The sequence below is a fragment of the Hemiscyllium ocellatum genome, chromosome 28 (assembly GCF_020745735.1).
Source record: "Hemiscyllium ocellatum isolate sHemOce1 chromosome 28, sHemOce1.pat.X.cur, whole genome shotgun sequence".
NCBI classification, from domain to species: Eukaryota; Metazoa; Chordata; class Chondrichthyes; order Orectolobiformes; family Hemiscylliidae; genus Hemiscyllium; species Hemiscyllium ocellatum.
Genome location: NC_083428.1, coordinates 21,252,121 through 21,357,591, shown reverse-complemented (window position 1 = coordinate 21,357,591; position 105,471 = coordinate 21,252,121). Strand labels below are relative to the sequence as shown.

General features: G+C 38.9%; 2 protein-coding genes and 1 non-coding gene across 3 annotated transcripts; 2 read left to right on the top strand and 1 right to left on the bottom strand.

The window, feature by feature from the left end:
* Window positions 1-2,537: 2,537 nt before the first annotated feature.
* On the bottom strand, window positions 2,538-9,225 carry oaz1a (ornithine decarboxylase antizyme 1a). The gene is given in 6 exon segments (XM_060845902.1): window positions 2,538-2,879; window positions 5,893-5,978; window positions 6,620-6,792; window positions 7,586-7,672; window positions 7,674-7,731; window positions 8,975-9,225. Coding segments are annotated over 6 exon segments (645 nt in total). The 5' UTR covers window positions 9,085-9,225; the 3' UTR covers window positions 2,538-2,748.
* Window positions 9,226-18,225: 9,000 nt separating this feature from the next.
* LOC132829123 (glutamic acid-rich protein-like) lies at window positions 18,226-65,075 on the top strand. The gene is made up of 7 exons (XM_060846445.1): window positions 18,226-18,318; window positions 49,172-49,269; window positions 50,419-50,465; window positions 54,795-54,942; window positions 57,233-57,376; window positions 58,444-58,514; window positions 64,284-65,075. Exons 2-7 carry the CDS (start codon window positions 49,179-49,181, stop codon window positions 64,992-64,994), a joined length of 1,212 nt encoding a protein of 403 aa, XP_060702428.1. The 5' UTR covers window positions 18,226-18,318; window positions 49,172-49,178; the 3' UTR covers window positions 64,995-65,075.
* LOC132829260 (U6atac minor spliceosomal RNA) lies at window positions 61,977-62,099 on the top strand. Its single transcript, XR_009646232.1, has one exon. It is a non-coding gene; the product is annotated as a U6atac minor spliceosomal RNA (small nuclear RNA).
* Window positions 65,076-105,471: the final 40,396 nt, after the last annotated feature.

Sequence of the window (105,471 nt, the reverse complement as noted above, 5' to 3'; positions counted from 1 at the left end):
TTCGGAGCAATGCTCCGTCATCAGGTGATTGTGGAGGGCTCGATCGTAACAGAATTTATAGCAAAAATTTGCAGTGTGATGTAACTGAAATTATACATTGAAAATCTGATTGTCTGTTAAGCGTTTCATCTGTTAGAATACAGTGATAGTTTCACTTCTTTCATGTGTAAATCACAAAACCCTTCTTTTTAAAGTTGCATTCTCGGGTTAGCTGCTAACAATGGTGATAGCTAGACAATATTGTAAGACCAGGTGACAGAGGAAAAAATGGGAGAGGTTTAGGCTAGGGGAAGGCAGCTCAGAAGGCAGGAGGTAGGTGAAGGGGTGGGGGGGGGAAAGAGGTGATGGTGATAGGCCGAAGTGGATAGGTAGGAAGGAAATGAACAGGTAGCTCAAAAGGCAGATTGGAGTTTGAGGGTTGGATCTGGGATACAGTGGGGGGATAGGAAGATGAGGAAACTGGTGAAATCAACATTGATACCATGTGGTTGAAGGGTCCCAAGGCAGAAGAGAAGGCATTCGGGTGGCTTGAATTTGGTGGTGGACATGACCCAGGTCCATATCCTTGGCAGAGTGAGAGGGGGAGTTGGAAGTGTTCGACCACAGAACGGTAGGGTTGTTGGGTGTGGATGTCTTGGAGAAGTTCTTCAAACGGTTCTACAACTTGGCGCCCTGTCTCCCCACTATAGAGACCACCTCGAGAGCAACAGACACAGTGGATGAGGTATTTGGATGTGCAGCAAGTGGAAGGATCCTTTAGGTCCTTGCATGGAGGTGAGGGGGAAAAGGTGTGGGTGCAGATTTTACATCTCTTGCAGTGGCAAGGGTAGGTGCCAGAAGTGAAGAGTGGGTTGGCAGGGGGGCATGGACCTAAAAAAGGAGTCGAGGAAGGAATGTTCTCTGCAAAATGTTGATGGGGTGGGGAGGGAAATATCTCTGGTGGTGGGGCTGACTGTAGGCAGTGGAAGTGGCAATGGACAATACATTGCATCTGAATATTGGTGGGGTGGAAAGGGAGAATCAGGATAAAACCCCTCCTCGTCCTCCCTTCATACACTCCACCAACCCACCCTCCACTCTGAGCATCTTCCCTTGCCACCACGAGAGGTGTAAAGTCTGTACACCCACACCTCCACCCAAGATCCCAAAGGATCCTTCCACAGCTGGCAGATTTTCTTACACATCCAAATACCTCATCTACTGTGTCCGTTGCTCTCAACGTGGTCTACTCTACACTAGGGAGACAGGACGCTAACTTGCACATCAGTTCAGAGAACACCTCCAGAACATATACACCCAACAACCCCACTGCCATGGCCGACCACTTCAACTTCCTCTCTGCCAAAGACCTGCAAGTCCTGGGCCACTTCCGCTGCCAAATCAAAGTCACCCAACACCTGGAAAAGCTCATCTTCCATCTTGGAACCCTTCAACAACACAGCAATGTCATTTCATCAGTTTCCTCATCTCCTCCATTCACCTTCTCCCAGATTCAACATACTCAACTCCATCCTCTTGAATTATCCTACCTGTCCATCTTCCCTCCCACCTGTAACCATCACCACCCACCTTCATCTCCCTATCACCTTACAAGCTACTTTACCCAGCCCCACTCACTCCTATTTATTGCTCAGCCCCACACCAACATTCCTGACAAAGGGCTTATGCTAGAGGTTGACTCTCCTGCACCTTGGGTGCAGCCTGACTTGCTGTGCTTTTCCAGGGCCTCACTTTTGACAGTACATTGAAGCTATCCTGATGTAGGTAGTCATAACAGCTCAAGAGAATAACCATTTTGAAAAACAGGCACATTTGCTTGTAAATCCATCTGATATAATGAATGTTCATCAATCATCAACAAAGCCAGGAGACTAGACAAAGTCAAGCTGCCTCAATTTTCAACTTTCGATCACCTGTTTATATTCACCTGAAAATGTTTCAAGTGTCATGCAATAATTTAAACAAACACCAATCATATTCTTTTGTTGCCCATTAATCAAAGGCCATTATTGCTCTGATGTTTTCTACATGTGCCAGTTTCAAAGTTAACCAAAAAATTTTAATTTGGAAGATAATTAATGTCAGGTGCTAGAAATCAGTATTGCCACTTTGTGCTAAAACAAATTTGAGTAGCCCACTCCTCCACTTTTGAGGAACTCCGTTTAAGATAAAACTAACTATGCAACTGTTGTGTACAGTTGCTAAATTTAAATAAGAAATTCCCATTTCCCTTTGTACTTAAGATGTGCAATGACAATATTGTGACCACACCTGACCATACCAACACATTCCGTAAGAGCAAGCAATTTTGTTTGCAATACTGACCCAAATTTTAAGTTCAACTACTGGCCCCATTCCACTGGCATCTCTTCAAAGGGAGAGAAGGGGTGGAGAGTTTGAAGGGATAGATTAAGCCTTGCGGCCTGAAACAATGGTCAAACTTTTTTATTCACTCCAAACTAAGCACTTCAACAGTAAAAATAAATTTTATTTAAGATGAATGCAACATGTCAACCAAAACTAAAACGTGTATGCAGTTAATTTCATGGTGAGCAATTTATTTGTTATAATCATAACATGCAAACTGAGATACAGTACAAGTGAAATTATCCAACCAACCACCACTGAACCTGAAGATTCTCCTGAGGCTGCAATGCTAGATAAGACAGAATTTCACCAATATACCTTCACAGATGAGACAAACAAAACAAAAAACCCAAAACAGGAGAGCAAGATAAAAGCACAAGTTTATTCTTCATCAGATGAGTCTCTTTCAAATGTATACACCATGAAGAAAGCGTCTGGTCTTTTCGGGACGAGGGGATGTCCAGGTCTCACAATCTCAAAGCCAAGAAAGCTAAATGTGCGAAGCAGTGAAGCTGGAATTTAAAAACAAGAGTTAATACTTCCATGCAAGTAATATTTTCTTCAGCCATAAAGACAAAGCTGACAATATTGACCATTACTGAGCAAATGCTTGCATACATAAATAAACATGAAAATTCTTTAGTTGTACTCAAATATATTCCACTTCAGTGAATGATCCAGCTAAAAATAAATCACTGGTTCATCTCAGACCGCCACTCTTTATGAAAAAGTTGTGCTGTTTTCTTTAAAATGTACTAAAGGCAATTTCCTTTAAAATGTACTAGAACACTTTTGAACAACCAGTCAAGACTGAAAACCAAATTTCTCTATTCCATAGAATTCAAAATTATAGCTTCATCTTCAACTTCAACATTAATCTCCTACATATGTCCCTAGACAATACAACAGGAAGTAAAAATCTGTTACTTCTTGGTTTGCTTGCAACTGTTCAGAAGCCCTCCCCCACTAATTTTGTTCATGTGGTCCTTGAGGGCTGTGTGGGGTGATAATTTCCATAAGCAGAAGTGAGTACAGCAAGCTGTTGACATGTTGATCACTATGCTCAGAGCCTCGTAGCAGCTGCACAACTTAGAGGGGTCATTTCGGTTTAGTTTATGTGATGACACTGCTGGTCAAAGATGCTGGTCCATCTATATAAATTTTCAATGATGGAGAATATTCAAGAAAGCTTTATCATCTACCTCTACTATTCAATTTCTTTCTTTTCTCACCACAATCTAATCTCAGCCAATGATTTTGGATCCCTTGTTACAATACATGAACTAAAAGCTATCTGCTCTGCAAGTTTTCAGAAAATTGCAGAAAACTGCAAACATTTCGTAAACTAGCTGAATGAAATAGTCACAATTTAATCATTAAGCAAACTGCAAAAGTTTCAAAATTAGAAACACTGCAGTTAGCTGAGCACAACGTTCTAGGTCTTTATGTAGAAGATGCTTTACAAAGCCATGACTAATATAGAGAATCCAGGCAATCTTAAGGATTTCTTCTACTCAAATGCAATTTTAAAAAGGCAGCAAAGATGGTTAAAAGCATACACAAATTCTATTTAATCCAGTTCAGTCATTTCCTTTGAAGGCTGAATAAGGAAACTTTTAAAACCATAAGTTCAACACTCATGATGAGCAACTAAAGTGTGTGCATGACCCATTTCAGATGACAAACCAGACAAGATGCAGTCATCCAAGAGCAATGACACTGCATTACTGAGTTGAAGCTGTTGTGCCAAATTTGACAGTGGTCTTTCAGTCCAAATCAGAAGTCTACCAATGGGTCCATAATTTATCCAGATCAGTCCACCAAGAACTTTTTATTTTTAAATATAATGAGTTTCAAATAAAAGCCACATTCTAGTTACTTTACAAACTATTTATGCCCTAACCTTAATGTCAAAATTGTTTATATTCAATGAATACCTATCTTTCAGATGAAGATAATTGACCATTTGACATTTTAGAGATAGAGTTTTAGGTAGTGAAAACAGATACCTGATGCACCCCAATAAGAGCACATTTTATTTTGTATTATTTGAAATCAAATTCTAATGTCCAAAATCTCTGCACTGAAGGTTCTGCTTGAGCTCTCGCTTTGTAGATTTTCTTTAAACAAGGTGTTACAGATTATCCTTTTAACCAATCACATTCCACTGGCACAAACAGCCAAGCACAGTTTTCCATTTCTGCACACAATGGAGGTCAGAGGAACAACCACTAATTTCAATTTTGAACTTAAAATCACTGGAACTACTATTGCAAGACAATGCTATGGGAGCCGCCAGACATCACTTGTATTGCTAATGCACCTTTCTCTTCATACTACAGGTATTCCGCTATAATGCACATTTCATCAGTGCAAATTGGCTATAACATGACTGATAAACTTAGGACGCTGTTCAGATAACATTTTCTACTGAACCAATATAGCAATTTCCTGTTAGTGATCTTATACAGCGAGATTTTCTAAAGCAGCTTTCCGTAATGTAATTTTCTACAGCATGAGGTTGGAGAGAAACAACTGTCACATTATAACAGAATGACCTGTATATACAACTATGGTCATTGACCAAGAAGAAAACTTCTACAATACAGTCTACAGATTGATGGAAAATGGCATACTGCAAGGAAGTGAGTGAGTGCAGTTGTTTGTCTGGATATTTGGAATCATGGTCATGATCTATCAATTCTAAAATTGCATAGCTTAAAGATAAAATGGAAATGTAAGCTTCAAATCTGGAAAGTGCACTTGGATTTTTACAGCATCAGAAAGATGAGATTTTCAGCTAGTTTAACATTGTTGTGTCACTGAAACATTTGAATAAAAGAATATTTGTCCTCACATAACATCCAACGGATACCCCTTCTCCAAACACCCCAAAAGTAAAAGCTTCCCAATCAAAGTTAAAACTTAATTTGGGAAGTACAGTTGCAAAGGTTAATTGCTAACTTCAGTATTTTATCTCAAGAAACTTTAGTCTGACAGTCAATTAAAGTTATCATCTGAATCAAAACGATAGAAGGGACATGATCACATGAATGTTAAAAGGATATTACTTCCTGTGGGAGAATACAGAACTAGGGGTCACGTTCAAAGATAAAAAGTGTCTTTGGAATTCCTTTCCACAAAAGACTGGATGCAAAATCTAAATAATATTAAGGCAAAGGTAAATTGATTTTAGATTAGGGGTACACAGGCATGTATAGTTGATGTTGAAATCAGATCAGCCATGATCTTACTGAATGGTGGAGCAGATCTGAAGGGCAAAGTGGCCTACTCTTGTCGCTTGTTCATGGATAAAATCTGAGACAAAACTCCGTGTTAAGCTAACAATGTGAGGAGGATATAGGGAACTGTCTGGATTTCCAGCAAAGTGAATGAGAAACCCATGACAACACTAGAATAATTTTGATACATTAGACAGGCTGCTTACTTATGGGTCTAACTCAATGGTTGCAATACGAAAATGCACATTAAGGGCCACAGATGCTATCAACACTGCTCAATTACCTCGATCATCCCTGTTCTTGTGGAAGCAAATGAACACATGCTCAGCTTGAAGATGTTCTTCTGCAAATTCAAGCAGGATGGCAAAACTGGAAAAAAAACAGATAAAATGGGTTCAATGCTGGATTTATTCTTCAATAAAGAAACACCAACAGGAAAAGGTTTGAATTACTTTAACATTATACTAGCATTTACATTACATAAATAGTGCTTGAAAATCCCACAGGTTTTTAAGGGTAAAGCTGCCATAATCCTACTGGATCATGGGACTGCTCTCTCATTAAAGAGAACGGGGAGTGGCTTAACCAGATGGTCGCCACACCTCAAGCAAGGGGAGAGAGCAAAGAGTTCTTCATGGTAGCCTTTGCAGTGCGGAAATTGAAGTCTCACTGTTGGGATCATTCTGCATCATAAACCAGCTGTCTAGCCAACTAGCTAACTGACACCGGACCTGTGTGTAATCATGATGTCCTGTCTGAGACTAGAACTTCAACTTAAGGTAGAGGTTCCACTGAAATTTGTGGTAAGATAATCAGCATAAAACAAACTGAGTAACCAATGACGTGGCCTATTTTCACGTATTACTGGTTTATTACAATAACAACTGGTTAGTAAAAGAGCCACGTAACACCCAATGCTTAACCATAGAATATTTGACCCAGCAAATACTAAACAGGAAAATTTCATACATGATCGATTTGCTGAGCTAATCACGTGCAGTACCACATACCTTTCTTTGCTTCCTTCTGGCAAGACTCCACCTGGGAGTTCAATGTACAGATTGTTGTTATTCAGTACTGCTCTCCAGTGAACAATTCTTGCATCAGTAAGCTTGGACTGGAAGTGGAGAATTTTAGTCCTGCCATTTGCACTCGAATCTTCTGTGACACTCAGCCGATTATCCTGGGGAATATGATAAATATTTTATAACAATGTTGAAGGAGGTTGAATTGCTGGGAGCCGTTACAATCATATGTAGATCAACTGTCAAATACACAAAAGCAGCACTTGTAGTCATCCTCTAATTAGCCTACAGCCAAAGAACACATAGGGTGACCTTACAGAGGTTTACAAAATTATGAGGGGCATGGATAGGATAAATAGACAAAATCTTTTCCCCGGGGTCAGGGAGTCCAGAACTAGAGGGCATAAGTTTAGGGTGAGAAGGGAAAGATATAAAAGAGACCTAAGGGGCAACTTTTTCACACAGCGGGTGGTATGTGTATGGAATGAGCTGCCAAAGGATGTGGAGGAGGCTGGGACAATCGCAACATTTAAGAGACATTTGGATGGGTATATGAATAGGAAGGGTTTGGAGGAATATGGTCCAGGTGCTGGCAGGTGGGACTGGATTGGAATATCTGCTCAGCATGGACAGGTTGGACCGAAGGGTCTGTTTCCATGCTGTACATCTCTATGATTATGTTAAAAGGCACAAACTACAAGCATTCAAATTTCATATGCTTTCTTGGAAATTACAACTGATCTATTCCATCAACTTAAGCTACAAATACACCCAAGCCAAAAAGCTCTTCAAGCTCAATTCCAATCTCAACCCATAAAAATCATCCTTTACTTTCAAACTTCTACTCGCGTAGCAACTTCCCTTAATTAGACATACAGAATAGATGACTGCGCCTGGAGAAGAATTTAAAGTTTAGCTGTTAACTTTGCAGCTTAGTAGCTCAATACTTACTGAATACAGTATGTTAGCTGCAAGATTGTGATCCCTTTGACCATTCCCTCGCCCACCTGGGATCTTCAAGGGTGGGTGAGGGACATCAGGAACACCACAGAGGCCCCGGACCAGGGTTACGACAGCAACTGGATGACAGCCTGGGACTAAAATAAAACCGGGTTTAGTGCAATTTCACCATCTGGATTCAAAAAACAAAAACTAGAAATTCATGTTCCTGTAACAAACTATCTACACCAAATATCAATTCAGTCTGAACAGAAAGCAGCTCAACTACAACTAGTTACAAACAGTTTAATTTAGACAATCTTCCAATTTCCCTTTTTTTGCTTCAAGTCTAACCACATTGCTGTTTTTCCTCAGCAAAGGGGAATGATGCATGGCATTAAGATTCAGCATAAATTTGAACAAGTTAACCCAAAAGGAGCAACCAATTTTTACATACCCAATTCTGTTGTATTAGAGTAAACAAAGGTGGCAGAAACAAAATCATTGAAATGACAACAAACTGCTAAATTACTGTGCTGATATAGAGATGAAATAACTAATTTGGCCTTGTAGATCAGCCAACTGTCTTAATTTTATTTGGGCAATTTTACTAAACTGTCCAAAACAGCCCAATTTTTAAAAAGTGGAAGAAAATATCAAAGTGGATATTAATGCCACTGCACTTCTATTCTCCAATTTCTTCCAAATAGCACTGTAGTGGTGCAGAGGGGAATGTCGTGAAAAGTGTGGCTGTTGAGAGCCTGGTTGGCCTCCTGCGATCTGGCAGCAAAGGGCAGGCGCTGAGAGAGAGAGAGAGAGAGAGAGAGAAAGTGCAAACTTCCTGTTGCACTCCCAGTCTCCAACCATCAGAGGCACCACGTCGACTCAGCAGAGTTACATCCTCCGGGGAATTTCCCAACCTCTTATTTATCTGTCCACAGATTGACGAGTGAGAGAGAAAAAAAAATCAACCCTAGGCCCTGTTTCCCCCTCTCAAAAAAACCCAGTCGCCATTTTACGAACCTTACACGTCGCGTCCACCCATTAACTTTGCTCCTTGATGATTAGAAATAACTAATCGAGATTATAGAAATTTTTTGGGAGGGGGGGGGGGATGGAGGTTGTGATAGGCTTTCATTTCTGAGGAAATGGCTATGGATTTAAATTCATATAATAGACACAGTAGGGGAAAAATTAAGAACTCCGTCGACGCAAGACCACTTTCTTAACCGCATTGTTGTGCGAAAATTCGGCTTATTACACCTGGTGTACAGAAATCGCGGGTATTTAATCTGGAGGAGATATAAGAGTTTAAAGAGAAAGGTTGTGAAAGAGAGTGAAGCCAATCTCGCCTCGCGTTTGTCTTTTTTTTTGTTATTCGAAGCGGAGAAAACCCCCTACCTTTCGGTACTAGTATTACTACTAAACGTCATGGATGGCATTTTGTTTCCTTCTTTCTCTCTAGCAAAACAGTGACTATTCAAAATGCGCTGAAGGGAGGTCTTGACCATCCGGCCTTAAAGGGGTTTCCTCCACGGGACACCAGGTGAAAGGCTCTGCCGTGCCGCACACGCTGGTCTGAAAATTTTTTTATATAAGAAAAAGGAGAGAGTGAGCTACTGCCGCACACGCAGCTTCTGGCAATCGGAGCCACTGTGACGCAGCAACCGGTGGGGCGGGGCTATTTATAGACGACGGCCTGGGAGGCCGCACCGCCTCATGGGAAAAGGTCCTTCACGCCCCCGCCTCCCCTCCCCCAATCTCCAGTTTAACGGCTTTTTCCTTCACCTCCCCCCTCCCCCACCAAAAAAAATTCAAATCCAACGGACCGCAGGTTTTTGTTTTTTAAAAATATTTCTAATTTCTTTTTAAAAAACGCAGTTGTTCATCGTTGGGATTGCAGGATGTTTATTTAAGTTTCCAATTTTATTTTTAAAAATGTATATTGTCTCGAACGTTAACTACTGCCGACTGTTTAAATTATTTTAAGTGTCGTCGTTGGTTGTCGACGGAAGTGAAGTTTTATAGGAGTCTGCGGCCTTTGTTTTTGTAGTTTTCATGGGTTGGAGTGAAATGGCGGAAGAGGTAGTGAGGGACAGGAGTTCCTCTGTGGTCGCCCTACTCTTAGATCTCTTATTTATTACCGACTGTCAGAAAATGGCTTCAGCCTCTAACTGTCCAAAGCATCAGGCTGGGTGCTTGCTGGTTTCATAAATTCAATATTCCAGTGGGTATACTCAGAGATTCACTCCAGTCAGTGTTTCCCCCTGTCTTGTAATCATCATCATCATCATTATTATCATCAACACCACCAAATGGACAAATTAATCCACCTTCAACTTACTTCATTTCAGGAAAAAAAATCACAGCAGTCCAAACAGAAATCTCGAGCTCCCTGCACCTTTTAACAAGGTTGTGGCTCATCTTCAAGCTCAACACCGTGCTCAATTTTCTGATGAAAGGTCACACACCTCAGGATTAAAGGTTACAGCACCTTAATTGAAATATTTAACTCAGATGCTGCCAGAGCGCTGAATATTTCCAGGGTTTTTTGATTGTTTCTGATTTGCAGCATCCTTTGTATTTTGCTTTTGTGCTCTTTTTCATGAATTTATGGAACTCAGTAAGTATACTTGATCATTTGTACTCAGGAAAGAGGAAGTTTCATAGACTTCTGGATGAAAAAAATCTCTCCTCACCTCAATCCTAAATGGTGTGTGATTAAACTGAAATTGTGTCCTGCGTTCTAGTTATCCACTCAGCCAGTGAAAACAACGTCTTCCCTACTTTACGCTGCTAATTACACATTCAAAAACATTTATTCAGTAAGTTTGAAATAATTCCATTCTTCCAGTAACTTGCCACTGCCATGTTCAGTTTTATCCTCCATTCCAAAGGGACCAGACCATCTGTGTTTCCAGTTCACTGGCGAGTATTTTGTCTCTACAGAACTTAGTTGAAAAATATAATTTGTTGCACCTGATGTTGAGAAAGGCTTTGCATGACGTCTCATGCAATTCACACAAATTGTCGCCATATCCCACATCATTCCAAGGTCTTGGGAAGATTTCACCCATAGAAAATATTGTATCACATCTGCATATTTCTGAGGTATAAACCACATTGCGCAATATCAATTGCCATCTGCTTCTAGTGACCATCCCCTGCACTGATTTCCTTTGTACTCAATCTATTGGGGTACCTGTTTTATACTCAACAGCTTACCTGAAAAATATAATCAGTCAATACTTCAAAATCTATGGAAAAGTTGTTGCTAGCACCCATACAAGTAAGGAAAACAATGCAAACCCATGTCTTCAACTGGATATCTTAACCTAGCTATTCATTTGGAATAAATTGTAAGGAATAGTGAGGAATCTTTTTTTCCAAGGATGTAACTGACAGCTCAGCACATTTCAGCTGTTGTTTTTATTAAATCATTCAGATCCTGACTGAAAGAGTGAAACTCAGTATTATCAACAAGTACCCTACATTCAATCACTTCTATAAGAAGAAAAAAATAATGAATTTATAAATTACTGAGGAAGAATGTAATTGCTACAGGCAAGAGAATTATTTTGGATCTCAAGACAGAAAGCTGTAGTGTTGATATTTTATGTGTAATTACAGGTATTTGTCAAAAATTGTACCTGAATCAATACTGAATGTTAATTGTCCAACATGACTGAACAGGTTTACTGGTAACAGGTCTTGTGGTGTGGTTGTAGTGTCCCTGTAGGTGTGGATTCAACTGCTACTTACCCTGGAAATTTATCAAAACATCCTGGACGTCGGAGGCTGAGGGGTGACGTTACAGAAATTTACAAAATTATGAGTGGCATGGATGGGATAAACAGACAAAGTCTTTTCCCTGGGATTGGGGAGTCCAGAACTAGAGGGCACAGGTTTAGGGTGAGAGGGGAAGGATATAAAAGAGACCTAAGGGGCAGCTTTTTCATGCAGAAGGTGGTGCGTGTATGAAATGAGCTGCCAGAGGAAGTGGTGGAGACTGGTACAATTGCAACATTTAAGTGGCATTTGGATAGGTATATGAATAGGAAGGGTTTGGAGGGATGTGGGCCGGGTGCTGGCAGGTAGGACTAGATTTGGTTGGGATATCTGGTCAGTGTGGACAGGTTGGACCGAAGGGTCTGTTTCCATGCTGTACATCTCTATGACTCTATGACTGAACATGTTGGTTTGAAAAAAATTCTAGGATTGAAAGCTGCTTTCTGTGCTTTAAAGTCAAGAGTTTTCTGCTTTGGTTGTAACATTAGCTGAGTGAAGAGCTGACACGGATATAGCATTGTCAAAATTATAGAGTCATAGAATATGGAAACAGACCTTTCAGTCAAACTTGTCTGCCCCAACCGAACATCCCAATCTGACCTAATACCATTTGCCAGCATTTGGCCCAAATCCCTCCGAACCGTTCCTATTCAAATACCTATCCAGATGCCTTTTAAATTTGTAATTGTACCCGCCACCACCATTTCTGGCTGATCATTCCATACATACACTATCCTCTGTGTGAAAAAGTTACCCCTCAGGTCTTTTTAAAATTTTTCAGCTCTGATTTTAAAGCTATGCCCTTTAGTTTTGGAATCCCCCAACCTAAGAAAAAGTCCTTGGCTATTCACCTTATCATGCCACTCATGATTTTATAAACCTCTATAAGGTCAGCCCTCAGACTCTGACATACCCGGGAAAAAAGCCCCAGTCTATTCATCCTCTCCCTATAGCTCAAACTCTCAAGTCCTGCAACATTTTTGTAAATCTTTTCTCCATCCTCTCAGGTTTAATATCTTGCCTGTAGAAGGGTGACCAGACTTGTTGGAAGTATTCTAAGAGTGAGCTCACCAATAGCATCTTAAAAATAATTGTTTTTATTAACCTATTTTTCTAAACAAGCCATTCAAGGATGATAGTACACACCTGGAGTGGGTGGGACTTGAACCTGGGCCTTCCTGATCAGGAGCACAGAAGCCACCACTGCACCACATGACATCCCAACTTCCACACTTGAATATTCTGATCAATGAAAGCAATGATGCCAAATACCTTCCTAAATGCTACTCCACTTTCAAAGAATCTGCATCCCAAGGTCTCTTTGTTTGGCAATGCTCCCCAGAGCCCTACCATTAACTATAAAAGTCCTGCCTTGGTTTGCCTTACAAAAATGTAACACCGCGCATCTACATTAAAATCCATCTGATCAAGGTCCCGTTGTACTTTGAGATAATCTTCTTCACTGTCCACTATATTACCTATTTTGGTATCATCTGCAAACTTATTGACTATACCTCCTATATTCGCATCCAAATCCTTTATATAAATGATGATCCTTGTGGCACACCATTGGTCACAGGCCTCTAGTCTGAAAATCAACCTTCTAGCCCCACCCTCTATTTCCTACCTTCAAGCCAATTTTGGAATCATGTTGAATGCTTTGCTGAAGTCCATATAGACAATGTCATATAGACAAAAATGTCAAGTTAACTAGACACGATTTCCCACACAAAAAGCCATGTTGACTATCTCTAATCAGTCCTTGCCTTTCTAAATACGTGTAAATCCAGTCACTCAGAATCCCCTCCAACAATTTACCTTGCGTCCTCCCCCCACTCAGCCTCACTTTAAAAGTACACAATATTTTTGTACTGTCTTGCTTTTAGCACAGACACAAAACAGTTTGTCAGCAGTCACCAGTTAACATAAGAACATAACATAAGAAATGGGAACAGAAATAGGCCATCCAGCCCCTCAGGCCTGCTCTGCCATTCAATAAGATCATGGCTAATCTTTTCATGGACTCATCAGCTCACCATAACACTTAATTCCTCTCCTGTTCAAAAATCTATCTTTGCCTTAAAAGTTACAATCCTTCAGAGGTCTCCGTGGTGCTGGCATGCTGAGTGTGGCCATGTAATTGCACAGCTTTGAAGGAACATTAGTGATCAGTCAAGAGAGTGACCATGTTGCTGCACAGTACACACAATATCAATACAACACCCACAACATGTGTCAGTACCTCACACAGCAAATACATCAAATGGCTGTGTCTCAAAGTTAAAGGTGAGTAGTACTTAGTTAAAAACAAAGAGGGTTGCTGTCAGTCAGAGTTGAGTCAGGCTAGGGGTGTGGCTGCGGGTGGCCAGTACAGTTAGTCAAGATCAGTTCATGATCTGTCGAGGGATTTTGGATGTTTAGATGTCCCAACGGGTCAGGCGTTCCATTCATCTCCTGACTGGGGAGTGGACCACAGATTCAGTGGAGCCAGTTAGGGGCTTAGCAGATTGTTAGTTGGGGAGATGTACAGAGATTGGACAGGGGCCAAACAGTCAATATTCAGGGCTATATGTCCAGGTCAGTCAGTTGGGGAGCATAGGGAACAGAGTCCTGGGGACCAGAGGAATGAATTTCATGGGTGGATATCTGGGTACCTGCTGCAGTAGGAAGCTGGGGTGACTCAATGCTGGGGACTCAAGGCAGCAACCTGGAATATGGAGAGTACAAGGACAGTGAAATGGGGATATCGATATGTAAGTAGGATGAGCTGGTAGAATGTGGGATGCTGTGGGATGTGTAGTGATAGGCAGTTGCCACTACTGCGGCCTCATCAAGGGGACTGTGCTGAATGATGGTGGGCGTGATAAATTGTAGGGATGTGAAGGATAAGAATTGGAGTGATAGTTAAGGTGGTAGGTGGGAACATAATAGGGTTCAGGACATATGGGCTGTCCAGGAACTGCTAGATAGTAAGGAATATGGGGGGTTTGGAGGGAACCTGACGTCGAGGCTGAGTCTATTACACACACTATTCAGCACAACTATGTTGTATTCTATGATCTGTCAAGTTCTAAATGCAACTTATAAATCAAATATGGCTGTGGTCACGCTCCTGGAGTAGTGAGGAATCTGTGTCTGTTTCCTGGCCAAAACTGTGTGCTTCATTTCTAAGTGACAGGAGGCTCTTCAACAGACAGTTGCATTAGTTTTGCATTTGCAATCATATGATAGTGTATGTGAAATACATGCAATGGACAAGTAAACTGGTCATAAACAATGTTGACCATGTTATTGACCTTTGCAAATTGGAGAGACATTTCTGTGAAGCATAAGTGATCACCATTTACCTTAAAATGAATACACCAAATGCAAGTGCTCTTTTGGGGTGTATAGAGTTATGGAACTGTTGCCATCTCAATAGAATCAAGTACAAGATTTTCTTATGCCTTCCATGAGTGATGTGGGACAAGGAGGAAAAGTGTTCAGTACTGATGCATCATTTGCACTCTCCTATTATATCTTTACCTCAGGATTTGTAGTGTATTAATCATAATAAAGTTCAATATCAAAGTGCCAATTGTCATTCAAATAAAAGCAAAATACTGCAGAGCTGGAAATTTTAAATAAAAACAGAAAAACTCAGTAGGTCTGGCAACATCTGTGAAGAGAAATAGAGTTAATGTTTCAATTCCAGTATGATGCTTTCTCAGAACTGAGAAGACCTTGAAAGTGATGGGTTTTTTTACCATGTTCAAAGAGAGAGAGAAGCAAGTGGAATAGATGGTGATGGTGCCAAAACCAAACTATGAAGAGTACCAATTCTGGTAAAGGACAGATAGAGATGTAAAATAGATATAAATGATTTGTATCAAAGGGAGAAAATTTGTCCTTTCTGCTGAAAGCAAAGCCAACAAAGCCCAAACAGGGCATGAGTCATTCCTGATGAAGGGCTAATGCTTTTTTTCAGTGCCATGCTTTTCTACACTCCAACATCTGCAATCCTCTCCTCCTAACAAGCCATGGCCAGTATGAAGGAACAGATAGTAGTCAAACTGGACAGAGGTCAAGTTCTGAAGTTGTGGAACTTAATGTAGAGTTCTGAAGGCTAAAATGCCTAAATGAAAACTGGGATGCTATTTTACCATCTTGCATTGAGCTTTGTTGGAACAGTGTAGCATCCAGGATGAAAGGCATGGGAGCAAGATGGTTTGTTAAAATAGTAAGTAACTAGAATTATCAGGGTCACTGTTACAAAGCGGAGGTATTTCATAAAGTGGTCACTCAGCCTGTGTTTGGTCTTTCCTCAATGAGGAGGAAACTAGTGAAAACACAGGTTTTACGCCTTCTGCTAATGTTTGGGAAGATGCAATGGGTGTTTGAAGAGTAATGGAGGAGTCAAATAGGGTTTGGTAAAGAGATTCTGAGTGGAGGGGAGGGGAAGATAATTTGATGATGGTAAGTCTGGGACAATAGCGTGAGGAAATGGGTTAGCTTCTTGGACGGAAACTCTATAAAATTTGCCAAAAATTACACTTTGTCAAAACACCGTAAGATTCAGCCCTTTAGCTGAAGGGAGCTTTATTTCTAATGGTTTAAATTTTCTGCAATCATGCTTGCAACTAGTTTTTATTTTCAGCTAGTTTCAATTTTTGTGCACACCCGAGGCTTAACAGCTGACTATGAACGATTACTAATCTGACACATGAACAAATATTGAACACTATGTTGCTCAGTTAGGCTGGGTTCTGCAGTATGGCTGTAGATTTAGATTAGATTACTTACAGTGTGGAAACAGGCCCTTCGGCCCAACAAGTCCACACTGACCCGCCGAAGCGCAACCCACCCATACCCCTACATTTACCCCTTACCTAACACTGCGGGCAATTTAGCATGGCCAATTCACCTGACCCGCACATCTTTGTGACTGTGGGAGGAAACCGGAGCACCCAGAGGAAACCCACGCAGACACGGGGAGAACGTGCAAACTCCACACAGTCAGTCGCCTGAGGCGGGAATTGAACCCGGGTCTCTGGCGCTGTGAGGCAGCAGTGTGCCACCGTGCCGCTGATAAGTGGTCTGCTCTTGCATTCTGTTGACCAAGGGGAAATAAAGCCTAACATGTCTGGAAGTCAGTTAGGCTCCAAGGCACTCTCTCATAACAAACTGAGGAACTAGAAATGTCTAAAATTCCTGGGGTTGTATGCGCCAGAGAATGTTTGATTATGAAATGTAAACATGCATTGTATATATAAAGAATAAGTACAGTGAGGCAAGTTTTGACTCAGTGGTTAGCACTGCTGCCTCACATCACCAGGGGCCTAGGTTCAATTCCAGCCTTGGATGACTGTGTGGAGTTTGCACATTCTCTCTGTGTTTTTGTGGTTTTCTGCTGGGTGCTCCGGTTTCCTCCCACAGTTCAACTTTATGTGCATGTTAGATGGATTGGCCCCTGAGGTCCAGGGATATGTAGGCTTGGTGGATTAGCCATGGAAAATGCAGGATAACGGGGGTTATGTTTCTGGATAGGGTGCTCTGAGGGTTGGTGTCAACTCAGTGGGCTGAATGGTCTCTATTTGCAAGTAGGGTTTCTAAGATCCATGTACTATATTTAAATAAACTGCATGCTATGCACAATTACATTTAATCTGTTATGTAATGTACACTTTGGATATAAAACAAGTGTATTTTTGGAATAACAAATCAGATAGGCATTAATTATTATTTTAAGAATGCCCTCCACTAGCATCTGCTTGGTTTGTCTCTTTGTTATTGTAAATTGTGTTTCAATAGTCCAAGGTTAAAACAGGAAACAATTCTCCCCTATTGTTCACTGCTTTTTAAAGACTGTTCAGTTGTGATATGTTTACATTTTCTATGCCAGCAGAGTCTGAAGAGGGAGACCTGAAGTATGATGGACACTTTTAAGACCTTTATATAAATAGATCATGTCTTCACATTCTGAATGGAATCACACGATGAAAACAACTTGAAGTGTAAACAAATATTCAGGAGTAAATAATCTCTCTCAATTGATCAATGATTACTCCTCCATCTTGAACAACACTTGGAGAAAACAAGAAGCAAAGGCACAGAAAGTACTGAGTGGGAGAATTCAATTTGCTGACCAAGTCCTCTGTTACAATTGGGTTCATACTTGCCTCTTTGCTAATTTCGGTGGAAAGGACGAAAATGCATAAAAAGGTTGATTACTTTTCATTCTTATTATCTAAGTTCAGAATTTTCACAGAACTGTTATGGTACAAAAGGAGACCATTTGATCCATTGTGCCTTCTCTAGTTCTGCAAATGAATGTCATGACTTGGTGTCATTTTGGTCTAAATGAATTAATTTGCAATAGTTTTGGAGCTTTACCAAATATACTATGAAGAGTATCCAAAATTTGCAATGTGGTTTCGACTGAAAAGAGAATCGAAATGGAAAATAGATTCAAAACCACATTATATAATGCTATTAATTGAATTATTTCAATTCGTCCCATGTCGTGATGGCTAGAATAACAGATTTTGACTTTGAGCTTCAGAAATCTCTGGAAAGATTTTGTAACAATTTCAGAATGAACTCATCACATTAAGCCTAGAAGAGAGAAAAGAGAATTAAATTTTAAAAAAAGTAAAGTAACATCTAGTGATTTTCTTATTGTGAACTGTTCCAAAGGATGATAGAATTCAAGATCTTAATGCCAATAATACATACTTCAATCCCAGGCCATTCCAAGTCCTACCCGTCAATTCTAGAGTTACTTTCAATAGTGACTGTGTTGTAGATGATTATCACACAGGATTGGCTGATATTTTGATTCTACCGGAGCTGGCACCTGTTGCATCTCATCAGTCCCAGACTGAGACAGAGAAGAACGAGAGGGGCAGCTCGAGACCTCAGCACCACATAAAATCAGGACTTTTATATAGAACTGCCTTACATCTGAAAGATATCAAGTGAGTCACTTTTGATGAAGTATTTATTTCACATTCACATATGAATTTAATAGTTAATCTTGTTCGTCCTTTTTCATTTTAATGGCCCCTGGGTTCTGTTGCTATTTCTGGACGAGTTGCGATATAAGAGTGGAGTCTGCAGATCTGGCGAATTATTGCTTCCTTAAAACAATTGTCAAATAGAAGAAGGCAATTAAAATAATGGAAATTTATTATTTTTGTGACTTTGAATAATTTTGTTGTATTTCACATGAGAATAACATTTTATAAGTGTGCTTATGTGTATGTATGTGTGAAAAGAATGAGGACTGTAGCTAAGATAAACTTAGTCTTGGTCAAGGCAGTATGATTATTTTAGCAAAATTAAATAATGAAAATAACTCTTTAAAATAAATCTCTCTATAGACTAAAATATTCTTATTTTAAATATTTTCCCTTAAGCATTATTGTCAATTATTTAGTCAAACTAGAAAACAATAACCTCCATAAGAATCTAAGGCCATTCACTAGTGTTCTTAAGTTAGGAAAACGGTGTATTGGTGAGGTGGTATCAATGTAGAAATCATATGGATTATGTAGATCAAATCATCCTATGAATGTGCTGACCTTTTTAAAGCTAACCTGCTAGTGCATTCTTTTGCAGTCTTACTTGTTTCCTTCCTACTCTCCATTTATGATGAGGACATATAGATCGACATTTTTACCTATTGTATGGTATGTTTTACATGTAAGTTTTATTTGCCTTGGATGTGAACTTAGTATTTCCATCTTTTGTTTTGTATTTCTCGTTACTTTCCTTGGACACTATACTTCTATTCCCTTTCCTTCTTATTGTCTAGTCATGCCTCCTTTCATGTCTCTCGTCTAAGGTACTTTACCAAATCTAAATCAATGGTGCAGCATTTTACTTTTCTTATAACGTTCTGTTCTTGTGCTGATGTCTCAAGTTTTACTCCATTTAGATAAGCCCACTTCCATCTGTGCATCTCCTCAAATTCCTAAGAGTCCTCCAAGGCACTCATCCCTACCTCCTCACATGCAAATATCCAAATGCTGTATCCTTTTCTTTCACCCACTTTCCCACATACCTCATCTCCTGGGGACTAATTTTGCCAAGCTCTAACTGGTTCTGCTTAACCCCATCGACCAATTAGTCTCTACTTGAATTCTACTAGCTGAATCTTTTGCAATATGTTATTTTTTCAAGTTCTGCATCATTACTTGCACTTGGCCATCCATCGTTGTAATTCCTTCTTTGTCTTAGTCTCATGTTTGATCATGCTCCTGTGAAGCATTTAGGACCTTTTAGCAGATTGTGCCAACATTTATGAGAGCATATATTTGGAAAAATCCACATATCTGCAGTATCAACATGTTCATCTGAAGATTACAATGAAAACACTTATTTTAATTTAATACTATTTTATACTTTACACTGATTAAATGTTTCAGATACCATAAAATGCTATTTGATTTTCCTACCTATCCATATTTCTTCAAAACACATTTACCAACAAAATTATTAAAAGTGCTACAAAATGCTGGTTGTTAAATGTTAACTGCTAATAGTGTTATTAATGCTTCCAAAATGGCCTGGACAGAGTAGAGGTTGGGAAGATGTTTCCATTGGGAGGATAGGCTGGGTCCCAAGGGACCCTTAGAGTAAAGGGAAGACCTTTTAGAATGGAAATAAGGCAAAACTTCCTCTGTCAGAGAATGGTGAATCTATGGAATTCATTGGCACAGAATGTTGTGAACGCAAAGTCATTGGGTATGTTTAAGACTGAGATAGACAGATTCTTGGGTATCAAGGGGAGAAAGCAGGAGAATGTGTTGGAGAAACTTAGCAGCCATGATTGAATGGTGGAGCAGACTCAATGAGCTGAATGCCTAATTTCTAATCCTATGTCTTAAAGTCTTGAAATGTATTTTAAAATTTCATCCTATGAGCAACACTTCAAAACACATAGCAATAAGTTCCAGTGGCTGGCTGGTTGATATGCTTGCATGCTTTACCAGAGAGAAGTTATATGTGGGTTTATTTCCCGAAGTTCCACTTACAAGCTATGAATTCATGATCCTAACACTAGAAACAAGGTGAGTTCAAGCTCCAAGGAATTGATGAAACATGTGAAAATCAGAGATTAGGAAGGCAATATTAATATCAGAAGTAATCTTAGATTAATTGTCATAGTGACCTTGTAGTTGCTATGTTCTTTATTTGTAATCAGTGTTGCACTATGAAAACCCCCAAAAAGTTATGATTTTTTCCTAATACAATTAATAACCATTAAGCTATAAATCCTCAGCTGCAATGTTCGTTATGCAGTAACAATCATACTGTAAAATCTTTAACTAGAGTCAATAAAATACTGTTAATGACAAATTGAAGTAACTATGTATATTTAGAAGGAATGTGGAACAACATAAACCGAGAGAGATGAGAGGAAAGGTCAAACTGATACAGGCGATAGTGTCCTATGTTGTAACAATGATTACACTTCATTGGCTGCAAAGCATTTTAGAATTCCCTGAAAGACATTATATGATTTCAATTTATTTCTTTCTGTGTTCATTTTGTTGGTATATGTGTTTTGAAGAAACAGTTGTTCAATAAATATAGATAGGTAGGAATTTCTGGGTGGCACAGTGGTTAGCACTGCTGCCTCGCTGTGCCAAAGACCCGGGTTCAATTCCCGACTCAGGCGACTGACTGTGTGAAGTTTGCACATTCTCCCCGTGTCTGCGTGGGCCCCCCTCTGGGTGCTCTGGTTTCCTCCCACAGTCCAAAGATGTGCAGGTCAGGTGAATTGGCCATGCTAAATTGCCCGTAGTGGTAGGTAAAGGGGTAAATGTAGGGGAATGGGTGGGTTGCGCTTTGGCAGGTCGGTGTGGACTTGTTGGGCCGAAGGGCCTGTTTCCACACTGTAAGTAATCTAATCAAATAGCATTTTAGGGTATCTGAAACATTTAATCAGTGTAAAGTATAAAATAGTATTAAATTAAAATGAATGTTTTCATTGTAATCTTCAGATGAACGTGTTGATATTGCAGATATGTAGATTTTCCCAAATATGTGCTGTAATCAGTGTTGGCACAATCTACTGCAATCCGTAAATGAGCTCTAGATTAAAGTTGGTACAGAATTTATTCTCTTATAACAAACAGATGTGACCTCAAAATCCCTCAAGTGTTTATTCTGGGATTAAGGGTAATATCTGAGTTGCTAGAATTTAAAAATAAATGTAGCTTATTTTATCACTTTGCCAAATGATTCAGAAAGTTAATTCAGAAACATGTGGTACAATAAACTGGTATAGCAACGTCCTGTGTCACACAGGTTGTTTTAGAAAGAGTTGCTTAAAGCAACTTTTGTAGTCATAGGTCAATATTAGAGATGAGATATGCAAGGGTGCTTTATACTACAACCTGTAATCAGATTCATTTAAATAGTAGAAAGCCCTAGGCACATGTTATTTGAATGCCATCTTGCTTAAGCAATAATATAGAGTACCACATGTAAGATAGTTTGAGACTGAAAAGGGTGAAAAACATATTTTGAATAGAATGAAAAGAATGGCATGGTGTTAAAGCACACCAGAACTCTGTGCTGTAGATGATAAGTTTGCAATAATAATTCTGTGGAGTGGCACGGTGGCTCGGTGGTTAGCACTGTTGCCCCACAGCGCCAGGGACCCGGGTTTCGATTCCAGCCTTGGGTGATTGTGTAGAGTTTGCATGTTCTCCCTGTATCTGCGTGGGTTTCCACCAGGTGCTCTGGCTTCCCCCCACAATCCAAACATGTGCAGTTTAGGTGAATTGCCTATGCTAAATTGCCCATAGTTTAGGTGCATTAGTCAGGGTAAATATAGGGTACAGGAATGGGTCTGGGTGGGTTACTCTTCGGAGAGTCAGTGTGGACTTGCTGGGCTGAAGGGCCTGTTTCCACACTGTAGGGAATCTAATAAAAAAAAGTTAACAATTGCAATCTGTTACACAAGTCGAGACTTAGTCTAATGTCATCAACACCAAGATTGTAAACCAGTCTTATTTTCTCCTGGTCGTAACAGTAACAGGAAATTCTGCCAGATTAATCAATATTATTGCTTTGGGAGAAGTTGACTAAGCCCTTTTTCACTCAAATGAATAGAAAATCAGGTAAGGCCAAGTCATCCTGGATGCTGTTATAACAACGAGATAATGATACACGTGAAGGATTCGTACCTGTGAGAGACTACTCAAAGGTGCCATACACTATTTCATTATAGTTTGTAAGTGTTCAAATTTGTTTAAAATTCCTGCAGTTGTTCTGCAATTACATTAGAATTAATATTATCACATTACTTCTTTCTGATAACATATTGTGAAAAGGCATTTTGCTTTGAAAAGATAAATAATCATATCTTAAAATGTTGCTTATTTGCACATTTGAGTATGTGTAAAATACTGCAAATTATTAGTAGAATTATTTTAGAAAGTTCTTCTCTGTGATAATTCAATTGGTGATCTGATTTTTCATTATTCATGTTTAAATCCTCTGAATCAATTATCAGTGACAAATGTCAGCTTATCAAAACAACAAAAGAAGTTTAATACCCTGCATAAATATAAATAGGTTATTTGACACAATATTTTACAAAACTCTTCCAAGTAAGATGGAAAAATTATGCTTATTTTCAAAATCCCATGATTAAGTATGTAATCTAAGCTGAAACTTGCTGCAGTTCTAAAGGAAAGAAAGTTTTATTGTTATTTGAATGAAATGTTGAACCAATGCTGTATCTACCTGTTCAGTTGGACATAAATATAATACAACATTTTTCAAAGAGTTTCATCCTATGTCCACCCAGCCCTTAAATACTGAAGATAAAATAGTCCGTAAGTCATCTCAGTGCTATGCATAAATTGCAATAACCCATCCACAGAATTAGCATCAATAATCTACTGATTTTCCAATTCACTTAAAATCTTTGTTTTGCAGCTGCATTTAATGTTCTTGCCCTTTAGATTTTGTGCATATGTAACATAAATTTTTTAAAACTCCCATTATAATGAACCAAAAATCTGACTAACATTGTAGATTGTAAAAATAGCAAGACCTGCGATGATAGCTGACATGATGGAACAATAACTTTCATTACATATATTAAAACCTGATTTTAATGTATTTCCTGCTTTATAGCTAAATGGTCTCTAAATTTGGAATCGGCTTTCTATTCTCTGGCTTTGCATTCGCAAATTAATTGAAACTGGAACATAATGCTCAGAAAGTAGAACTAGCAAGGGAATATCCTCATGTTCTGTCATCCCCAAAGATTCACACATTCCTTTTCACTGTGAGATACAGAATCATAAAATCTAACAGCACAGAACAAAGCCATTTGGTCTAGTAAGTGTGTGTCTACACTTTAGAAGAACAGTCCAGTTAGTATCTCTCTTCTATTCCTACCCCAGACCCCTGTAATTTTGATCTATTTCAAGTAACAATGTTTGTGAGTAGTCAAATACATGGAGTGTAAAAGCACTTTTCTTTGACGCGTTTAGTTATTAATTCTAATTGATCTCACATTTTAAAAAAGCATTATAATACTGCAAAATATTTGGAAGGATTACTTTAGAGAGTTCTTCTCTTTAATAATTCAGTTGGTGGCATGATTCTTCTTCATTCATGCTTAAAGCCTGAGAAGCAGTTTTTCGATGATAGAGGTCACTTTATTCATTACATTCTCTTTTGAAGGCAATGATTTTGTATTCATTCCCCTGTCAAGAAGTCAATTCCAAATCCTAAGTATTCATGTGTAAAAGATTTTTATCTCCCTGTTGTCTCATGTTTTGGACATGAGAATATACAGCAGTAATGTCCCTGAAACAAAAGTGCATCCTTTATCTTTTGCTTGATAGTTGTTTAGTCATTTTGGATGTTTCATTTTGTTTTCAACTTCAAGAATTTGACTAGATTATGATTTTTAGAAGTTGCTGATTATTTGTTGTTGCAATTAACCCATGGCTCATCAAGATAGTCACATACTTGGTATTTTTAAAGTACAGATCTGCACCACATTCATTAGAATGTCATTAAAATGCTTGAAACAAGCCAATTGGAAGTGACCAAATGTATGAAGCATGTTTCTGTAGTTAATTTCTCTGAGGAATAAACTGACATTCAATGGAAAAGGTCCCTAACATGTTGAACAATTAAGTTCAAAATCAGTGGGTCAGTTTCAGCTCACTGCCATGGCTATAAATAAAAGTGATGATAAAGAAACCTCACTGCTATTGCAATCCACGGATGTTATGAAGCACTGAAGTATTTTTGAAGCAAAGTCACTGTTGTCATGTAGGAAACTAAATAGCCAAATTACACACAGCAAGCTCCCACAAGTAGCCACGTGATAATAATCAAATAATCTGTTCTTGTGTTGTTGACTATAGGATTTTTTTTATTAAGCAATGATGGCAAGTGAATAATTTCAGGTTATGTCCTTCCATAGTATTAGTTGGTGGAAATCAATTAGTTTATTTAAAAAAAAGTTTGTTGACACTTGAAAAGAATCCCACCATGACATTAGAAAAATTGTAAATAATGTAACATTCATGATTGTTGATGCACCTTTTGTAGTATATGGCACACACTGAAATGCACAGACATGAGAGATTTCCATTGTTGCTATTTGTACTCAAAGCTTAAAAGTATGTTGAAAGGGCATGCTTATAATTTTTCTGTGAGTACTGCCCAAATGAACACATACATGAATTGAACAATGAGTCATGTTCATAATATACTTAAGTCCTGTCCATAGTATATCAATAAAGCCTTATTTTCAATTATCTTTGTCATTTTTAGTGTCATGGTTTTCCTCATTGTAAATGATTAAATTACATTTACAATAGAACTATCTCACTGCACTGAAAGTACATTTTCCCACATATGACGATGTCGTGCAAAAAGGAATTTTTGCTGCCATATACAAAACTATTCATGTTCATATTCACACACACGTCTTATTTAACTGTGAGGAAATTCACCCCATTATCAGTGAGAAATTTTGTTGTTCGTACAAATTTAGACCTTTGCATTACATTAGCCATAATTACTTTTGACTGTTTATTATGTATCGTTGTTGACTAAAAACTTGGTTGCCAATTCTACAAAATGTAATGTCAAAGTGTTTCTTTTTTCCTTTAAGTGTTTACCTTTAAATCCAGAGCCACTACCTCTTTGAAATCTCTTGCTATGGGCAGACTACTGCAAGCTGTCACATTGTGCTTCTTAAAAGTCTCAAATCTATTGCATTCCCCATCCCTTGTCCTGCATACTTATGAAAATTTAACATTTTAAGAGGGTGGAGAGACAAATTGCCTGTGTAATTTTAATATAATTGATTTTTGTCTTCTAAATTTCCACACCAATATCAATATAACCTCTTGAAATTTATTTAGTGAAGAAATCAGCTGTGCTTTCTTAATTGATGATCTACTTAATAACAATGGTATTTCACTGAACACAACATATGTGCACTAATAAAATGATTGATTCTGGCTATTTTACAAGGAATGATCACTTTTCAATGATTTTGTTATGTTATCATACCCACTTGCACGTACTGTAGCCATGAAACTACTGTCTCATATAGCACAATAGAAAGACTCTGTCACCAACTTATTCATCACTCAGCCGAAGATTGTTGAGACCAAAACAATGCCCTCTTTTGATATGGATCTCCATCGTCATCTTAATCTTACATTTCATTTTTAGTATTGAATACTCTATTACAGCATTTGGGATGAATCATGGCTTAATGGTACTTTGACTTTAACCTGGAATATCATTCGATGACACTCTGGGCATTTCTGAGGTTCATTCTCTTTATTCTCAAAATCATCAATAGCATTTCTGACCTAATTTCTATTAGTTACAGTTCTCCTTTCACACGTTTGTTTCCATTTCATATTTAGACAGTCTTGTTAATTTGTTAATACTAAGTCCTCAATTTTTTGCCTTCATCCTGATTGCCACCTTCGTGCTACAAATACTTCTGGAAAGGAATGTACGCCTAAGGTTTTTTTTAAATGTTTCCAACATTTATTCTAGCAATTTGTATATCTGCAAATTTAACACACATCAAAATCCGAAGTCTATCCATACTCAATACTTTGACACTGATCAAAAACTTAAATGTCAGTCCAGATTGTAGAAATTCCAAGTGTTATTTTTGCAGTCTTTCAAACAATGTACAGAATTCCATTATGTAATCTTCCATGATACTATCCTCAGTCTTCCTAAATATTTCAAAATCCAACAACATTTCACAAACAATCAGTAAGCTATCTTTTTGGTAAATTTTATCAAACATTCAATCTGCATTCAAATCATCTGGCTGCAATTCCATTATAAAAAAAGACTTTTTGCTTCCATATGGTAATGAAAGCTAAGGTCATGCCTTTTTCTTCTTCAGTAAACAAGTCGCCCCGATCCACATAATTACTTCATTCTTCCATTGGTCATAAGATTCACACTCAGAGATAGCTAATCTTTTCACTTTTCTAAGCTTTTCATTTTGACTCAATCTTCCTGTGCTACCACTGATGTACATTAGAAGATAAATGTTTTTGGACAGTGTCCACACTTATTTCAGCTAACCACCCTCCATAAAAGTGAACACTATTGGTTACAGCTCCCTGCATTTAAACAATCAATTCTCACTCAAATAATTTATCCATCACATATTCCTTTGTTCTCAGGAATCCCTTCAGATCTGAATAGATGATAACTTAAGGGCTAAACTGAGCCATGTAAGACCCATTATTAGATACTACATTGGTTCTGTTCCAATATGTCCATGCATTTCCAATGTAAAGTGTGCTAAGTGCCCTCTTGGTAAAGAGGTTTGCATATGGGTGATAAGCTGCATGAAGAAGGATTCCAGTTCCTCAATGTATAGCTGCTATGTAATATAGGCAGTGCATTATGCAAATAAATACTTCCTATATTGACAGCAGTCACAGTTCCTTCATTCTGCTGCAGTCCTCTGTGCCACTGTGTTTGACCCACCACAACAAGATAGATGACTCGACAAAAAATGTTATCTACATGAGTAGCTGATGGCTCCTGTTTGAAAATCACACACATGCAAACAAGACCAATGGTGAGAGCCATAATACCACAAGGAACATTGCAGAACATTCTGCTTTCTTCAGCAATGCTTCTGCTGCCTGTTTCACTCTGAATATAGATCTGAATGTGAATCATTTATAATCCAACTCTGAATGTGAATCACTTTTAATCCAAAACTGAATCAGGAGGTGGAGCTTTGCAATAGCCACCTAAGTGGATTTCGAACATTGGAGTAATTTTGTATATGCCGCACAAAATCATGATTATGAGGGAACAGTTCTTACCACAGCTATGCAAAGGGCGGCACGGTGGCACAGTGGTTAGCACTGCTGCCTCACAGCGCCTGTAGACCCGGGTTCAATTCCCGACTCAGGCGACTGACTGTGTGGAGTTTGCACGTTCTCCCCGTGTCTGCGTGGGTTTCCTCCGGGTGCTCCGGTTTCCTCCCACAGTCACAAAGATGTGCGGGTCAGGTGAATTGGCCATGCTAAATTGCCCGTAGTGTTAGGTAAGGGATAAATGTAGGGGTATGGGTGGGTTGCGCTTCGGCGGGTCGGTGTGGACTTGTTGGGCCGAAGGGCCTGTTTCCACACTGTAAGTCTAATCTAATCTAATCTATCAAACAAGAAGCAGCCGGGGCAGAAAAAAACAAGCAAACAGAAGCCAAAGAGGGGAGATACAAACATCCCCTCAAGATTAATCCACTGTTCAATCAGGTCATTGTTAATCTTTGAAATTCTCTTTTCCATAGAACAATGGAGGCTAGATTATTGAATATATTGAAGACTGAGTTTATCAGAATTATGATCTACACAGGGATCAAGGCTTATTCTCTTTGAGTGTTGGAGCTGGCACCGGCAGAAAAGTGGCCACAATCAGATCAGCAATGATTTTACTGAATGGCACAGCAGGTTCATTGGAGCAAATTACTTACTCTTGCCCTTATTTCTTATTTTTTTATGTTTTTATGATCCATTTCAACTTGAAGCAGAATTACCCCTTCCCTCATCCGTAGAGATGGAGAGAGAGGCAGTGAGAAGAAGAAATAATTTGGCAATTTGATCTTGATGAGATATTCACCTCCTTCTCGCCACGTCACTAATGAGATTCTCTGTAGCCTAACAAATTTTCAGTCTCACCCTCTGGTGAACTTCCATCTGACTAATCTTTTTGCTCTGGCTCCTGCATAGTTGAATCTCAGCACCTTCTAATTTCTTTATTCTAATCTCTAAAGTTTCAGTCATTGTACAGTTAATCCCAGCATCCCTTTTCAACACAAAATCAAGAGAGCCTGGCAGGTGTTAAGTTAGCCTACATTTTGTGGCATCAATTGTATAGATGCAGGCCACTATAAATCTTGGAACCCTTCTTTAGAGTACTGCAGGACTCTTCCAGAGCAACAAGTCTTGTTTCAGCATGCCAATGGTTTCCCCCATTGCATAGCTCTCATTGTATGCATACTGCAAACCTGTATGTTTGTGAGTTGCACACTAGAGCCATGAGCCAAGTCATTGGTGGATTGCTTTTGTCAGGGAGAAGCATCCTTTGGTCTGCAATCGTAGCTCAATGACAATGGATGTACATTGGCTGCTGCCAGCAAACTGCACATTGACCTACATTCTCTCAGTATGGTCAGATAACAGCTGAGGAAATAGAATCCTTTTCAGTTCCAATAGACCTCAGACAATATGTGCAGCACCAGCAAAGTGATGTGACTCTCTACACTGGAGTAGTCTGAAATCCTTGCAAAGTTACGTGTTCCTTCTTCTGGCTGCTCTCTGTCAAAACAAAACAGAACTGTAATATGTTTTCTTTAGACAGTTTCAATGAACTTCCATTATACAGCATGTGGATGTCAAATTGCAAAATGCCACAATTCCTACAACTACAACATGAAAGAAGCACTAGTCATGGAAGTTTGTTGTCTTTTACAGCCACTGGCAATGAGATCCTTCCTGTATTCTGAAGCTGCATGTGGCAGATTTTAGTGAATCATTTAGAATCATAGAATCCCTGCAATGTGGGAGCAGGCCATTCAGCCCATCAAGTGCACACCGACCATCCGAAGAGCATCCCACCCAGACCCATTCCTACTCTATCCCTGTAACCCTGTATTTCCTATGGCTAATCCATCTAGTCTACACATCCCTGAACACAATGGAGAATTTAGCATGGCTAATCCACCATGGCCAAGTTCTTTTGTGAAATGCAGAAATCTCAGATTTTTCACTGTTCCTTCTTAACATTCAGCTGGGAGAATGCTCCCTTAGCACCATGATAGATATGGTTTCCTGCTGACAACCTAATCTTCTCCTCCTGCCCTTCTCTGCATTCTTTCTGTCTGTATTCCTCATCATGCTATCAACCAAGGAACATATTTGTTACTCCAACCATTCCAGGGAGAAATTGATTTGTGCAAGAACTTTGAAGTCAGGATAAAATCCTTCAACATATACCACTCTCTGTGCACTTTAACAGCTTTAAAGCACTCTGAAAATCATCACATACTTGCACAATTGCAGCAACAGCTAGTTGAAATTAATCAACAATTAACTTGAAAGAGATTATGATCCCTTTAACTATAACTATCCTTCCTGCTGTTGAACCAATGTTCAGCTGTAAAAGGTGTTAAGGGAGGGTATCAGGAGGGGTCTACATCTCCAAAATGGCAGCTCTTAGGCCAGAACAACATTATACATTAATTGAAATCAAAATCTATCAGCTCTGTATATTTGCAGTAGTTTTCATTTTGCCTTCTCTAAGACTTTGACTTTAATGGGATTCTGGATGGCTCATACCTGAAATGGATGCCCTCAGCAGATAAAAAGGAAATTTCTAGCATCCAAATAAAGGGCAGTATGGATTTAAGTTTTGTACTTTATGGCTTTAAAATGTAGACTGAGTTACATCTGTGTGTAACAGGTTCAATTCCACATCACCCACACATCCTCTAACTCCGCTGAATTGGAGTACAACACTTGGTTTTGACTTCATCTGTGCAACTTTGTGGAAGATGTGTTATATTTACATTGAATAAAGAAATGGATTAACTTACTGTACTAATATGTAATCAAAATGAAAAAGTCACTCCCTTGAGCAAGTTTCTGAGAAGAATTAAAATGTAGTTACTCAATTAAATTTTATTTATTTGTCAATAATTTCAACCCCAATCCTTTAATATGTGTCTTATTAGATAGGAATTTTTTCTAATTTGTTACCAAAAATGAATATATAGTATGAATCATCAAACACAATTATTTTTATGGGAACAATATCCAAGGACGCTGAACAAGGCAGTACATCACCAATATTGTAGAACACTTCGACCAATGAGACAGTATTGAGCACCAAACAGTCACCCTGTGATTGTTCAGACATTATATTTAACCCAGAAAAGATCAGTCTAGTCTAGAATGATCAACTGTAATTAGAATACAAATTTTGCATCATGCAGCACAGTGTAAAGTAACATGCATTAATTTCTATCATTTAATTTTGATTACCTTCAAAACAACTTTAATCTGTGAATGGAAATCAAATCTTAATTCCTACATAATTGTTTTGGATAAAATAAGTAAGCTATCTGCTGGGAGCTGAACCTTGAGTATCAGAGTGCTCAGAATTAAGATTACTAATAATAATCATTGAACTCACTGAGTTACCTTAGCAACTATGATATAGGCCTCTCCCTTCGTGGTTTGATCCTAAATTCTCTGCGAAGTCAAAATGGAGAACCGATTATTGAAAGTTACAATGTAAACGCTCTAGGATGTTGTGATTTAAAGAATTCTTTTTGCCCCCTTTCAGCATCAGCACCGTGATGACATTTCCCCCTACGTTTTGAAAATATGTATAACTGCATCCTGTAGTATTACAGTAATGAAATGAATCATGAAATTAAGGCCCTGTCTGCTCTCTGGTATGTATAAAAGATCTCACAACATCATTCTGAAGAAAACCTGGGGAATTATCATCATCCCTTAATCAACATTATTAAAAACAAAATTATCTGGTTATTATCACACTGCAGTTTGCAGGAGCCTGTGTACACAAATTGTTTGCTGCTTTTCCTACATTAATGACTGCATTCAGAAGCACTTTACTAGCTCTAAAGGGCTTTGGGTAGGAGCAAGTTTTTCTATATTTTATTTCCTTCCTGCTGTATAAGTACAGATGCAGTATATAATGTCTACATAAAATGCATATATCACCATGTAATAAATATATATCAGTAACATTGAATCAAAGGTGTAATTTTACATTCCATCAGCTGTGATTTTAAAGGCAGTGTGGTTCTCATAAAATACAATGTATGTCTTGTCCCCCTGTTTTCCATTTGATGTGGGAGGGGAACTGTAGAGGATTTAGAAGTGCCACTCACTCTTTGTCTTACTGAGGCCCTTTAGTGGCCATTAAAGGGCATTTATGTACCTTATTCTGCCCCATTGATATTTTACCCAGGGCAGATAGAGGCCTATTGCTAAGCAGGTAACTTGACAGCTTTAGCAAGGGGTGATCTTTGGAGATTCTCTATGTCCTTCAGAAACATGCCCACAAGGGGACGTATCATATTACATCTCCCCACCCAAAATTCACACTCACATTTAACATTATTCATCACAGGACTACAAAATGCCAATCTACGATGCAAGTAAGCTCAAGGTTTGAATTATAAATGATGCTAATGAATCTTCACTATTTTTAAATCCATGTTTTTGTAGATGATTTCAAAGTGAAACAATTGTATGTCATTTGCAAAAACAATCTGCAAAAAATGCATGGGAGGAAAAGCATATAGCATCATAGATTCATAGAGATGTACAGCATGGAAACAGACCCTTCAGTCCAACTCATCCATGCTGACCAGATATCCTAACCTAATCTGGTCCCATTTGGCAGCACTTGGCCCATTTCCCTTTAAACCTTCCTATTCATATACCCATCCAGATGACTTTTAAATGTTGGAATTGTACCAGCCTCCATCACCTCCTCCGGCAGTTCATTCATTACACGTTCCACCCTGTGTGTAAAAACGTTGCCCCTTAGATCCCTTTTAAATTTTTCCCTGTCACCCTAAACCTATTCCCTCTAGTTGTGGACTCCCCCACCCCAGAAAAAAAACTTGTCTATTTATCTTGTCTGTGTCCCACATGATTTTATAAACCTCTATAGGGTCATCCCTCAGTCTCCGACTCTCCAGGAAAAACAGCCCCAGCTGATTCAACGTCTTCCTATAGCTCAAATTCTCCAACTGTGGCAACATCCTTGTAAATCTTTTCTGAACCCTTTCAAGTTTCACATCATGGTTCAGATAGAAGGGAGACCAAAGTTGCAGGCAATATTCCAAAAGTGGTCTCACCAATTTCCTGGACAGCTGCAACATGACCTCCCAACTCCTATACTCAATGCTCTGACCTATAAAGGAAAGCATACTAAACACCTTCTTCACTGTCCTATCTACCTGTGACTTCACTTTCAAGGAATTATGAACCTGCAGTCCAAGGTCTCTTTGTTCAGCAACACTCCCCAGGATCATCCCATTAAGCGCATAAGTCCTGCTCTGATTTATCTAAATTAAACTCCATCTGCCACTCCTCAGCTCATTAGCCCATCTGATCAAGATCCTGCTCTTCTCTGAGGTAACCTTCTTCGCTGTCAACTCACCTCCAAATTTGGTGTCATCTGCAAACTTACTAACTATGCCCCCATGTACACATGCAAACCATTTATATAAATGATGAAAAACAATGGACCCAGCACCAATCCTTGTGGCACACCACTGGTCACAGGCCTCCAGTCTGAAAAGCAACCCTCCACCACCACTCTCTGTCTTCCACCTTGAGCCAGTTCGGTATCCAAATGGCTGATTTTCCTTGTATTCAATGAGATCCAACCTTGCTAACCAATCTCCCATGAGGAACCTTGTCGAAGGCCTTACTGAAGTCCAGAAAGATCACATTCACACTCTGCCCTTGTCAATCCTCAGCATTATTTCTTTGTGATTTCTCACACAAAGCTATTCTGACTGTCCCTAATCAGTCCTTGCCTTTCTAAATACATGTAAATCCTGTCCTTCAGGATTCCCTGCAATAACTTGACTACCACTGACGCTTTTCCTACCACCTTTTGTAATAGTGGCACCACGTTAGCCAACCTCCAGACTTCTGGCACCTCACATGTGACTATCAACAAGGAGCCCAGCAATCACTTCCCTAGCTTTTCACAGAGTTCTAGGGTACACTTGATCAGCTTCTGGGAATTTATTCACTTTTATGCATTTCAAGACTTCCCGCACCACCTCCTCTGCAATATGAACATTTTTCAAGATGTCACCATCAATTTTCCCACATTTTATATCTTTCATGTTCTTCTCCACAGTAAACACTGATGCAAAATACTTATTTAATATCTCCCCATCTCCTGCAGCTACACACATGGGCTGCCTTGCTGATCATTGAGGGGCCCAATTCTCTCCTTAGTTACCCTTTTGTCCTTAATGTATTTATAACATTCTTTTGGATTCTCCTTAATCCTTTTTTGCCAAAGCTACTTCATGTCCCCTTTTTGACCTCCTGATTTTCCTCTTAAATATACTCCTCCAACCTTATACATTTCTAAGCATTCACTCGATTTCTGCTGTCTATACTTGACATATGCTTCCTTTTTCTTAACCAAATCCTGAATTTCTCCAGTCAGCCAGCATTCCCTATACCTGCCAGTCTTTCCTTTCACCCTAACAGGGATATACTGTCTCTGGACTCTTGTTATTTCATTTCTGAAGGTTACCCATTTGCCAGCTGTCCCTTTACCTATGAACATCTGTCACCACCCCCCCCCCCCCCCCATCAGCTTTTGAAAGTTCTAACCTAATACTATCAAAATTACTTCATCCAATTTAGAACTTCAACTTTTAGATCTGATATATCCTTTTCCATCACTATTTGAAAACTAATGGAATTATCGTCGCTGGTGTTTCCTCACTGACAACACAGTCACCTGCCCTGCCTCATTTCCTAAGAATAGGTCAAGTTTAGCACCTTCTCTAGTAGGTATATCCATATACTGAATCAAAAAGTTTTCTTGTACACACTTAACAAATTCTTCTCCATCTGAACCCTTGACACTATGGCACTCCCAGTCTATGTTTAGAAACTTAAAACCCCTACCAAAACCACCCTAATATTCTTACAGATAACTGAAATCTCCTTACAAATTTGTTTCTAAATTTCTCATTGACTACTAGGGGGTCTATAATACAATCCCAATAAGGTGATCATCCCTTTCCTATTTCTCAGTTCTGTCCAAATAACTTCCCTGAATAAATTCCGAGGAATATCATCCCTAAGTACAGCAATAATGCTATCCTTTATCAAAATTAATCCCCCCCACCCACCGCCTTTCTAGCCTTATGGCATTTGTTGTCGTGGTTCTGTTCGCCGAGCTGGGAGTTTTTGTTGCAAACGTTTCGTCACCTTTCTAGGTGACATCTTCAGTGCTTGGGAGCCTCCTGTGAAGCGCTTCTATGCTGATTCCTCCGGCATTTGTACTGATTTGAATCTGCCGCTTCCGGTTGTCAGTTGCTGTCCGTTGCAGTGGCCGGTATATAGGGTCTAGGTCGATGTGTCTGTTGATAGAATTCGTGGATGAGTGCCATGCTTCTAGGAATTCCCTGGTTGTTCTCTGTTTGGCCTGCCCTATAATAGTGGTGTTGTCCCAACCGAATTCATGTTGTTTGTCATCTGAGTGTATGGCTACTAGGGATAGCTGGTCGCGTCGTTTCGTGGCTAGTTGTTGTTCGTGGATGCAGGTTGTTAGCTGACTTCCTGTTTGTCCTATGTAGTGTTTTGTGCAGTCCTTGCATGGGATTTTATTTTATCAACAGACACATCGACCTAGACCCTATATACCGGCCACTGCAGCAGACAGCAACTGACAACCGGAAGCGGCAGATTCAAACCAGTATAAATGCTGGAGGAATCAGCACAGAAGCGCTTCACAGGAGGCTCCCAAGCACTGAAGATGTCACCTAGAAAGGGGACAAAACGTTTGCAACAAAAACTCCCAGCTCGGCGAACAGAACCACAACAACGAGCACCCAACCTACAAATCTTCTCACAAACTTTACAGCATTTGTATCCTAGAACATTAAGCTGCCAGTTCTGTCCTGTCCATCCCTGAGCCATATCTCTGTATTTGCTATGATAGCCCAGTCCCATGTCCCGAACCATGCCCTGAGTTCATCTGCCTTCCCTGTTGGGCCCCTTGCATTGAAATAAATGCAGTTTAATTTATCAATCCTATCTTGTTCTCTGCTTTATCCCTGCCTTCCCTGACTGTTTGACTCGATTCTTTTCTTAATTGTACCAGTCTGACATTGATCTCTTTCCTCACTATCCTCCTGGGCCCCGACCCAAACTTACTAGTTTAAATCCTCCCGAGTAGCTCGAACAAATCTTCCTGCCAATATATTAGTTCCCTTGCAATTTAGGTGTAATCCATCCTTCTTGTACAGGTCACGTCTACCTCAGAAGAAATTCCAATGATCCAAAAATGTGAATCCTTTTCCCCCCTCACCAGCTCCTCAGCCACACATTAATCTGCTTTATCCTCCTATTCCTACCCTCACTAGTCCATAGCACCAGGAGTAATCCAGATGTTACTACCCTTGAGGACCTCTTTTTTAAATTTCTGCCTAACTTTCTGTATTCTCCATTCAGAATCCCATCCGTTTTCCTTCCCATGTCATTAGTTCCAATGCACTCATCGATCTACTGCTGGTCCCTCACCCCTTTGAAAACGTTCTGCACCGTCTCCAAGATATCCTTGATCCCGGCACCAGGGAGGCAATACACTATTCTGATTTTTCACTGCTAGCCACAGGAATGTCTGCCTGCGCCTCTGACTACAGAGTTCCCCTATCACAATTGATCACTTGGAACCCAATATATCCCTCATTACATTAGAGCCATTCTCGATACCAGAAACTTGGCTGTTTATAGTACATTCCCCTGAGAGTCCATCACCTCCTACAATTTCCACACAGATACATGTTTGAGATGGAGATAGCCATAGAAGACTCCTACATTACCTGCCTATCCCTCCTATCTTTCCTGGAGTTAACCCATCTACCTGTACCTATGACTTTTCTCCCTTTTTATAACTGCCATCCATCACATCACCTAGCTCTTGTAAAGTCCTCATTGCCTCTAACTGCCATTCCAATTGATCTATGCAATCTGATAGGATTCGCAACCAAAGATGCTTCCTGCAGACATAGCCATCAGTAAAATGGAAACTCTCCCTAATCTCCCACATCCAACAGAAAAAGCATATCACTCTACTAAAGGCCATCTTTGCTCCTTCACAAAATATAGACCCAGAACGTAGCACTGTCTTATTGCTCTAAAAAAAATTAGTGTTCTCCAGCCTAACTTAGTACTCATGGTTTATATTTTTAAAATGTAATCAAGAGACAGATCTCAATAAAACATTTAATCAAGAAAGAGCTCATTCTACTCACTACTGTAGACTTCCAGAGAGGTTCATAGAGTCATAAAAATGTACACCATGGAAACAGACCCTTCAGTCCAACCTGTCTATGCCGACAAGATATCCCAATCCAATCTAGTCCCACCTTCCAGCACCCAGTCCATATCCTTCTAAACCCTTCCTATTCATATACCCATCCAAATGCCTCTTAAATGTTGCAGTTGTACTCAGCCTCCATCACTTCCTCTGGCAGCTCATTCCATACACATACCATCCTCTGCGTGAAAAATCTGCCCCGTCGGTCCCTTTTATATCTTTCCCCTCTCACCCTAAACCTATGCCTTCTAGTTCTGGACTCCCCCACCCCAGGGAAAAGACTTTGTCTATTTATCCTATTCATGCCCCTCATAATTTTGTAAACCTTTATAAGGTCACCCCTCAGCCTCTGACGCTCCAGGGAAAACAGCCCCAGCCTGTTCAGCCTCTCCCTTAGCTCAAATTCTCCAACCCTGGCAACACCTTTGTAAATCTTTTCTGAACCCTTTCAAATTTCACAGCATCTTTCCAATAGGAAGGAGACAAGAATTGCACACAATATTCCAACAGTGGCCTAACCCAATGTCCTGTACAGCCGCAACATGACCTCCCGACTCCTGTACTCACTACTCTGACCAATAAAGGAAAACATACCAAATGCCTTCTTCTCTATCCTATCTACTGTGACTCTACCTTCAAGGAACTATAAAGGTCTCTGTGTTCAGCAACACTCCCTAGGACCTTGCCATTAACTGTATAAGTCCTGCTGAGATTTGTTTTCCCAAATGCAACATCTTGCATTTATCTGAATTAAACTCCATCTGCCACTTCTCAGCTCATTGGCCCAACTGATCAAGATCCTGTTGTAATCTGACGTAACCTTCGCTGTTCACTACACCTCCAATTTTGGTGTCATCTGCAAACTTATTAACTGTACCTCTTATGCTCACATCCAAATCATTTACATAAATGATAAAAAGTAGTGAACCCAGCACCGATCCTTGTGGCACTCCACTGGTCACAGGCCTCCAGTCTGAAAAACAGCTCTCCACCACCACCCTCTGTGTCTACCTTTGAGACAGTTATGTATCAAAATGGCTAGTTCTTATACGTAAAAACTATGCATTTATCTGTTCCTATGCAATGAATACTTACACGTAGGTTCCTCCAAGGTGAGCTGTGAATTTCGCTTTGTTCATTTTTCCTAGACAGATTCTTGATGTCCGGAGATACATGAACTCAAACAGCAACTATGCAGATTCACTGCTGTGTCAGTTAGCAGGGGAGATCTCTTTCTTTCTCTCTCTCCCTCACTGACCATAGGGTCGCTGCGTTTGTCTGTCTTCCTCCTAAAAGTGCCGTTTTTTGATTTTTTTTCCCAAAGTTCCAAAACAATGCAACAGCATATAAAACAGTAATTGCTGTTCCTGGAATTCGAGGAAAACCACTTCCAACACCTAGAATACCTAAAAAAGGAGCAGCTCTGATAGCCACAATTTTTTCCCATCCTCTATCTTGGATATATATAAAGTCCAGATTTGGGGAGGGGCAGTACTTTTTCTCTCTAAAACTTATGATTCAAAGTACTGAGTAATCATGTTTTATGCAGGTAACAATTGAATGAAAGTTGAAAGTTACCAATGCATCTAAATTGCCTTTTACAAACATCAGGATTTGGAATATTTACTTCATATCAAAGACTTACATCTTTGCAATAAGTTTTCTACATACATAGTAGATTGTAAAATATTTTGGCTTTTTTTCCTTTGAAAGCCATTAGAAGAAAAGTAAAGGGTTGAAATTAGACAGTAATTCTCCCATTAATTCTGCAACTTCACTGCGACAGCCATGTACATCTTGGAAGAACAACAGCTAAGTGGGAAAATCCCTGTGAAAGTCAGACCATAGCTTTAATACTTGTATATTTTTCAATACTTCATTACTTTTAATAGTAGTACATATTCTGAACAATTTCAAAGGAAGCTACTTAATTGAAAGGTGTAAACATGCTAATGAAAAGTTGCTTCTTCCTGCATAATAAATGATCTACTTGTTTGTCTAATTATTTGGAAAAACATCCCTCATTACTCTGTTGAAAAATACTTTGATCAACATCAGCCTGTAAAAGCAATATGATTTTGGCATGATTTGCAGGGCGTTTAGAACAGAGTAGTAACAATAAGGAATGCAATCAAGGTTGTGGAACAGGGAAGTGGTTAGGCACACTACAAGTTGCAAAAGACAGGAGGGACAGTTGTCATGCCCTTGGCATTGGGAGAAGGTGCAGAAAGATTCTTAAGTTCATGTTAATTGATAGGACTTGAACTAGACGTAGTGTAAGATGTTCTTTATTTTGTATCGTGTACCATAAATGTTAATTGTACTAATTGAACTAAGAAAATGCTCATGGCTTGTTAGTGGCATTTATTTGCAGGAAATGATTTCTGCTCTTTACTATGTTTTACGTATAATGAATATATTTGATACTGAAGTAATAAAGTTAATTTCACAATAGAATGCTTGTTCCTATGATTTTGGGTTTTAGACATTTTTAATGAACCTTCATGGTATTCTTCATTTGCTAGGAGAAAGTGAGGACTGCAGGTGCTGGAGATCAGAGCAGATATGTTTTTATGGGGTTTCACTCACACAGCCATATATCCATTTGTGTGATAAAATATCCTGAGAATGTAATAATATCATCCTGTTGTCAAGTGGACTGGATTAAATGTGTACCTCCTCAATCTCTCTGATGGCAGACCATGTTAATAGATAATGAGACAATATCTGGTTCCAATCTTCCAATCACTGTCAATATTATGGCAAATTTGCTGCCTCCGTGGATTCCTACAATAAAATCATTTGCACAATTTCAGCCAGTGTTTCCAATCTTGATTGAAGTATAGATGGTTCAGAATAGTATCGAAAAGGAAATGCAGAGGAGGAGACCAGCAAAGCAAGAACATACTGCATTTTACATTAGCTGCCATTTTCTTGAGACTCAAGGACCAGATGAGATGTAACACAGGCTGTTGAGACAGGTAAGGGTGGGGGAGATATCAGAAAGCTGTCTGGCATTGCATTTGGGGAGAGCTAACAAGACAAGAGGTTACACTGTGACTGGTAGGAACCTGGATAGTACTGAAGATCAGAGGGATCTTGGCGTGCAGAACCACAAATCCCTCAAAGTGATAGGGCAGGTAGATAAGATGGTTAAGAAAACACATGGAATACTTGCCTTTGTTAGCATAGGCATAGAATACAAGATCCAGGAATTTATGCTGGAACTGAAAAACACTGGTGAAGCTACAACTGAAGGACTGTGTGCAGTTCTGTTCACCACGTTGTAAGAAGCATGTGATTTCACGAGAGATTTACCAGGATACTGCTTTCGCTGGAAAGTCTCAGTTATAAGGAAAGATTGAATAGGCTGGGATCATTTTCATAAAAACACTGAAGACTGAGAGAGGACATTGTGGAGGTGTATATGATTATGTGGACTTAGAGTAGATAGGAAACCACATTTTCCAATAGTATTGGGGTTAATAAGCTCAAGGGGGGTGTAGTTGGGGTGTATGAGATAACAAAGAACAAAGAAAATTACAGCACAGGAACAGGCCCTTCAGCCCTCCAAGCCTGTGCTAATCCAGATCCTCTTTTTAAACCTATTACCTATTTTCTAAGGATCTGTGTCCCTCTGCTCCCTGCCCAAAAGATAGGGTTTCAGTTTAGTAATTAGTCAGGGGTTTGACTGGATATTTAATAGACTAACTTTTCCTGAGTAACTGTTCACAAAAATGTAAATTCTCAAATTTAAATGGATATTTTCAGAGGATTTGAAGTGTAAGACAATTGTCCAGTGGAAGCTTCGATTTTCTGAGCATTTCTTTTAGAGTCTGCTGTAATAAACATTTTGTTGGGTCCCCATGTGCAACTCCCATCTGTCACAAAGCTAGTCCCTTTTTCTTTTCTAAAACAGTTCCTTGGCTCAAGGACACTCTGTCCTTGATTTTTTTTTCAGAGGGGCAATAAACCGAGCTGGGCTTTGAACAGTCTGGTTTGGCACAGAGATGAAATGATTTTGAGAGGCCTTTTGTTTATACATAAATAGATGATACTTCAGGCCAAAGTAGTCATGTTGTAGAAGTGACTTGCATAATGAAAGGGGAATGGTCAGCTCTCTAGCTGAGCTGAGCAGTTTCAGTTCAGTCTTGAACTGGTGAGAAGTTCAACAGTGAGCTGTGGTGAAACTCTCTCTCTCTTTCTGCCTTTGACTTCAACCTGTAAGCATGTGTTCCATTTATACTGGTTTTAAAGGGAGTTTGCAATTGAGTTTGTCTATTTGGAACAGCATAATGAAGTCTAGTATGGATCATCTGAGTTCCGCAGGGGTTCTTTATTCTGTTCTTTGTGTTTCATTGTGTATTTTTGTGAATAAATTTTTTGTCTGTTTTAAAATCTAGTAGTCAACCTAGCTATCTTACTCCTGGTAATTTTCCCTGTACATTTCCCAAACAAATTGCAAAGTTATCATCTGGGGCTGCCTACTTAAGAATGTTTGAGTGGTCTGGCCTACTCCATAACACATACAAGTGTAAGAAATCACTGACTCAATGGAAATTGGAAAATCAGGGCCATTATCCAACCTATCTGTACTATGTCTTGTTGTCACATTCTTGTCATATGATTTGGGTCCTAAATTGTTATAAATTTTCCTATTTTCATTATTGTCTTAAATGCTTAATCCCTGTGTAATATGGCCACTGAACTTCAACAATTATCAAAATACTTTCTGCATATTTTTCTGAAACCTTTCTTGTTTTAAAGTTGACATTTGTATCTCTCAGTAACATCTAAAATAATGGTTTGACTAAGAAAGTCCTATTTTCATAATAACATTTTAAATGTATTTGTCACATTGTCTTTTATTTTCTGTAGTACCTTCCTAAAACGCCTGAACTTTGACGTACGGCTTTTACAACTCACTGAGGAGAGGTGAATCGGCTGTGATTTTTCATTCTCCATGATTGGTCACAACCAATATTCAGTTCTCTTTCACAAATAGCTCTACCTTTCTCCAATTAAAAGAAGTGAACTGTTTTCACCAAAAAATGTTAAAGTGCCAATTACAATGTTTTCTTGAGTGAAAGGAAATGAAGTTTCATTACATGCTAACCCCAAGGAAAATAATTAAGATGTACCATCAACCATATGGCCTCTGTGAAAACACATGGGCATACACAAAGTTAAAAGAGAATAGCAGTCAGTACAAAAGGAAGATAAAAGGAAAAATATTAGGATCCCTTGAGTGTCCTTGAGATGTAAGGGTATAAAGCTAAAAAGAGTTAAGGAAATAGAAGCAGCAAATAAGAGCAAGACAGAACCAGAGAAAGAAAGACAAAAAAATAGAGCAAAGATAGGTATGTGTAGAGGTCAACCATATTCACTAACTCGCTATGTTTAATTCCACAAGAGATTCACATCAGTACACTCAAAAATGCTTTTATCAACTTTACCAAGTTAATGTCCCCATATACAGACCGTGTAAACTTCTTGTGCTGTACCAGTTGTCCAGCCTGTACGATCGTCATTAATAGTAGGATTTAGTTACAACATAATGAGTTTGTATTTCCCTTACAAATATGCACATTGGAATTTAAAGTGGTAAAATAAAAATATGGACAGAATACATGACTTTAAGATGTTAATTGAATTGCTTTGGTTCCATTGTCCACCACTCACTAACCCAGCTGAACTTGAAATTTAAATTCATAGATGTACAACAGGGATTAGACCCTGCTCATATGAACTGACCATATACTCATATACCCACAATATCACCACTGCCAAAACCAAATCTCTTAATCAGTTGGTTTACCATATTGTAAAGTACTTTACATACTAACAAGTTCTAGCTGATTTGATGTAGCCAGAGTTTGAAGCCTTCCTTTCTCATTGGTATTTCAGTTCTTTGTCAGGGTGACCTTGAAACAGTCTTTGAAATGGCCACAAGTTCCAAGTTGTCAACTTGAAAGAATTGAGGTGTCTAATGATGAACAAAGTGACATTAATACATAATTTTGACCCCAATTAACCCTACATGCAACTGTTCAAGCTACATTGTGACAAGTGGGCCATTAGAGTTAAAGGAGATTTAAGATTGGAACCTTTAAAGTGCCAAATATTTCAACAACAAAAAAGAATAGAAAGACATCTGAATACAAGAACAATTTAGAACAAATGAGAAGCCTTAAATTTAGACCCAATCTCTTTAAATGAAACGTCGATAGGTGCAATTTATAATCTTCTAGAAAGAAATACATTAACCATAGAGGCAAAATAGTCTTATCAGACCACATGGCTGCACTCTCATTAGTGAACAAGATGACCAGTGGTGGTTGAACTTGAAGGTAACCATGCCTCAGACAAGGGGAGAATTTGAGAAGAGAGTCCTTCATCATAACCCCAGCCAGAGTGGGAATTGAAACAAAGTTGCTGTCATTCTGCAGCACAAACCAGCCAGCTGAGCTAACCCACCACAACAATGTCTGTACATGGCAGAGAAAAGATGCTTCTCTACATCCATGGTTAACAGCTTCCTTTCAGGAATTAATTGGTTTAGGAGGTATTTTGTTTGGGGTCAAACTGACTAGAAGGGTCCAGCTTTGATCCCTAATCTGCTGTTTTAGTCTGGGTAATGGTGGAATATTTAATTGGATCTCAGAATTCTTGGGTTACTTTGCTGAAGTCCTAGAAATATGATAAAAAACATATAAACTATGTAGAACTTTAACTGTTAACTGTTTGAAATACCTTAGGTGTTAGGTTCATATGGTCTTAAAAGAGGAAGCGATGAATGTGACTTTTTTTATAATCTAGTGTATCAGATGATGTTAAATCTCGCATCCTTCAAATCCAAAGGGTGAATTTATTTGAAAGTTACAGTTATTAAATTTATTTCAAAGACAATGTAATTAAGCAATTTTCTTTATCTCTGTGTATTAATGAAGTTATACTCTCTGATGCGGATCTCTGGGAAACCCCTTTCAGTGGAGCAATTATTATTGTTATTGTTAATTCATGGGATATGGCTGTATTGGCAGCATTTTTTGCCCATCTCTTGTACTTGACAAGATGGCAGTGAGCCCTATTTTTGAGCCCTATGGTAAAGGCCTCTCTTCAATAACATTAAAAGGAAAGCACTTCTAGCATTTTTGACCCAATGATATTGAAGGAATGGTGATAAATATCCAAGTCAGTATGCTGTGTGTTTGGGTGGGATAACTTGGGAGTAATGTTATTTCCATGCATATAATACCCTGTATAATGGACAATGTAGCAGTTTTAGTAATTATGTCTAATTTGCAAATGTAACTTGTACCTATTGTTCCTATGCAATAAATTACATCTTGTTAAGACAAATTCCTCTTCTTGATAAGACTCACAAGTTTTCAATATCTGTTGCTATTAATCATCCAGGTTGATAGATCCAGTATATAAAGGAAGGCTGAATTTCTGCTAATCATTATTTTGTATTTTTGTTACATCAGGGGCTGTTTAACCTATTTGTTACTTTCAAGGTTAAATGAGAAGAGAGGAAGATTGGTGGCAACACTGCATCCCAACCATGAAGTGGTAGTGGTTGGTTCTACTTCACATGCAACTCCCTTGTCTTTCTAATTAATTGGTTTAGGAGGTATTTTGGTTGGGGTCAGACTGAATAGAAAGGTCCAGCTTTGATCCCTAATCTGCTGTACTGGTCTGGGTTATGGTGGGATCTTTTCATTGGGTCTCAGAATTCTTGGGTTCTACAGAACACATTCAGTTCAGCTTCCACTTCTTGACTACTTTCTGTTGTATATATGCAGAATTGGACACTGCTATGATGCTAAAATGATTGAATGTCCCATCGATGCCAACTATGTAGGTTTGCACATGAAGATGGGAGGCATGAAATGGTTGCTACCATTCAAGTTAAAGTGTATGATAAATCTGACAGTAAAAATGAATTATGCCCATTTTTCTTCCAAAGTTTATGAAACAAGATAGCCAAATACTAACAATTGCAAAATCTTTATAAAGCATCTTCAAAATGCAATGAATCCTATGATGCTTTATAAAAGATAATTAACAAACAAATGCTGAGTCAAAAATAGTAAGAAAGATATCTAAAAAGAGATAAAATTATAAAATAGCAAAATTTCTAGCAACTTAACTAAGATTTAATGTTTATCAGGTGGTCTAATATCATGGAAGTGGTTATGGAATCAGAATATGTGTTGAACAGATGGACATGAATATCATCAGTGTAGATGTGCATATTGATTTATTAATGGCAGTTAAGAACAAAGAACAATGCAGCACAGGAACAGGCCCTTAGGCCCTCTAAATCTGCACCAATACATTTTTCTTTTCCATACTAAAACTGTCTTCACTCACAGGATCCATATCCCTCTATCAACTTGCTTTTTATGTATTCATCCAGGTGCTTCTTGAATGCTGCTATTGTGTCTGCTTCCACCACCTCCTCTGGCAGTGCATTCCAAATACTCACCACCCTTTGTGTGAAAAACTTGCCTTGTGCATCTCTTTTAAATTTCCTCCCCCTGCGCCCCCCCCCCCCCCGCTCCACTACCTCTACATCTTGAACCTGTATCCCCTAGTAATTGACCCCACCACCCAGGGAAGTAGCCTCATACTTTCCATTCTATCCATGCCATTCAATTAGGATAGTGAAGAAAGTGTTTGGTATGCTTTCTTTGATTAGTCAGAGTATTGAGTACAGGAGTTGGGAGGTCATGTTGCGGCTGTAGAGGACATTGGTTAGGCCACTGTTGGAATATTGCGTGCAATTCTTGTCTCCTTCCTATTGGAAAGATGTTGTGAAACTTGAAAGGATGTTGCCAGGGTTGGAGGATTTGAACTATAGGGAGAGCCTGAACAGACTGGGGCTGTTTTCCCTGGAGCTTTGGAGGCTGAGGGGTGACCTTATCGAGGTTTGTAAAATTAAGAGGGGCATGGATAGGATAAATAGACAAAGTATTTTCCTTAGGGTCATGGAGTCCAGAACTAGAGGGCATAGGTTTAGGGTGAGAGGGGAAAGATATAAAAGAGACGGAAAGGGCAACTTTTACACAGAGTTTAGTACATGTATGGAATGAGCTGCCAGAGGATGTGGTGGAGGCTGGTACAATTGCAACATTTAAAAGGCATTTGGATGGGTATATGAATGGGAAGGGTTTGGAGGGATATGGGCTGGGTGCTGGCAGGTGGGACTAGATTGGGTTGGAATATCTGGTCGGCATGGACGGCATGGATCGAAGGATCTGTTTTCATACTGTACGTCTTTATGACTCTATAATCTTATAAACTTCTTTCAGATCGTCCCTCAACCTCTTGTGATCCAGTGAAAATAAACCCAGTCTATCCAACCTTTCTTCATACTAAATCCTCCATACTAGCAACGTCTTTCTGATCGTGTGGTGACCAGATCTGTGTGCAATAAAGATGTTTGATAAGGCAAAGGAAGCCAAAAATAGTTCCTTGGGAAAATCCAAAGGAAATAATGTTGGGGAAGGAAGGGAAGCATAGCTAAAGATATGCTGGTTTTGTTCAGACAGGTGAGTTGAACCACCCAAGGGCGAATTTGCAGGCCTAAACAGCAAAACAAATAGCTGATGGTGAAGAATGGCATGATCAGCTTAATCAAACACTGCAGTGAAGCTAAGGAAGGAAATGCACTATCATTATCACAGAGTCTTGAAGTGATTGCTATTCTAAGATAAACTGAACTGACTTACAGGAATTTCAATACAGTCTTGCAAGAAAGATAGGCGTCTGCATGATTGAATCTTGATTATAAAGGTTTATATTTCTTTTTTCCCTTATAGTTACCATCGGACTGCAGTTTTTACATTCTAAAGTTATGGTAAAGGAAATAATGATCTCTCTTAAAGTTAGTCATGTTATCAACATCAACAGATGTTGTGTTGTCATACCACACCATAACATTTCGCATCAAATACTAATGTGTTTATAGGAGTTCAGACATCATGCTGTGGCTGTAGAGGACATTGGTGAGGTCACATTTAGTAGATTGCATATAATTCTGCTTGCCCTTCTATTAGAAGGATGTTGTGAACTTGAGAGGGTGCAGAAAAGATTTACAAGAATGTTGCTGGGTCTGGAGGGTTTGAGTTATAGAGACAGGCTGAATAGGCTGGGCTTTTTTCTCTGGAATGTCAGAGGTTGAGGGGTGACCTTATAGAGGTTTATAAAATCATAAGGGACATGAATAGGGTGAATAGCCAAAGTTTTTTTCTGAGGGTGAGGGAATCCAAAACTAGAGGGTATAGGTTTAAGGTGAGAGGGGAAAGATTTAATAAGGGTCTAAGGGGTAAATTTTTCATACAGAGGGTGATGCTGTATAGAATGAGCTGCCAAAGGAAGTTGTGGAGGTGGGCACAATTGCACATTTAAATGGCATTTGGATGGGTATATGGATAGGAAGTGTTTCGAGGTATATGGCCAACTGCTGGCAAATGGGACGAGGTCAGATTGGGGTATCTGGTCGGTGCAGATGATTTCAACCAAAAGGCCTGTTTCTGTGTTGTATGTCAATGACTCCATGTCAATGTGAGTTTTGCTGGGCCTTTCTGTTCTGGAAATATTGATTTAAATTTTACTTCCCTGTCTGTTTCTAGTTATGTTCATGAACAACACCTGAAAAACAATGGAATTTTCAACAAGAGTTCCATTGTGTGCTAACTGTGGCTCAGATAGAAACATCTTCAGTTCCATAACAGAAGGCTCTGTTTTCAATTCCCTCTGTAGGACATGACCTGTAACAAACTAATGAGTGAATGGTGTCCTGTCAGAGATGGTGCCTTTTGCATCAAACATTAAACTAATGTTCTGCCTCTTCTCTCAGGTGGATATAAAAGGTCCCAAGGCACTATTTCAAGGAGTGCTCTGGCCAATATTTATCCCTCAGTCAATCACAAAAAAGTCTAGTCCTTATCACATTGTTGTTTGTGGGAGCTTGCCATCCACAAATTAGCTGCCATATTTCGTACATTGCACAGTGATTGAAATTACTTTATTAGTTGTAAAATGCTTTGATCATCCAGTAGTCATGTAAAGGGCCATATATAATGTAAGCCTTTCTTTTATGACAGCAACAGTACCAAATTTCTACTAAAATGACTCTGATTTAACAAGATTACCAAAACATTTGCAAAACGTAAACATCAAAATTCAGCATTATCAATACACAGGCTTCCTCCAACACTTACTCTTCTGTTCATAGTTTGACGACAGTTCCTACGGACAGATCAAATACTCTATGAACCAGAACCTAAATCTTCATTTTCCAATGAGTGGGTTAGCATGTCCATGTTTAACAATTAGTCCCTTGAAAGTGCATATCAATAACTGGAGAATACATAAAATGTCTAACTCATCCTCCATCATTTGGAATACAGGCTAAAATTAAAGTGTTCAAATTTGTTTACAGGTGAAGTAGAATACAGAAACAAATAAATGCAACAATCTACCAAAATAGCAAACCAATTAAAATCAGTTAATTGATCCTTTTAACAAGGCTTTTTTTATTTAACAATTTCTGACAAGCATCAGATCCTTTCGAGGAGATAACTGATTTTGTCTCTTTCACAGACATTTAAGAGATCTTGTACATAAACTATAAGAATTCCAGTTCACCCAGTAGGAACATTAAAACTGGCCCTTTGGTTTTCTGCAGTGAGGCTATTGTCATGTTACAGTCAGTTTCCTTGAAATAAGTAGAGATGGTAACAGTCAGTTACCAGATGGGGTCAATATGCAAGTTCCCCTAGATGTGTATATTTGTATATTTACCTCTGGAATGTGATGTAGCTAAACACTAGGCATGTCATTGAGCGGAGTTGACTCTGTCAATTCATGTTAAACAGTAGGTTTGCACAATTGTTCCTCAGCCAACCAGATCAAAGGGATTTTTAAAATCAAAATCTGTTTTGCTGCTGCTGTGATTTTAGGCCTTTGGTGACATAGTAATCTGTATTTTAGGTGTGTATATTTTAAAAATGCGAAATAAAACATGTTTCTGTGATAATAACATTCTCTCATGATCTGTGTATTTTCATGAAATGCTGTAAAATAATCCTCAACAGAGATTACAACAAAATTAAGCAATTTCTTTTAATCTTTTTAAAGATCTAACATGGAGGAAGACATTTTCAAATCAGTTGAGGAAGATCTCGCGGATGCAATACAAGAAATAGTACCTCAAGAAACGCCCCTGCTAAATCAAGGTGTATGAAAGTCAAAACATTGTAATATCGCATTTTACAACAACAGCTTAAAAAGGGTTCTGCTTTTTAACTTTGCGTTAATTTAGAAGCATGACCAGGTATAAGTTTATTGTGGCAGTGTTTGGAAGACATACTATTCTGTTAGTTTCATCTGTTTTCGCCAACATTACTTTCTTTTTCACAACAGACTATATTTGTATCACCACTAATCTCAATTCAAATATGCAATGGGATGTGAGGGCGATTGCTGGGGATAATTTACTACCAATGATTCCCTTCCAATAAAAAAATCTTCCTTTGCTTTCCCCTCTCCCACTGTTGAGGTAGTTCAGTTTGAGAACTTTTGTGAGTAATTATACGTGTGAAGCCATGTCGTTCCATTTGTTGCTGCGTTTGTGTGCTTCACCATAGCATTTTTCTTATTCTTTATGCTCATATTCATGCTCCTCGTTGCCCTCATTCAATATTCTTCCATGTTTACTTATCACTTCAATTTACTAATCAAACTATCATGGCATTGACCAGTGATGTTACAGTCTTCAGATGAAGAAGAATTAGAGAACTATTGAAATAGGGGCACAAATACAACTCTAACTTGTTTTTTATAATATTTGATTTGACAATATTTGGTATTAAGTATGAAAATGAGAGAATTTAGGAGGCTGGGAAACAGAATTGGATGGCAAAGATGCTTCTCTCTGATGCAAACTGGTACTTACAAAACTGAAACATCATACTGCCACTGCTGGCAAATGATTGCAATTACAGTACTGAATAACAAGTCAACAAGTAGATTTTATTATAAATGTGGACATGGAAATTTATGAAGATACAAAATATGACAGCAGGAAGAGAGGTTAATAAATAAATGTGTGCCAATGGAAGAACTATTCACACATGATAACTCTTTACTTTGATCTTTTATAGATTCCCACCTCAAATTCTGTTGCCTTTCCATTTTGTCACAAAGTTGTCAGTTAATAATTAGATCATTGTAATCTTTTTCTCACATTCATTTATTTTTGTACTTTTCCATTTTATTTGTCCACATAATTGTAACAATTGCAATGAAGTGTAGATTCCTCACAAAGGATAGGTTCAGCAGTGAGCTATCTTGGAATTGTCTAACGTTTGATTCTTTCACTACAGATGTTCCTATATTGAAGAAAAGTAAAAAGATCAGTGAAAAATCAGACGTAAGTGCTCATTGTTTGTATTAAAGAATGTTATTTGATACTGAATTATGACACTGAGCACATGATAGAAATAGTTTTGAAGATGTACATTAGATATTTGTTCGTGAATAGAACTTATCATATAATTTCTTCTCAACCCATCATCACTAACCCCCAGGATTTCCCATGACGCCATAATCACTAAAACCTTTCAATCTCCCCCATTCCATCAATCTCCCTTTTCCCACCACATGATCAGTGCCACCCAATTATTCCCACCATTTCACCCTTACAATTCTTATCCTCAACAACTATAAAACATAGCCATCTCTGGGTAGTGGCCTCTTCTGGACAGTTACCTGCCCAAAAGTTGGCCAGACCAGTTTCTCAATCTGGATTTCAGATGAGGAATCTATTTGAATAGGATCATGGAGTTCAGAATTTCCTGATCGTAAACCCTGTCCACAGCAAATCACTAGATTAAGTGACAGCTAGGTTAATAAGGACATTTAAAAGATAACAAGTAAAGCACTCAGAACATTTTTGAGAAGAATGGAATAGTATAGTAGAGAGGTTATATTAAATATGTGCAGAAAGTTGTTTAGAGCACAATTAGAATGTTGTTAACAGTTCTGATTTTCATATTATAGAATGGATGTAGAACACTGGACAGTTTTAAAAAACTGGGAAGATACAGAAACTGAAAAGTCATATCTATCAAGAAATATTGAATAAATAGGTGGGAGAAAATTTCTTTTGGAAACAAGAAACCTGTGACGTGACTGATGAAGGTCTTTATGATTATTGAAGAGTTTGAAAGGGTAAACATAGAAAAAATGTTACCCCTTGTGAGAGAGGCTAGAACTAAGAGTCATCAATATTACTAATAGATCAACTAAGAAAGGCAAGTGCAGCATTGTCCTGAGAGGCTAAAATGTGAAATGATCTACCACAAGGAGTAGTTAAAACAGTGCTTTCCAATGTTTTCCAAGTGTGACCCTGTTGAGAAGGTTGAAAATGGTTGTGACTCCTTGGTGGCAATTAAAAATAAGAAAGGTGAAGGGGTAAGGCCTATGAAAGCACTCTAAGGTGAGGGGATGGTCCGAGATGGCAATTGTTCCCTCAGAATTTGTAATTCCTAAAGTTCAGCTCACAGCACCATTTGGGGCCCTGAATCACACTTTAGGAAGCCCCTAAGCTAAAGTGACCAGCATAGATGCAATTACGTGGAAAGTACATAATCATATGAAGGATAAAGGTATACGAAGGAAGATTGCTGACGAAGGATAGGAAGGGCCAGCTGTGAAGCATAAATAATGGCGTTGACTTGTTTGATCCAACAGCGTGTTGTCATGCTGTAAATATAATGTAATATAATGGAAGTCACAGGTCTGTTGTCCAAATCTTCCGCAATAATGTAACAAAACAGTTTTACACAGAATATATGGGAGATAGTGATGTAATGTTGTGGAATTAGTTATCAAAAGTTGCATGCTAATACTCTCTAGATGTGGATTCAACTCCTACAGCAGATGGTAGCATTTAAGTTCATTTAATTAAAAAATTTGGAATTGTAATCCAGTTTAAGTAATGGAAGTAATGCTAACCATGAAGCTATCATTAATCATCATTTTAAAGTATCTAGCTTGCTAATGTCCCTTTTAGGAAGGAAATCTGCTATCGTTTTCACTCCAGGTCCACAGCAATGTGGTTAACTGTTAATTACCCTCTGAAATTCTGGATTAGTTGTGATGGAAGAGCACAGCAGTTCAGGCTGCATCTGAAGAGCAGTGAAATCGACATTTTGGGCAAAAGCCCTTTTTTTACTGCTCCTCGGATGCTGCCTGAACTCCTGTGCTCTTCCCGCACCACTAATCCAGAATCTGGTTTCCAGCATCTGCAATCATTGTTTTTACCCTCTGAAATTGCCTAGCAGGCCACTTAGTTCAAGGTCAATTAGAGAAGGGCAGCTAAAGCTGGACTTGTCAGTGATACTGAATCTCCTAAAAGAATCAGTAAGAAAATACATATTGGTATAAAGTGTTTCTTAATATCTTGTCCAGGACGGCATGATTTGAGAATGGATGTTAGAGATACATTAAGTAAATTATTAAGAAAATAATCAAGCAGCTTAATTTTCAGAAAGAGCATTCATGCTTGGCAAATGTATTGTATGTTGGCAAACTGTAATTATGGAATGCCACAGGGATAAGCATTGGGGCCTCAGCTATTTACAATCAATACTAATGACTTGGTTGGAGGAATCAAGTGCATTGAAGCCATATTTGCTGATGATACAAAGACAGGTGGAAAAATAAGTTGTGAGGAAGTTAAATGAATGAGTAGTGATTTAGCTGACAGTGTAAGTATAGTGTAGAATATGTGACTTCATCCATAGTGGTAGGAAAAATAGACAAGAAAATATTACTTAAATAGTAATTGCAGTTTGCTACAGTGGAGAGGAATCTGATACCCTCAAATATGAGACACACAACTTTAGCATGGCTTAAGAGCGAGTAACTAAGAAGGCAAATAGAACACTCGCCTTTAGTATGTCATGTCCAGACTTTGTTGTCAGATTCGTAACTCTAAAAATGGACTGTATTTGGTATAGCATTAGCTGGACTTGTCTTCTTAGAAAAAAAGTCTCAAAAACTATTTCTGCACAGACGGCTCAGGTTTCCAGAAAGACCTAATTGGTTTGCTAATTAGTTTGCTATGGGCGGGATCCCCCTTAAATTTACATATCAAGAGAAGGTTCATTTGTGAAATTTACACTTGTAATTATTTGTGGACTTACCCTAAACTCAGAATCAATGTACTTTCAGATTCAGATAAGAGAGCTGCAGAAATCTGTTCACTATAAGTAGGTGTGAATGCCATCTTCCATTCTTTATTTTCTAGAACTAGCCTCCAAATTTAGAATAATGCATGATTTGAGAATGGATGTTCGAGATGCATCAAGTAAATTATTACAAAAGTGGTAACAATGCATTTAGAAAATCATAATATATTCAGGCAGATTAATTTTCAGAAAGAGCAATCATGTATTAGGCAAAAGTGAGGACTGCAGATGCTGGAGATTAGAGTCAAGATTAGAGTGGTGCTGGAAAAGCACAGCAGGTCAGGCAGCATCCAAAGAGAAGGAAAAACGATGTTTCGGGCAGGGGCCCTTCATCAGGAATGTATTAGTCAGTATTAATCATCTAACTAAAACTGGCTACAAATAATGAATCATATTACTCCAGAACTGGGACAGGGATGCTGGAGGATCCAGTTGGTCATTGAAAAACAGCAAAATTATCATTTGAAATGATATACTCCTTTACCATATCTGCAATGCATGTTTTTACTAAGATGAACCAACATATGAGTAATTCTTTTATTTATAACTTGCAAAAGTGCATTATTCTCTTGCGCTGTATTTTTCTCAAGTGTTTGTGCCCATATATGAGTGAATGACATAGCATTACATTTTCATGGTAAATGTGTGAACAAGTAATCTTCTTTATTTAAATCCAAGAAAGCTTGCTGTTGGTTAAAAATTGATCACATGCTCGGGGCTTAACAAATAATGACATCTTCCTTTTCAAAAGGTTATGAAGAATTAGGGTAGGGTTACAGTTCTGACTCCTCCTTGTTCATAACAATGGCAAATGGGATGCAGTATAAAAGTTGGGAAGTCTTGTTACAACTTTACATATGTTAGTACGATCGCACACTTGTACTACATTTAGCACTACTCTTCTTATTTAAGGAGGGATACTTGCATTTAAGGCAGTTCAAAGAAGTTTTACTTAGTTGACTACAGGGATGATTGAGCTGTCAAAATGATGAAGTATCAGTTAGTTCTGCCTGTGCTAATTAATGAGAATGAAAGGTGACCTTTTCGAAATATATAAAATTCTTGATAAGATAGACCCTGAGAAGCAAGAGTCGAGGACTGGTAGACAAAGTTTCAGAATAAGGGGTTGCCCATTTAAGATGGCGATGAAGGGAAGTACTTTCTGTCAGAAGGTGGTGAATCTTTTAAGTTCTCTACCCAAGCACACGTGGATATTGAATATATCCAAGGTTGATGGAGACCAGTTCTTCAGATTATATGTTCAAGCCTCTATAGTGACATTCAAAGCTGCAATTTTCTTCCTCCAACATAGGAGCTTTAGCATTGAGCCAAGATTGATATCTAGAACTCAAGTAAAACTGATGTCGCTCATCCACTTTCTCTCCATATCATACTAGTACTAATGGATAATGCCAACATGGAATAAGATATTTGTGCTCATAAGAAATTCTTCTTTTGGCCTTGCCCAACAAGGTTTTATGATACAATTATGTACTTTTTTGCAGGACACAGAAAAGGAAGAAGATGAGTTACAAATTGAGGAAGTAAAGGCAGAAAAATATAAGGGTGCACGTGATAGACAAATGGCCAGACAAAAATCAAGTACTGAAGCACAAAAGGATAGAAAACTGAGCAGTAAGAAGCCAGAGGAAGGTAATGCAAAGAAAGACCACCTTATGATTCACTGTTAAAAACAGAAGGGAAAGAATATTGCATTAAAAAAATTGTTACATGCTAAGTTTAAGTACAAGTTGAACTCCAAGTTGTAAATTTTCTGAACTGTGCCAATTAGGACCTGATTGAAATTGTTATGCTCTCTTTTAATGAAAACAATTCTTTGATGATCAGAGAAAGCAAGACCTTTTGGAGAGTAATCATTTCATACAGCAGTCTCTAAAAAGAGTCAATTGATTTATCAAGGAAGGCAGCATTAAAGACCACTGCCTGCACGGTCCACACAGCAATCTTCATCCTTCTCAATGATGCACACTGTGCAAACTGCTCAGGTAGCAACGATGGCACTAGAAGGGGCTCTGATGAAATCTCAATGTTTTCATCCCCACTACATGATGGTTTTACTGACAGGGTAGCCAAATTTACATCAAATAACGCATACAGATTAAAACAATATTAATAATTATATCACATAGAATATGTATTGGCCAGATGAAAAAACTTCTAAATTAACTTATTTATATAAATCTAACTTTTGATATTTGAAACTGTCTAACAGTAGCTTACCCACTGACATCTTTAATATTTAAATATGTAGTTGTTTGCCAGCTGGATATTCTTTGTATCATAACACTTTTAGAGCTACATGTAAAATTTTCTATGAAGTGCTTCCAATAGAATTTTCAAATATTCAGTCACAAATTCTTAATTGTTAGACCTTTAATATAAATGCCCTACAAACTTAATGATGTAGACTGATTTTGAATAGCTGCACTTACAGTGGTTTAAAAAAAACTAAGTGAACAGGGTATACTCTAAAATCATAACATGACTGGGAACTTTCAGGCTCGTGCTCTCATCTCATAGTTCAGCAACACATGACTACAACTTCTGTTTGAGAACTACAACATAATTTCTTCTCAACTGAACTCAATCTTGAAATCACAACCAGAACTGAAGCAAAAGAAGTGGATTTAAGCATTTAACTGAACATTGCTCCTCTGACATTACCAACCCACTAGTATATGTTGGCTGGAAGTGGGTTTGCAGTGGATGCCAGTCCAATGATCTCAAGTCCCATCCAAATAGTTCTGGGTAACTGCATAGCTGCTTATGTATGTATTGATAGAATACTGATAGGTGAGCACAGATTCAGTTTGATGCAACAGCTTATTTTGCTGTGCAGTCTTTTCTCTTCTTCCTCCAAGAAGCACAAGACAAATTGGCACTCTTAAATTCCCATTAAATCAGGAAAGGAAATAGAAAAAACAGGTTCATAGATATCACAAAAGGCTGCTACAAGTCTTATTGCGAAAACATTAAATTCATTTCCATGAAGAAACACCAATATCATCAGTGCAGTGAGATGATTGAGCACTGTACCAATAAAAGCAAATTACTGCGGATGCTGGAATCTGAAACCAAAAGAGAAAAGGTCAATTAGAAAGGGTGCTTTGTCAAAGGGCCAGTTAGACTCAAAACGTCAGCTCTTTTCTCTCCTTGCAGATGCTGCCAGACCTGCTGAGATTTTCCAGCATTTTCTCTTTTGGTGAGCACTGTACCAGCGTAGACACTAGGAAATTACCTTAATATCTAATTATTAAGAAATATGCTTTTTAATAGAAAATCCTGATGGTACAAAAACAGTCATTTCCTTTATGTGAAATTAATTCTAGATTTTCTGTTAACCATTGAATCGGAACATTAATTGCAACCAGAAATTTTGGCAAACTATTTGTATACAATTAAATGCTTTATCAGCATTTCTCAATACATAGGGACTGTGTGATGTGGTTTATGAACATCAGGCTTCAAAGTTTAATTTTCTTTGCAAGAAATGGGTATGATTTTAACTGTAGCAAAACAATTGTAAATAAGTTGGATTTTAGTATAATTAACCATAAACTGGTGAGTCCTTACCTTGCCAGTTCAAATTGAATAGGCCTTTAAAATTAAGTGGGTGTCATAAAGAACAAATTGTGTGACCACTTTTCAAACCCAATGTTAAATGCAAACCAAAAAGAAAATCTACCTGGGAAAGTTCCAAGTCAATTCTGGAGCTTTGAATTTCTTATGATTTTGCATGGATATATCTAACTTTTTCCATGTATTTCATACAAACTATTTGCTGTGAGCAGATTTCTTTTCTCTGATTCTAAGGATTCATTTTCTTTCTACTACCACTACCTCATGAAAGGAAGCAATGAGAAGTACAGTGACCAAAAATAGGGAGGGAAGTAAACATTTATTTTTGTCCTTCCTTTGTCAGTGAAGTTGCAAAAAGAGGCCGTTGAAAGAATTCAAGCAAAGCAAATTGCTGAAGAGGACCCTTGGGCACAAATCACCTTAAATCGATGCATTATAGTTGCTGCAGCATTTGTGGTGTTCAGCATGGGTGTCCAGTTGATTGTAGGTAAGCATTGCATGATACTTTTTTTAAATTTTGAAGCTTCTGAGTGGATAGAATAATTCAAACTCCAGGTTATACAGTCATGGATGTAGTGATATAAAACACAAGTTGTTCAATCTATGATATAGAGAATCCTACAGTGTGGAAACAGACCATTCAACCCATACCAACTCTTTGAAGAGCATTCCACCCAGAGCCATCCTTTAACCTCACATTTCCCATAGCTAATCCACATAGCCTGTACCTCCCTAGACACTATGGACAATTTAGCATGGCCAATCCACCTAACCTTCACATCTTTGGAGGATCAGGGTATAGGTAGTGATGGAAAACACCTCTTGCCTTTCCCTTCATTTCTCCTGAATCCACTTGCCCCCCGCCCCCGTCCCTCCTGGAAGCTTCTCCCATCACTAAAAATGGTTCCGTCCCTTGTCAACTGATGTGAAGCCAGCAACTTCCTTGTCTAAAGGGGCACACTGCTGACCAAAGCACCTGCTGGTCTCTGACTGATCAAATAAGGCAGGACATTGTTCCCTGAGGACATGACATGCTGAAAAGCCCACAAAGTGAGCACTTATGTGCCTCATTGGCACATGATCTAGTGGGCTTTCTTGACTTGGTGGTAGGGTTTTCCTGTGATTACATGTTGAAAACAAATTGTAAAGTCTTGCCCCTATTGTTTTGTAAGTAGCGACATCCACCTGGACCAGAAGCATGTCCAGCTTTCTCTTCAATGAATTCAGCTCAGCCTGTGACCTAATAACATCATGAAAGCACACATGAAGGGTTAATGTTTTTAAAGAGAAAATAATAGGTGAAATGATGTAAATGGCTTTCCCGTGGATTGAATGTTGCACTTAGACCTCGACATATGATATTGTCCCAATGAAACAAAAACAGAAAAGGCTGGAGAAATTCAACTGTATCTGTGGAGAGGGAAACAGTTAACATTTTACATCCAATATGACCCTTCTTCAGATTTGCATGTTCTGTTTCAAGTTTCCAGCATTCACAGTATTTTGCTTTTATTACACTGTTTATATGATGTCTCACACAGACTATTTTCACAGGTGTTTTTGAAGTAGACGATATGTTGGTGTATTCTGACAGTGACTTTCTTGATAATGAAGATTTGAAATTGGTAAGAAGGCTTCTTTAAAATGTACAAAAATGTATGATATCCATTTTAAAATGATCATGAAATATTATATCATATCTTGTATTTTCCTGTAAAGGCAGAAGTGAATATCTTAATTGCAGTGAACCCATTAATAGATATGACAATCCAGTATTATTTAGTGATTGTATTATTGTGTTTGGCTGTATGTTTACTAGAAAATTGACCGTATGGCTTCCCTTGAACAAATGTTAATTATAGTTTCTCTGTCAGCGTTTTTGAATTTTAATATTAAATTTGTAGCTATCAATAATGCCAACCTATTTACATGTGAACAAAAGATTGTAAATCGCCTTCAAAATATTGGAACTTTTTGAAATCCGTTAATGAAACCAGAAATAATAATCTTTAACTCCTCTTACCATCAGAAAATCTGTTGATTAATATGTTGATTCAGTTTCTAAATTTATTGATAAATTCATAACTTTGATGATAAAACTGTGAGTGAAGCATCCCTCTACCTTCATATGATCTAGTAAATTAGTCAGGACAATCAACTTTGTTGCTACTGATGATTTCTCACAATAACATCTGTGACATATGAACATTGGTCTTCGAAGTGTTTCGTGTTAGTCAATTTATTAGACTGAATTTGAGTTTAAGGAGGGAAATCTACTGGGTTGTGTTGAGCAGTTGACAAAGGTGTGAAATTATAAATAGGGAATAAAAAGATTGAATAAGAAGTATAGACTCTTAGTGAAGAGGAAAAACACAAACCAGGGAAGATAAAGGATGACAATATAAAGCAAAAGAACTATAAGTAGAAAAAGCAGATAACAAATATTAAACAAGAGTGGAATCAGTAAAGGATCAAAATTTGAATTAGGTCAAAGCTGGGTAAAAACAAGATTTACCAGATTGAGGATTAAACCAAGAATTAATAATAATGGGCTAACTTAGATTTTAGCTGCCTGGCGGGAATGATGCAGCCAAAGAGAGGGGTTTGGGTTTAAGATACTGTTGTGTAGCAAAACTGTGCTACAACTGTGTATGATGCACAGAAGGAGTCCACTGCAAAAATCCTCCCATCTTAATTCAGCAGCAAAAGCTTCTTAAGTCTGTGGTGGTCCTCACAATGGTTACCCTTTTAGGCACATGTGCCTCACGGTGGTCCTCTCCTGTGAGTCGAATCAGTCTTGGTGATAGAACAGAAGGCTGGTCATCCATATGCTACCAAGGGTGAGCTGCTTTACAAAGTATAAGTTCATCATCACAACTTTCAAAATTTCTGGCATTGAAACAGAAATCTTTACACATGTTGGCACACTCAATCTCTTCATTCTACAATAGAACTCCTCTCTGTGGTGGAAGTTAACAGAATCAGAATGAATAATCTGTAGATGAAACTGGCTAGAGGTTGGGGTAATTGGAAAATAGCACACAGATAGAATTCACTCTCTCTTTCATGGCAGTCCAACATACATAAATATTAGTAAAAATTTATCTGTTTCAATATTACCACTATATTTAAGGCAATTACTAGAGTACAGATATTTTTCATCTCTGTTAGTGTGATGTATAATGTGGTGACTGACACATCATACCCACTGATGAAATAATTCTCTGTACGACACACTAATCAGCTCATTATAAACTAACAGGCAGCACATAGCAAGCTTCTTGCCCTATCAGACACTTTGACACTGGTGTCAAGTTGACAGAAGATGTCAGCCAATTAGTTTCTATAACCTAAGGACCATGATTCAAGACCTACTCTGGAGGGAATCCAGTGATGAGATGGTAAGGCATTTTCTCTTTGTGTTGTTGGATGCGGCACATAGGGTTCGAGACAAGGGTCAGGAGGTGATTCTGAGAGACCATCCATTTTTGACCCCTATCCTTGCCTCTGACTTTCCCGGATTTGGGGTAATTGGCAGCCAAAGTTAATATTTCCTGATGAAGGGCTCTGGCCCGAAACGTCGAATTTCCTGTTCCTTGGATGCTGCCTAACCTGCTGTGCTTTAACCAGCAACACATTTTCATCCAAAGTTAATAGGCAAGTCAACCTGATTTTTAAGTCATGAAACTAGCCACCTTTGCTACCATCGGTATTCGGGGAAATAGTGATTTGAAGCTATTTAGTAGCCATCAATTGATCACTTAAGGTAAGTGGTGAGTCAAGAAAGTCATCCATTTTCAGTAGCATTTAATGACAGAGTTGATGAGAAGGGAGCAAGTTTCTGTCCATGTCAAATTCATCCAATTATTTATTCATCTTTCCACCTTTCTTGATATCTCTAAGGAAAGAAAAACACCACCCATATTACCTGTCATAAAATGCTGGAAATAGTCAGATCAGCCATTATCTGTGGAGAGGGAAATGTATTAGATATGACCCACTGACTATTGCCAATATTTTGCATTTTTATTCCAAATTTTCAGCATCAGTGGTGTACTCTATCCTTGGTTCTGTGTAAAAGTCTGATTTTATAGCAGTGATTTGTTAACTAGCTAAGTTTGTGACAACTTGAGAAGGTGAAATGGCCAGTGCAACAAATTTTCTCCACCTTACAAGCTAGGAAACATGAAACAGAAGAACTCTAGTGACATCAGTGGCAGAGCGTGAAATTACAACAATTGTTTAACAGCCAGAAGGTTAAGACAGTGATTAGGAAAATGACAAAATATGACTGCAGGAAGTAATATTTTCTACATAGATGTTGCATACTAAGGTATCAGATTGTTTGATTTGTTATTTTTAAACTCTTGAAATGTTGGTCACCAGTTGCTACAGTAACAATAAAGTAAACATTATTCCAGGCAACTGCTTTGATTTTTAATATTTAAATGAAATTTGCAAATGTTTGCACTTTAGTAATTATCCTAAATATAGTGGTAACATTGAAACAGACAATTTTGACTAATATTTATGTATGTTGGACTTCCATGATCACAGTAATTTTTGTGAAGAAAATGCTTCCCTAAACAGAAAGATATAGCATATATTGTCTTGACATCAGCATGTTAATACAAGTAAACCCTCTAAGTTTACTCAGTGATCATTTTTATTTTCAATGTATTTATTGCCTTGATTATATCTGTATTGATTTTTAATCTTTGTGGTTCTGTCCACTCATGAACATTTCAGAGGACCTTCTGTAATTCTTTAATTAGTTTCGACATTCCCTAAACTCATTCACCCTCAGTTTAGGGCCATTTGCAATGCTCACCAACATTTAGTGCATTTCTGATTCCAGGTAATTCAAATAGATCAGAAATGTTAGGCACTCCAATACTGACCTTAATATATTCCATTCATTTTAACTGATTCATTTGCCAAATTACAACTTATGTTTCCTATTCCTTCAAACTATGTGTCAGTCTTTTGTGTTGACCTAATGCTTTCAAAATGTCTAAACATAAAATATTATAGCAATGTCAATGCATACTAGAGAAGTCAGTTCTGAAAAAATATAAAGGAGAATAATGTTGTATGTAAGGAGAAAAGGTTAGCACTCTGCTTGATAAAGATGGCAGGGGTTCACGTGACTTTAAACATACAAATCATTAAGGCATTACCATCTGCTTACTGGCATCTAATTGTTTTGGGGGTCCTCTTATCATCAGTGGTAGTGTCCCTACCCCTAGACTGGGAGGCTGGCGTTCAAGACCTACCTGCTCCAGATGAGTGTAATAACATCATGAACAGGTTAATTAGAAAAGTAGGTTAACGTTAAAAAAAAGTCAGGGGAACTTTCCCTTTTTTGCTCTAAATAATATAAAATTTTATATTGTATGAAATTGCTTTCAGCAAAACATGCTAGTAAAGAATGCATCTGATCCTAATGTCCCTTTATCTGGGGGACTTGAATATAAATAAACAGACATCATACTATGGTTATACAAATAGTTAAACTTGCACCAGTTCAATTCTGGACACTACACATGAGGAAGGATATATTAATGTATGAGGGACTGCAATGACCAGAATGATACATAGATTTCAAACATTAAATTAGGAAAGATTACACAAACTAGAGATTCCTGAAATTTAGCTTTCAAAACGTAAAGGGAACTAACAGGGTAGATAGAGATAAACTATTTTGGCTGAAAATTAGAAGACTCTAAGACATGGTATAAAAACAGAGCCAGGCCTTTCAGCAGTGAAATCCCTATAGTGTGGAAGCAGACCATTGAGTCCATACCAACCCTCTGGAGAGCATCCCACCCAGACCCATCCTATCCCTGTGTTCCTATGGCCAATCCACCTAACCAGTACATCTTTGGACTATGGGAGGAAACTGGAACACACCCATGCAGACACAGGGAGAAACTCCACACAGACATTGGCCAAAGGTTGGAATCAAGCCCGTGTCCCTGGTACCGTGAGGCAGCAAGGCTAACCACTGAGTCACCATACCAATGAAAATTTGGACCATACTTCCAAATAGCGTTGTTGCTAGATCAATTGTTCATTCTAAATGGGGGATTGAGTTTAAGAGGGGGATCAAGTTTAAGAGCAGCGAGGTTTTGCTACAGGTCTACAAGTCCCTGGTGAGACCACACTTGGAATATTGTGTCCAGTTCTGGTTGCCCTATTATAGAAAAGATACAGGGACTTTGGAGAGGGTGCAAAGAAGGTTTACCAGGATGCTGCCTGGACTGGAGGGCTTGTCTTATTTAGACAGGTTGACTAAACTTGGACTATTCTCTCTAGAGAGAAGGAGGAAGAGAGGTGACCTGATCGAGGTATACAAGGAAATTAGTCCAACACCGACATCTCCAAATCAAGGAAATGAGAAGCATGGATAGAGTCATTAGCCAGAGACTTTTCCCCAGGGCAGGATTGACTGACACGAGGAGTCCTAGTTTTAAGATATTAGGAGAAAGGTATAGAGGGGATGTCAGAGGAAGGTTCTTTATGCAGAGAGTTGTGAATGCATGGGATGCGTTGCCAGCGGTGGTGGTGAAAGCAGAGTCATTAGGGACATTTAAGCAACTGCTGGACATGCACATGGACAGCAGTGAATTGAAGGATGTGTAGGTTAGGTTAGGTTATTTTACATTAGGATTAATCCTCTGCACGACATCATGGGTCGAAGGGCCTGTTCTGTGCTGTACTTTTCTATGTTCTAAATCTTAGATTGCTGCTGCAAATGTGTTGCTGGTCAAAGCACAGCAGGTTAGGCAGCATCTCAGGAATAGAGAATTCGACGTTTCGAGCATAAGCCCTTCAAATCTTAGATTGACAAGTTTCAGTTAACCAAAGTTATTAAGTGATATTGGGGATATCTGGGTGCAGGTATTTGGACTTAAATTACAGATCAGCCATGTTTTAATTGAATGCCAGAATGGACTCAAGGTGCTGAATGATCTCCTCTTGATCTTATTTTCCCATCTGGCTTATACTGAGTGATAACAAGATATATGTGATATATGAGCAGACCCAGGCCAAAATGAAACTGTGAATTTATTCTTGGTCTTACAAGTATGTTCCTCTGTTCAGCATCTTCCCCCTTCAGCTGCCTGTGATTTTTTAAAAAAGTCTTGCCTTTTATTAATCTTTCACAATCTCAGTGTTCCAAATTGCTTTCCAGCCAATTAAATAGTTTTGAATGGTGGTCACCGTTGTAATGTAGGAAACACAGCAGCTAATTTGTGCTCAGTAAGCTCTTAGAAACAACAACATGTAAAGACGAACCAAGTTGTTTTACTGATGTTAATTGGTGGATAAATATTGGTCAGACCACTGGATGATAACATTTCTTCAGAGCATATTTTTTTTCTCACCAGGCAGAAAGGACTATGCTAGAGGATCAGATAGCGATCACAGAAACGGAGAAAGCCATCAATGAACTTGAGAAGCTTCCTCCTCAAACTCCTGTCAGAACAGATTTGAAAAAGACATGTACCGCCCTGAAAGGAAAGCCAGGAGGCTGCAAGCTTGAGGCAGCTGATAAAAAACAGATCTCTGCGTACATTAAGGAGATCAAAAGCATTAAAAGTGGATATAAGCCAAAAGATAAAGACTCAGAAACCAGGTCCAGTAAGGACAGAAAAGATCACAAGCCTGAATTTGAAAAGAAAGATGATAAATACTTCAAAAAGGAACACAAGGAGGAAAAACACAGGGGCCACCAGGGCTATCAAGAGCAGCACTTCAAAGAAGGTGATGGCAAGAAGCTTTCCAAGGGCAAAGAAGAGGGATGCGATAAGGGGAGTAAATTTAACCAGGTCGATTTTCCAAGAAGACATGAGAAAAATGTGAAACAAGGAACATACAACAAACACCAAGGCCATTATAAAGACTTTGAGAAGCACAAGTATTTCATTAAGCAAGATGACAACAAAAAACATGATTATAAAGTGCATAAAGAATATAGTAAGTACAGAGTATTCAAACGCAGTAAGCATTATGGAGGTGAAAGTATTTACAAGAAGGGTGGCATGGGAAAACACTTCGGTAAAAATAAATTCAAAGAAAGTAGAAAATTGACTAATTAGGTTCAAGTTCTAACTTAGATGTATTTGTGATGTGTTGCAATGACTAGAAAATATTTCCACCTTGTGTGAAATGACTAAACAGAAATGTTAGTTTATATCAGTGAAGTGCAATGTTTCTAAATAAAAATACAGCTATTATTGCACCAAATAAAAATCTCCTTGTGTCAAAAAGGATTATTTATTTGTGTGTGAAGTTAACATTTTTAACACTGCCTCACAGGCACTCAAATTATCTAAATCAAGTACAGCTGTATAATGAGGCAGCGGTGTGTAACTCAGTAATTTCAACACCAGAGCAAGGAATTGTCGAGAGCAAATGGTTTATTCACTTTGAGATTCCTGTTTGTTGAATTACACACCCGAGTACACTGCACTATGTGTTTCAAATTCTCTTAGTCTGTCAGTGGATTAGACAGTGTGTCATTTTCTATTGTCCGAGAAACTAGGTGGTGCAAATTCGTGACTCAGAAATTAAAGTGGGTACTCAGATCTGCAGCTATAGTAAATATTCTGGCTAAAACTGTCTTAATTTCTTATCCCAACTAATAGGCCCTCTATCGAATACCCTCAGAGAATAACCTTGTAGCTTCAGTATTATAGCACTGCACAGCCCAGCTCTGGCCTTCAATTTTTATTTGGTGGCAGTATGTTCACAACACTAGGATGAAGAGATGTAATGAATATCAGAGTTTCTTTCTTTATTATTGTTATATTAGGATCTGCTGAAGCTGAATTCATTATTTATGTGCTTTTATGCTTTCTCTCTATGGATTATATAGTTTAAACTCTGTTTATGGTCCAAGGATGGAATTTTCCCCTTTTCCCTGGTGTGATATGAGCAGTGGCATGGAGAGAATGAAAAATTCAGAGTCTTGACATTGAGAAAGGGTTTTACGATTTTCCTTTCAAGCCTTATAGCAATTTCATGATCACAGAATCCATACATAGAAGCTCATCAAGTCTGCAACAATCCTCCAAATACCCTAACCCACTAACCCTGCATTTCCCATGGCTAATCCATCTAGCCTGCAAATCCCTGGACATGAAGGGCAATTTAGAATGGCCAATCCATCTAACCTGCACATTTTGGACTGTGGGAGGAAACCAGAGCATTCAGAGAAAATCCACACAAACACGGGGAGAATGTGCAAACCCCACACAGATGGTCGATCAAGGGTGGAATCAAACCGGGGTCCCTGGTGCTGTGAGGCAGCAGAGCTAACCACTGAGCCACCATGCCATTCTTTGAAAACAAACACCTTATTTCCTGAATTTGCATCTAATCATGGCCCCAACATGCCTTATTTGTGTGTCATTTTCTATTCTCTGAGAAACTAGGTGGGGCAAATTCCAAACACAGAAATCAAAGTGGGTACTCAGATCTGCAGCTGCAGCTCAATGAATGGTTTCCCCTGACACGATCCAACTGCTTCTTCACAACAATGTCCCTGCATGCTCAAATAAAAGTAACATGTTTCGGATGCTGGAAATCTGAAAGACAAACAACAGAAAGTGCTAGAGAAACACAGCAACTGTGTAGAGAGAAATAGCATTAAAGATTTTGAGCTCAATTTTTTGGAATCATGCACGGTCCATGGACTCCATCCTCCTCCGCATTTTGTTCACATTTGCCTTTGGCAAATCATCAGACACGTCACTTCATTGTGCCTGCTGTCAGTCTAACACACACACACCATTTCAATCCTTTAACACTTTGCTTTGGGACTCAGGAGCACCACGACTTCCATACTTCTGCCAAGCAACATTCCCTGTAAGCTGTGCAGCCACTGGGAGGATCCCCATACACCAATTGATTTGCTGATGCACTGACTTCCACTTCCAGAAACTGCTACTATGCGCTGATCTTAGAGGTCTGCGCAGCTGAAAAAAAAATTAGAGAAACCTTTGCTGCCAGATTACCATTCCTGCAGGGCCACACAGAATGCATCTACCACACATTTACACAGGATATATCTTATGGCTTTTAGCTTTCTATCTTAGTGCCCACTCACTTGTAGCTGCTAGCCACTGTCTGGTTCACATTGCTTTCTTACTATATGTTCAACATCTTCAGCACTGACTTATTGGCTGTCAGCCTATATGTGGTCAACATTGCTTTCTGAGAACACAAGACACTCTGTGTGCTGTTACAGGCTGCCATCCTCTGTGACATGAATTTCTCTTCAGTGTAAATGGAGAGGCAGGCAGCTTGTGTCACTGGGGTGTTGACACAGTCAAGGGTGTGAACATGTCACTGTGCTTTACTGTTATGTTAACCTCACACCTTTAATATGAGCCAGTAATTTACACAACAAACACTCTGCATGAGCTTCAAGTACATGACTGTGTTTGAAAATCAAAGCAGAGTAATCCATTGTGGAGATAACGGGAATTATAGGTGGTCTGGGGATGTCATCAGAATCTGTCAAGGGGGCTCATCAGTTATCAGCCAAAAGTATTGGCCTGGGTCAGTCAGGGCAGTTAGTCTTAGCAAAATCTGAGCAGCTGTGTTCTTCTAGTCTGGAGTTTGGGCATAATCAGACCTTCAGGCCAAGTGCAAGCAGTCTGAGCATTGGGAGCTGTGGAGACATCAGTCCCGGCTGGGTCAGTTTATCTTGAAATGAGACAGGATTGAATAGAACTGCAATTAGTGGGAATGCATGAACTTAGGAAGTGGTGAGGTGTCCCCAGTGGCAAAGTTGGAAGTACAGAAGGCAGCAAGGCTAATGGTTTCAGAGGACATGGTGGGTGAGAACTGTTGAATTAATATGATGCATGCAATAGTGAGAATTGTAATCTAGAAACCTTGCAAGAGGTATGTGTAGAGGCAGAACTAATGGCTCAGTGAGTGTGAGGGTTCTGAGAAATGATGATGGCATCTACCATTATGGAACACAGAAGATCATTGACTGCTTTTCTGCACTGCAGTTGTCCCACTTCACCCAAACGCAGCTCTGACCCAGGCTGCAGTTTAGGTTTGACTTAGTTTGGTGGTGAGGCCTACAATGACAGTCCATAGGAAAAAGGGCTGCTCTCTTCTCCACCAGTTTGTCATCAACACTTCCAGGTATCTGTCCAAAGTGCAGGGAGCAAGCTTTCCCATACTCTGGGCCATGTCCTCAGTGATAACAGTTAAGTATCACAGTGTGAGTGGTAATTCTAGGCTTGCAGCATTTGTCATTGTGTACAACTGGGCTTTAAATGTGACAAAGTCGGCAGGAATGCCAGCAGCTCCCAACAGTGGTTAGAGCTCCTGCCTCTCCAGCTATTTGATTCCCTGGCAAAGGGCTGAAGAGTCTCTCTGCATAATTCATGAGAAGATTGTGTGAGAAACATCATTCAGAGCCATGTCAGTATTCCATGAATCTCACATGATAAACCAGGTTAAGTGAAAATGGAAAACTTCCATCTTATGCCCTTTTTGGTTTAAACATTTCTGCAAAATGCATTGCTGTCAATAATTGCTTCATCAGGCTGTTGCCCACAGGGAAAACTGGAATCAATTGCTCCTGAGTGATAGGCCACTTTCAAAGTAAATTAACATATCCACAAAAGAAGGTTTACCCTTTAAGCACCTTATAAAAATTCTAAATCTAAGCAACCTGCAACATGGTTAAAAATCACACAACACCAGGTTAAAGTCCAACAGATTTATTTGGAAGCACTTGCTTTCAGAGCGCTGCTACAACCACCTGATGAAGGGGCAGTGCTCTGAAAGTTAGTGCTTCCAATTAAACCTGTTGGACTATAACCTGGTGTTGTATGATTGTTAACTTTGTCCACCCAGTCCAACACCGGCACTTCCAAGTCAATTTGAAACATGTCCTGCTTATCTTACTTGTCTGTCCGTCCTTCTGCCCTCTTTCTGGAATGTCTATTGTTATAGCCATGTGTGTCTGCCTATCTGTCTCTGCTTTTCCCATTGTCTGTTGTCTCCATTTATTTCCCTTATAGATGTTCATAATAATTGTCATGTTTTGAACCTATTAACAGCCTAGATTCTTATTCCACACCATATGGTGCTGGAAAGAAAATAAATTACTGGCTGCTCTAAAATACATGAAGTATTTAAAGTATTGATATTTTTGCTAATTGAATAAAAGCATCTGTCTACAATGATTTCTGCTTTTTTTTTATGGTGCTCACCATTCCCAGAATGTAAATTGTTCTGAATGGCATGAATTTTCACGTAGCCAGATCTAAGCAAGTGAGAATTAATGCACGAATGTGTTCCTCTGAGACAGGCAAGAAGGGGTAAGGTAAAGGAACCTTGGATGACGAGAGCGAGGAGCTTCTCGTCAAAAGAAAGAAGGCAGCTTACGTAAGGTGGAGGAAGCTAGGGTCTTGCTCAGCTCTCGAGGGTTACAGGCAGGCGAGGAAGGAGCTCAAAAATGGTCTGAGGAGAGCCAGGAGGGGGCTTGAAAAAGGCTTGGCAGGAAGGATTAGGGAGAATCTAAAGGCATTTTACACATATGTGAGGAGTAAGAGAATGATCAAAGAAAGAGTAGAGCTGATCAGGGATAGCATAGGGAACTTGTGTATAGAGTCTGAGGAGGTAGGGGAAGCCCTAAGTGAGTTTTTTGCTTCTGTCTTAACTAAAGAAAAGGACCTTGTAGTGAATGAAACCTTTGAGGAGCAGGTAAGCATGCTGGAACGGATAGAGATTGAGGAAGCTGATGTGTTGACAAGTATTAAGATTGACAAGTCGCCAGGGCCAGACCAGATTTGTCCTCGGCTGCTTTGGGAAGCGAGAAATGTGATTGTCTCGCCGCTTGCGAAAATCTTTGCATCCTCGCTCTCCACCGGAGTTCGTACCGGAGGGAGGCAAATGTAATTCCTCTCTTCAAGAAAGGAAATAGGGAAATCCCCAGCAATTACAGACCAGTAAGTCTCATGTCTGTCTGCAATGTGTTAGAAAGGATTCTGAGGGATAGCATTTATGACCATCTGGAAGAGCATGGCTTGATTAAATGCAGTTAGCACGGCATTGTGAGGGGCAGGTCATGCCTCATTAATCTTATTGAGTTCTTTGAGGATGTTACTAGACAAGTTGATGAGGGTCAAGCGGTGGATGTGGTGTATATGGACTTCAGTAAGGCATTTGATAAGGTTCCCCATAGTAGGCTTGTTCAGAAGGTCAAGGGGAATGGGATACAGGGAAATTTAGCTGTCAAGATACAGACTTGGCTGGTCGACAGGAGACAGCGAGTGGTAGTGGAAGGAAAATATTCTGCCTGGAAGTCAGTGGTGAGTGGTGTTCCACAGGGCTCTGTTCTTGGGCCTTTACTTTTAATTTTTATTAATGACTTGGATGAGGAGATTGAATGATGGGTTAGCAAATTTGCAGACGACACAAAGGTTGGAGGTGTCGTTGATAGTATAGAGAACTGTTGTAGGCTGCAGCGCGACATTGACAGGATGCAGAGATGGGCTGAGAGGTGGCAAATGGAGTTCAAATGTGAGGTGATGCATTTTGAAAGGTCAAACTTGAAAGTTGAGTACAGGATTAAAGACAGGATTCTTGGCAGTGTGGAGGAACAGCGGGATCTTGGTGTGCAGGTACATATATCGCTTAAAATTTCCACCCAGGTGAACAGGGTTGATAAGAAAGCATATGGTGTGTTGGCTTTCATTAACAGGGGGATTGAGTTTAAGAGCCATGAGATCTTGTTGCAGCTCTATAAAACTTTGGTAGGACCGCACTTGGAATACTGTGTCCAGTTCTGGTGGCCCTATTAAAGGAAAGATGTGGATGCTTTGGAGAGGGTTCAGAGGAGGTTTACCAGGTTGCTGCTTGGAATGGAGGGCTTATCTTATGAAGAGAGGTTGACTGAGCTCAGACTTTTTTCATTGGAAAAAAGAAGGAAGATAGGGGACCTAATTGAGGTTTACAAGGTAATGAGAGGCATAGATAGAGTTGATAGCCAGAAACTTTTTCCCAGGGCAGAAATTGTTAACACGAGGGATCATAGTTTTAAGCTGTTTGGCAGAAAGTATAGAGGGGATGTCAGAGGCGGGTTCTTTACGCAGAGAGTTGAGAGCATGGAATGCAATTCTAGCAGCTGTTGTGGAAGCGAGGTCATTGGGGTTATTTAAGAGACTGCTGCACATGCATATGGTCACAGAAATTTGAGAGTTCGTACATTAGGTTTACCTCACATGAGGATTAATGGTCAGCACAACATCGTGGACTGAAGGGCCTGTTCTGTGCTGTACTGTTCTATGTTCTATGTTCTAATTCCATTTAGATCAATTATAATTTGAACCAATCATTGGTGCAGAACTTTAACAATGGAAAGGGATGAGAATTATTGAAGCAAATTATTCGCTTCAATAATTCTCATCCCTTTCCATTGTTAAAGTTCTGCACCAATGATTGGTTCAAATTGGAATTGATCTAAATGGAATTCATTTTCATTTGCTTAGATCTGCCTATATGAGAATTCACGCCATTCAGAACAATTCACATTCTGGGAATGATGTGCACCATAAAAAAAAAGCCGAAATCTTTGTCGACAGATGTTATTATGCTGATGTTTTTGTCATGCTTCTTGTTAAGTTTTCTGTTCATGTATTCATGTGAAATTTTGCTGCAACTTACCGTCATAAGCATATATTTTCTCAGTGGAAGAAGTCTAGTCACCAGGAGTATTGCATCATGACAACCTGAGTCATGATGCTCTAGATTCTTAATATAAACTTCTATTATTAACTGGCTTGAAACTGCTGTTCTGATTTCAATGTAATTGCTGAATTTTATTGAAAAAGTACAACTTACTTTCAATGGTATTATTATTACATAGCATCATGGGCTGATGAAAGGTTAAGGCAATGATTTCACATACGCAAAGTCACAGGTATTAATGTAAAAATAATGAGAATTTAATATGTGTTATTGTGCAAAGACAAAAGAAAAATTACCTGAAATTGCAAGAGCAAACATAACACCTAAAAAGTAATTCCAGAAAAGAACATGTCAGTATCTCAGATACTTAGATCAGAGAGGGGAAAAGCTACAGAGGTTTCTTCTAGAGGATAGAATGGAAAGAACAGAAAGAAGGGTCAGCCAAGGCCTGGTTGAATGGCAAACGTCACAATGGTTGAAGATGAGCTATGGTGGATGTGTGAGTATTACACACATCTGATCTCCTGGCAGGAGTAGCTGCAAGTAACAGCAGGTTGCTTACATTAACTTTGAGATAAGAGTTTGCCTGTTAATTATTTATCATAGTCACTTGGACTAATTGTGTTTATCCAATTCTAAATAACTGCACAGAACAATGCCACATATGTAAGTAAGGTTTTATTGTTACTCTTTGCAAAATAGTATAAAATACAGAGTAAAGATACAATAATAAAGAACTGGTAACTTTCCAGATTCATTATAAATTTAACAATTTTTCCATAGAATCTTTGAAAAGAAACTTGTCCTCATTTAAAACTATTATCGTTTCAAGTGATGAAACTATTATTGGGAAGCATGAAAGAGCAAAATTAATTTTTCAGTTTTAATGGAAAGCATCTAGCTTCTGTTTGTGCCTTCCCTTCAATACACAACAGGATTTACTACCATAATTCCATCTCATGCAACTCTTCTTCATATTCAACAGCAAATCAAAAAGTCAAAAGTATTTTCTTACATAGGAGACTATTAAAATAAAACATATAAATGTATATTGAAAAATAAAGCCATTAAAATTGAATGCTTAATTTATAGAAAATCCTTTAAGAATGCTGCAGAACTTGCCTATCAATCAATATATTTCATAAAGGTCACACAATATACAGGTAAATAATCTGTTTACATTTGTGTTCAGTTATACTTTTACCAACAGATGGGGGCCAACATCTTGTGTTGTTTCTTGAATGCACTGTAGCTTTATATGCACTGAAGGAATCCACTCATCTCAGTTCAAGTGTATAGAAATTTCCTTTCTTCACTTTGACATGTTATCCAACACAGTGACAAGCAAGGTTCTCCTCACACTATTGAAGATTTCCAAAAAACCATTCATAATGTAGGGTTAAAGGATTTCAACAGACTGAGGAAGACTCTTTAGAAACAGAGGACAGAGCCGAATGTGTAATCTTGCTCTCTCTCCCCTCCCCTCACCCCCACATCTCTACACACCCACCATTCCCATTTCTAATGTTTTCCAATAGAGGAAGGAGGGTGGGACATGATTTGCCCAGGGAATCCAAACTTAGTGCTGCATTCACACAAATCCAATTTTTGCTGGTCAAGAGCTTTATGCCAAAGTGCAGGAGTCAACGTAAACACATTTTAAACATGAGTAAGGTTGATACAAATATCATGATATTCTGGTTTTGAAATGCCCTGCTTGTTAAACATTAAAAATAGGCTCCAGCTGTCCATGAGAATTCAAACAAAATTGTACTCAACTGCTTCAATTGACTTTATGAATGCTTGATGGAGTCCCAAAGGCTGGAATTCTAAGCTCAGAGTTTTAGTGACAGTTTAAGGATTTTATTAAAATCCTAGGTAAGGCTATTGATTTGATTAGATTAGATTCCTTACAGTGTGGAAACAGGCCCAACAAGTCCACACCAACCCTCCAAAGAGTAAATATTGGATAGAAGTTGGTTGTTTTCAGAAGTGATTAATACATATTGAATTGTTAAAAAAAAGATTTTTCTTCCTGAAACCTGCTCATGGTGTACACTGGTTAAGTGGCCCTGAAAGTGACTTGAATTGAATGAGGGCACAAGTTGGCATGGCTGTATGAGAGGTCATGGAGGGTGAATTAAGGGAGTCAAGAGATAAATAAGCTGAGGGATGAAGGGCAAACAATTTCTAAAATAACTGGAACAAAATCCAGAAGAATTGAAGTGGGCCTTCTGGACAGTCTCCCTCAGCGCTCAACAGCCCCACGGCCACCTATCGTCTGCTTCCAGTGTTGATGGGCACAATTCAAACTCATGTGGACCATCCCCACATCTCCTACCATCCAAATGAAAATTGTGCGCATGGGATGCTCTTTTAATTAGGCCCACCTTGCAAATCAGAAAATTTCCCAACTCAAGCTATCCAACTCAGCAATCAAAGTCAGTCCATTATGTTAGAGGGGGAAATTCTTGAAAGAGCTTTTGTGTATGAAGGAGCTTTTGTAGAAGGATACTTAAATATGCATACACTCAGGTCTTCAGTAATGTGCTAAAGAATTGAGAGTTTCCAGCTGTTACTATCAATTTATTTTTCTATCTTTGTGCCAACAGGAATGGAGAGATTGATTCCCATTGGCTTGGAGTCAACTTTAAGAAATTCAAATTAGCATTTGTTAACGTGCTTATGAATATCTTATTTCATCTCCACTGTTTTTTTCACCTAAAGCAAATTGTTTCTAAGAAAAATTTTAAGTATTATAAAAGTTAAATGAAAGGCAGTGAATTTAATTTCAAAATTAGTGTCAGCAGTTGGGGAGTGGGGGTGTGAAATGTTACATTTTTCGTTTCTGGTCTATTCTGGAAACTGATTAGCAAATCATGATCCTAACTTGATTGACTGAAAACATCATCTAGGTTCCCAAATTAATATATGGAGAACTGTAAGAAAATATTCATCTTGGTTGAGAGAACGTGCCACCAAAGCTGTTCATGAGCAAGTTAGTATTTTCAGTCAATATTATAAAGTGTGCCAAATGCCTGGGTCATCTGCACTTACATTCTTCTGCCACCATGTTCTTATACACAGTAATCATGCTGCTTTGTTCACTGACAACAGCCAAGAGCAGCTCAGAATACTCAACTGGGACACAACATGGCTCTCGTTTTGTGGGAAGACCCTGCTCCTGCATTTTAATAAGTAAGACAACATGATTAGATACATTTCCCATTAATGGAATTCTGCAAGACCCAACACAATTGTATATATTGTACAATTTCGGAACCAAAATCCAATCGTAAGACAAACGATCAAAGTCAATGCTGAGCTCCTCCAATTTGCAGATTGACCGGTTGGTTGCACTTCTGTTTTGCCTAAAGAGCTTTTGTCTCTTATCCCAAAATGTCTTAACCGTTTGCAATGTCTTCAGCAACAAAAGTGTATAATATGTCTTTTGTGTGTGGTTTTGTTTCTTCAGGCTGTCCTGTGGTGAGATACTGACCTGAGGGAACTGAGGCAGGGGTAAGGGATAATTACACTCATTCAGTAGGTGAATGAGTTGTTTCAAAACCTTCTCATTCTGGAAAATGGGAATTTCCAAAACTCTTCTGATTGTGATCTGAAGTTTAGTGATGAGAAGTTGCTGCATATTTTCCTCAGTTTGTCCAGCATTTTCATTTTCTCTTATTTGTGTCAAAAAGTTTGCTGCATTCTCTGGCAGTAAAAATATCAAGGGCTCATCTGACTGCACCAACAGCTCTAAGACATAGGCATTTGATATATTCATCGATTGGTGTGGAAGACTCTCAATGGTTTGCTTGTCAAGATGAAGCACAGGTCTGGAATTGTGGTCAGTGGAGTAACCTAACACCATGTTCAAAAATCTACTGAGATGTCGTAGAAATTCACGTGGAGACCCATGCATTGAGGATGGCATGTTAACTGAAGAATCCAATGTTTCCAAATAATCACTTTCTCTCCTTTTAACTGCTTTAGCAGCCTCTCTAAAAGTAGGATTGACTAGATTAGGGCTATATTCAATAATCACATTAATAAACATGTCAGTGAATCTCTTTCATATTGCTCATAAATAAAAGTTAAAAACATTCACTTTAAAAATTGTTTCTGATTGTCTCACTCTGAAATTCATTCTATCTCCCTTTAACTATGTTGTAGTTTTTTCCTCCTCTATTCTCCAGTCTGTCTCTATCTCTTAAAACTACATTCTCTTCGAAGAGGCACTTTTAACACAACATTGTTGTATTCCATTAGAGTTATTACAACCATCACTTTGACTTTGCTACAAAGGAGTTTAAAATGAGCAGGTAGATCAATTGAGAACTACTATTTTATCAAGTTTAATTGCTAGATAATTTTTTTAATGAGCTAAGTTTTCCAACTACTTAACTGAATCAGCTGTTTATTGCAGGTAAATATTAGCTCACATGCAAAATTATATCACCTGACCTTATTGCTGAGACAGGGCTCAGAGCTGGAGCAGGGGTCACTTTTGTCAATTTTACTCAGATGTATAACTACGTACAGGCATATCCACACCTTTGATGTAATATGCCACCATAATATGATGAAAAAATGGAAAAGAGTTAGTGGACAGTGAGTGAGTGAGTGAAGTAAACCATTCTAATGAAGAATAATTGATCTGAAAAGTTAACCTGATTCCCTTGCCCACCCCTCTGATGTTCCCTAAATTGTTGAATATTTTCTGCATTATCTGCTCTTAACACAAGTAATCTATAACCTAACTGATTGCATATGTGGGCCTCTGGAAGTGGAGAAAGCAGAGAAATGTAATAATATTCTTCAGTTTGATGAATTTCAGACATATTTTTACAAAGTAATATTTGTTTAAAATTGCTTGAATAAACGAATGATTGGATGGTCTTTACAAAACTGTATTGAATTTAGACTAATTAATGAATATGGACTAAATTGTATTTTTCTGCCACTCTTCCTCAGGTTTCTAGATTAATAGACTAAATAAGACCACAAGATATAGAAGTAGAATTAAGCTATTCAACTGTTGAGTCTGTTTCACCATTCGATTATGGCTGACATGTTACTCAGTCCCATTTTTCTGCCAGCTCCCCATAACTCTTGACTAATCAAGAACCTATCTATCTCTGTCTTAAATGCACTCAATGTCTTGGCCCCAACAACCTTCTATGACAATGAGTTCCACAAATTCACTACCGTCTGGCTGAAGAAATCCTCTCTTCTTTGGACTAATGGGTCGATCCTTCAGTCTGAGGCTGTGACCTTGGGTCCCAGTCTCTCCAACTGGTGGAAGCATCTTTTTCATGTCCGCTGCATCCAGGCTTATCAGTATGCTGTAAGCTTCAATCAGATCATTCCTTAACCTTCTAAACACCATCAAATACAAACCATGAGTCCTCAACTGCTTCTCATATGACAAGCACTTCATCCTTGGGATCATTCTTGTAAACCTCTTCTGGAACCCCTCCAAGGCCAGCACACAATTCTTTAGTTTCAAGACCCAATACTGCTCACAAGATTCCAAATGCAGTCTGAACACAGCCTTATTTAGCTTCAGCAGCACATTTCTGCTCTTTTATTCTATACCAAATCTGATCAAGTATCTGTATCAAGTAACAAAAGACCACAAGAAGACTTGGCTAAAGAAAAATGTGCACTTATCTAACATCTTAATAATGTCTCAAAAAATAATTTTGATGCATAGTTTAATATGCAGCAGAACTTGCAACACAAGTATTTATAAACAGACATTGGATGAATACAAGTTTATGTGTTTTGAAAGTCTTGATCAAGAGATGGTTGGCAACTTAAGACATCTGGAGTTCCATCTGCTCTTTTCCAAATAGTGTCATGAGATTTTTATATTCCAAATGAAATGCCAAGGCATCTATCTCTGGCTCAAAGTCTGCAGTGGAGTTTTAATTCCCAACACGATTCCGAGGTAGGAATGCCAACAGCTTGTGCTTGTCTGACATTAGATACGTTTAGGTGTATAATTACACAATTATAGTTTAATAGTGAGAATGTCATCTCTGAATGAGCTTCCTCAAAGCAGATTAGCCTAGATGGCACAAAGTTTTAGGCATCCAATTTTTAACAATTTTACAGTGCAGGCATTACAATCTCACATATGGCCAGTGATTTACCACAGTGATATAACCTGTGGTCGTGATGATGGAAGCAGGCCATTTGGCCCAATGAGTCTATACTGTCCCTCCAAAGAGCATCAGTCCCAGATCCACTCCCTACCCTATCTCTGTAAACCTGTATTTTCCATGGCTAACCCACCTAGCCTATACATCACACTATGCACAATTTGGGTTGGCCAATCAACCTAACCTGCACATTTTTGGAGCATGTGAGAGGAAATCAGAACACCTATAGGAAATCCACGCACACAGGGAGATTGTGCAAACTCCACACACAGACAGTTGTCCGAGGCTGGAATCGAATTGGGATCCTGACACTGAGGCATCAGTGCTAACCACTGAGCCACCTTGCCGCCCTGATATCCTGATACAGTGTGGTTTCCCTTATTGATCTGTTTATCACACTAATCGGTTTAGGTTATGTATAAGTCTCAGTGTTACTTGGTGCTGTTTTTCTCTCCTCCCAAGGAAACAAAATTATACTTACATTTCAGATCCTAAAGAAGTTTATGACTTTTTAAGAAATGTATTTATAACTGTAATTAAGGAGTGTCTATGCTTTAAATACATACTTCTCCCTGTATTCCATGTGATCTAACCTCGCTAACCAATCGACCACGAGGAGCCTTGTCGAACACCTTACTGAAGTCCATACAGATCATGTCCAACGTTCCATCCTCAATCCACTTTATTACTCCTTCAAAAAACTCAATCAAGTTAGAGAGACATGGTTTCCCACATATCAAGCCATATTGATCATCACTAATCAGTCCTTGCCTTTCCACATACATGTAAATATCGTCCCGCAGGATTCTGTCCTACAATTTGTCCACCAGTGATGTCAAGCTGACCGGTCTATCATTCCCTGGCCTTTCCTTACCACTCTTCTTAAATAGTGGCACCATGTTAGCCAACACCCAATCTTCTAGCACCTCGCCTGTGGCTATCAATGATATAAATATCTCAGCAAGGAGAAGAGTTCTAGGATATGTCTGATCAGATCCTAGGATTTATCTACTTTTATGCATTTTAAAATGTCCGGCTCCTCCTCCTCTGATACATGGACATTTTCAAGATGTTGCTATTTATTTCTTCAAGTTCTTTATCTTCCATTTTCTTCTCCACAGTAAACACAGATGCAAAATATTCATTTAGCATCTCTCTCATCTCCTGCAGTTCCACACATAGATAACTTTGCTGATATTTAAGGGGCCTTATTCTCTCCCTTGTTACTCTATTGTGCTTCACGTATTTGTAGAAATTCTTTGCATTCTCCTTAACTCTATTAGTGAAAGCTATCTCATGTTCCCATTTTTGCCTTCTTGACTTCCCTCTGAAGTATATTCCTAATGCCTTTATACTCATTTAGGTATTCACTCAATCCCTCCTGTCTATATCTGACATATCTCAATTTCTCTAGTCATCCAGCATTCCCAACACCTACTAGCCTCGCCCTTCACCCTAACTGGAACATATTGTCTCTGGACTCTTGTTATCACATTTTTGAAGGCTTCCCATTTTCCAGTTGTCCTTTTATCTGCAAACATCCGCTACCAGTCAACTTTTGACATTTCTTGCCTAATACCATCAAATTTGGCCATTTGAACAGGTTAATTAAAAATGTCTAACACTACAGTTATGCCAATCTCAGCTTTATATTTCCACTAGATTTTGTAACAACAACAACAACAACAATCATTGGAAGAGTATATATGTCTCAAAATTTTAACTTCTCAATAAATATCTCTAATATAGCCATCAGCATGCTGCCTCAAAGTCTTGAGTTTATAGGCAATACTTACTTGTGTATAGGAGGTGGAGGCAATGAGTCCTGTATGTTACTGCAGGATGGCTGCATTAGTTTGTTCTTCAATTCTTTGATGCGAAAGAACAAGGCTGGAGTCATCCTGGTGAAGCGTTTTTCATCAAAGCCAAACAGCAACCGCTGGATCTCATCTTTCTTCATTCGAACACCTGTTTAAATCATTAAACGAGAACAAATCCATGTCAATCGCACATGAATAATAACGAAACAACACAGTTCATCATGAGCAAGGTGTTTGCAGCAGCCTGAAACAGACCTGTAGCCAGCGACATTGAAAACAGAGAGAAAACAGATCAGAGTCAGAAGATGAAAGGTTTTGGCAGTGGGGTTGGAGGAGGGCAGGCTGTCATAGGTGGGACCAAGAGGAAATTTGGAAGTTGGTGTCAGATACATTCCCACTTCTGGGAAAACTTCCCAGAGGTGGACCATCAACTGCGGAGGCTACATGCTGGTATCATTGGGCAATCTGTCTAATCATGATCATTGTGGGCTGATTAGAGCTCTCCCAATGAAGATCAGGCTCATCAATTATCTAGGGGCAAGCTTCTTGCACATGAATCAAGGACCAAATTTGGTCATTGTGGTGGTTGGGTCTCTACAATTGGTCACACATTGTTAAGCTTAGAAAAATCAAGCCATCTGTCCCAATTCCATTTTCCATCACCATGCTCAATCAATAAAACATTAATGGACATCAGGCGCAAACAGGATCAAACTCAGCTGTGACTTTTTCAACGTTATTTGGCAGGTGATGTTCACAGTTCAAGCTCACATGTGAGGATTGAGGATTCATTCGGGTAAAGTACAAGATAACATCAGTGGAACTTTGTACCTTCATGTCAGGAGAGAAGACAAACTGGAGACACGTAGATACTAATGTTTGAAACAATAAAAAAAATCAGGATTCAACACATTTAATTGTGTCTTACTTGTTTATCACAAATATAACATTGATTTAGTAATAGTTGTCTTCAGTCCCAGCTACGATCTCTGGTAGATACGAACTCTGGTCCCTATTTACTGATGTCCTTCAACTGTCAAACGCTAACCCAGGCCTATTAACATCCTTCCTGTTATATTTCACCTTGGGATTAATTTTCAACCACATATCAGAAACAGACAGTCCAATTATGTCCCATGTCAGCACTTGCGTCAGCTCATCTACTCCTGAAATCCTCATCCATGCCTTTGTTACCTCTGGACATGATAATCCCAATGCACTCCAGGCTGCTCTCCTATATTCTATCCTCATAAACTAGAAGCCATCTTAAATTCTGGAGCTCTGTTATTACACATACAGCTTAATAATATTCCTCCTCAATAAGTTATTAGTTAGTTGCAAATGGAGAGAATCTAATTTATACAACTTGTATAAATTCCAGAATGAATTTTAGTACACATACCATCTCACTGGCTGACATTAGCTACCAAATGTAGAGTAGGAATCTAATCTGGCATTCGCTTCACTATATGGTTCTCCACTACTCACTGGATACTTTCAGAGTCACAGGTAAAGAGCCAGCACCAAAAATATGATTGATATCATGACCCATCCTCAAGAATCTGTCTGTTGGTGAATGTAAATAATGAAGCATTTTTCATTGAAAAATGACCTTGGGTGTTGTATATAGCCTACAGGAATTAAAGAGTTAAAGTTCCAACTCATTTTCAATTTGCATTAAGTAGAATTAATTTTTGAGTTTCTTTGTCACCCTTTTGACATATAGAGTCATGGTCATAGATTTGTATAGCAATGAAAGAGACCTTTCGGTCCAACTCATCCATGCTGACCAGAAATCCAAAATTAATCTAATCCCATTTGCCAGCATTTGATCCATATCCTTCTAAACTCTTCCTATTCATATACCCATCCAGATGCCAATGTTGTAATTGTACCAGCAACCACCACTTCCTCTGGCAGTTCATTCCATTCACGCACCACCCTCTGTCTAAAAATATTTCCCCTCAGATCTCTTTTAAATCTTTCCCTTCTCACTTTAAACCTATGTCTTCTAGTTTTGAACTCCCCTACCCTGGGGAAAAGACCTTGGTTATTCATTCTATCCATGCCTCTCATGATTTTAAAAATCCTCAATGTGGTCACCCCTCAGCCTCCTGGGAAAATAGTCTCAACCTATTCAACCTTTCCCTGTGGCTCAAACCCTTGGCAACATCCTTGTAAATTTTTTCGGAACCCATTCAAGTTTAACAACAGCAGGGAGACCAGAATTGAATGCAGTGTTCCAAAAATGGTCTCACCAATGTCCTGTACAGTCACAACATGACATCCCAATTCCTGTACTCAATGCACTGGCCATTAAGACAAGTGTACCCAACACCTTCTTCATCACCCTGTTTAATTGTGACTTTCAAGGAACTATGAACCTGTACCCCAAGGTCTCTTTGTTTGGCAACACTTCCCAGCATCCCTCCATTAAGTGTATACCTCCTGTCCTGATTTGTCTTAGCAAAATGCAACACCTCACATTTGCACAGTGGCACAGTGGTTAGCACTGCTGCCTCACGGCGCCTGAGACCCGGGTTCAATTCCCGACTCAGGCGACTGACTGTGTGGAGTTTGCACGTTCTCCCCGTGTCTGCGTGGGTTTCCTCCGGGTGCTCCGGTTTCCTCCCACAGTTCAAAGATGTGTGGGTCAGGTGAATTGGCCATGCTAAATTGCCCGTAGTGTTAGGTAAGGGGTAATGTAGGGGTATGGGTGGGTTGCGCTTCGGCGGGTCGGTGTGGACTTGTTGGGCCGAAGGGCCTGTTTCCACACTGTAAGTAATCTAATCTAATCTAATCTAATCTAATCTCCGTCTACCACTCCTTGACTCCTTGGCTTGTTGGCCCATCTGATAAGGTCCCGTGGTACTCTGAGATAACGTCTTTCACTGTTGACTACCCCACTGATTTTGATGTCTTCTGCAAACTTACTAACCATACCTCCTATATTCACATAGAATTCATTTATGTAAAAATATATTAATATAGTGCCAACTATCCAATGATTCAAAGTGAACTTATGTTAAGCAAAAATCATGTAGCATCTCTGACCTGTCGTTAACTGCTAATTGGCTTCTTAAAATAGACGTTTTCCTCAATTGGATTTATTACCAATGTAAGACTTTACTTGGACCATTGTGATCTAGGTTCACTTTCAGTGTTACAAAGATATGTTTTGGAAATATTCTCTGAATTTCTTCTGAATTACCATGTAATTTTGATAGAAACCCCAAAAAGAGGCATGTTAGGTTTTTAACCAATCTTCCACTGAATTTACAACAGTCAATTGCAAGTATCACAGAAAAATGCCCCAGAGGCAGGGGCAATGGGGAGAAATCAACAGGAGTAGACATTTCTCAGTCTTAAAAGACAGCCTAATGGAACTAAGTGAAGAAACACTATAATGATGAATGAACCAGAATTACTTAACAACCACAATGGTATATGGAAAATTATCCTTGTGGCAATCACTGTATTATGGAATTCACTATTCTGTTTGAAAGAGAGTAGCACAAAAGAGCTACTGGGACTCTGGAGTTTGGTAAGTCAGACTTCAATGAGATGAGACCAAGGCTGCACGTGGTAACCTGGGCCCATTTGTCAATGGGTATACCAATAGATCAGTGAAAGGTGTTCACCAAAGAATTTAATGTGATATAGGACAGTTTAAACCTGTAAAGAGCAGCAGTTTCACTGCCAAAAGAAATAATTATGGAAGACTAAAGGGATAAAAGCATAAAATTAAAGGAAAAAGCATAAAGGAATGGAAAAACTAGCACAGATCCTGATGAATGAGAAAGAGAGAACACAGTAAAGGATAATAAAATCATTGGTGTGAGCTACAAAAAGGAATATGAAAAGAAGCTTGCAAGATGCAATGCAAGCATTTACGATTATATTAGGGTGGAGAGCATGATCTGGGCCTCTGAAGAATGAAAATAATTATAAGTCAAAATGAGGAAATGGTTAACTTGTTAATAATTGCTTTTCCATCAGTATTTACAGTCACGAAGAGGATAAGAGGCTAAATCACACAGGAGACTAGTGCTGAATTAGGGGCAATAACTCATCACAATTAATTCAAGTATTTTTACAGTCCTGAAGAAAATTATGGAAATAAGGAGTAAAAGCCCAAAGAACATGATTTACTCAGGACTGATAGTGGGTGAGAACACTGCAAAATTCCCTCAATTCAAGGGCTGTACTTTTAGACTAAAAAACTGCATATACCATTCATCTACTTAAGAAAATTGAAAAAAGGAGAGCAGGACATTGTAGATCAGTTCAATAATCAACAGTTAAAGAGGACCTTGTTTCAGAAGATCAGGATGTAGAATTAGTTTGGGTGGAGCTGAAGAATAGAGGAGAAGTAAGTGACCAGTAGAAGAAGTCTACAGCCCCATAACAATAGCCGTAATGTGGATTAGAATAAACAAGCAGAAATAATACATGTTTGTGATAAAAGGTCTTAAAAGAGATTCCTCATGAGTTAGATGCATTGGTGCTAATTTTCCTAAATTCGGTAGATTCAGGAAAAGTTCCATTGGACTGGAAAGAAGCAGAGATAACAACTCGATTTAAGAAGGAATAGGGGTGACAGAATAGAGGAAATTAGAGGCGAGTTAGTTTGATGGCTATCGTGGCGAAGATGTTAGAATCGGTCATTTAAGAGACATTCGAGGTAATCAGGAACAGTCAGCATGAGTTTGTTAAAATTGAATCATGTTTAATCAATTTATTTGATGGAGTAACATGTGCTTAGGATCAAGGCAGGTAAACATTCTATACTTAAATTTCTAGAAGGCATTTGTAAAAGTATCCAATCAAATGCTATTGTGGAAAATAATTGCCCATGTGCAGTGCATAACATAGCATAGATAGAGGAGTGGCTGGCTGGTAGAAAACAGAGAATATGCAAAAATGGGTTTTTGCCTGATTGTCTGATGTAATGAGGAGCCTGTGCTGGGGCTCAACCTTTTACCATTTATATTAATGATTTGACGAGAGGTATGGAGGCATGCCAGCTGAATTCACAGACAACACCAAGATAAGTAGGGAAAGCATGTTATGAAGAAAACATAAAAAAGATGCAGATGGAGATAGATTGAATGAGTGGGCAAAACTGACAGATGGAGGATGATTTGGGAAAATGTAAAGTTGTTCATTTTGGTAGGAAGAATAAAAACAAACAGTGTGCAATGATTTTGGAATTTGAAGATGCAGAAGGTTGCTTTGATGCATGAGTCAAATCATGTTAGTATGCGGGTTCATCACATAATCAAGAAGGCTAAGAGATGCTATCCATGCTTGTGAAAGGAATTGAATATAAATTTAAGAGTGTTATGCTTTACTTATACAGCATTGGCGAGACCATATCTCTAAACTATGTGTGATTTTGGTTTCTTTTCTCAAGGAAAGATGATGGAACTGCACTGGGGAGAGTCCAAAGGCAGTCTACTAAGTTAATACCTGTAATTAGTGGGTTAGGTTAGACAGATTAGGTTTGCTTCCACTAGAACATAGAGGAGTGAGAAATGTCTTCATTGATGTGTAAGATCCTGAATGGTCTTGATAAGGTAGTTGAAGGAAGGATGTTTCCTCTTGTTGGTCAGTTCAGAACGATCAGATGTTATATTAAAATTAGAGTTTGCCCATTCAGGACAGAGATGATGAATTTTTATTTCTCTCCGCAGGATGTGTGACTTTGTAACTCTTTGCCTCAAAAGCTGGTGGAGGCTGGGTCATCAAATATTTTTTAAGACTTAAGCCAACAGAGGCAGGGAAAGGAGAATCAAAGGTTTATATGATAGATGGGAATGTGGAATTCAAAACACAAACAGATCCGCCATGATTTTATTGAATGGCTCAAAAGACTAAGTGGTTTACTGCTGCTCCAGTTTAGTACATATGTATGGCTAATGCACCCAGATTTTACGCTGTGCAGAGAAAGACTGGGGTGATCAATTCAACAGGTAGATGAAGGCACTAGGGAGTAGGTTGGCCATCCACTATAAACCCTGCTTATTGAAGTGGAAAATTAAGTGAGGTATTTACCAGGGTGTCAATCCACTGTTGCTTGATTAGGTGCACTTCTTGATGTCACAAGAAATTAAGGGCTATGGGGAGAATGCAGGTAAGTGGAGTCGAAATGCCCATCAGCCATGATTGAATGACGGAGTGGACTCGATGGGCCGAATGGCCTTACTTCCACCCCTATGTCTTATGGTCTTTTGGTCTTATACATCTGGTAAGTAAGCTTGCTGCATATCTGTTGTTTAGTCTGAAAATATCATTTCAAAGTATGGTAGCACAAGGCTCTCTGATCACAAAGCAGACACTGATAAGTGCTGCATTTCTTTTCAAAGAAAATTCGCCTGCCAGATGGATTTCTTTCAAAACACACTAAGAACAATCTTACATCAGCTCATTTTCTATCAATAGCAAGAACAACCTCTATTAATACCCAGAACAAAATCTATTAATACAAGAACACGTGTTTCAGTCTAGCACCATGTACACCACAGCTGCTGAGATCCTTATTAATCCAAATTTCAAAGTGCAAGTGAACAGTCCTAGATTAAACAAAGGGCTGGAGAAGATCACAGAGATAATGAGGATGAATTTAAGCGCAAGGGCTTGAATTTTAATTAAGCCATCAGAAGCCCATATTGGTCAACAAGCCAACGGTAGAGATAAGGGTGATTTGGATTTGAATGGGATACAGGCTTCAGAAATTTGGATGAGCTGAAGTTTACAGATGACAGAGTACAGGAAAATCAGGCAGCAGAGCTTTGGAACAATTAAATCTTAAAAACGCAAATGTTAATTTCAGCAGCAGATGACTGGAGCTGGGACAGAAGTAGAGGCAGGTGATAGTTTGAAGGCAGGTGCAAACAAATATACAGTTAGAAACTCAGTTAAAAAAACACAGTCAAAAAGGACTAGATCAGCCAGACAGCAAGTTCAGGAAAGTGGCCATAATCAATAAGGAGTCTCTGGTGGGGCTGGAAATGTTCCTTAATTGTGACACATATGGTTTTACAACCGAATACATTTTGTAAATTTTAATATTCATAGAAAAAAGTTAATAGGTAGGAGCAAATGACTCACCGTTGGAAAGATGCCTGATTTTTAAAGATACATCAAGACACAGTTGCCCATCTGCACACTTTCCAGGGATTCCTTGAATACTCAGAATAACATACTTTGTCTCTTCATTAAAGCAAACAGTCTAAACAGAAAAATTCAATGTTATGACTTGACAGATAACTTCTACCAAATATCCTCCCTGCCCTTCACTACTTCAAATAGTAGTATTTACTTCTTGCAGATATGGGAGGCTACGCTGGCACCAAAGGTATCAAAGGAGTAAAAGATAGCTGAAAGAAACCTCCAGATAGTAGACAAAATAAATAAATGAACCTATCTTATTCATATTTACCCTTGCTCAGGGTTTGTCCAGTGGTAATGGAGATTATGAGCTTTGTGATTGGAAGATAAATACATTTCATATTAAATATAATGTGTGTATGTAGTATGAAAGCTGTATGACAAGGCTAGCATTCACAATGTTCAGGTTACAATCACAAGGAAAACAAACCTGAGAACTTACCAAAACTCGATCTGGAAGCAGAAGTTGTGCCCCAACTATGAACACAATCGAATACTGTTGGCGCACTCATATATAAGCTGTCAGTAGTTTTACAAACTCAAATGTATAAGTTTATATTTGATTACTTCTGCCACAACAACCATCTAAAAGTGTCAGGTAAAAGCATAACAGGCACAAAATCAGCCAATCATTAGGTCTATCATTTGAATGGCTGAAAAGACAGGTAATATGGAAAAACAAGAGTTGTTGTTATAATGGAAAATTATATACATTGTGGATTTCAGCATGAGGCTTTTTAACTCGTGGTGGAAATTCATTATCTTGAATCCATATTTTTGTTATATCTGAAATTTTCTGCTCAAATTAATCATTTATTTTCTCAATATCATCATTAAACTTTCACAATCATATTTGGCCACTCTCCCTTGTCTCACATGACAGACAGGGAGGGAGGGAGGATGCAAGGGTTTAATTTTTAACGGACTTAGCTCTCCTGACAGAAAAGAATAATTTATTAATTAATACATCTTTGTACCTAGTGTTTGCAAATATGCAATGATTGAATACAAAATAAAGAAAATAAAGGAAAATTCTAAGATTATTTTGAATGTAAGGATAATGTAGAGCACCAGAGCCGAGAGCATGTACCAGCTATGCCAACTATATACACATTGTCAAACATACTCTAGATTTCAGTGGAATGTATATTTGGCTCCAAAGACAGATTAAAGGAAAAAAAAGCAATAACCCAGAAATTCCATGATTTGCACAAGGATTACACTTGACTCAAGCCTCAAGAAACAAGAGACGAGTTGCCTACGTTACTAATCAAACTAGTAAGTTGTTAACTCCACGAACTTTGGTTCAATCAGATTTGACTGGGTTGAATAGAAAATTCATTTCTTAGCAATTTAATAACAAACTGAGTCTGCTTTTCAGCAGCTTCAGACATGGAACTTTTTAAAATTCCATCTTTCCACAATGGAGTCCAAACAATGATGTCCCCAAAGAGCACTCTTTTTATATATAATGCATCTGTAAAATGTAGCAAATGCATTTGCAGAAAGAGTGGGGAAAAAACGGCATAATTCTAAATGCAGCAATCCATCAATACATTTCCATTTCACAATATTTGTTTAAATATCTTGCTGCTGCTACGTTAGGCTGACATTAGCTATCACATGGTCTGTCTCTCTTGTCAGGAGGGTAAGAGCTTGTAGGTAGGTAATTAGACATTGTTTCCAAAGTGCCATAGACATCTAACTCTATTAGATAGAGACAATTGGTCTTACAGCTTGAGGAGCTTCATTCCATCTCTCGCATGAGTCTAAGGTGGCAAGCTTCCATAAACAACTTAATGACCTGTATTAACACCAGTCCATGTCTGGCAAGTATAGGTGTGAATCACACTGAGCTATTTCATTATATCATTCACAGCTATTAAATAAACAATAAAACAAAGAAGATGTAATTTAAGTTTAAAATATATTTTCAATGATACCCAACAATCTATCTTAATCAGCATATAACAAACAGTTCATATTATTTTCTGTAACAAATTGTAATCTTGTTCTGATATTTATGACAGAACTACTGTGTAGCTTGCCAATGATTACCTTGAAAGAAAATAGAAAAATTGATATGAAATGACCGTGATTAAAACAAATGTGGGTCTTGTACTTGCTCTTTGTCTCTTTCTCTCTCTGTTGAAAATTAATACTAGTTTGAGGCACCAATGGTTTATTTCTGTTCAAAGTTTCAACTTCACAGCTTAGTATGATAAAGCCCTTAGGAGCTGAGACTTCATTACCCCTGAAACAAAAGGGTAATCAAATTTGGATCAAGTGCAAATTAACAGAATGAGTTTTAAAAATAAATTCATGAGGGAAAACACTACTCAACTCAGGCTGCCTAGTAGCCTAGATATGAGCTAAAAATAAATCCAAGGCAGCTGCTTTCTAATGTTACAGTGGATAGGGAGAAGATAGTGGGAGCAATTGATCTAAATACTCGAAGAACAGTGAGAGACTAAAAGGATCCAGATTTAAATGGGGTCAATAACGATTTGCTGAACGTGACAATTTTTACTTTTGTTTATGGAAAGCTCATTACAGACCCTAATAAGACATTTTTTTTGGTGCCTTCCTACAAATAGTCTAATTAGGCCAAGATGAAAATGTGGTAAATCATACTATGTTGAAATAAATACATTTTGCCATAAAGTGAAGCTTTCATGCCATTTTTATTTACATTTCATTAATTATTTAATAAGTAGAAAAATCACCTGATATTCCTCCAATTGAATTTCATTAAATCTGAATCCTCCTTCACTTCCAAAGAAATAGTCTTGGCTTTGTCCAAGGTAAAACACCAACAAAGACATCTCTGAGTCATCTATCAGCCGATGTAAATCACTTTCATACGTTGCCTTAAATTGTAGTTGTAGGTTGTACTCTTTCCAGTTTACTGTTTAGAAAGGGAAATGGATAATGGTATTTTGTATATTGATGAAACAAATATAAAGCAGAGATTTGGCAATGGTTTAGAGGAAATCATTAATATAAAACATGATCCAGAACAATAACAATTACACTGGGTTATTTTTTGTATTGAAAATCATGATGGAGTCTTGAGAAAAAATTGCACAACAAATAATATTGAGGCATAATCAGTCAATTTTCAAAACAAAAGACAATATTTATTTGATATTTGATGTCACTGATTCCTCATTTTTAAATAATTTCATCACAGAATCCTAACAATATAGAAGGCAAATCTGCATTGGCTTCTCAGGAAAATCTCGTCAGTTTCAGAGAAAAAGAAGGATTGGTCTTGTTTTGTAGTAAAAAAAGATTAAATGATTATAAACCATCACGTATGTGGTGTTGCATATTGTTATTATTGGGGAATTTGGATTTAAAAATAGAGGGAAAAGGTATTTTTGTTTTTATTATCAGAGGTCAGAAATCCACTTTTAAACAGTGAGTTCAGACAGCTTTTCCAAAAAAGCATGTGGCCCATTATAAATGACTAAAGTAAACTACCTGGGGAAGATGTCAATTAAATGTTTACTGAATTAAATTTATGAAATGTAAAAAGACAGGCCAAGGGCCAATCAGGTTTCAGTTGGTAAGAACAGTTTCTTTCTAGCAGATGAGCAGTTTGTATGTGGACGTTAACATCTTCAAGGCTGGAAAGACATTTAAAATGTTTTAGCAGTTTACATAGACAAGGTATGGAATTGCTGGTGTTGGGCTGGAGTAATCAAAGTCAGAAGTCACATGACAAAGGTTATTATCTCAGGTTTATTTAAAATCACAAGCTTTCAGAGCTCTATTCCTTCATCAGGTGAAGTCAGGCTTGACCTGAAGTAGGAACAGTGCTCCAAAAGTTTGTCATCTTAAATAAACCCGTTGGACTATAACCTCTTGTCATGTGACTTCTGACAAAATAGACAAGGGCTTCTCTTAAAGTTCAATTCGATAAAGAACAGTCAGTAGCTATTGTCTGTATATCTCAGGGAAAGACAGCAAGAGAGAAAGTCACATCTGGTGTATAGAAAGCCGCAGTAACAACCTTGTCAGGTAACTAAAAAAAAATTAAAGTTTAGATAAGATTGATACCCTAGTGGACTGAGTATCTGTCAAGGATATTGCTGAGAAAAGGACTAAATTTTTCTTTTATCACTGTCTTTGTTGCAATCATTTTACTTTGTCATATATACTTTGCACCAACTGACCACCTTGGTAACCAAACTGAAAAATAAAACTTATCTATGAAACCAGGTTTCACTATGAGATAGAGTCATAGGGTTGTACGGCATGGAAACAGATCCTTTGATCTAACTCATCCATGCTGACCAGATGTCCTAAATGAATCTAGTCCCATTTGCTAGCATTAGGCACATATCTCCCTAAACTCTTCCTCTTCCTGATACCCATCCAGATGCCTTTTAAATGTTGCAATTGTACCAGTCTCCACCACTTCCTCTGGCAGTTTATTCCATGCACACATAGCCCTCTGTGTGAAAAGAAAATGCCCCGTAGGTCCCTTTTAAATCATTCCTCTCTCACCTTAAACCAATGCCCTCTAGATATGACTTATCCTGTATTATCATTGGCTAAGATCATAACAATACATCTAAATCCAGGACAGGGCAGATTTTGATTGAGGACTTAACAAAATAGTGGTACAGATAAAATTCACTGAGATACAAAAGAGGTAAGTTAAGACTCTGTTCCAGTCTAGGCCATGCTCATATGTACCTCAGTCAATGCAGTCTTAATAACACAGAATCAAGCTTGTTTCAATGGACTCCATATCTTATAGAACCACAAAATAATGTTTCACTATGTTCTGATACTATATGCATATTATACCGTGCCACATAGTACATCATACAGTAAAGGCAAACATGACACCTTGGACTTGATGTTTCTTTTCAAGTGAAAATGTGGGTTAATAATGTATGAGCACAAGCTTATGCTGTATTAACTCCCATTATCTGGCATAAATGAATGCCAGATTTGTATTGGATTTTCATCCACCTGCCAGGACCAGAACTGGAGGTAGATGAACACTAAACCTACTGACCAACATAGTAATTCCCTGGCGTCATGCCACCTCCACACCCTTATTGTGTAGGTGGCAACACTCCTATTAAGAGCCACATTGTGGCCAACTGGAAATTTTCAGTCATTCTGCAGATCCCCACAGTATATTGACACACATGGGCAGATCAAGGTGGGGGTACAGCTCTCTAAGCAGGCTGTAAGGACCTCTTTGGGTCCTTGGGTACAGGAGCATCTATCGGCCACTGCTTAGTTGGGATCCCCGACCTCCATTATTCCCCACCATCCTCCCCTATTCACCACACACCTCAGTTGAGCTGCTGAATCTATTTATTACTTACAGATTTAAAATATGTTGGAAAGAGGATGTCCCTGTGTCAAAACTGTTTCTTTCTTATTGTTCTTCCATGGCAATCCGATGCTTCCTTCAAGCTGCAAGACGTCTGAGCTCCCTCTAGCCTGAAGAACCCATCTGCTTCCCTCAATTGATTGGCATATTTGCCCTTTAACCATTAATTGGTCACCCCAGGGAAAATCACAGATAAGTGACTGCTCCCCCAGGGTAGGCTCAGACCTCTGTATACCACTCCTAGAGGAAAATCCATCCCAGAATATTTGTTAATTGAGTTGTAGGTGGTACAATTTTTGACCAAACATAATCAAGCTTAAATATTCATAAACCATTCAACAAATACAAATACAGCCCAAGAGCCCACAAATGCATGAATTTGTTGGTGTTTGTAACTGTTTGCTTTGGTTATTGCTTTTCAAAGGATGTTCTTTGTGATACACCATGAATGTTACCACTGGTGCAATCCCTTTTTTAATTACATGGAAGATAAAAGGTTACATTGATTTGTTATTTTATCCAAAGCACAAAGTGGCTATCTTCTTTGTTCTCCCAATTCAATTATTTAGTGTCATTCAGAATTGGAGGGTGTTCAATAGATTTCAGCCTCTTGATGCTCAGGGAAAGACACAATAATGGGAGACCTTTAGATTGTAGTCATTTCCCATTTGGGTTTTGTAGAAAGCTTCCACATTTATTTCAAGCCCAATGAATGTAACATCTAAGGACGAGAAATTGTAGAAGCCACTGCAGTTTTTGCCAGCTGCATAGCCAGTGAGAGAACTGCATTGCCAAACTGAGGAAAGTCACTAAGTCACAAGCCAACCAGAAAGTAAGGAGATCACACATGCAGGTCTTCTACAGGATCAGGACCCCAGGGTATGGGAAGACCTGCTTACCAAGAGCAAAGGAGCAATCAGAGAGTGGTAGCTCTGCTACTGGAAAGAAATGCATTGGAGGCCCAGGATTGAACAGTGACATAAGCCTGAGGTTAAAAAAATAGTGGAGAAGGTTTCATGAGGGTCAAGAGAAGTTGGAGTCAGCTGCAACAGCAGGGTATTGGCTGTCAGCCAACCTCCCTTCCCAGTGCAAAGTCCCCTCAGTCAGATACAGAGGGTAGTCAATCTGTGGAATTGTTTACCACAGAGGCTGTCAAAGTTGCTGAGATAGACACGTTTTGTTTTAAGCAGTAAGGGAATCAAGTGTTATGGGGGAAAAGGCAGGGAAGTGACATTGAGGATTATCAACTCAGTCACGATCTTGCCAAGCAGCAGAGGAGACTCAATTGGCTGAATGGCTCCTGTAGGTAAAAACAATGACTGCAAATGCTGGAAACCAGATTCTGGATTAGAGTAGTACTGGAAAAGCACAGCAGTTCAGGCAGCATCAAGGAGCAGGAAAATCGACATTTCATCAGGAATACAGGCAGAGTGCCTGAAGGGTGGAGAGGAGGGTGGGGTTGGGGAGAAAGTAGCATAGAGTACAATAGGTGAGTGGGGGTGGGAATGAAGGTGATAGGTCAGGGAGGAGGGTGGGGGAAGGTTGCAAAGAGTACAATGGGTGGATGGGGGTGGAGTGAAGGTGATAGGTCAAAGAGGAGTGTGGAGTGGACAGGTGGAAAGAAAGATAGGCAGGTAGGACAAGTCATGGGGATGGTGCTGAGCTGGAAGTTTGGAACTGGGGTGAGGTGGGGGAAGGGGAAGTGAGGAAACTAGTGAAGTCCACATTGATGCCCTGGGGTTGAAGTGTTCCGAGGTGGAAGATGAGGCATTCTTCCTCCAGGCGTCTGATGGTGATGGAGCAGCGATGAAGGAGGCCCAAGACCTCCAGGTCCTCAGCTGAGTGGGAAGGGGAGTTGAAATGTTGGGCCACAGGGTGGTGTGGTTGATTGGTGCGGATGTCCCAGAGGCGTCCAGTCTCCCCAGTGTAAAGGAGACCGCATCAGGAGCAACGGATACAATAAATGATATTGGTGGATGTGCAGGTAAAACTTTGATGGATGTGGAAGGCTCCTTTGGGACCTTGGATGGAGGTGAGGGCGGAGGTGTGGGCGCAGGTATTGCAAATCCTGCGGTGGCAGGGGAAGGTGCCAGGACAGGAGGGTGGGTTGTTGGGGGGGGTGTGGACCTGACCAGGTAGTCATGGAGGGAACGGTCTTTGCAGAAGGCGGAAAGGGATAGGGAGGGAAATATATCCCTGGTGGTGGGGTCTGTTTGGAGGTGGTGGAAATGTCAGCGGATGATTAGGTTTATGCGAAGGTTGGTAGGGTGGAAGGTGAGCACCAGGGGCATTCTGTCCTTGATACAGTTGGAGGGGTGGGGTCTGAGGGCGGAGGTGCAGGATGTGGACGAGATGCATTGGAGGGCCTCTTTAACCACGTGGGAAGGGAAATTGCGATCTGTAAAGAAGGAGGCCATCTGGTGTGTTCTGTGGTGGAACTGGTCCTCCTGGGAGCAGATACGGTGGAGCCGGAGGAATTAGGAATATGGGATGGCAGTTTTGCAGGAGATAGGATCGGAAGAGGTATAATCCAGGTAGCTGTGGGAGTCGGTGGGTTTGTAAAAAATGTTCGTGTCAAGTCGATGTTAGATGTTGGAATGGATGGTGTTGTCAATCATTTTAAAGACTGCAGTCAGAATGAAGAGGGAGAGATTGGGTATCGAATGAAACAAAGAGAAGGAAAGAAAGATTGGATCAAGATGTGCAGAGGAATGAAAAGAAACAATTAAAACATAAGCTATTATTTAAAAACCCAGCACAGTTGAATGAGAAGAATAAAGTGATATTTCAGAAGCAATATTAAATTGTAGAATTATCTACTTTCATGCTTCTGCAATATAACAGAAAGTGGCCTGTGTATTGGGGAGTAGGCCATTGACGTATGTGTCATCATCTCCCATATAACTGATGTAAGTGAGCAGAGGCTACACCTCAACCTTCAACTGACAACATTCATTCCAACTGTATCTACATGCAGTCCTTAGTCACACATTCAGTAAAAGTATCTCTCAAGAATGCTATTTTTTTTACATTTTTACAGAGGCTTTCAGCTCCACATTTCAAGATATCTTCATAGTTAGCTGCAACTCACTCAAGTGAGTGCTGCAGACAATCAACAGGCAGGAGACTTGGTACTAGTTAGCTCATGAGCAGCAGAAGATTTGATGTTCGCAAGTCTGCCAGAGTTATGTATTCCGTGCAATGTCCATAAAACTGGCTATGCAGATGTCCATAAAAAATTCCCTTCAATCAAAGGAGTAGTTAACAACATGGCAACAGAGAAAGAATGTTCAGTTAAAAAAAACTGAAAGGGGTAAAACAGCAGGAAAATGCACTAAGTATGTACTTAATAGAATTGCAAACAACAGCATTAACGAAAGAATCAAAGTGAACAAAGTGGCTTCTTCCTGTGGTTGCCTCAACAATTGCTTGCTTTTTTTTTCTTATTTTTTAATTTTTCTTTTTTTTAATTTTTTTTAAATTAACCCCCACACTACCACCTAACTGTGGTAGAGCTTATTAACAATTGCTTGCTATAGAAACTGATCTTCATCATGATAGACTGAACACAGCAAATAGCCAATTATCCCTGCAACTCTTCATGAAACAAGGTCACAACCTCTCAGGTGAGTCCAGCGCTCTTTGTTCATTGAAACAAAAGTGGAATGTTATAGATCTGAAATAAACACAGAAAGTGCTGGAGAAACCCAGATTTCTCTTCATGAATTGATTCTCAACTTTGACTGGAAGTTGCCTTTGTTGTGATACACTCTACCTGAGATAGTACTTGCTTTGAATCATGTGCTTTCTAGAGTCATAGTCATAGAGATGTAAAGTACATAAACAGATCCTTCTGTCCAATTCGTCCATGCCGAGCAGATAGCCCAACCCAATCTAGTCCCACCTGCCAGCACCCTGCCCGTATTCCTCCAAATTCTTCCTGTTCATATACCCATCCAGGTGCCTTTTAAATGCTGCAATTGTAATAGCCTATACCATTTCCTCTGACAGCTCACTCCACACAGGCACCACCCTCTGCATGAAAAGGTTGCCCCTTAGGTCTCTTTTATATCTTTCCCCTTTCACCCTAGACCTACGCTCTCTAGTTCTGGACTCCCCCAACCCAGGAAAACGATTTTGTTTATTTACCCTATCCTTGCCCCTCATGATTTTATAAACCTCTGTAAGGTCACCCTCAGCCTCCGACGCTCCAGGGAAAACAGCCCCAGCCTATTCAACGTCTCCCTAGAGCTCAAATTCTCCAACTCTGGCAACATTCTTGTAAATCTTTTCTGAACCTTTTCAAGTTTCACAACATCCTTTCAAATAGGATGGAGGTCAGAATTGCACACAATATTCCAACAGTGGCCTAACCAATGTCCTGCACAGCTGCAACATGACCTCCCAACTCCTGTACTCAATACTCTGACCAATAAAGAAAAGCATACCAAACACCTTCTTCACTATCCTATCTACCTGCAACTCTACTTTCAAGGAGCTATGAACCTGCACTCTAAGGTCTCTTTGTTCAGCAACACTCTCAAAGACCTTACCATTAAATGTATATGTCCTGCTAAGATTTGCTTTCCCAAAATGCAGCACCTCGCATTTATCTACATTAAACTTAATATGCCATTTCTCGGCCCTTGCCTCATCTGATCAAGATTCCATTGTACTCTGAGGTAACCTTCTTTGCTGTCCACTACACCTCTAATTTTGGTGTCATCTGCAAACTTACTAACTGTACCTCTTATGCTCGCATCCAAATCATTTATATAAATGACAAGAAGTAGTGGACCCAGCACTGATCCTTGTGGCACTCCACTGGTCACAGACCTCCAATCTGAAAAACAACCCTCCACCATCACCTTCTGTCTTCTACCTTTGAGCCAGTTCTGTCTCCAAATGGCTAGTTCTCCCTGTATTCCATGAGATCTAACCTTGCTGACCAGTCTCCCACTGGGAACCTTGTCGAACATCTTACTGAAGTCCATATAGATCACATCTACCTCTCTGCCCTCATCAATCCTCTTTGTCACTTCTTCAAAAAAACTCAATCAAGTTTGTGAGACATGATTTCCCACGCACAAAGCCATGTTGACTATCCCTAATCAATCCTTGCCTTTCCAAGTACATGTACATCCTGTCCTCAGGATTCCCTCCAACAATGTGCCACCACCAATGTTGCGCTCACCGGTCTATAGCTCCCTGGCTTGTCCTTACCACCCTTCTTAAACAGTGGCACCACATTAGCCAACCTCCAGTCTTCCGGCACCTCACCTGTGACTATCGATAATACAAATATCTCAGCAAAGGGCCCAACAATCATTTCTCTAGCTTCCCACAGAGTTCTAGGCTACACCTGATCAGGTCTTGGGGTTTTATTCTATGTAATATGGACATTTTTAAGTTGTCACCATCTATTTCCTTACATTCTATATCTTCCATGTCCTTCCCTAACTCCTGCGGCACCATACAAAGGCCGCCTTGCTGATCTCTGAGGGGCCATATTCTCTCCCTAGTTACCCTTTTGTCCATAATGTATTTGTAAAACTCCTTTGCATTCTCCTTAACTGTATTTGCCAAAGCTATCTTACGTTCCCTTTTTGCCTTCCTAATTTCCCTCTTCAGTATATTCCTACTGCCTTTACACTCTTCTAAAGATTTGAAAGATCTATCCTGTCTATACCTTACTTATGCTTCCTTCATTTTCTTAACCAAACCCTCAAATTTCCAGCATTCCCTACCAGTCTTCCCTTTCACTCTGACAGGAAATACACTGTGTCTGGACTCTCATTATCGCATTTCAGAAAGCTTCCCCATTTTCCAGCCATCCCTTTACCTGTGAACATCTGCCCCCAATCAGCTTTTGAAAGTTCTTGCCTAACTGCTTTCTCCAATTGGCCTTTCTCCAATTTAGAATTTCAACTTTTAGATCTGGTCTATCTTTTTCCATCACTATTTTAAAACTAATAGAATTATGGTCGCTGGCCCCAAAGTGCTCCCCCACTGACACCTCAGTCACCTTATTTCCCAACAGTAGGTCAAATTTTGCACCTTCTCTAATCAGTACATCCACATACTGAATCAGAATGTTTTCTTATACATTCTTTACAAATTCCTTTCCATCTTAACCCCTAACTCTATGGCAGTCCCAGTCTATGTTTGGAAAGTTAAAATCTCCCACCATAATCACACTATTATTCTTACAGATAACTTAGATCTCCTTAAAAAATTGTTTCTCAATTTCTCTCTGACCGTTAGGAGGTCTACAACACAATCCCAGTAAGGTGATCATCCCTTACTTATTTCTCAGTTCCATTCAAATAATTTCCCTGGATGTATTTCTGGGAATACCTTCCCTCAGTACAGCTGTAATGCTATCCCTTACCAAAATGCCACTCCCCCTCCTCTCTTGCCTTTCTTTCTGTCCTTTCTGTAGCACTTGTATCCTGGAACAATAAGCTGCCAGTCTCATCCATCCGTAAGCCACTTTTCTGTAATTGCTATGATATCCCAGTCCCATGTTCCTAACCATGCTCTGAATTCATCTGCCTTCCCTGTTAGGCCCCTTGCATTAAAATAAGTGCAGTTTAATTTATCAGTCCTACCTTGTTCTCTGCTTTGTCCCTCCCTGCCCTGACTGTTTGGGTTGCTCCTTTTCCCAACTGTACCAGTCTCAGATTGATCTCTTCCCTCACTATCTCCCTGAGTCCAACCTCCCTGACCTTACTAGTTTAAATCCTCCCTTCAGCTCTAGCAAATCTCCCTTCAATTAATCCCCTTCCAATTTGGGTGCAATCTGTCCTTCTTTTGCAGGTCAGTTCTACCCCAGAAGAGATTCTAGTGATCCAAAAATGTGAATCCTTCTCTCACACACCAGCTCCTATGCCATGCATTCATCTGCTCTACCATCCTGTTCCTATCCTCACGAGCTTGTAGCACCGGGAGTAATCCAGATATTACTACTCTCGAGGATCTCTTTTGCTGCCTAACTCTCTGTATTCTCCCTTCAGAATCTCATTTTTTTCCTTTCCTATATCATTGGTTCCAGCGTGTACAATGACCTCCTCCTGGGCCCTCTCCCCCTTGAGAACATTCTGCACCCTCTGAGACATCCTTGATCCTGGCACCAGGGAGGCAACACACCATTCTGATTTTTCACTGCTGGCTGCAGAGACGTCTGTCTGTACCTTGGACTAGAGAGTCCCCTAACACCATCGATCTCTTGGAACAAGACATACCCCTCATTGCATTAGAGCCAATCTCAGTACCAAAAACTTGGCTGTTCATGTGACATTCCCCGAGAATCCATCACCCCCAACATTTTCCAAAACAGCATACTTGTTTGAAATAGGGATAGCCACAAAAGACTCCTGCACTACCTGCCTACCTCTTTTACTCTTCCTAGAGTTAATTCATCTATGTGACTGTTTCTGTGACTTTTCACCCTTCCTATAACTGCCATCCATCACACCCACTTGCTCTTGTAAATTCCTCATTGCCTCTAACCATCACTCCAACCTTTCCATTTGATCTGATAGGATTCACAACCGACATTTATTGCAGATAAAATCCTCGGTAACACGTAAATTCTCCCTAAACATCCACACTTGATAAGAATATATCATTCTACTAAGGGCCATTTTTGCTTCTTCCAATCTGCAGACCCAGAAAGTAGCACCATCTAATCCCTCTACAAAGCACTGCTCCAGGCTAACTTAACACTTATGGTTTATATTTGTAAGTTTAATCAAGAGACATACGATCTCAATAAGACATACGATCAAGAAAGAACCCACTCTATTCACTACTGCAGACATACAGCAAGGCCCCAAGACCACACTTAAAACAATTCACTTATATATCTCTGTGCTATGACCTCTCCCAACAGGTTCCTCCAAGATTAGTTGTGAATTTCACTGTTAATTTTCCCAGATGCATTCCAATGTCCAGTGATACATGAATTCAACAGCAAAGACAGTACCTGCACAGGTTCACTGCTGTGTCGGATAGCAGTGTGGGTTTCTTTCTCTCTCTCCTGCTTTGACCTCACTATGTGCTGCCTTTGTCTCTTCCTCTCCCTTTTGAAAGTGCCATTGTTTTGACCTTTTTTCCTACAAAGTTCCAAAACAATGCAACAGCATATAAAACAGTAATTGCTGCTCCTGGAATTTAAGGAAATCACCTCCAACACCTAAAATACCTCAAAAAAGAAGCAGCCTGTTACAGCCAGTTTTCCCTGTCCTCCATCTTGGATTTCTAGTCTCAAGTTCTCCTATTCTTCCCTCATCTTCTATTTTTCCAATGTTAAATACCCACCGGTAACCAGGCACTTGAATTGGAAGTTCATTTTTACCATTCACTTCTGTGTGTTGTGGTGAAATGTCTGTAAAATATTCACTTGTATATTTTGCAATGCAGCTGATAACCACCACACAAATTTTTATCAGTGACTCTCAACACAGCTTAAAAGTAAATATCAGACTTTTTACGTATGTCTTCATTCTTCTTTAAAAGATGACTGGTTTTAGACAGCAATTGAATTTAAAAAAGAAGTTAAGGGCAATCATAAAGGAGCAAAGCAATCACCAAATCACCCTGAACTTGGCAGTGTTAAAGACAAGGCTATTTAACTTCCAGGTCTAAGCTCTTTGACCCAATGTAGTGAATTGTCCACCTGAAAATAATTCAGGATGCAGCTGGTCCTCAGAAGAGAGTATTCATATCTATGTTGCAAGAAGTCACCAGGAAATGAATGGTTGTATACACTTCATCATAGGAAGCATGGTTTGGAAAAAAATCTCAGGCTCATGTTTGGGGAATCTGGTGCAGCACAGGCCTCTTTTAGCCTTACAGAGCCTGTTCATAAGCAATCTTGACCACAAAGATTCCTTCTTAAACTTACCTGTTTGGAATTCTTCTGGTTCCAGATCTATTTCCTCCTAAGTCGCCCTTGCTTTTTCATTGGAAGAGCGCTTTTATGTGGAAGACAAAGGACATCAAGGAACGAAATTTATAAATTTCCCTATACAGACTTAACTGCTTGCTTATTGCTTATTATACACTTACATACACACACACACACACACACACACACACACACACACACACACACACACACACACACTGCTGTTTTCTGAGAAGAAGATAGTAATCTGTTCAGAGTATTGCAGTTACACTTATAACATAACCATGCATCAATATCATTCATGGATTCTTCTTATTCAAATGAGGCATAAATGATACTATATATAATAACTAATTGCAGTTTTCTGAAAGAAATTGATTCTAATTACAGGGTTTATAGAGGTTTACTCTGAAGAATAAACTTAACTGAAGAGTAAGTTTCAACAGAAAGATTTTAAACCAAATTGCACAATAATTATACTGGGATTCACACTAGAGGAGCTTCCAACTGCATTGCAGCCAATTCATAATTATTTGTGCATGAAACTCACCTTTCAGTTTTCTGCCTAAGTTTCCTTTAGGTTTAGCATTCGCAAAATTAATTGTACTGTTCTTGGATGATAAACCACAATCCTACTTCTTTTATCATCTTTATACCCAACATTTTTTTATTAATTTAGTAGTGTGTATAAAGATCAACCTCGTCATATATCTTCAACTAGTCCTTTTTGAATATAAATAATTAACATCCTACCTTCAGAAAGGTGTAGCGCCATTAATCTCACCATTTCTGCATCAGTTTTTATATGAAGTGCCAGGCTTCGAAGAAAGAGAAATGCAGTATGCCTTTTTTGTGAACCAGAACAAATTCCAAACTTAGCCATATGATTGTCACTGTATAAAACCACATCTTCAATAAACCTATGTTCATATCCAGTAATGGCACCAAACACTTCAAAATAATTAAAGCTTTCTTCATCTCTTTGCAGCCTACACACCGGATCTTTAAAAGCATGTGGATTTTTCTGATTAGAGATTGTGTACAATTCTTGACTTCTGTTAGCAAATGGAGATTCTCTTTGTACCTCGTTAGGGGAGGATATGTTCATGGCAACCTTATCACCTTCATTTGATGACTGTAATAGTTTTGCTGCTGTTCCTTGTGCAGAAAGTGATTTTGTATTGCACACAGATTCACTGTCCACAGAGCAGTTTTCTTGTGCTTCTGCTGAATGGAGATCAGGAACTTTTTTTGGCTGGTTGATAGCTGATTCCTCCACGTTTTCATGGCCTTTCCTGGTGTTCTGTTCTACAGGAAGAGCGTGAATTAGTAAAATGGATAAGTGAAAAACCACAAGAATTGAAACAGCTTCCATGATTGATCTGGCTTTGTTGAAGACTGAAGAATATAGTGCAAGCGTTGGCTTTGTCTTTGAGGAGATAAGCCTTGTTGATTGTGTTGCACTAAAGCTGGTGAAGGAGTGTTTAGTAGATATTTTTAGAACAAAAGCAGACCTTGTATTTTCTTTCACGGATATCATACAATGGAAAATGTGCCAAAAAGCTCTGGATTCCTTTTTATGCTACAGTATTAACTGCACAGGAATTATGTTACATTGAAAACACAGGATAAACAAGGATATTATAATTGGATTTGAATATAATATGGTTGACAGCATCATTACTTAATGCTTAAGGGGAGCATGGGATTCATTTCAAGATAACGCTCGAAATCAAAACTAAGGTTACCAGAATCACATAGTAATACTTTACAATACCTGCCAACATCTGAATTAAAGATTTTCAGCAAAAAATCTAGTTGGCAGAAAAAATAGAAATTAGGGGGAAAACATGACTGATAAATTTACAATAATCCTTTGAAAAGGGAACAAGCAGAATAAATAAAGGTTGTATGCTTGGATTTTCAGAGCATATTTCATAAGGTACCACATATTTAGCTACTTAAGAACCCAGACTATTGGGCATGGTATATTAACATGGGTAGAGGTTTGACTAACAGAAAATGGGCGGCACGGTGGCACAGTGGTTAGCACTGCTGTCTCACAGTGCCTGAGACCCAGGTTCAATTCCCGATTCAGGCGACTGACTGTGTGGAGTTTGAACGTTCTCCCCGTGTCTGCGTGGGTTTCCTCCGGGTGCTCCGGTTTCCTCCCACTGTCCAAAGATGTGCGGGTCAGGTGAATTGGTCATGCTAAATTGCCCGTAGTGTTAGGTAGGGGTAAATGTAGGGGTATGGTTGGGTTGCGCTTCGGTGGGTCGGTGTGGACTTGTTGGGCAGAAGGGCCTGTTTCCACACTGTAAGTAATCTAATCTAAAAAAAAGTGTTGAAATAAAGGGACATCTTCAGCATAACAACCTGTAACTTGTGGAGTGCCACAGAAAACAGTGCTGGGACGACAGTTATTTACAATATATATCAATCACTTCTATGAAGAAAGTGAATGTACTATTTGTAGTAGTTTGCAGATGACAGAAAATAACTGTGTGGTAAGGTAACTGGTGAATCTGCAGAGAGATTATGCAGGTTAAGCAAATAGACAAACACATAGCAGGAGGAATATCATGTGAGGTTATGCACTTTGCCAGGAAGAATAGAGGAAATGAATATGATATAAATGGAGAAAGACTGCAGAAAGCTACAGAACATATGGTTTTGGAAGTGTTCATCCATGAGTCACAAGAAGTTCAATGATATAAAGGGTAAATGGAACATGGACCTTTATTTAAAAGGGAATGGTATATAAAACCCCAAAATTGTCAAAGGCATTAGTCAGATCACAGTTAGAATACCATGAACAATTTTGATCTCATCTCTAAGGAAAGATATACCGGCATTTTTGGAAGCAGTCCAGATAAGGTTCGCTTAGCTTACACCAAGTATGAAGGGACTGCCTTATGAGGAAATATTGAATATAGTAGTAGTTTGGTGTCGGAGAGTCGGCCAATTACAAATAGAGGCCACACACACATCTTGTGAAATTGACAAATACTGGTTTATTTCTCACAATATCGTGGGGAAGAGAAATTGACAGGACTGGTACAGAACAGACACTTTGCAAAGTTAAGTCAAGAATTCTCTTCCCCGAGTTGCAGATAGAGACAATTTTTATAGTGTTATCTTAGTGTAGTGTAGTCTTAATAACAGTTGGTTATCTGGTAGCAGCAATCAAATAATAATTGTAAAAGGAGGTTCCGTTCCTCTGCTAGGACAGGTGCTAATGTCCAGTGTCCTGATTTCTATGGATCTGCCGGGTGGTGTGCATTCTTGTCAGGTATCTGGGTGCCACTCAGTCTAGGTAGGCATGGTGGGGCTTTAGTACCTGAGGACACTGGGGATGCCCTCGGGGCTGCAGGAGTGGTGATGCTATTGTGAGGTAGGAAGTCTGTTCTCAGATTATCTGAGTGTATTCCTTCAGTCTGGCAGCTATTTAGATAATGTCTTGTTCTGCTGTTTAGTTCCTGAGCTGATTGTGATCAAGTTGAGGTATTATGGGTAGATTCTGTTTAGCTAAGAATAGACATGGTTTCTGTGAACAGGTAGTGAGCAGGCAGTGTGGTTTTGTTTCCTCTCACAATTGGGCCTATACTCATTTGAATGTAGAAGAATGATAGGTGACTATTGAAACAGACAAGATTTTTAAGGGAATTGACAGGTTAGACGCTGAAAGGTTCCTGCCCTTTGTGGGAAGGTCCTAGGACCTGAAAGCATAACTTCAGAATAAAGGATTGTACATTTAAGATGGAGATGAGGAGGAATCTCTTCTCTCCTGGCATATGTATCTGTGAAATTCTTATCCACAGACAGTTGGAGAGGCAAGGTCATTAAGTATATTCAAAGCTGAGATAGACATTTTTAATCAGTAAACGAATCAAAGATATAGGGAGAAAAGCAGAAAAGTTGAATTGAAGATTGTCAGATCAACCATGATCTCATTGAATTTCAGAATGTACCTGGCAGGCTGAATGGTCTACATCTGCTCCAATACCTATGGATTTTGGCTGATGATGTGCCAGTACTATTCCAATCTAAAGCAATGCCCTAGCACTAACTGGTTTGCACTTAAAATAGCTGCTTTTGCAAATTTATAAACAGTGGCAATCTTGACACAATAAATTTTGTCCGCTTTCTCCATCAACCATCTCTGCAACAGCAGTGTCCAACAATGAACTGGCTATTTTAAATGCTGTTAGCCTTTTAAACAAATAGGGTGTCCACCTATTCTTTATCAAATTTAAGGATAAAATGGTCAAACTTGATTACTTTAGCTCTCAAGTCCAAGTCAGGTGTGGTTCACTCACCAGATCTGCTCTCCGTTTTCCTTCTCAGTTCAAGATGTATCAATTTAAACTAGCTTTTGCTTTCACTTTTCTCTCTTTCTTGTAATTATTTTCTATTTCT

Bases quoted from the DNA above. Each gene is read 5' to 3' on its own strand.
- LOC132829123 (XM_060846445.1), top strand. From the start codon at position 49,179: ATGGAGGAAGACATTTTCAAATCAGTTGAGGAAGATCTCGCGGATGCA. The intron at 57,377-58,443 runs GTAAGCATTGCA...CTATTTTCACAG, and splicing joins GGGTGTCCAGTTGATTGTAG to GTGTTTTTGAAGTAGACGAT. The intron at 58,515-64,283 runs GTAAGAAGGCTT...TTTTCTCACCAG, and splicing joins ATAATGAAGATTTGAAATTG to GCAGAAAGGACTATGCTAGA.